This window comes from Sipha flava, unplaced genomic scaffold (assembly GCF_003268045.1).
Source record: "Sipha flava isolate LNK unplaced genomic scaffold, YSA_version1 74_pilon_pilon, whole genome shotgun sequence".
Taxonomy (NCBI): domain Eukaryota; kingdom Metazoa; phylum Arthropoda; class Insecta; order Hemiptera; family Aphididae; genus Sipha; species Sipha flava.
In genome coordinates this window covers 239,344-383,522 of record NW_020273614.1, presented here as the reverse complement: position 1 = coordinate 383,522, position 144,179 = coordinate 239,344, and the positions used below count along the sequence as shown (strand labels likewise).

Genomic DNA, 144,179 nt, shown 5'->3' with positions numbered 1-144,179 from the left:
TGAGAGGTAACAACCAAACAGTTCCGCCATCAGCTATAAAATAAACTTCATTGAATATAGCACTTTTGTACCAGTCAGGTAACAACCTAAAATAAAAATGGTAAATCTTATTTTTGGAATACAATTAATAATAACCACTAATTAATGTTATATAACATAAAATCTAAATATTTTATAAATTGTCATTAATGAAAAATGGTTAATGCATCTAGTATTTCCTATTAGAAAAAAAAATTGATGTTCAGAGCAATCACACTGGTCAAAATTGTGTGAACAATTAGATTTACACATAAAACAAACAAATAAAATACATAACTGTATTAATTAATAATATATTTGATTAGAATATTAAAATACTAATAATAATAAATTTATTACTGAAATAAATAGCTTATTAATACTAATAAAATAGTAGAATAAATTATACAAAATATTTAAAAATAATTATACTTACAAATCATTTAAAATAGGATTTTGCCAATTTTCAATTTCATATTCCCAATTTTTATAGTTTTTCATAGAATAGTGCATTAGTTTAGGACCAGCTTTTCCATTGTTTCCAAAAAATTTAGTATAATACCTTAAGATAAATACATTATATGACTAGTCTTCTTAAACATAATTAATAATTGCATAAATAGATACATACCTTAAATATTCAATATTTGATTTAGGAAATTTTATCTTAGGCATATCAATAAATAATCCAAATTCATAAGATTTTGATGAGTTTGGAGATAAACATTGTTTTATACAAATAGCAGAAGCAACTTCTTTGTTTCTCACTAAAAAATTTAGAAAAAAATAATTACATTTTAATTTTACATTAAAAAATATTACATTTCATTTACTATATAAATTATTATTGTCCAATTGTGTATCCCTCAATTCTCCAAATAATTTTAAACTTTTTGAAATAGTCATACCATTGCTGTTAGGATCAAAGTTTAGCTGACTAAAAGTTACACCTTCCTGTTGTCAAAATTATTGATAATTAAAATTAAAAGAACTAATATTTGAACATTTAATTAATTTACTTTAATTAATCCACCGACAACATAAGTGCAATTCATATTCTTATAACAGTTATGTATCAATGATCCAGCAACTTCAGTTCCTTCTTCATTTAAATTGAATGGCTGACAACTAGCTAAACCTAAATGATTAATACAATTACAAATAATAATTATTAATTCCAAAAATATGAAAGAAAAAATAAAATATTGGTTCTTAAACTGTGGTAAAATATAAAATAAATATATATAGATATGTGAATGTATATATAAATATATGTGATTATGTTGAAAAAAAAAATTAGAAAAAATAAAAATAATTAAATAAATTTAATTGATTTTTAATTAATAAATAAATATTTTTTTTTTTGTATTAATTTATACAATGTTAAAAAAAATTGTATTTACTTATTTTATTTGTTTAACTAAATAAATAAATACTTTTTATTTTTAAACATACTCATGAAGATATATAAATCACTAGGATATCAGAATTCTATTTTCTAAGATATTCACCAACCCAGAGAAAAAAAATATTTATAACCACATTTTGTATAAACAATAAAGCGAGTTGTAACACTACTCAAAATGGTTAATAATATATATAGTGAAACCTCCATTAACGAACATCTCTAAATAGCGGACACCTCCAAATAGCAGACGTTTTTTTTTTTGGGAATGGGGACATTTTCACTACTTTCATATAGGAAAACCCCTAAATACCAGACACTTTTATGACAATTTTTATCTTAAATATAGAATCTTTGAATGCCAATTTAATCTAATCTAACAATTATGTATTATAAATTATTATACAATTATGGTTTATCTTATCTATCCATTGATTCATCGCGTCAATGAAACATTTTTCTAGATTATGTTCTATGAAGTTGTATGTATGTATGGCTTTACAAATTGCCATTACTTTACCTGCAATTTCATGTTCAGTAGAAAGATCTTTCAGTTAATATTTTCTATATTATATTTCTCATTTTTTATTCGGTATTTTATTCTTATAAAATAAATTGTCATTATATTTTTAGTCGTTTAAAGACATAGTTGAGAAACAGAATAGGAAATGAAAGTTTAAGTAGTTTAGGTCTGATTAATATTCATCGACAAAGATAGGAAATTAAGGAATTTTTTAACAGCAATTAAAAGGAATTATTGAAAAGTTTAGATTGAGTTCTAGGCGATTGGCATTGCTTTTCAATGATTAATAATATATTAATGTAAACAATAATATACATTTTCATTAGAAGTAATAAATAAAATGAGTTATGTTTTAAATTTATTTTGTTATACCCATCATTGATGATAAATAATATATGTAATTTAATTAGTGTTAGGGGGTATGAGGGGCAAAGCCCCCCCATAGCTTATATTGACTCTAAAAAAATTTTGCACCAAGTGAGCTACATCTCTGTGGGCATGCCTGCCCCTCCCTCTCCTCTGAATAGCGGATACCTCTAAATAACGAACAAAATTATGACGACCAAGAGTGTCCGGTATTTAGAGGTTTCACTGTATATATATATATATATATATATCAGCATGCATCTTTAGGCAGATGTCTAAATAAATTTATACAATGTAATAAATAAAAAAGTATTTTAAGAACTGAGTTCTAAACTATTATAAAACTACTTAGCTGTTAAGTTGAAATAAAGATAATTAAAATATAATTATTTTGTTTAAGCCTGGTCATTATACGAGATTTATAATGATGGGCAACAATAAATATAAATATAATTATACAAAATATACAAAAAATATAATTCACCTGTACTATATGTTGGAACACCAATACCGCTTGCAAATGTGAATATTAAACTAACAAAATATTGTTGATCACTATTATTTTCAACTGTCCATATGAAAACACCACCTGGGATAGAGCTGTCCTAAATTAAAATTATACTAATATAATTATTAACGTGAATATTTAATTAATTCTAATAAGGTCTAATTAAATAGTATAGTAATACATACTTTATAATTATTTGGAATAACGGGTGAAATTTGTTTACAAATTAGTTTAATGTCATGTTCTGGAATAAAATATTCAGACCATGACCTTGGATAGAGACCCGTGTACTTGGCTTGGTTTGCTGGAAAATCCCATTTCCAATTATACAATGTTTTATTATTGCATCTGAAATTAATATAAATTCATAAGTGACAAAATTATATAAAAACTGTTAATGAAATTGCTTACTTCAAACATGACAGAACATTATTATACACAGTAGTATTGTTGATGTCTTGGATATTAACAATGAATTGATTTGCTTGAATGGTTTCATACTCATACATGCCAGGAATAACTTGATAACGGCAAAACTCTCCTTTAAAGCCACGGCCTATTGTTCCACCTCCAATACCACCCACAGGTACACCTGAAAATACAACAAAAATTAAAACATTTATTTTATTAAAGTTTAACTAAAATTAGTTAATTTGGTTTTATAAATTACATCAATAACTACAACAAAAATATAAACATTTTTTAAATAATTCTTACCATACATGTGTTTCGATTTGATTGGAAAAAAAAAATCCATTATTGGCTTCTGGCCTTTTATAAAACAATAGAGCATATAAAATATATACCTAAAAAAAAAAAATTAAAATATGTAATAAATCCTTAATAATATTTCCTTCATTTATAAATTAAGTTAAAAATATTTCGATTAATCACTATTAGTGGTAAAAAATTAATTAATTATTGTAATAATAATCTTTATAGCTTTGACTCTATTCAAATTATCATACATTTCTAATTAAAGAATAACAAAAGCATATTTGTTATACATTTGATTATTTTATTGTATATGCAACAACCATTTTTAGTTGGTTAATTATTGTGTAGCAAAATAATTTACTTATTGTAATATCATTTAATTTAAGTAGATAATATTTTCTTTGTATAATAAAATCTCAATAAAAAATAATCATATACAACAAAAAAAACATTTTAATTAAAACTGTTAACAATTTTATTTGACTACTTATGTAAACTAGATATGTTCCTTTAATTAATAATAATTAATAAGCATCAATATTTACTTAAATAAAAACAATAAATCAAGTAGGTTAAATTGGTTTAAAATAACTAATTTATTTATACACACACAAAATAAAATAAAAATATTAAATAGGTAAGTAAAATTTAATAGAGAATATAAGTATTACTATTTTTGTTTTCATATTAGATATACTAGCATTATTATATTATTATATTATTCATTATTCTAATCCTAAGTTGAAATTTGAAATTAATTTTGCATTATACCTACATATAAATATTAATATTTATCAATCAGTATGAATAACTTAATAACTAAAATATATTGCCATTAAGTTATTCATAATGTCATACAAGAAGTATATTTTTAATATTATATATTTCATGTTATACAAATATGTTATAATTTTTAAGCTGAATATTTTTCACAACTGTTTTTTAAAAATAAGATTTTATGTAACTATGTAAATTATATAAAAACCCTATATCGGGCTCTATATCATAGTATAGTCTTTAGAATAATATTAAAAACTAAAATTATTAAGAGTACAGATGTCAGAAATTTTAAAATACTAAGAATTTTTCACGTAAAACTTTATAATAAATAAATGATTTATATAAATTTACTACTATTAATTTTCAATAATTATCAAATAATATGTAGTACCTACTATAGTATTTTTATTATTGTAATAACCATATATAATTTTTGTATGTAATCTATATCCCCAGGGAAGGGGTACCTAAATATTAAATTACTCGAAAAATTTTTACACATATTTGGTTATCACTTATTTCAGTCATGAAGAATAGATTTAAGAAAAATAACTATGTCAATCATATTTTTAAGAATTTAAAAATTTCATAAAAACAAGATTTATATTACTGAAATACTTATAGAAAAAAAAATAAGTTCTGAGGGGAGAAGGATTTCCAGCCCTTCTTCAAAATACACCACAAGGTAAGTTAACTAATATCATAAGTTATGATTCATAACTATTATCATTGATTATAGAATACATTTTATAAATCTTATGGATATTTAATACAGTTAGGTTATCTAAAAAAAAATACACTAATTATTGATAAAAATCACAAAAGAAATTAATGTTATAATTTACTTTATAACCAGTGAGTATGTATGTTAGTATAAGAAATAATTTTTTTTACCAACTAATATGCTATATCAATAATGAATAAGAAAAAATTAAAAATTATAATTTTTAATCAATAAATCGATGACACAATAGATTTGTAAATTATCAACACCAATATTTATCAATAATTACCTTGATGACTTTAAAAAAACATACACTTTTTAGAGTATATAATGTATTTTTTATAATATAAATTATACATATAGATCTTACATTTATTTTATTTTTATACATTATACTTAATCATATACAATAAAAATATACACTATTATGTATAAAAACCATTCCATGCATATAGAACAGTTTTATATATCTGTACCCTGGAGATAAAGCAAACCATGCCATGAAATAATAATTTTACAGGAAGTCAAATTTTCAATTATTTTCATTTAAAAATTTGTTTTTCTTTTTTGTTATTATTTGAAATTGCTTTTTGCTCCTTATTTCCATTACTTTTGAAAACTGGACATAGTGCCTTATACCATTATATTGACAACAAAATGTACAAGGACATAAAGCTAACTAAATTTCTTAAAAAATGGACATGGTCTCCTTACCTCCGGGTACAGAAATAATCAGTTTATTATTTACTTGTAAAAATCAATTTAGTAGATATATAAATTTTCATCATATAAACATAAATAAGCTTTACAAATAATAAATAGAATAAGTTACATATTTTTTTACTTTTGTAGAAATCCAAAGTATTTAGTATATAATACATTTTTGGCTTAACAAGGGAAAAGAAGATGTTTTAACACTCAAAATATTTCTTTTAGTTACAAACCTAAATTTGAACATACAGTGATAACATTTGAGATGGAAGTGCATGACACCAAAGAAATTAGGGGCGTCATTTCAACTTTTGAAAGGGTGGAGCAACTGATTAAATTTCCAGAGTTCATAATATTTAAAAAATTATGGTTACCTATATATTTAAATATTTAATATTCATGGACCATAAACTATCAATAAAATATTTCTTCGGAACAAAACATGTAAGGATTAGTAATGAATAATGTCATGATGATAAAAATTTTACCCAATTAAATAATATTAAAGATAGTAAAACATTAATTAATTTACTTATCCTATATAATAGGCTATAAGTTATCATCATGTGACATTATTCATTACTAATCCTTACATGTTTTGTTCCAAAAAAATATTTTATTGATAGTCTATGGTCCATGAATATTAAATATTTAAATATATAGGTAACCATAATTTTTTACAATATATTTGAGATACAATTTTATGTTTTTATAAATAAATTCTGTATTAGATTAAATCTAATTAATTTAATTAGATTAAATAAATAATTATAGTTTTATAATTTGTATATTTAACTCTTTACAGAATTTATTTATAAAAACATGAAATTGTATCTCAAATATATTGTACCGTAGTTTGTGGTAAATAGGAACGATTTTAACCGTTTTTTATAGATTATGAGCTTAATTTTTATGGTATTAAAATTACGAAAACTGTTTTAAAAAGATCACATATATAGAAATATATAATATACCAAAATTAAAGTTTATAAGGTTTGCATAATAACGATTGTTATAAACTGGGGGGAAGCCATTATTTCCCAACTTTTAATAAACCATGAACGTGTATTTAAAAGACAATATTATCTAAGTTCTGAATACAATATAGTAAATAAAAATGTACTATTTACTGATTTTAGCATTTGATCATTGGACAAAGAATTGCTGACTTTAAAAATTTCTTAGAGTGAGGCATTTGCCATAGTCTGCCCCCCCTCCAATGACGCCACTGAAAGAAATATACAGTTTAAGGCAAGTTTACATTGCATCAACTATTTACCACAACATTATCCATAACTTGGCACTGGACACCGTAAATTATGTTCTATTACCTATTAGTTTTTCATATTCTACGAAATTAGTAGCAGAAATATTTTAATATTATATCTATTTAGGTATATTAAAGTTAATTTATTGTTTCCTTTAAAACTCAAATTCTAAAATCAAGAAAATATTTTCCTAAGGAAAATTATTTAAAAAAAAATTTAAATTTCAAATTGTTTAAATAGTTAATTCTGTTGACCAAAACTAACATACTCAATGTATTTAAAACCTTGTAACTATTCAGTATTCTCGTTCAGAGCACCTGAGCCAGATACCTAAAAGTTACTATCAATCAACATAATTAACTAACTATTAAGGTAATGTAATTTTACCTAAAAATCAGTGGTAATAATTGCAGGATTTGCTTGAACCTCGGCACATACGTGGGCGTTCTGAGATCGGGAAATTTATGGTCGAAGTCAACTTTCCAACCGTACCGGGGTACATCGTGCGACATGACGGGAGCGCGAATAAAAAGACGACCTAGCATATGACGGACAACAAAGCATGAAGATGCTCGAATCACGGGCGTCAAGTACTGACAACGACATCGATTATGTCGCACGTCGGACGGCGGTAGTTGGCGGTGGTCAATACGACGTAATCATTGACGTCCGTTTGTTCATAACAGCACAACGACGATCGATCGCGGATCGCATAATGTAATTACTATAATAACAACATCGACGTAAAATACGAATTTATGTGCGTGTCAACCCGATTTCATTAATCATAATAATAACACAGACTAAATATGAATATTTCAGTGATAATAGACATAACGTCAGATACGTGACACTCGTCTGAGCCGGCGGATAACGCATATCGGGGTGCAACGATAAGTGATAGCATTGTTGACGGTGATAAGGTTTCCATATACGAGTCAGCGTGAACCACGGTTTAAGGTATCTTAAATTGTGGCGCGAACGATAGAGATGAGAAATACCACATACAGAATATAATAAGAATGGACATTGATAACAGATAACATTACCAACATAGGTAGGTTAAAAATTACAAATTGTAATTTATTGTTACAAATTGTAAATCAGTAAATATTATAAATAATTATCATTGCAATTGACGCATATGACTATTATAGGTTTTTAATACAAAAAATCTTTAATTTGATGGGGTGAAAAAATTCCAGGTGCTATATAATTTTCATACAAAAAAAATAAGTTACAAATATATATATATATATAGATTATAGATCGCTGTAGTAAGTAAAAAAATTTACATTTTATAACTGGCCTCCTCAGCCATAGAGGTCTAGACACGCCTATGCGCCTATACAATTTAAACGCCTTCAATTTCCAATTAAATTGACATTTGCAATGACTATCAATAAGTTTCAAGTCCAAACGATGTCTGTCTGTGGCTTAGATTTGAGCATATCATGTTTTTCACACGGACAATTATACGTGGCGTGCTCTAGAACCATCCAGTTTATTTGTGTTGGCGAAAGATGGGATAGCAAAAAATGTGTACACTCTGTTGCATTAAGGGATTAATATGGTTTTTTACTAATATTGTCATAATTAGCGATATTTATAATTTTATCAAATGGCTGGATGTAAAAATAATGAGGAACAGAAAACTGAAATCAAAAACAGAAATAGAAAATTTTTATAACCAGTCTACTGATCTGGACAACCCTTCGATGATTGATATTCATTACCCTAACGCACCCACTGAAATGGAAAATACTAATCTATTCGATTTTGCTAGTAAATACGATATTGTAAAAAAAAAACCACGTTTGACAAAACTTCAATGTTATGAGTATCCCGGTTATCGGTTGATCAAAAACGACCATGGTCACATTTAATTAAACATCCTATTTATAACTGAAAATTAGAACCAGAAAAGTACTTCCGTTCTTTATTAATGTTATTTGAACCATGGAGTGAAAAAAGAAAATTAATCGGGGTAAGCGACACATATTTTGAGATATTTATGATATGTATAAATATAGTAAAATCAGTAATAGATTATCATAATCATCTGTAATATCTTATCACATCTAAAGATGATATTAATAGGATTATTGGAATATTGCAAAACAACCAAATATCACATACTACAAACGAAACAAACGATAAGTTTCAAATTAATTAATTAGAAGAAGCTATGGAAGTGCTACAAAGTAATGCAAATAATGCAAAAAAAATGAAGAAAATGTAGAAACTTTAATAGAAAACTTAAACTTTGATCAAAAATAAGTATTTGATTTTGTTAGGGGTGAAATAGCAAGTGAAAATAGATCACCAATATGTCACTTTGTTTCCGGTGTATGGGGTACAAGGAAATCATATTTGATTAAAACTATTAAGGCATATGTAACAAACCAATTAAATCGAAATGTAGCTATAACAGATCCAACGGGAATAGCTGCATATAATATACAAAGTATTCGCCGTTTTTGCAGTTACTGGTAGAATATAGACACACCCCACCATACAGACCCTTATCAAATGATTCTCTTAAATTAATTTGTGAAAAAATGAAAAATGTAATTTTAGTCATAATTGACGAGATAAGTATGGTATCTTATGAGAAATTGATTTATATACATTTAGGACTACGTGAAATTTATGATACTGGTAACAGTGATGATGGTTGGTTTGGGAGAATCAATACCTTAATTTTCGGAGATCTTCTTCAACTACCACCAGTGAGTGAATAATCGTCATTTCTACCATCAAATGCAAAAAATAGTGATAAGTATCTACATGCATTAGATGCTATAAATTTGTGGGAAAAGTTGTTTATTTACAATGAATGAACCAAAAACATGAGAAAAAAATAGAGTGATCCTGAATATGCTAATATACTGGATAGAATTAGAATTAACACAGTTACACGATCTGACATTCAAACTATGAATAAACAAAAAATTAGTTTTAAAATCAAAAAAAAAAATCCTGCAGATATAATAAGACAATTGTACGTAACTAAAATGAAGCTACCAGATTCTACACTATTTCTACTTTCTACCAGAAAACATTGCTCATTTTTAAATAATGTAATATTATCTTTATTATCTTCAGGTAACATTCGTTTGGAATCAATTGATTCTGTTGATTGTAAAGCATCAACTAAAACAAAGCTATGATAAATCTGTCGAAACTTGATGATGATAGTTCGCGGACAGTTGGTCTTTAAAAATATTTAAATGTAAAGTTAAACTGTAAAATTATGTTACAAAGAAATATTGATGTATCAAGTGGTTTGATTAACGAAATTATAGGAACAGTTAAAAATGTAATTATTGGAATTGATGGCAAGCTTCAACAAATTCAAGTGATCTTTAACGAAAAATGTATCATCTTAAACCTGTTACAACAAATTTGAACTTTTTCACGGATCATTCGTATTCAGAAAACAATTTCCCATAACTGTCGCTTATGGAATTACTATTCACAAAAGTCAAATTATGTCTTTGGAAAATTTTATTGTAGACGTTGCTAACTCTATATTTTCTTGTGATCAAACATATGTATACGCGTAAAAGATATAATATGAAAAAAAGTATCAAATGTTCAAGTCCATAACATTCAAATATTTCAACACCTATTACCAATTTAAATATTTTAGGGTTTTTAAATTTGGATGCGGTTTATTGTTATGCAAATGCATCTTTGCAAGTAATTTTCAATTGTACTCACATACTAAAACAAATGTATGACAATGTATTAAAAAAACTTGCATACTTATATACATCACAAGTATGTCAACTAAGTGTATCTAGTATAAGAAATCAGATTGGTCATCCTTACGTTAACATAGAACAGCAAGATGCTTCTGAGTTTATTAGTGTACTCGTAAAAAGAGTAGAGTATATATTTCAAATAATTTTATAATTCAACTTAATGTACCGAAAACATACAAAAATTGTCACAATGCATTCCATGTTGAATGACCTGTCTAAAGAAGTTACAATAGAAAATATAACTTGTAGTGCTTCTAATACTACTTCAAACCATACACAGACAACAAACATACTCAATACTCATGAATATTTGTACTTTCAAATTCAACTTTGGAGTGTGTGATTACAAAAATTACAAATCTTCATATAAATGCATTAGCCACCATAACATATATTACGGTTGATAGTAAATGTTATACTTTAAGTTCGATCATTTGCCATTATGGTCAACCTATGACTGAAGCCCATTATACATCAATAATAAAACATCAAAATAAATGGGCAAGATGCAACGATACATCTGAACAGTTTGAACGGTGACCTCGTCGTGTTAAAGACGTTTGCATAATAATAATGGAAAAAAAATAAAAAATATTATGTATAATAATGTACTAGTATATTATTAAATATGATAATTTATAAAAAATAATGATATCCCAACAAAAACACTCCGACATCTCCGTGTAAAAAAACGCTAAATAAAAAATAAAAAAAAAATAAAAATGCTATAAAATGTTTGATAAAAAGTGGAATCTAAGTAAATAGTTTAACGTGTAAAATGTATATGTCAGTCATTAATTCAAATTTAATAAAATTGATTTTTTTTATTAATTTATAATATGAATATTAATTATTTTAATTAAAATTGATCCAAATTTAGTTTACTTGGCTGGAAGATTCAATCTAAGAAATGTCTAGAAAAGTTTTTGTAATAGATAATGCAGGACCCATTAAAATAAATAAAATTGTTTCCGGTCAAATAAACTAAATTTGGATTAGTTTTAGTTAAAATGGTTCATATTATAAATTAATATAAATAACCAATTTTTATAAAATTTGAATTAATTAACTGATAGATACATTTTAAACGTTAGACCATTTACTTAGATTCCACCTTATATCACACGTTTAATAGCAATTTTTTTTTCATTTTTTTTTTTTTTATACGGAGTTGATGGAGTATTCTTAATGGAATATTATTTAAATAAAGCCCGAACGAGGCGAATGTAAAATCTTCCAACAGAAAGCAAAGTTTACAACTATGTTGCGGGGTTATCGCAGTGTGTCACGCGCAACTGGTCCTGAAACGTTTCCGTTGGTCGTACGAGATTTCCTGTGCCGCGGTCTATGGCCTCCGTCACAACATCTATTATTTCCCACAAAGTCCACGAGATTCCACCGGGACTGGTTGTCTGCTGGGTTGTACGCGCGACCGCCAACTCCACCGTGGGCGACGCATGTTCGGAATTATGAAACGACCTCCGAATGCAGGGCGCAATGCTCAGTAGCAGTTTGGACGAGCCCGTTGACTGCTGCCGGATATCGGACCATTTCGAGAAACTCAGTTTCATCAAAAATGGGAATCTGGACTCTATAAGTAGAAGATAATTTATGTACACACACGCGAGTCATATTGATCATGCGCTGAACTCAAAAGCTGTCCTGGGTTCCAGTAACCACAGGGATAGGGGAATATAATTATTATAATACTTAAAATTCGGTCCTATTAGTAAAAATATTACTATAACTTAAATGATAGCATAAATAAAACATACTTGACGATTCAAATGGCATGTGATTCAACAAGAGAATCGTTTTTACCGCCAATTCGTTGCTTTTCATTTCAATCAGGCCAGTTGAACATTTGGCATCTGGACGTTTCTTAGGCACTAAAATAAAAAATCAATATAATTAGGACCTCAATTATAAACGAATTCATTGGCAACGAATGACTCACAAATGGTTATGGATCTTATTGCGTCCATGGAACCAAGGGCGTCCGTCACCACTTTATGCATCTTTTTAGCGCAAATATCCAACGGTGCATTATAAAAATGTAAAATCTATTGGGAAGATAATTAATTGTCAGTCGTTCAACTATTGGATTACGTAAACTCGTTGTCCGTACGTCAATGTAAACACGTTTTAATACGCGAGCGTTTTCACTTACTTTTGACGGGGTCACGATACGTCGTTGATCTGCGTATTTCATCTCTTTTTCGACAAATCGGTTGAACTTGCTTTTCAGGTAAATTTTCTTAGCTGGCGTACCGTCTGATAAGGTTCTCGAAGTTCCATGATTATTAATATAGGAATGTTTCGAATACCTAAAACAGCGACGGCAGACATGATGCGATGTTCTATGATTTTATGATTTTCCTATATGCTATGATTTTTGTTTATAAGCATATTTACGCCACCTTTTGTTTGAGGTGATTCGGGATGATTATGGTTCTTGCAATATACTCGCGTAATACGCACTTTCTCAAATGTTTATCGTAATCCATAATCTTATTGGGGATCAAGAGAAACCTACCCTTACCCCGCCATTCAATCATAACCCGACGTAAAGAAATCCCAGTAGGAATTTACGACACTCACTTGACTTTTAGATTTGTAGTTTTATCCAACCGAATCAAGTTCAACTTGGACACACATCTCTTAGCAGCCTCGACGTCCTGCAGTTCGACGAGTACTTGGTTTCCGTTCAAAATCTTCACTGCTGTAACATTTCCGTAAATACAAAACAAATTAAAAACCTTATCGCAATTGACGTTCATTCTTTCCAATCCGTAAACGATTAGGACTCTGTTCGGCTCGCCACGCCACAAGGACTGCGGACAAGGCAATGGTCTGGTAGTATCACCACTACCGGGCTGGGATTGTCTGCCAATAGGTCGTTTTGACCGTGCTTTGTTGTTTCTAAACAAAAGTCGTCATTATTATGACAAACCTATTGTTTCACAGTCAATCGATCATGTATGTAATTATTTATCAAATATTTACCCTCCGCTCGAATGGTGGTTTTCTGACGACCCTAAATGCTGGTCGTCATTAAACTTTCGATTAGTGGATCGAACTGATGGGCCTGTGCGTCTTAAGTTGTTCTGGTAACATTCTGCCTTAACTCTGTCCATTATAGTATACTTCTTGTAAATCCCAAAGCTTTTACGAATATTTTTCAATATTTTCTGGCTTTTCTTCGTGAGGAAACAAACCGTACGTTGTCCTGATATATGTTGCCGTTAAGATAGGATTTAACGTTTAAACAATGAGAACAAAGAATACTACTTGTATTACAATAGAATATATTTCACGGAAGACACTGGTATAATGAATTTAAAATATCAATAACCAGCCTCTATAGGCAAATAAACACGTATTCATAGTTTCACTTTTTTTTATTTAGCCAATTATGATAGTTTTTTTAATAAACAATTTTATTCTTAATATTTTCTTATATTTTTCTTTTTAGACAACTTCTATGATTTATCCCGCACGCGATTAGTATAAATAACGGAAAAATCCATATTCAATACAATATTTTATTAAGTATACGGTGAAAAGGATACAATTTGCCAAGGAAACAAATTCATGATATCTTATGAATATGTATCGCACAGCTTAGTTGTGTATTGCATATTAGGTTCAGTGTGTTACATTAAGTTTATTCGCACTGCAGCGAAGCCCTCTCAATTTATTTTTATGTAGAATTTTTTTTTAAACTTTTATTCGTGATATAAATATTGAACCTGATAATTTTATGTCATCTGGTATTATAACGTACTTTTTATGCATTAGGACAATTTTTGTTTTCAGATTATGTGTTATCAAATTTAATAGTATTTTATGTCTACTTAGATATATTGTAGGTACTTTAATGAAGAAAATGTATGGACATTGAAAGATGAACAACAAAATAATTCATCACACAATATCACTATAATATTATCTAACAATAAATGAGATATACAATATATACTACATTTACTAATACTTAAAAAAAAAACTTTTTCACTGAGTTAGTCCATTATTAGTTATTAGTTTATCGCATATTATTGTAATATAAAATATATTTAAGTTTTCTATATATTTTTAGTTTTAACATTTTATAAAAATGAAATATTTTAAATATTTTTAAATTTTTAAATTTTTATGTTCTACAAATACGAGTACATAACCGAATATATTTGATAAAAAAAGAAAAAAAGAGATAAGATGGCGCGTCATATATGTAAACTTTGAACATACGTCGCAATTATGTTGGGGAAATAATTTTGCATATTCTCATAATTTAATACGTATAATTATGTAATATTGTATTTTAAACAGTTGCTTAAAATAATAAAGTCAAAACAATTTTATCAATTTTACTTTAATACCTACTTAAGGCGGTTGAAAGTTGGTCGTTATAGATATTCTAAAATCAATGCTACTTTTGTGTAGTAGGCATGCAACCCCACGCCGCACGCGATAACATAATACGCCGTATTTTATTATAAATAATTTATGTTTATTGACATTATCATAACAAATTTGGGAACTAATATCAGGTATATTAATAATATTCTGGATCGCTGATAGCATTGATTTTATAATATATTATATTATATTATAAAATCAATGCTAATAGCTATATTGCTATAAATACATTAACATTAATTCATGATACTGTTATTGAAAACAAAAAAAAAAAAAATAATTTCAAAAGTTCATTAATTCACAAGTGAGCAAATTTCCGACCACAAAATTTTGATGCTCCCAAAAAACTGGCGGCCAGGGCAGTTGTAGCCAGTACCCCCTTAAATGCGGCCCTACCTGGCCGTCCCTTAGCTACGTGCCTGCATAGTGGCTGTTCATCGTGGAGTTGTCAATATAACCGCAGACGAAGTACTGGACGAATTGGCAAAAAAAAAAAAAATAGAAATAGATTTAATAATATAATTAAAATGTAAACTATTAATTAATTTTATGTTTAAAAGTAGAAATTGTTATAAATAATGTTTGTTAAAAAAATCAGATATATCCTCCCCCCATGGCAAAACAATTTGACCACCTCTGCTATTGTACTCAGTGGCGCACACTCGTTCTTACCGACATGGGTTAAACATATTATATTAATACCGATCACCCACCCATTACCTAAAGCAACTCCAATAAAGGTAATTTTAGAGCTCGAGGTAGTGAAACTTAGCACTCAAGGCATGAACTTAGATCCAACCAGGTTTCACGTGTTCGAAATTGAAATAACATTTAGTAAATTGCAAATATTTTTAACCAATCAATTTTTTTTGGGGGGTCGAATGACCCTCATCATCCATGAGGTGTGCGCCACTGATTGTAACATGAACTATAGTCACTTACGCGAGCGTATCATGGTCATTCACCATGATAGTAAACGATAGTAAACGCCCAATAACATTCGAAAGGAAGGTCTTGAAAAACATATACGGTCTAAAATAAAACGCAGAGTTGTAAATATATGAGAGAAGAAAAAATCAAGAACTACAAGGGTTATCTAACAGGCTAAATATTACATGACAAATAAAAATAAACGTCTCGACCCCCAATAAAAAAAAAAAGTTACGGTTTAATGCCGTTATCAATAAATGAAAAATACTTGTTAAGAACTGAAAAAATTATTGATGAACTGGGAAAAAAAAGAGCTTTAACTTTTTTGTTATAAGTAACTCTTCATTATTTTTTATATTGTTTCAAAATAATTAAATTTTTTATTTTAATTTTAATAATATAGTTATTAATTCATACCATATACCTATGTATTTTTTATAATATTATAAAATAACTAAATTTTTAGAATAATGTTAAACTCCCTCCACAAAAAATTTAAAAATATGCCACTTTGACTATTATAGCCGTGCATAACTATAATAGTTATATGTAGCACCCGGATTTATATACATTTGCATGTTTGTACTAAGTGTATGCACGTCTATGGATATTTGAAATGTCCACGATTCATATCACACCGAATTTAAATACCAAATTTTATATGGAATATTTTGCATATTTTGAGGGTTAGAGCATATTTGTTTATAAATGCAAATAGTATGCACATTTGATGGGTTTTTAATAAATTAAAATTGTTTGTATTTTTTTTTTTAAGTTTAATTTTCGTTGTTTGAGAGTAGGTAACTTTAATTTATTTTTAGTTTTTTTTTATTTGTATTCTCATTTTTAAGTTTCCTAAAAGTTTTAAATTGATATAAATGATTTGAAATATAAAGCAGTGGATATTATCATTTTTTTTTTGTTTTTGATAAAATATTTAGAATTTTATTTGGTATAAAAGTGTGATTTTTTTTTTAAAAAAACACATTTTTTAAAGTGCAACATAATGCATATAATTGCATATTTAGGCAATTTTTCTTTGCATATTTGCATCATATTTGATACTTTTTAAATGCCTATAAATCCAGGCTCTAGTTATATGTATGAACTGTTTGTGTTACTATTTATAATTTTTTTTTTATATATATCATTCAATCATTATCCTTTTGTAAGGGCCTACTAAGCTCTCTCTAAAAATTTTATTTTTATGCATAGCATTTAAGAAACTGTACTAGCTTAAAATATTACTTACCAATCGCGAAAACTTAATAACGGTACAGAACTCCCTAACTTAAATGTAATAACTTATAATTTTTAATTTTTTAATAAGAATATTATTACAATCTTCTAGACTTGTGTATTTGTTTAGAATCTACAAGTTGTAATTAGGAACAATTATAATTATACATTTATTACGGCACTTATGACAAAATATTTGGTCACGACTCTCAATTGCTAATTGTCATAATATAGTTTACAAAAAAAAAATAATGTTAGTTTACACAATTTATCTACAATCAAATTAAAACATATTTACACCACTTTTTTTAAAAATAATAAAAGTACAAAAAAAAAAAAAAACACTTTTAACTAAGTTAAAGAATACATAAAACCAAATTATCTATGCGTCAGTTATTTTTCTTCTTTTTTTCATAATGGAACTGAACCAGAATCATGTCTTAAAATTATATACATATAAATATATACATACACATAAACTTAAATCTAAACTTCAGGTAACAAAGGTTAAGCTTTACTATTTGTGTACTATGGAAACTACATAAGTAGTTCTATTTATAAAAGACAGTCTTATAGGAATAAGTTTTATACAATAATAAAAAAAACTATAGACTATTAAATTGCACACCTGTGGAAAGAAAAGGAAAAAGGAACTAAACCTATATTTGAAAAAAAATACACTGGCTTTGGCATTGAGCAAGTTCAATCTGATTTTTACCCATTTGATGGGCAACTCACAGGAAGTTCAAAAAACAATGTTCAATAAATATTGCAGAGATGAGTGATATTATATAAACAAACATAAGCATATAATTTTATACTGTAATATTTAAGAAAAAAAAATAATAGTGTAAATAAATAAAATATAAACTACATTAATAACTATTGAATAATCATATCTTAACTTTAAGATGGCCTGTTATTTCGACCTTTTTCAGCAATTTATTGTAAAATATAACCTGATTATTAACAATTTATTATCACTTTAAAAATCAGATATAGTTGATTCTTTAATTAAAATTTAATTGTTTTTTTTTTAAATTTTTATTTGAATACTAAGGTTATGAGTAAAATTTTTAAAAAATTTGATTTTTCATAGAAATTAATAAAAAATAAATAAAAAAATTGGATATATAGTAACTAAATAAATGTCATTTCCAACTATAGCAAGTTATTATATTAGTTAAGAACAAAATAATTTTTTTAAAAAAAAAAAAAGGTTTATTAGAAAATTTAAACATAAAAAAAGCACACATATTAATATAATTGGTGTGACTAATGTGTGAGTGTATTATATCATATATATATATATATAGAATATATAAATATAAATTGTCTGATTTATATGTAAAATTAATTTCAATATACATAAAATGACCCATCTCTGCATATTTGACACAACAATTAGGAACTATATAAATACAAAAACAAAATATACCTTATAAAAGAGAAAAAAGTTTGATCTAAAAAATTAATTCTATAAGAAAAAAAAAATAATAATAATAATAAAATAACGGTCAGCATATAGTGGTATTTATACCATTACCATTATGTATGGACATATATCCATTAGGGGGTCGTTTGCACACAAAGTTTTCTATGTGTGATTGTTGCAACTCATTATCTGAATCTTCATCATCATCATCATCTTCTTCCAGATTTGCTTTTGGGGCTAACCGTTCAACAGGCAATGATGATCCTCCCCAAAAATGTGCTTGATTTTCTAATACTGCTGTAATCTGATCTCGTTCAATTTGTTTACGTTCTCTCTCGGAAGACTCGGTTTCTGTGATACCATTTTCAGACGCATCAAGTCGTTGTGTTTCAGACTGTAATTCATTATGATAGAATGACATCTTTGCAAAATCTGGGCGAGCACATGCCAAAAACATTTTCACTATTTCAGCAAACGTAGGTCGCTCAGAAGCTTTAAAACGCCAGCAAAGTTTCATACAATCATAAAGTATATCTGGACAATTATCTGGTTTTTCCATAATACCTCCACTACTGACATATGATATGACATTTTTGTCTACCTCACCCTAGAAAAATATACATGCATAACAATTTATAGAAAAAAAAATGTTATTCTGAAATATATTTACCCTATAAGGTTGGGCTGCTAGTGTTACCATTTCCCATAATACAACACCATAACTCCAAACATCGGAAAAACAAGTGAAAAGACCAGATTTAAGACTTTCTGGAGCCATCCATCGAATTGGCATCATACCTTCAGAATCTAAAATTAAGTAAACACTCGTTTTCATTATATTCAAATTAAAAACTAAAGTTAATATAAATATTTACCTTTTCTATAATAATCTGTTTGATAGATATCTCTAGTAAGACCAAAATCTCCAACTTTAACTATATTGTGTTCACTAACCATACAATTTCTAGCTGCTAAATCTCTATGAACATATTTTTTGAATGAAAGATATGACATTCCATCAGCAATCTCAATTGCCATACGTAAAGTATCCTATAAAAAAATAATAACCATAAAAACAATAAACATTGTATACATTAATGAAATTAATAAACCAAAAAAGTCGTACTTTTAATGTTGGAGGCTTAAGAGAAGGGTCGGTCGCCATTTCAGGACGATGTTTGAGTAAGTATGTTTTAAGGTCCCCCTGGGTCATTAACTCCATTAAAACATATGCTGGTTGACCTTGCGATACAACTCCATATAGACGAACAACATGAGTTGTACAAAATTCCCTATTAAAAGATAAAATTTGATTATAATTAAAAATTAAATTATTATATTATGTACAATTTATATAAATATTAATTTTTAGTTTTTACTTATTCAAACTTACTTCATAACATTAGCTTCAGAGAGAAAATCATGTCGAACTGTTATGTTGTTATTTTCAGTTACAGTTTTGATAGCACACGGTATTATTTCATTATCCTTTTTCTTCCAATTACCACGGTATACCATACCAAAAGAACCGCGACCTAATGGTTCTAAGACTTCAACATCATCTCGAGGAATTTCCCATTCATCAGCTTGATACTCTATTAAACACATATTAGTAAATCAAATATTACAAACATAATCATTAAATGTTAATTAGAACTTACCACAACTAATATAATCTGGATTACATGTAACAAATAATGTTGTAGCAGCCAATTTTTTTTTATAATAACGATGTAAAACAAAAAATATTAAAACAATTACAGCACATATAATTCCAATTACCATTAAGATAATAAGCATTAATTGTCCAGTGGTAATTGAAGGTACTTCCTAAAAAAATAAAGTATATTAAATATTATAATAATTATAGTTTACAAAAAAAACAAAGCCAAATTACTTCAATTTCAAAATAATTATATGGGGTGTATTCTCCATTTCCAGCTAATGATGTTGCACGCAAACGAAAACTATAATTTCCAGGTGCAACATTAGATAAAGTATGAGAAAAGTCAGATTGTTGATACTGTTGCGTGGTTATACAAACAACTGGTGGATTAAGATTAAGCTAAAATAATTTAAATATTTCAAAGTAAAGTTTATTAAAAAAAAAAAAAAAATTAATTATTAAATATTTTAAACATACATGATCTCCAACTTTTTTGTATTCCAAATGATAACTAACAATTGGCCCATTAGAACCTTCAGGTTCTTTCCAACTTATTTTAATTGAATTAGGATTGGTTGTATTAGTACGATCAGCTTTAATAGTTGAAGGATCAATTCTGTCAGCAGATTCTAAAAAAAAAGTTAAAACATAATTAAGAATTATTAAAATAAAAGCTCACTAAATTCTAAATTTCCTAATTTAAGAGATTTTGAGGGAAAAGATAAAAGAGTAAAATCACATCCTCATGGTTCAAAAAAAAATAAATAAATATGAAAACCAACTATTATAGATCTATAAGTTATAAATAATAATGTTCGGTAGCTTTTTAAAACAATTGTTTTTATTTGCTAATATATTAAAAACCCAATTAAAAAACTAAATATAATTATTTAGGTACAGATTTATTATCTGTTTATGTTACGTTGCTCTAACATGTCATGTATAATACCAAATACTGAAATTTTTTACTATTAAATAATATAACTTTATATTAAAAAAGTTTTATTAATTAATAATCTATTTTAATAATATAACTATTAAATAAGTTTAAACCAAATTAGTAGGACTGTAGAAAAATTGTTTCATTGCCTCGATTAAAACTAAAACTGAACAACTCTTATCAACATTTAAACAAATATTTAACTTTTATTTATTCTAGAATAAATAATTTAGTAAAAATAATATGATATATTATTATTATTATTTTTTAATATAATTTTAAAATGAAAAGAAGAAATTACATAACTCAGAAATTAATTAGTTTAGGCAATGAAGAATTAAGAATGATTTAAACATAAATGTAAATCCTCATCTCTATTTTATATTAATATTAATTTATTCATTTTATTTCATAAGTTAGAATTCCACTTGAATTACATTTTGTAATAAATAATTGATAAATATACCTATTAAAACAATAGTATTTTACTAAACAAGTATGTCATTTTTATTATTTAACTAAAACTCTAGACTGTTTAATGGTATCCCTAATATATAACTATAACTACTGATTACACAACTCACTATTTTCAGAACTAATCGATTATATTAAGTTAAACTGAAATAATTTAGAATATTACTAAGCATAATATTTATTTGGTTAGTTAATAAACTGTTCAATGAATACAATACCTTTTGGACTAGTTTTAACAGTAGTCATTGCTTTTTGTACACTACAATTACTAATTATTTTATTTGATTCAGTGTTTTCATTTTTGACTCTTTGTCGACATACATATAACTCAATATTATAAGTAGTGTAGTGTGTTAAATTTTCGTTTAACGTATAAGATAACTGGTTACTATCAACATAAACTATTTTCATATTTTCATCTAAAACAACATAATCGCATAAGAAAAGTGAATATTAATAATATTATTTAACTCATAAACATACTTTCCATATTTTTATCTACATCAAGTGAAATTTTAGTTTTTGGATCTGTACTATTTGGAAATTCAGCTGATGGATCATAATTTGTAACTTCTCGTTTTCTTTTTGTAACATTATCATTTTTAGCATTAATACTGTATAAAATTAAAAATTCAATAATGTAAAAACATATTTTAGTTAATTATTAAAATTTTATTGAACATACGTTTTTACATATAAAATATTTTGCAAGTTATTTTCAAATTCTATCATAGTTTGAATTTGTTGTTCATCTTTAATTTTTGATTGTTTTTTTTCTGGTTGAGCTGTACAATTACAATTTTCTTTCTTGTCATTATCATATTTAATATGTTCTTTAACACTTATATAACTTTCAGATAAATCTTTTGTATCTGGACCTAAAAAATTAATGATTACAATAAAACATATTTTATATATTCATATAAAATAAGAAAAATAACATACTGTTTTGACAATAATCTCTTTTCAGTAATGATTCCCCAGATATGTTAATAGATGTGTATTTAATAATATACTGAGAGATTTGACCATTAGGCTCAGCTGGAGGTAACCATTCAATAGTTATACTGTCAGCAGTATTTGAAGATACATGAAGATTCTGTGGAGGACTTGGCGCTATTAACAATATATTTTATTGTTTAAAACTTATGTAAATAAATTATAAATACTAATACTAAATGAATAATACTTACTTCCTGGCATTGTAAAAAAATAATTTATATCACTTTGTGCTCCATTTGATTCTGAAGCCATTGTATAAGTTTTCACATAATATGCATATTGTGTATAAGGCTTGAGTCCTGTTAAAATTGCAACTAAATCAACTGTAGTTGTCTCCGTTGATTCCACATCATCAGTTTTCCATCTAAACATTTCATTATATTAGTATATTTTTTTTAAAGTTTAAAATCTTTCCTGAACTTAATATATCTGTTTTATATTTACCCATCTCCACCACAAGCATCTCGACCATCATACAAAGAAACATTTTTAAATGGAGCTTCTAAATAATAAACTACATATCCTAATAATGTACGAGTGTCATAATGAGAAAAAGGCGACCAATTCAAAACAACAGAATTTGATGTAACAACTTCTGTTGAAACATTAAGTTTTGAAACTTTACCTGAAAATTATAAATATAATTAAAAAAAAATTAGTAAATCAATTTAATAAATTAGTTTTTACATGCTATCTTATCGCCATTTGAATTTGGTGCCACTTCTAAATCATCAACATTTTTAAATTTGTCCCCTAATTTTAATTGTAATTGTTTTATTCTATATATACAAAGCTTTGGATTGAAGTGAAAAAATATTTGTCCTCGTTCAATTTTTATTTCACCATCTGGATTTCGAGTGTTCCAATCCCATAATTCAACTAAATTCTGATTATCCAAAACCACTAATGCATACCTTTTATTTAAACAAATATACATATTATAATAAATCAATTTAAATTAATAAATTTTATCAAGTACTTACTTTGAACTTTCTAATGTTTCTCCTCTAATAATATGTAATTTTCTTAAAAAATTCAATGATACCAATGGAAACGATCGAACTACTTTCAAATAACCTGTAATTTCTTCTATCATACTTAAGCTCTCTTCTAATTCTTTTACAATGTTCACTAAAATAAACATAAAAATATTAGTATAATATTTAATAACTCGAGTGTAATAAAACATTGTTGACATTCAATTTTCAATCTATATATATAAATTTCAAACCAAAACTGTTCATTTTGGTACTCAACAGAAAATATGGAAGAGGTTTAATAATTACCTAATACTTTTAAAAAATAGTAATTTTTTTTGTTGTATCATTTAAAAATTATTTTTAAATTTAGAATAAAGTAGTCTATTATAATTAAATATAGATTTTTTTAATGTATATTTATTATTACAAGTATTCCCACAAGCACTATCAGATTAATACTATCTACTAAAATTATTATTGACATTTAAAACTATTTCTAACCATTCATCTAAATCTTTACTTAAATTTATATACATATTTTTAATAGTTATTAAATTGCATTTCAATACAAATGCAAGTTTCAAAAAATGTTGTTAGTATTTAGTGTTCTAAAACTTGAAAATGTAGTACTTTATTTTTATCATATCATACAACAATATTTGTTAATAATTTCTAATAAATTTTGACTATTTTAGTTTATAAACTGCATAATTTAATAAAACCAAACATATAATTAACATAAATATATTATAACTTATTTATTTTGTTTATGAACTACATAAATTTACATCACTAATAGTACTTTAAAACTTTTTTTATATTAGACAAGATTTACAATTGATTAGTTAGTTACATGTAACTTTTAAAAGTACTCATTTAACAAAATAAAATAATAAAAATTAATCTTATAGTATTCAAGGTACAAACAAAAATGTTTTCATAATAATAATAATAATTTATTCATATGAATAAAATGGGCAGTTGCCCAATAATAGAAGTATTTAGATTATAATGTGTTTAACACTAAACATTATAGGTAAAACATATAAAATTAAGCGAAAATAAAAATATAAACCAAAGAAATCTAATATATCAGTTATTACATAGCATTATTTAAGCAAATTGTATGGATCATGCTTAATGGACAAAAGAATAAATCAACATCTGTTTTAGCAAGTTTGTTACTCAGGGCCATGGCTCTTGGAATCTGCAAGTATTTTAAATAATTGTACTGTGTGATGATAAACATTGAGGTGAAGCAGTGATTATAAACAGGAATGTTGAACGGGACGCAATTTAATAAATATGGAGCATCTATTTCGTTATTGATTAGTTTATATATAAATGAAATATCTGCTAATTCGCGTCTGATATAATACATTCATTCATATCCTTACTTAAGAACTCCTCGTACCATGAATAATTATATTATGTGAACGTTTTTGGATTTCTATAATCTCTTTGATAATTTCTATTTATGTCTTTAGGTTCATTATTTATAACAGGTTTTTGAGTTTCTAGATCAAGAATCCTATTTTTTAAGCATTCAACTCTCTTGTTACATTCATTATTATGTTATGATAATTCAAAAATGTTTTTTTTTTTGTTTATTAAAAATGTAATGTAAATTATAATGTTTCAGCGCATCAAATGCTATTACAAGCATTTATGTATGTACAATTTTAATAGAGTTAATAATAATTTTTATAATATAAGTAATATTGATAATATTTTGAAAATTAAGATATAAATGGCTTGGAAAATTAATATTATTTGAACATTTTAAAAAAAGTTTAAAGTTGTAATAGGTAGATGGTGATAGTGAATTAAATTTTATATTTTATAAGTCAGTGTGATTATAACTATGGAAAGATAATGCTATTTCTGGTTAGTGCATTTGGAACTATAAAAAATATTGCGTTCATATTTTGGCATATTTTAGTATTTTACCATTTTTGAGTTTATTTTACAATTTAGAGATAATGTATCATCTAAATAGAGTTAATTTTATTGTTTTTAAATCTTACATATATTTCTTTAGGTATTTTCATAGTGAATATGATTCCTATATGATCTTTATCCCATATTTATGATGAATATCATACAGTTAATAGTAATATAATTTTTTTTTAAATATATATTTATATATATATATGTATGTATTTATCAGAAAAAGTGATTTGCACTTAAGTCTACATCCTGGTGATAACGAATGGTTTTTATATAAAATTGTCAAAATTATTAGTTATTAACTACTTGTCATTTTGATGAGGAAATTCCAGATTTTAGGTGCTAATTTAATTTTGAGCCATATAAAATATCAGACAATTATTATTAATTATGAATCTAAATATTAAATTATTCATTTAACAGTATTTCTTTAGTTAAATAAGCTTGACTTACTACCACCACGTATTTGTATTTCTAATGATCCATTTATAATAACACATCCTTTTAACTTTTGTGCAGACTGTATACTTTCAACATTTGCAGCAATACAAACTTTACGACATGGTCCTAAATAAGACCTTTAAATTAGTATATTGATTTTATTTTATAAAATTAAGTTTACCAGAACATTTTTGACATTTAAACACTTTTCCATAACTATTTTCAGTAGGGACTTCTTCAAATCCAGGAGGGCATTCCATTACACAAGATATATTATTAAATGGTTTCCATGATTGTAAGTGTAATCCATTTTGTAATTCAATTCTTGATCGAGGCATGTGGTAACACTCAAATTCCGATATACAACGCCTATTTTGATACTTTAAAATGAAAAAAAAATTATTAAAAATTAACTTTCTATTATACTGATTAATATTTTTTTTTACTTACTATTAATGTATTTGATGGACATGCTTTGACACAATCATTTTCATCTTCTAAATACTTACAAGCAAAACAATTGTTATGCTTAGTACCATCACATCCTCCAAGACACTGCTCATGACAACACTCTCCATCTACAGAACAGCCAAGAGTACCACATTCCGGTGGACAAACTAAATAAAACAATTTATTTCTATAAACTAAATTTATCTATGGAAAAATATGATAAAGTTTTACTTCTTTGACAATGTTCAGTATTCCAGCATAATGGTTCATTAGTATTATTAGATACAGCACAACTTGGATCGTTCGTCCATGGACATACGGGACAAGCATTTCCAGGACGGTTGTCCTAATATATTAAAATTATGATTAATTTAATGTTACATAAGTAAAGCTTATATTTAACTGCTAAATGTTTATGTTTACATAAATATCATGTGATTCTTTTCCAGATGGTGCTATTCGTATCCAATCAATAGTTTGTGTGTAACAAAGCATTGGATTCTTTGTGATGTAAACTGCTCCTCTAGTTACATCCATTAAGTTATACAAGCCCAATTCTTGTAAATGAACCATTTCATAAATTGCAATGGCATATGACATAAATAAATCTTGTCCTCGAATTACAGACAGGTTAGGAAAAAGTTTAGCAAGTGATTTTAAACCATTAACTCTATATAATAACAAATAACCAGTAATTTCACGTAATTCAGGGAATGATAGTGACTCATAACTTGTTTCATTTGCATTGTCAATTAAAACTATTTGTAGAAAACCTTCAATAACTCTACAACCATGGAGGGATTTCAAATGTTCTGCTCTATTTCTTATGTCTTTACTTTGACATACTTCAAAAATAAAATAAACAAAATTATCATAAGTTAATACCACAGAACTAGTTAAAAGTAATAATTACTTACTTCTCCCTTTTGATAGGTGCACTGTATTATTTGTTGTTAGTTGTGTAGGTATTAAGGGTGAACTTGCAATCTGAGTAGAGTAGTTTTCAGCTGATGCCTGACTAATACTAAGGATAGCAACACACCATAGTGCTATACATAGAAAATCAGACTTCCATACAGATTTTGATGTTAACAACCATGATTTTTGGTAAAATTTAGATGAAACTTTGGAAAAGTTTTTTATGGTTGAAGGTCGTGGAAAGTTGTTATGATCATGGTAAATATCAGATGAAACATTCCCACATAGTCGACATCCACCCAAACCAGGGCAGCTGTCACGTAAACAACGTATTTCGTCACACTCTCCGCACATTATAATAAAATTATTTTACATAGTAAATCTGAAAAATATTATAAATAGTTAATATGCAATAGAAATAAAAATATAAATATAAAGGTAAATACTTTATTTTTTTGACTAAATGAAACTACTATGATAATATAGGTATATATACTAATATAAAAAAAAAACATATTAATGGTTTTAAATGTTCTTAGTGGAATGTGATAAGATAAAAAAACAAGTTTCTTTTATGAATAAACAGGATATTTTATCATTTTTATTATTAATACTAATAGTAATAATGTTGTTACTTGCCTTTAATATTTCATGAGAATTTTTTTAGTTAACAACTCGATTATAATATTAAAAATTAAAAATTTTTATGAAATACAAAATATAATACATTTTAATAGTATTCGATTAAGATTTGTTTATAATGTTTATTGATATTTTGTAAGAATGATATATTTATAAAACTGAATGATTTTAACAGATATTATTATTGATATAATCTATAATTATAAGCAACATACATTTAATATAAGATGAGTTTCACAATTATTTTATTTAGATTTATACTATTTTCATTGTACTTATTATCAAATTATTTTAGTACTTTCTAAATAAAAGGTTATCTAATATAAATCTATGTTAACATTATTATTATTACACAATAGTTGTAAATTAGTTATTTTTATACAAAAACAACTTTTAATGATATACCCAAAGACTTACCAATACATATTTATACATAAAATAAAGATGTTTAGAATAAATAAATAAATAAAAAAAGACATATAAAGAAATTATGTTAATTGACGTAAATTGAAGTACAACTTTAAAGAATTTGAATATATACTTATATATTATTTTGAAAGTCATAACCATTTGACAAATTAGTTAGTTTTTTCAGTGTGTTTGTATATTTAGGGTACTTAATATTAAATACTAAAAGATTATTAAATATAAATTATTATTGTTTATAACTAACACATTCCTTGACGCATACTTTATATACCAATATAAAAAGTGAATAAATCTTAAAAAATTCTGAAAAAATAATTCAAATAAAAATAGGTAATACATTGTATTAATAAATAATTATGTTTCGGTTGTATTCTAAATTTTTTTTTTTTTTACTTAATTTGCAAGTATTTTCTTAACTAACTGGGTAGTTAAAGTTTTTACTCTGCAAATTTAGTGTTAAGAAGTGTGATAATATTTTCAACAAGTTTGTAATTTCAAATAAATAATTTTAGTAAAAACTGTTTTTATGTATATTAATTTAATAATGATTGTAAGTAATGGTTGAATAATAAATAATAATAGTTTGATAAACTAACAAATTATTCAATATTTATATTTAATATAAATGAAGAATAAGCTATATTCAAAACTGATTACAAATAAAATATTTATTTAAAAATTAAATAGGTATTCAGTTATGTTTTAGTATTAAATACATAAAATCCTTAAATTCTATTACAAAATTGTATTCAACATTTACTAAAACAAAATTAAAAAAAAATATTTTTCTTTTTATTCTAACTATATATTTATTAGAAGTATATCATGCATATGAATTTAATTAAATTAATAATTAAATGCATACAATTATTTAGTAAAAATAAAAAATATGTTAGGTAAATTATCATTAATAGTAGTAAAATTTGTTTTTACACATTTCTCTTGAATACTCCAATCTTTAAATTTTATTTTAAAAGCCATTAAGAAACTAAAAAGGTCAAAAAAATAACAAGAATATGTAATAAATCCATTTTAAAATTATTTTTTGAGACAAACAGAAATTCAGAACTCCTTTCCAAGAACAACAAACAACTAGGTAATTGTTTTTAAATAAATACAACATTCAAAAAATGCAATAAATTATGCTTAAGATATATTGTTTTATTTCTTATGATTACTAAATAACTCAATGATAAATTGCAAATAAATTCTTTACCAACTGAAAACAAAAAATACACTCATTTATTTTATCAAAATATTAAGTATGACAGAGGTTCAGATATGAGTTTATTGGGATTCTACTGAAAAAAATTATGTAAGAATCAAAATTAATTTAATATAATATAAAAAATAAACATTACAAGATGATTTAGAAAAATTATTTCCTCAAAACTATTGTAATATACCACTTTTAACTTCAATGTACAATATTGCAAATATTACAACTATTAAACTGTTTTCATTTAATGCAGTTTTCACTATGTAGTTTTATATATATATACTTTATCATGCAGTTTTAAGGTAATAATACATGTTTAAAATCTTATGAAATTAATGATATGAAACTAATAATCATTGAATTATTGCCAAACTCTTTCAGATACTTAAAAAACAAATATTTTTATTATTATTATTATTCTCAGCGAAATACAAAATCCCACGTTTATAAAATGTAAAATTTATCAAATTTAAAAGTACATTTAAATTGTTTAAAATTTTCAAAGAAAGTAAGGTAAACAATAAAAAACATTTGCTTTTGAATTGTTGATATGATTACTTACGCATAAGTCATAATACTTACACTAATAGTCGGACTATAAAAGAGAAGAACACAATATGTACTGCAGCTCACTAATGATAGAATGTCACTTATTGACAATATACTAAATATGAGCAGATCAAAATGGTATGTATGTTTGATTCATAATTCAAACATTCATAGTAAATGATTAACAATAACAATAATAATAGTAGTAGAAGTAGTAGTAGTAATATTAGGTAATGTATAGGCATTGCTTATCAGTACTGATAATTTTGCATGAACTACTTATCAAATATAAAAATTTGTTCATAAGAAAAAATTTTCTTTTATTCTTAAAAATCCAGAACTATTTAATTTGAACACTATTTTCATTTTATTTCTATCATTTATAATCTATTTATCCTCAACCTATAATTATATAAGATCCATCAACATGTAGGTATATGTTACAGAGTTAATATCTAACTATCTTTCTTTGTCTAATATTATGGTAAGCCTATAAAATATGTGCAATCATCAAATGATTTATTGTTATTTTATTAATTTCATAATTCACAGTGATAGGTAGATAGATGCAGTACACTCTCACACATGTTTTTAATAATATTAAATGGTACATACCTCTCTACACAGTTGCTGGTGACGTACTTATCCATTATAATTGGAACACCGCAGAAGGACACACACACACACACACTTGTTTTTTTATGAAAAAAACACTCGACACAAATAAAATAATAATAATAATAGTATACGATGTCCTATTGCACGGTCGCGTGCAACTCGTCTTTAAATATGTAAAATTAGTTAAATATGTATTATAAATATTTTTACTTTTTAGAACTCGTCTCCGCAATATCACGATACCGATATTATTATTGTTATTATTGGTTTTGTGGTGGTCGTTGATAGTAAATACTACGTGAAACAATACGACTTCCGATCGTACGGTCCGATGGATAACGACGACGATGATGATGATAATTATAATAATAATAACAATAATAGTAACAATAACGTTTAAAAAAAAAACGATGACGGATTGAATGGTTTGAAAAATGCTTCAGCGGAGGACGTTTCTAACAGAAAAATGTGCACTGAACGCGCGTTGTTCCGCCATTGTCAACATAACACGCACCACGGCGAAAAGGTCATTGACACCGAAGACCGATGCGATCAAAACAACGCGAAATAACATCATAACGGAAAAACCCGATTCGTCTATACCGTCACTTACGAACTCCACTGTTAAAATAATAATATTAGTATATTATTTACACCGTACGGGATGTATTAATAATATATAATTATTGTTGTTGCCACTGCTATTGTTGTTGTTGTTGCTGCTGCTGATATTAAGGAAACAACGAGTTCCACACGAGTACGACTGCGACAACGAGCACTATGATACTACACTACGACGACGACGACGACAACAACAACAACGATGACGATACAACACGACCGACCGATCGTCCACGAAATCGATGTATATTATATTATGCACTCGGGTTTTTTAATGAATGAATATATGTCGCGGTGTAGGTTGGTATATTTTTATTATTATTATTATTGCGACGAGTATACACCATGTGTATGTCACGTTTTTTAAAATTTTTATTTTTTTATTACTATAATTATTTCAAACATCAAACTTTTACATTATTGTGCTACCACTTGGATTATATATTGTATGGATTTGAAATCTTTATACATTAGAGTATCCAAGTATATATATATATATATATATATATATGTATTCAGTAAAGAATAAATAACTAATTTATATATAATATATACTACACACCCAAAATGACTTTATATTATATTATAATATAAAATATACACTCGAAGTTTGCACAAATTGGCGAAACGGAAAAATAAGTGCCTAGACCGCACTTGGACGCGAAAATGAAATGTATATGTATAAATATAGTATACGTATAATATTGTATTACTACAGACGGTAGATACGTCCGATACGGTGCAGACAAGTGCGGTTTGGTTCGCGCGCGTATGTACACACAACACGCAGCAATCGACTCGGCAAACGCGCAATATACACTCACACGAAAACGCACGTACGCACGCACGCACACACGCACGCGCACACACACACACACACACACACACACAAGCTCTTACTACGCGATACCGTCGACGACGGCGGCGACGTCAGACCAGACAAAACAACGGCCCCCTCCCGTCGACTACACCCGTCAGCCAATGCCGCCGTCGCCGTCACCCGTGCACAATCCCCACCACTGCCACCTTCGTGCGACAGTTGTTGTTATTTACATCGACGACGGAAATCGGACACACGGAATGGGGTTACGGGGAAAAAATATGTGAAACCGTGATCTAGATTAAGGGGGCGACATAAGGGGGGACGTGCAGTTGTAGCCCACGCCGACATCGTGTGTACAGCTCCCACACACACACACACACACTCGGGCGCACACACATTAGTACACGCACGCACAAGCACTGGCAATTTCACTGCAGGCATCTGCCCCGGTTAGGATTGTTATGCACCGACCCTATTTGGCTGATGCATTTTTTCTGCGTGCGATTCATGCACGTCCAGAGTCGAAAAAATAAACACTCCGTGTATCACTGCAACAATAATATAATTTTCAGTATAATATAATATATTTTTATTGTACAATATATCCGCGTAGGCATCGTGTATGTGGTACAACGAACTGAATATTTTGCGATTCGGACGAAACCGATTTTTTTATGTATATTTATTCGTATTTTTACAGAGCGTGATAGGAAAACAAATTATTTTTATCTCCTAACTGTCGATTGTGGTTTCAGAGTTAAGAATTTAATTTTTATTTCGACCTAACGATAATAATATTATGTGCAATGTACATGTACGACGATCGATCAATAATAACAAATATTATCATGAGTAGTAAAACATTTTCTAATCGAGTTGTCGGAATTTTAAAACCATATATGATCACTATATTACACTATATGTTCTCTTCTAGGACGTATAAAACGTGGAGTTTTCTACACTCTCCTTAGACTAAACGTTTTTATTTATTATAAACTTAATCTTTATACACTATATTCCGACACCATTATGTCAGACAAAGGACTAATGTTCGTATAATGTGTACTTATAATAATATAGTTTTAGTCATAAACGGAAATTTGGTGAAATTAGTGAGGGGGCTGAGCATTATTTGTTTATTACATTTATAGGTACCACTGTACGCAATTATTTACTTCAACAAGGCAATTTACAAAGTTTGACAATTTGACATACTCAACAATTTAACCAAAAAAAACAATTAGGTGCCTTATCTTAAACATTTTTGGAGTAGTTATTCTAAACAAAAATTATTAATTAATTAAATTAAACAATTAATGCAGGTATTATTAAATATTATTAATATTAAATTAATTACGATCGGTCTAAGTCATGACTTATGACAATAAGTTTGTAAAATCTTACGAATTTGATTTAATTTTTATCACAGAATATTTTTTTTAATTCAGTTATTAAAAATGCCTTTTACAATTGTAATAATTATTGTATTTTTAGTCACTTAACAATTTTTACAACTAGGGGGGCTAAGACCAGTACTTTACATTTTTTGGGGGCTTAGTTCCCTCAAGCCTCCCCTCCCCCGATTTCCGTCTATGATTTTAGTATACCTTTGATAAGCATCAATATATAAATATAATATTTTGTGGTTTTGTAAATAGATTTTCTTATTATTTTTTTTTTTTTTTTTAAGTCACCACTAATATGTAAGCACGGGGTGTACTGGAAGGGCGGCCATACAGAGCCTCGCTCTTATGCGACCGCAAGAACTTCATGCTTTTTTATTGATAGGAATTACATTATTATATTGGATTTATATTATATTGGATAATATATAAATATTTTTATATCATTTATACTGGTATGATTACGTATTACGTAAGGTTTTTTTTTTTTCGGATGATTCGCCGATGTTGACGGCTATATACATATATACATTTATATACATTTGTCAGATCCGAGTTACAAACAAATTCTAATGCCGCCACTACAGTAATTACTAACACAGATGGTGTATTCTTAAACCGTAAAGAATAGTATACAGATAAGAATCAAGATAGTATAGTTACTACGACTATTGAGTTTTTCAGTAATTGTGGGAGGTGCCTCGTTTTTATAAATTGCACAGAGTCTCTCAAATCGGACGCATGTAAATTCCGCCTAAAATGAACTACAGGTGAAATAAGGTACATGTAAATTCCGCAAAAAAAAAATTGATGATTAATTAACAGATCCTACATTTACTTTGAAAAATTTTAAATCGTCTAATATTAAAAATATATATTGACATTCTGGATTCGATAAATTGAGCCATTATAGTGTATAAGCGTATAAAACTCTAAGACGTGTACTGAACACAATTTATAATATTTCTATCTAAAATTTCCAAAATTAGATACACAATATGTGGCAAAGCTGATAAGGTATGACATGATTGACGATTGACAAATCCATTATTATACCTGTATATTTTTTTGGGCGGAATTTATAATAACTCCTCAAATCTGAGTGCCGGCACTGATAATAAGTATTATAATATTATAACAATCATTCTTAAATATGTTACTCTTAGGCCTTCCGCACACGGTAAAACTGTTTTGCAATGAGAATCTCAAATTATAGGTAATGATTATCGAAGGACATTTTTTAGTTTCAAATGTTATAAAACTGACATTCAATTATTATTTCTCAATAATTGTTTCAGTGCAATTTGTTTAGTGGTTTTAATTATAAACTAAAAAATCATCGTTGTAGTTTTTAAAAACAATGTGGCTAGTCAAACTAGAGAAATTAACGTCACTTAATGAACTTATTGACTCGAGCTTGTATACAACAACAAATATATATTACTGCTAATTTTCAATTTATTCTTCGGTCATATACTAACAATTAATATATCTATTAATGTATACCTTGTGTAGGCTATAGCCTATATTATTGATTGGTTGTAAATTGATTTTTATTTATGGTTTGACGTATACCATTTAATGACATTGACAATTTAACTATATTAAACTAATAAACTAGTTGTCAAAGGTTACTGCAAATAGTTTTAAAATGTATTGTACGTTCGTGTGGATTTATAATCCTAAGTTCATTGAGTCTGAGGATCACATTACTTGATATCATATAACACATATAACACTATTCATTTTGCCAATTATTATTGTATTTTACATTAAGAATTTGGAACCTTTAGAATTTAATAGTTTCTATCATAAATCTATCGTCATTCCAATACTGTTGAAAATAATGTTAATGACTACATATGCAAAATATTGTAAACGGCATATTAATGACTTAAATAGGTTTTTTTTGAAGAAGGAAACATGGTTATTGTCCACCCCCTGGAAATATTAAAAATGTAAAAACCTTCTTTTCAATAATTTTAACATCAAAATATGTTGTAATAAACAATAGTTATAGTTGTTCAACTATTATGTTTATATATCTTTCAAATATGATCAGCCTCTTTTTTCATCATTTCATCAATTATGAGTTTAATGATTCAAGTCTAAAATATTTGAAACAATTGTAATTAATTGTTTAAAAACTATAGCAAAAATAAATTATTAAATACATAATTAATAGCCGTGTAAAATATATTTTAGCTTTTTATAATAGTTATATAAAAAATGTAATTAATATTTACTTATCAATACTTCTTTTTACTTAGGTATTACTATAAAACGATATATTTAATGTTATTTTTGTGTGATTAATCGAAGTATTCGATAGGTAAGTGAATTATTTTACAGTTCAATCTAAGGACGTGATTGAGGATTGATGAAAATGATAGACATTTTCGCCTTCTTTCCAGCTTTTTCATAACTGGTATTTATTTTAATGAATGGTACATTTATTTAAAAATTATAGTATATAATATAGTTATCTAAGGGCACTCATGAGGTTTAAAGGTTATCTTATCTAGACAATTATTCTAAACACACAACCCCCTTCCCTCGAAAAGTCCTGTATTCTTAACTATAATTTTTATTATTTAAATTTGTTTCAAAGATTAATAGATAAAATATATACTTAAAAACTCGTTAATGTTACTCAAATAATCGAAAAAATTGGGCAAATTAAAAACTGATCAAATTGACTTGGTAATTTAAAATATCTTAAGGAACAATGAATTAAAAAATTATTTTAAATTAATTAATAAATAATTAATTGGGCATAGACATTTTCGACCAAAAACGTACCTTTCCCTTTTCGGCCAGTTCACTTTTCGACCAAATTTAAAATAGGTCAATTCACTTTTCGACCAAATTTAAAATAGGCCGATTCCCTTTTCGACCATAACAAAAATTTATGTAATAAATTTAAAATAATAAAATAATTATGTACAATTTTTATCAATAATTATTAAAATATTAATATAAAAGAGAACAATATTTTGTATCTAGTTTTGATATCTTATTGTTATAAATATTGTTTGCATTTTTTTTTCGAAAAATCGAAACTTTAATTTTAAAAATTTTAGTACTTCGCTCGTTACGCCTGCTGGATTCACTCACCAACTTGAGTGCCACTGCGTGGCACTTTTCGGGAGGATGGGAGGATTCGTCCCAAGGGGAATTATAGTCTAAGCCTAACCTAGTTTTTATACAAACCTTGATACTGATGAAAATAGGATTATGCTCTGTATGTGAACCTAAAACCTCATTACGTGAGTAAAACCCTGAATCGTCATTAATATATTATAGTAGTTTCCATCATAATCCAAACATTGTATATCATTATTTTATTATTTTAAATTTATTGTATACATTTTTGTTTTGGTCGCAAAGGGAATCGGTCTATTTTAAATTTGATCGAAAAGTGAATCGGCCGAAAAGGAAATGGTACGATTTTGGTCGAAAAAGTGAATCGGTCGTAAAGGGAAGGATACGGTTTTGGTCGCCAACGGATTCGTCCAATTAATTAATATAACTAACGGTGGTACTGCAACTTGTATACATCGATTCGTTGAAGCGCTAGAGCCCAAGAGATAATTGTATGATGTACAAGATAACACAGCGGGGTGGCGGCTAATACTTTTAAAAAGAAATCACCGATGTCGTCTAAGTCAGCCATCCCCAAAATGTGTTCCACGGAACCTATGAGTGTCGTTGGCCAATCTTAAGAGTTCCGCGAGTACGTGAATATTGATAGTGGTAATTTTAATAAACAATAATCATGAACTATCATTTTTTGAAGTATTTTCTATAAATAATTGAAGTCAAGGTTAAGTTGGAGTTGGAAACATTGGGGTTCCACGAAACATAAACTATTTTTTAAGAGTCCCGTGGTCATATAAATTTGGGAATACTGGTCTAGGTTATTTATTTATATTTTTTGTTGTATTCAACAAAGTAGCTAAACAATTATAGATTTATGGTATACTAATTCTGTTATAAATAACTTTGTAGTTACAACAATGTATCCACGAATAAAAATACTCTATTTAAATAATTATGTATTTTACGTTTACTAAATTGATATTAAGTTCAAACAGAAGAGATCTGTAATGCAGTTATAAATCCTCAAATAATTTAACAGTTATCACTAATGATGAAGAAGAAAATAGCAAGGCATGAATTAAAAAAATTATAGAAGTTCTAAGTATCCTCAGGTGAGCAGTCCTGCACTGTGAAGATGAAAAAGTCTTTAGGCAACATTATTCTTACAAAAAAATGGTCATCGAGTTTTTTTTTTTTTTTTTGGGTGTTTGTGGCCTCTAGGACCATCCCATCATACATCCAGCTTTCCATCACTCTCGGTCTGCTGCTCGTGTCTTCCAATCACTTCTTCCTCCTAGTTCTTCCACGTCCTTCTTCACTACATCCTTCCCTCTGATTTTCAGTCTCCCTATGGGTTTTTTTCCTGTAGGGTTCTTTTCCAACAATGATCATCTAGTTAGTCGACGCAAAACAACAGACAACTTAGCATATACATTTTTTTCTCTGTAGATAATTTTTTTCAAATTATACATTGTTTTTATAATAAATAAAACCAATTGCTAATTAGAAACAATCGGTTAATTGACACATTTCATCTTAGTCCAAATGTGTTCCTAATTAGTGGCTGCTATTACATCATAAAAATAAGAAAACCTACCTAATTTATGAAATGTGCATTGTGACATTTTCATTGTATGCCATAAAATTAATGAAAATAATGCTAATTCTTGAATTTTCGAACCCCTACAAAATTTTTATTACTAATATTATTATCCCCATTTATTTATTTTTTTATTTATAGTATAATGTTATGCAAATAAACGACAACATAATTTTCAATAAAATATAATATAAAAGCTTGTACACCTCCTGAAACAAAAATTTGTGTTGGAGGAGTAATTATTATTTAAAAACTAGTCAAATAGAGCTTTTCGAGTCCTTGGAATTAGTAGTATTATAAAATTATTATATACTGTAGTAATATTTATTTTTCAAGTAAAAGAACATTCTCAGTCCAACCTAAGACTGAATATACTTTAATATTTTATTATTATAATATATATAGTTTATCCTACCAGTGCTCGAATTGGGGGGGGGGGGGGCACAGAGGGACGGAGCTCCTTTACTATTTTTTTTTTTTTTGCGTACCAAACTAAATTTTTTCACTGGAATGGGAGGACGTTCACCCTAACCTATGTTAAACATAATTTTTTTTTAAAATGTGAACTTAAATTTAAGTACATTTCATAACGAATATTATGATTTATAACATCAAAACTATTTTTGATATTAATTTATTAACACATTGAGCTCCATTAGTATTATCACTTATCAGTGCCCAGCCTATGTTAGTCGAAATTACGGTCGGTCGACTAGTAACTACGCAGCACGATTATAGATAGAACCGTGCTATGCAGACACGCAGTATGCGTCGACCAGGCGACTCGCGCATAGCAACATACAAAATATATAATTGGTAGAAAATTAATTCGAATGTGTGGTAAATATAATTCTATTTACGTTTAGCACTTATATAAGTACATGAAAAAATATATTTTCATAATAAAAGATTATATGGTGTTTATGATAAGTAACGGCGTCGTCATTTCAGAAAAAATAATCTGGTATATACAAATATAATTTGGTTAGTTTATTCATGATATGGTTTGTTATTAATATCATCGATATTAATATTTGTGTAACTCAAAAGTGGTATTCTAAATATAAGTAAGGCTGATGGAGGGGAAGTGGAGGCATAGCACCTACAGATCTGTGTTAAATAATTGCGTACGTGGAATTCAGTTTTTAAATCATTGGACTGAGCTCCTCTAATTAATTTTTAACAATTCGAGCAATGTATCTTACTATATATAATATCCTACCCATAGATGAAGATTAAGGAATAATTTAGAGCTTATATTTTTTAAAATATTTTACAAATAAATAAATAAATAAACCCTGGTATTGGACAGGTTTACTATTTTAGGAAAATTTGTTCAGGTTACAATCCGATGACACGGATGTCACTGATTTTAATATTTTTGATTTTTTAGATAAAACATTAAAAATATTTTAGGGGATTAAGCCTCCTGTATTTCGAACTCGACTTATAGTAATTTGTGATATTTAAGAGTAGATATTTAAAGTTTTTAGGAGAACTAGTATTTCTTTTTTGTATAAATCAGTTGGATTCTACTTTTCTTTTAAGATACTTCAAATACTCATATTTTTGAATTGTTTTTAAATTATTAATGTACGAATATTTGAAACTTGGCATTGAGACAACGTAAGCTAGTCAATGTATTGGATTTATCATATTTTACACCATTTTCAATTTTTTACTTTTCCAATAATTACAACATACACAATAGCTACTCGTAATACTCATATTTTCTGCTTTCTCATAAATTGTATTTATTCTAACTCAATATAGATGATCATGACCCACATTGGCATATCCAGGATTCATTTAACGGGGAGGTTTTAAAATTTAATAGAATTATGGTAAGTATCCTCCCCCCCTTATTACATTAATAAATACCATGTTTTTATATAAATTATAATAATAATGAAAATGATTATATTAAGACAGTGTATGTAAAATGTACATGTTGTATACAACGTTTATTCAAATTATACTGTAAGTTTGCAATTTGGTAAAATACTATAATATACGATCGATGGGGGGTGTTCTAACACCCATATCATCTCCCTCTAAATACGCCCCTGATGACTCATAATGATATCAATTACATCCTAACATAAGTATATATTTTGCTCTCAACTATTTTCTTTTATAACTAGACGGGTTTTCTTATTATGTTATTTTATCATAATATAATAGAATTTTAATCATCAAAATAAGTTACCTCAGATATTAAAAAAAAAAATGGTTTGGTACTATAATTTATTGGAGCTAAATAATATTTAATTATAAGAACAATAGTATCCTTTAGAACTTAGGTATAAAATATTTTATTTGTTATTTGCAGCTATACAATAATAGTAAATTTCAAACGGTTATAAAATTTTATTCTTAAAGTCCGGTAAAAGTGTTTTTATAGTTTTTTGAAAAACAAACTTATGGATAACCTAGTGTTAAAATTTTGAACCGTAAGTATTGGCAGAATAAATTTTATGAATTATTTAATTTTGCATTAGTGTTGATTGTTCTATTGCCAACTTTAAATGTGTAGCAAATTGTAATTTTTTATGTCCAAATTCTTATAATTATTATTGTAAGTAATTATTTGTTAGAATACAGTGAGAATATTTTTATAATGTCTAAAATATCATTAATATCAACTTAAATCGAAAATTTAAATTATGGGTTAAGGTGTTATATACCTAGGTCTCTAATAGATATGACTGAATTAAGTTCAATATTAGGTTTGTTCCAACACGGAATTTGGGATTAATTACCGACTAATCCGTGAATGATTTACTGCGCATGTGTTCATGTGGATTGATCACGAACTCTGAGCTCTGTTGGAACGCTTTTCGGATTTTCAATGATAAGATATGAGATTCATAATAAATAAGTAAAATTAAATTGCGATTTAAATAAAAAAAATTCATAATATGTTAATACCTTCCATTTTAAATGTTTTAGATACACAGTTTAGACGTTAATAATATATTTATATTATAATTAGTATTAGTATTATTATAATAGTATATTTATTTTATACTATACATAGTTTATGTCTTGAAACAAAAAAAATTGTTGATAAACGTTACATGAAAATTTAAACGCGAAAAATTGATAACATGAATAATAAATGTGATAATAGTTTCTCTGACTATTAGTCCCCGTCGGAATCAGCGGACTGTTGTGATAGTCAACAACCAATCTTAAAACTGGTATAAATGACGTGTTGGAACAACCGTCTGATAGTTTGAATTTGCGTTTAGGGTGTGTTGGAACGCAAAAAATAAACTGCGCATGCTCCCACCAGTTCTATGATAGTTTGATCGCATGTTGGAACAAACCTATTATTTATACAATAAGTAAAACGAATATGTTCACGAGTCCTATAGAAGCACATCGAGTAGGTAACATTTATTAATGTTTAAACTCATTCCCCAAGTCTGACATAAGTTATATAAGATATTTAATTCCTCTTGAAAATTTAGACAGTCACTAATTGAAGATATACGGGAATATATTTTTAGATTATCAGCAAAAAAATAAGTAATAGCATTTACTTAAAACTGCTGATATACTGTATAAAAAACATAGAAATACTGAATAAAATAAATAGGATAGGCGATAAATGACCGTCTTGAGGGGTACCCGATAAAACCAGTATTATACAAGATGAGAATCCAATTACAGAGGTAAACTGAGACCTATTTATCAAGTATGGATTAATAGTATGGATTAAGCCAGGATATCGAATATAGAAAATATATTTTCTATATGTTGTTTTAAAGTTTATGTCAGAATTATTGAATATATAATTATAAAATTATAATATCAATAAATATTGTGTCGATATTTTGACGTTAATTATATAGCTTGTATTAAATTATTAAATTATTTGCTAATAAGTTGACTTTCTGAGTGTGAACTTTTAGACTTTCTCAACTATGCATTAAATCTACAATCGGTAATGTCCATACATAGATTGTCCTACTAAATGTTTTTTTAAAATTTGATATTTTATCGGAAATGGATCATTTTCATTAAAATGTTAATTGTTTCATAATTAGGTAACTTTCAGTATTATAATATACAGATTTTCTATTTTCGTCAATCGTGTTACCATTGAACAAAAAAAAAAAAATTGCAGTTAAAATGTTAATGAATGAGCATGAAGACTATAAACAAGTAGAATAAGTTAAAAAAAAATATTCACTGAAGATCGAAGACATCCTTAATTTCATGTGGAAAGATTTTCCGGTCGATCTGATTACATACAAATCAATAAAACTGTTTGATGATTTGATATTCAGACGAATTTTTTATCACTAAATCTAATATACTGGGAAGGAAATAAAAAATGTATAAAAGGAAAAAAGATAATTGAATCATTATAAGTCGACAACGATACCACCATACGCCATGTTCAGCTAATGGAAGAATTGAATTGTAAAACTACAAGAAATTAAGAACAAAATTATTTTAACAATTTATAAGTTAACCAATTGTTATCGTAATCTATTTTGTTTTTTTAACTTTCACCTTAAATCAACACCTTTTAACCTTAAACAAATTTTTATTTAAAATATAAATGTATGGTATGTTTATATAGTTCTTAATATGGTGTAAGAAGCTTTATTGTAAGGATTTATGTTAAAAGGAGGCTTCGCCCCACATTCATCACGCTCATTTTATTGATTCTGATGAAGCAGATAATGAATTCAAAGACGTGAAAGTAGCCAACATCAGTTTCAATTACCTAATATTCAAACAATTCTTCATGTTTATAATTTATTTATTTTTATTGATACTTCATGAACGGTCAAATAGTATTTTATAATAATAAAGTGCACATGTTCGTTAATTCAACAGCACATTTCATTGTTCCTAATGCACAATTAGTGTCATGCTGCACCTTACAATAAAGCCTGGGTGTAAAAATAGTGATCAAAATAATAATATTTGACATTAGCTAAAAAAAAATTAATTTTGTCAATAACATTTTTTTTGTTTTTTAATATTTTTCTTAGAAAATAATGATTATACGAAAATTGTTGTTATTATATTTTTTATAGATTTTATGGAGTTATTTAATTAAGGTTCTATACATTTTTATAATATTTGCAATAATTTTTTACATACATTTATACTTCTGCCATTTTTCAACCCTAAGTCAGCATCAGAAGGGTTTGAGTTATGTCTTCCAAATTTTACCCAAATAATTCTCATGTGACTTAACAAATCTAGTGTGTACGGACTCAATAAAATTATGTTTAAAATTTAAGGACCATATTGTATATAAAATATGTAATTATTAAAAAAAAAACTCTTGTAGAGTAGATTAAGCCAGGAGAAGAAGAAGAAGAATTATTTAAAATAAAATATTAATAAAAATAAAAAAAAATCTAAAATACAAAAATAAATACCCAGTGAAATAAATTGTTATTTAATTTTTAGAAAACCAAAAAGTGATCAATAATACTTCGCTTATTAATTTTCACTAACTGTTCACGAACCAGCGGATTATCGATCATAATTGGTGTAGTTAACTCAATAAAAATCTCCCAATTATCCGATTTTATAGCCTAGATAAATAGTAATCGGTGTCCTTAGCAGTCTACTGTAATAAGAAAACAAATTTTAAAAATAAACTGAAGAACTATTACCTTTTTAGTTTATTGTAGTATTTAAATTTTCAGTGTGCCATTGATATTATGTAATTTTATAATTTATAAACATAGGCACATCGTACAACGTACACGTAGTATAAAGTACAGTTAATATAAAAATAAATCATCAAACTTTTTAGCAGGATCTTATTCTTAAACACACATGATTTCAATTTAACCAATACAATTGGTGTTCTAAAATTTCGGTTTTTGCTATGTTTTATATGGAAATGTTATAAGAGTAATTATTAATAACATAATACATTCTATTTTATTGAGCCCAAAAGATAAAATAACGTATGTAACAATGTAATCTATATTGAAATACAACCTTAAATTCATAAATTAATTTATTATATATAAGCTTTAAAAATTCTTTGATAATCAAATAAGAATAAATGTTCCTATAAGAATATGAAAATAATATAGTTTTTATTATAAAATATTTTAACATATTTTTAAGCATTTTTAACTGTCATAAATTATATTATAAGTTGTAACTCATAATATATTATTTCTACACAAATTCATAATGTCCAGATTTCAGATAAGTTTAATATCATCAACTCACTTTTCTGTTATTCCAAATATGTAAATCGATTCCTTACTTAAAGATTTATATTAATATCTTACATTAGTTAAATACAATTTTGACTTTTCATGTGATTAAAAATAAACCGTGAAAGTTACCAATGAACAATATAAAACATCTGCTCAATACAGCATTGAACATAATCAACAAAATATTTTTAAATTTTTTTTTTTCATATGTTCTGTACTTTCAATTTTAATTTTTATCTTAATTGATTTTATGATCTAGTGCGTGATTCTAACTTAAATGACGACCCAAACTCTGAGTCCATTATTTTCTCACTATCAAGTCGTATCAGCTTACTTAAGTAAAGGTAATTAATTACCTAAATTAAAAGGGGTTGTTTATTTTATCATATTATGAAAACTATAACAAATTACTATATCACAAAGGAAAATATTAGGAAGTGAACAGTTTATTTTACTTTACAATACGTTAATTTAATATCATAACATAATAATATTTCATTCCTCAACATTAAATCGGTGACTACTGTCCACGGTATCTTCAGTATTCTTTATATATTAATTCTTCTTCAGTATATATATTTGTATAATACTATATATTAATAATCTAATAGCTAATAAAAAATAAAAATAAATTACATATTAAGTATTTATAATAAACAAAAGTGTTCTTTAAAAATATTTACATCATAACATTTAATAATTTAAGGGAGTTGGAACTAAACAGTTAAAAATAAAGATTCATTTTTATTCCAAAAAATTAGCAAACTGTAAATCAACATATTAATATTTAGATAAACGAAATCTAATAATTAAATATAATTGTATTATATGTATGTATCTATTGTATCTATCTCTGATTAACAAGTAATATTAGAGCTACCTATATTTTATGAATATTATACATTATATTTGATTGCTACATATAAATGATAAAAAACTTCTATCATCCTTATTAAATTTTTCGCTACCGGAAATAAATGTTTTTAAATATAATTTTTCTTATTTAAAATATAGATTGTTGTATACAAATAAATGTATGATATTCTTAATTTAAACACATAATAAAGATATAGATTGTAGAAATATAAATGATGTATATCTTTCCTACTTAAATTGGTCAGAATATCAATAAAATTGACTACAGTATGTTTTTTGCCTTTTTACATTTTAAATGATGTTTGGTTAAATTTATATATACAAAACTCAAAATAATTGATACTATAAAAAACTATGTAAACAAAATATTCCAACGGAATAAAATACAGTTTATTAATAAGTAAATAGGTGATATAATAAATAGATAGGTACCTACGAGTTTTATTAGAGCCACTACTTGGAATATTTGATCGTACCTCGGTGTTTATAATTTACAGAACTTTTGAAAAAATTTTGAGGGGTTAAAATCTCATCAAAATGCATAAATATGATAAAGTGAATAATTAAAAACAAGGGTTCTTAACCTTTTGTAGATCACAAACACCTATTGAAAAGTTTTTAGAAATTGTGGACCCCCTTACCAACTGTTTTTTCGAATAAATTTTTTTTACAAAACATCTCATGTTATTAAGACAAAAATTATAATAATTATTTTACTTAATAAATTAGATTAGTAGACACACTGACGGCCAAGGCAGCTAAGAAGCAATCGCTCTCTGAGCCCCCGTCTTTTTCCACCTGGATACCCGGCAATCGCCGGAGGCCCTGAGGATTATTCTTAAAATAAGGGCCCAACCGAAGTTGGATTCATAGTTAGAGAACTGTAGGTCAGGCTATTTCAAGAGACTACTTATTAGAGCCTGAAATTGGATTATAAATGTATTCTTTGTAACAAAAAAACAATATTTTTTTGATTCACATCTTAAATTAAAAAATTATATAATGAATATTAATTAATTCATTTATTTTATGTATATTATATACTTGTCTCTTTTTTTTCTTTAAACGTGTATTATTATAATGTCTATTCATAATATATATTATAAATATAAAAAATGTACTCATTACCCCTTTGGGATGTCAAAACTTTAAAAATTCTTTAAAAAAAACTTTAAAAAATATGATTATATAATATTTGTTTTTTAAGTTTATTCATAATTATCATTGTAAATATTTATCTTATTTTATGGAATCATTCATGGAATCTGATTTAGAGATGTTTTATTTTATCATACAATCAAACCAGTGGCATAATTTGTGAGGGTAGGTGGAAATTGGGACATTTTTCAATTTTGTTTTAACTTCAACTTATAGTCGGCATACTTAAAAAATATAAAAAGTCTTCAAGAGACCAATTTTATCAACAAATATTAATTGTCGGTCCTACATCTGCCCCTGGGCTCAAAGTAACTATGCTAACACAAAAAATGATAGTAATTATTTTCATGAATTAAATTAAAATTTTGTTATTTTTATCTTATTCTTGAAATATTTTTGACGTGATTTAATAGAATTAATTTAATATAACCACTATCGTATATAAATTTTTGTTCTTTTGATAAAAATCGAACAAATATAAATACTTTGAAAAATTAAAATAAGTGTTGTTAACGGTCCCATACACAAACACAATGATAATTCGATAATATTGGCTTTGGAAAATATAAAAACAAAAAAAAAAATTTTAATTTGTAGTAGAATTCGAGCGTAGCGTTAAACAACATTTTTAGTAAGTATTTAATGAATCTCCTTCACATAGGCGCAATTAGGGTGTGCTATAACACCCCCAGTTAAAAAATTTTATAATTGAAAAATTGTATGAAAAAATAGTGTTTTTCTTATTTCATATAGTTATTTTTATTTGATGATTTTATCAGAAAGATGAATTGTTCATGATTATTAGTTAATTAAATCGTCAGAATTACTTGAAAAATATTCCACTATCGCAAAATTATACCAGTATAAATATTATATGTTGTATATTGTATAATATTTTTTTAATTTGTTTATTTCTTAGTGCTGTATGACCTAAATAAAACAATATAATGAAATAAATAGGTATGTTACATTTTAGGCTTGTTAATATTTATAAATTAAATTATTAGTGTATGTGTTGTTATGATACATTTAATGATTTAATTGAGATAAGGTACTTGGGGAGAGGGAGTGTTGACGTAGTTCCTCACGGGTTAGTGCGAGCTATGTAATTTCAACACCCCCAATATTTGGGCTCTAATTGCGCCTATGCTCCTCCAATATTTTGTTTTTTATGGGCCCATTGTAAATTTTTTGCTGGAGGCCCAATTATGAGCCAGGCCGACACTGTATTTATTCCAAATGAATATATATTAAAGAATTGTAGTTGGTTAGATCCAAAAATATATGAATACATTAAATAACTTGAAGAATGTTCTATGGATATCTTGATAACTGTAACAAAGTTATCTGATGTTAATAAAGATTCTGTATTACTTGAATTGAAAAAATTACCTCTTATTATTCTAATATTATTCCAAAATACATGGCATAATGAACGGTAATGATGGTGAAGGTTTTATTATAGATGAAGTAATGACATCTGATTCAGAATATGAACTTGACCTGATAAATTGTAATTCCTGTTAGAAATGTATAGCATGTGCTTTTAAAATCGTTACCCAATTATCTTGTCATTTTGGTATATACAAAAGTTTGTATCAAGTTTTTAAATACATAATGCTATTGCCATCAACTCAAGTCACTTGTGAAAAAGTATTTCCTAAGCTTAAAGTAATGAAAACAAAATTAAGATCGTCATTCGATCAGCAACATTTAGAACCATTAATGTTTGTGGCTATAGAAAAATATATTACTTTTAATGCAGATAAAATAAAACTTATAGATGACATAGCAAGATCGTCAAAAGAAATGACAAGACTTTTAATATAATATATTCAATTTATTTATTTTATAATGCATAGTTTTTTTTTTTTATAAAAGTTGAATACTTACCTGTAAATTTAGATTAAGAGAATTTTTAACTTTATTTTTTTATTTAAAATGACAAATATAGAATCTATATATATTACATTTTACATATTTAAAATTTATTTAATTTAAATATAATAAATAAATTTTGTAGTATGGGGGTTGGGACCCTTTCAAATAAAATCCTCCCTGGGTCCTTTAGAACCAGACCGACACTGAGTAGACATAAAAAAACATACATCATATTTATAATTATTTTTATTACACATAATTTTTCAGTTAATTTAAATTTAATTACTTTAGTTTTCATTTTTTTTTTTAAATATTCTTAAAATGTAATTTTTATTGACTTAATGCGATGGTTGATGTTATACTTGAGACATAAGTTTTTGAACATCGTATAAAGATAAGATTATCTATTATATAATAAAAAAATATATGAAGAAAAAAAAATAATAATTCAAAAATATTGTAATAATGCACTCATGTCACGTATTGACGTAGGTTATGTGTTAGGGCTGCCGCGAACCCCTAGAAGACCGCCGACCACAGGTTAAAAACCGCTGCTCTAAGACTAGAAAGTTTTGAAAGAAAAAAAAATAATTATATTTATAGTTAATGATTTTTGCGAATGCATTTGTGACTCATAATAATAACATAGGCACTATTTAGATACGGACCAACGGTTTAGCGATTATTTAGTTTTATAATCTCTGGTTTTAATAGAAATACGTACATTGGTGACGTTATTGGAATTTGAAAATATGCTTGATATATAATACTTAGCTACACATATAAAACGTCAATATGATATGTAGTTATTCTATGATTTATAAGTACAAATATATATATATAATAAGTGTATTATTGATAGGTATGTATGTGTGAAGTGTTGGTATCCCTATGATAAGGCGTTAAAACGTTATCCGGGAAACGATTTCAATTATTGTAATATCACTAATATTTTGTTTTATTCATATCCTCAAAGATATGGTTTTAATTTGTAAAATTCACCGTTTGTCGTATTCACCAAATATTTTTAATAATTTTTTTGCGAAATGTGTTGTGCAGTGATTAAAATTCATCGTTATAAATTATTATCTTTCATGATTTTTTCTATACTTATAGATATTTTTATTAATACTAAAATATAATAATATGATACATTTTAATAATATGCTGTAGATACCTAATTATTTTTTCACTAAACAAAAATTAAACTTTTATTAAATGATTAATAATCAAAACCAATAGAAACTTATTATCCTGTTACTAATTAACGGTAAACTCAGTGTCAGAGTTTTGTAACTAATAATTATTGTACTTTAAACCATAAGAACAATTATATTATCTAGTGAAATAATATGGACGACATAGGTACCTGTGACCAGGATTATGTAAAAATCTACGTCTATGGAACTACAAAACATATTATGGGTAGGTACTGTAGTAGGTATTACAGTAATTGTATAAATTTCAATACATATATTGTTAAGGTTGTCCGTCACATTATATCCATATTTTTGTGAATCTACTACAACACAAATTATTGTGCTTATTTCTGGATTTAATATTTTGTTATTACCATACAACATGTATACACATGTCATCTATTATCTACAATAAGAGGTTTTAGGTACCTATTTAACATTAACCACTTTTCGAGAGTTTAAGTGTTAAGTGAGTTAAAAATACGATAGGCTATCATCCCAGTCTTAAAACCCAAATTCCAAAGGGAATATACGAAAGTATAAGACAATTTTAGAAAAGAGATAATAACTTTTATTCTAAGGTAAATATTGAACATTATTGGTTGTAATTTGTAAGCATTGGAATAAAGATTTTTGAAAAATTATATTTTACTACATTTTGATAGAAATGGCCACATTAATCACTTATAGTCAAATTTTTATTTTCATCTTTTAATCGAATGAAAAAATAAACTTTTGAAGTTTTCATTTTTATAAAATAATAAAATAGCAAATTCTTGGTAAAAATTTATGGACATTTCAAAGTTTCGCAATTGGTAATGGAATAATCAGTTTCATAATTATAGCAATTGTAAATGAGTAAGAGAGGATAAGCGTAAATCTGGTAGCTTTATTAGCTTAAATAAATAATAATATTGAAATTAATATAAATAAGTATAAATGAGATAATCTTTTATCTTATACAGAAGTTTTTATACGGTTGCACTAAATATACTATCACAGTAATGAATGATGGTTGTAACATTGTTGTTGAAAAGGTTAAGTATCTAGTTTATATTAATTTATTAATTAGCTATTAAACTACATGATATACATATCCAATGTATGCTTAAAATCTTACATTAGCAAATAGCTATTTTTATGAAACCAATTATTTGATATTCCATTGTAATATTATAAAATCTTCATTACAACTTGGTAAATAATTTAAAAAAATAACATTTTATTTTATTATGGTTGAATAATTTTTCATAGTTTTTTCTTATGAAAACTTTAAAGGTCCAATCTATTTTTTAATTCTTAATCAATTGTTTTTTATAATATTTTTTGATTAATATTACTTATATTGCAATCTAACCATAGGTAATAGCGTCTTGTAACTATTATAATAAGAGATAACATTTTATCAAAATACTATAAATATGTTTTATACTTTATCTTTCTGTTAACTAAAATAAAATCATGAAAATAAAATGTTTAAACGTTAGTTTTCCAAAAAATAAAACCATAAAATTGCCATCTTCAAATTGTTTGAAAGTAATGAAATAATATCTTTTAATTTTTTACCAAAGTATAATAATGTAATTAAAATACAGATATTTTTAGTTCTTATAACAAGTGAGTAATATTAATAAAGTCTGAGATGTAGGGACGGGTGACTGATACAGATCGTTCATTATGATAAATATGAAATCAATATACGATTGGTTTCAAAAAACAATTCTGAATGGAGGTCAGGCGAATAAGCTTCTCTATCTAAGGATATACAAATATGCACTAATACTTTTGTAATCCGATTGGTAAAACAGACTAAGACCAGTCCAGCATATAATCTAGATAATATTTTTTTTTTTTATGCTGTTGAACAGACGACGATCCCAGAACTATTTACTACAATATTTTAGGGGCTACCGCCATAATTTTTTGTGACAAAAATATGTATAAATACAAAAGATCTCCTTCACAGGACACACATTTAATGATCCAGTCAGCTTCTTTACATGCCGCAGTCTCATAGCCATATCCATGACACCAATAACCAGAGGTGTTATTTGGAATAAAATGATGGAGTAAGCATCTTGAATATTTTTAATTCAATTTTATTCTAATAAAGCGAGAGAGTATTCGGTGAATATATAAGTCCAAGTTAACTTAAGTTAAATCATTAATACATTTTTATATTTATACTAGCTGACCCGGCAAACGTTGTTCTGCTATATAAATTATCAAATAAATCCTGAAAGTGTGCTGTTATTGTGTTTCGCAGTTCTGTTCTAGACATTTTTGTGGTCCAATTTTGGATGCAGCTATATCGAGTCGGTTACCTCAAGTAAGATGACAGAGGACAGAACTTATTCGCCGTTCAGGATAGATACCATTTTACAACAATTGTAAAATGGTATCTAAAATAGTAAAATGGTAAAATGGTAGCTGCATTCAAAATCAGACCACAAAAATTCCAAAACTGCAATTATTGCTGTCTGGTTGATGAAAAATATGCGCTGGTCATTTTCAAAATGGATGGCTAAATGCATAAATACGTATCTTGTTCATAAATTGGGAAATCAAAGATACACCAGAGAGCTTCGTTGGAACTAATATCTCGGCCAATTTGGTAATAAATTATTTCGTCGTTGGCATTCAATCGAGAAACATTCACATCGGTATTCTAAATTTGAAACACAACCATATTGCTGCCTTTATTCACATACTTCCAAATTTATTCAATTAACTTCACCAAATTACAGAACTCAACATTAATATGAGCATTGAATGTTTTGTTCAGTATAGACGAATATGGTACTCAACGATTGTCTATGAGAATGTCTGCGTACGTCCTTGTAAAAAATACTATAAAAATACTATTAGGAAATCAAAAACCATCAAAGCCTCGGAAATTGATTGATAATTTGAATAACAGACTTGGAAATCGAACTGGAAATGCTGAAATTTTAAGAATTGGAACATGGAATATCAGAACCTTGTATAAACCAGGTTCTTTACAATACGTATTAAAGGAAATTAGCCGATACAATGTTGATATAATGGGATTGCAGGAAATTAAATGGCCAGGATCGGGCAATCTCAAATCTAGAAATATGACAGTGTTCTTTAGTGGAAAGAATAATGGAAAACACGAGAATGGGATTGATTTTATAATTAAGACATCCTTGTCAAAATTAGTAAAGAAATTTGAACCGATCAATGACCGAATACGCTACACAGTATTAACTGGGAGAATATTTGATACAGTGATCATCAATTGTTATGCCTCAACGGGAACTGCAGATTGTGAACTTAAGGATCAATTTTACGATGACCTTGATAGAATACTTGAAAATATCCCCAGAGAAAGCATATCCACTGGTCAAACCCTAGCCACAACCAAAATCAAGAACACAGTTACCAAAAATCCTGCCTCAACTCATGGATTCAGCACCATGGGGAAAAAGGGTTAAGTACTTAATAACACCAATATTCCAGTTTCACCTAGTTTTCTAATAATTAACGAAAACCCGCCGATATTAAATACATCTCACTCTATTTTTACTTTCAATGACGTAACCGATAACATTACTATGCCCGATTCAAATATTATACTTAATGATAATCAAAGAAATGAACACACACCGGTTGTTAGCTTATCTACAGATAAAACGCCGTCGTCTCCATTTACCAACACTGATATAGATATGCCCACAAACAACTATAATTATAATAATCTATTTCATTTTTTTACACCAGACTATAATGGCCCCATAATTATACTCGCCGAGTGCATCGATCAAAATAAAAACATGGATAATTGGCATCCTATAAGCGCTGCAAAATTCTTCACCAAAATTTTATTGGTATCTCCAATATTAAACCAGCCGGTTCCAAAAAAATAAAAATAACTTTTAATTCCATCATCAACGGCAATTATTGCTTAAATTCTGATATTCCGCGCTCTAATGGGTTTAACGTAAATATTCCCAGCAGCCTCATATACTCGTACGGAATTATTAAACTAGATAATATTTCCTAAGAAGAATTTTTCGAGGATCATCGTTCACCTGTTACAATAGAGGCATTCAAACGCATCTCCATTCAGAAAGATGGAAAATCTTTCCAGACTCGCACAGTAGAACTGAAATTCATTGCACCTAAAATACCATCCATCATTTCTATCTACAATATGATATTCGAAGTTATGCCCAGCATCCGTTCCCCTGTCCAATGCAACCGTTGTTTAAGATTCGGATACACCCAAAAATACTGCCGTAGGGAAACTAGATGCAGCCATTGCGGTGAAACCAAACACTCATTAGATTCGTGCCCCTCCGAACAAGTCACTGACCCGATCTGTCTGTACTGCAAACTTCCTCACCTAGCCACGGACCATTCCTGTCGGGAGTGGTTATTCTAAAAGGATATTAAAAAAATCATGGTGACAGAAAATATATCCTACAAAGACGCGTTAATATTTAAGAAAAATAAATGTTACACACCAGCCTTTAAATACTCTGATATTGTAAACAGCCAGTCTCATATCTCTGAAAATATCGAAATTGACACTTTTCTCTAAAATGATCACTTTCCTAGTTTAAACAATTCCCACCATTTCTTCAATAAAAAAAAAAATGTGTATAATTCTAATCCATCCCAGGTGTACAATAAAAAAAATATTTCTTATCTGTTGATTTTTCTTATACCACTCCAAATGGGAGTTACTTAATTAATCCCAATTGCCAAATTAAGTCACCTGGTGAAAACGATAATGACTTTTCCTGGATACACACCCTATCCCTCAAATTATCCGAATCTATAAACGCACCTTCACTCTCCTCTCCTTTTTCTCCGTTCATATCTTCAGAACCTAATTGAGTCTTCACTAACTTCCCTCCTCGCCGTTCCAAATTTTGTTACAACCGATTAGATAATTTCCATTCTATCATCGATCTTATAACTCATAATAACTAAATTACCTAACATGTCCCAACATTTCAATAATAAACATCTCACTAATAACTACAATATACTGAAATGGAACGTTAGAAGTCTTGCAACCAGACTTCCTTCTTTACAGAATTTACTCACCGCTCACAAATATTCCATAGCCATTATATCGGAAACCTAGCTGCTTCCTTCACGTACTTTCAAATTACCAGACTTTAAAACCTTCAGAACCGATCGACCTGATGGATATGGTGGTGTAGCCATAGCCATCCATAATTCTTTTAAAACTAATCTTATTCCCATTAACGACATTACCAGAGATAGACTCTCTTATCACAATATCGACCACATCGGAGTAGAGGTTTTATGACCAGATTCTTCTAATCCTTTGAAATTATGGTCTTGTTATATTCCTAACAATATAAATGTTCCTATCTACCTCTGGGACACTATTTTCAACCTAGTTACGCGCAACTCTCTACTATGTGGAGACTTCAACGCCTTTCATCCCGCATGGGGATCAAACTCATTTTCACGTCGTGGAAATCATATATACAATATAATCGACTCCCTCGGCCTTTGTATCTTAAATGACGGCAGTCCAACCCACGTTGGGCGCTTAAACTCAACCGACTCAGCCTTGGACCTCTCCATTTGCTCTCCCGATCTTATTTGGAATCTATTATTGCGCACATTAAGTGATCCTCATGGCAGTGATCACATCCCGAACATAATAAAATTAAACTCAAGTTCTTCCACTACCCATTCTGACCCTAGCTAATATAAATCAATATACTATGATTTCAATAAAGCCGATTGGGCAGCCTTCTTCCTCCTAATTCAAAATTCATTTTCCGTCCTATCAGATTATATATCCTCAACAATGTCCTATTCATCTTTCACTAAAATTATAACTAATTCCGCTAATGCAACAATACCCATCAAAATACCAAAGAAAAAATATTTTCACCCTCCCCTCTATGATGGAATCCCACCTGCACGGAATTGGTCAACAATAGGTCCCTACTTTTCAGAACCTTCACACGTACCGGTTCTATTACTGACTTCCTTTCATATCAAAACGCTTGTGCCCATATTACTCGTACCCTTAAAAACGCCAAGAGAAAGAATTGGAAACATTTTCGTTCAAACTTAGTATTGTCCAATTTCATACACCTTTGGTCTATTGCTAGAAGTTTTAAAAATGTATAACTCTCCCAACTCGTCCCGACAACGAAGATTGGTTCGGAGATTTTTGTTTCAAAACTGCTCCCTGTTACGTTCCATCCGAATCTGAATCCCTTACTCGTTACGATCACGATGTTTCTCCTACTCATATCCTTACTAACAATTTCAGTATTTCCTAATTAAATTACACTATTTCATCACGCAAATCCACCGCATCCAGTCTTGACAACATCTCGCCGGTTATGTTAAAACACCTCCGTGCTATTGCATTAGAATCTCTCCTTGCCTTAATGAATAACATTTTTTCAACCCAACAAATTCCGCCCTCATGGTGCTCCTACAAAGTCATACCAATTGCTAAACAAAATTCCAAAATTTATTTTTGTCCCACATCACTCTCTTCCGCATTATGCAAGATATTCGAACATATGCTCAAATCTAGGTTAGATTGGTGGTTAGAAAACAAATCAATCTAACCGGATAATCTTTTTGCCTTCAGGAAAGGAATGGGTACAACTGAATGCCTCTCATCTTTCACAGGAAACATATACCACTCCCTTAACAACAAAGAGTTTTTTTGTAGCTACCTTCATAGACATACGTGGTGCCTTTGACTCAGTCAACATTGGTACTCTAATTTCATATCTTAAATCATTACACGCATCTCAACAATTCAATAATACACTGATCGCATTGTTTAATAAAAGAAACCTCGTTTTCTCCTCTCTTTTTGGTTCAAACAATTCTCGTTCCACTTTCACTGGACTACCACAGGGTAGTTGTATAAGTCCAATTCTATTCAATATTTACATGAGCATAATCGCTAAACACCTGACTAGGCTGGGTCATAAGTGTCTTATATACGCCGACGATATGGTAATTTTTACTTCCAATAAGTCTATTTATCTCGCTATTACTCCTCAAAATCAAACTCTTAACGACCTAAAAGTTATTCTGGACAAGGTCTCATTCGAAGTCGCCCCAGAGAAAATTAAATCTGTCATTGTCTCTCGACGTAGATATCTAGGTGACCAAAATATATATTTCGATAATAATATTATCCCCTATGTTCCCAATATCACTTATCTAGGTATCACCTTAGACGCCAAACTACGTTGGAAACCACAAATCACCTCTCTCTCAGCTACTGTTTCCCGATGGTCCAACTTTCTCAGGTCGGTAACTAGTACCTGGTGGGATTCCCACCTTTTTAGTTTATTAATGATCTATCGTGCCCTCATACGATCCAAACTTGATTATGGTTGTTTCTTTTTCGGCTCAACATCATGCTCAAATTTGAACAAAATAAATAAACTCCAAATCTCATGTTTCAGAAATATCATGGGTTACCTAAGTTCAATCCCCTACCCAGTTATCGAAGTAGAATTAGACAATGTTCCCTTTAACATAAGATGCCGGTGGCGTGCCAGTAAATTTTTTTTAAAGCAACTTGCTCACTCCAATTATCTTATTTTTGACATGTATTACTCATTATTCCTCACTTGGCGATATGTTCCGAAGTCATTACCAATTCTCTCAACAGCTAACTCTCTTTTAAATTTTCATCAATAAATTTTAAACTCAACCAAACTCCCTCTTTATGAACAATCATATGAATCTCTACTTTTTTCTCCATTTGTTCAAACTGAAAATAATTTTTCCTCCCTATCTTCCAATGATCTACAAACCATGCCTGTACCTATGATAAACAAAATATTCGCAGAATTCCTCAATACTAACTTAAGTAATCATATAATAGTATGTACTGACTTGTATTATTTCCCGATTTACTGTATTTGTATCACCTAATAATTGTCGATATATATTTGTACTTACAAAAAGCTAATAAAAAAAAAAAAAAAAAAAAAAAAATGTTTAAAAAAATATTAGACTTCTACTTTAAATCTATGGTCCTCGATATAAGTAGTGGTTACATTGAAAAAAAAATACAGCACTAAATTGTTTTGTTTTTATCAATGATATTAAATAATATAGTATTAGTAGCTACATATTATAATTAAATATATTATTTATTTTTATCATACTACGAATTTATTCATAATAATATTATAATACCTTATACCTTGGGGCATTTGTTAAAATAAATATTATTGTTATTAAATTAAAATTTTCTCATTACATTGGTCATTTTTTATTTTTTTATTAAAAAAAAGCCCATTATGGACAAATTTTTGACGTTTACTGATCTCATGTTTGAAAAAATAATTAAAATAACACAGTACACACCAGTTTCACTATAATAATATAATATATAAAACAATTATTTGTGGTGACGTGACGTGCGGATTTTACTAGTCTATAGTTTTTATATTCTTGTAAATCACAAATGTGACATGTCAAAATTATGAGTCTAGGACAAAATATCCTGTACTAAAATATCCAAGTCAAAACATCTAAGGTTACAATATTCAACGGATAAAATATCCAGGGATAAAATAACCAATGTATAGGACAAAATATCCAAATAAAAAATTAATAAAAATCTGAAAATCTGTACATAATTTTTTTATTTTTTTTATTAATTTTTTATTTGGATACATTGTTCATTTTTAAATCAAAATTAACATTATTTAATATTTTATAATATCGTAATAAAATAATAATAGTAAAAATAAAACTATGTTACGTTGTAACAAAATACATAAAACTAAAGATATAATTATTATATAACACAACATATTATTTTTATTATTATTATTTTATAACTGTATTATAAAGTATTATTAATGTTAAATGTTATTAAAATGTGATCTAAAAATGAACAATAATGTATTTAAATAAAAAAAATTATACAGGTATTAATAATACAGATTTTTATCATTTTTTTTTATTTAGATATTTTGACTTGGATATTTTATTACACGATATTTTGTCCCAATACCCAAAAATTTTACCTACCTAATAGTGGTACGCTTCGTTTGAATATTAAATATAAATAATATTTGATTTTCATAGAAAAATATGAGCGATTGTTATCGTAATTTTCATGGTACTAAACACAGCCAATATTATTTTATTGTATAATATTTCATCCGATCGTATTCTAAAAAAAAAAATAAGAATTTTTATATTTTTTCGAATTACTCATGGAGTAGCATAGTTAACAATTTGCAACCCCAATAACAATGGTGGGATAGCATCCTCCATCCTCCTAACCTCTCGGTGCTACCTCTCGATAACTTGTATTGACACCTATGCCGATAACATCTCACCTCAAGCCTTTGCTTTATTTGGACCCAACATTTAAATTCAATATTTAAAATTCTAACACTAATAAAAAATTGTTGACTAAGGATTATAATTAAATTTAAGTAAGACCAATTGACACGGGCGAGTTTAATGTGGTGGCTAAGGGGGTATTAACCCCCCTAGGGACTAAGCTATCTATTTTACAAAGCAAAGTATTATTATATATTTATAATTATAATAAAATATTGTCAATGGTCATTGATGAATATGGTATCTACCTATTTTATATATTTTTTTTATAAATAAATAGCTCGCTTTTGTTGGTATCTTTTTTGTAAGATATAACTCAAAAACATATTCTGTAATTTAAAATTTTATATAGATTTAAAAAACCAACCTACTAAATTCTTAAACCTCCATTAGCCCCTTCCTTGGTTAGTGATTAAACCCGCCCCTGCCAATTGATGAGTGGTCTTGTATAATACTTTTAAGCATTTAACCAATAATTTAAAGTGTGATCAATCTATAACCAATTAAAAGTTTGAAAAAGTTGACAATTTTAAGTGCCTATAAATAGAAAGAGTAAAAAAGTCAAAATCTTTTGAAAATTATACCATTTTAGAGCATTTTAGAACTATATGCAGACTTCAACAATTATTTATTGAGTAACAACGAAAAAAAATGATTTAAAAAATATAGGTAAAATAGTTGATAATCAGAGCAATCCTAGCAGTAGTTAAAGTGGGAAAAATTTTGTGGGGGACTATATTCATCAAAAATTAAGGAGCATTGCCCTACTTGATTCTAAATCTTACCAACTTTTTTTAGGAAACCCACGAGGTCTAAGCCTGTTCTGTTACACATATATGCAGTGGTTAAAATGAAGGGGGATGGAGGGGGACGGAGTTCTCCTTCTTATTTAAGGTAAGTATATGCGTCCTCTTTAATTTAAGTCACCAAAAGTCCAGGTGGACGCTTAATGGCATTGGTCACTAAAATACAGTATTGAATATACAATATTTAATATAATATTACAATATTATGTGAAATATATTTTTTGATTTATTTGAACAAGTGGAAAAAATTTCAGAGAAATAATATTTAGGTATAACGATAAGCAAAAATGGTAGATAATGTACATCATGGGTTAATTTAATTAACGCTGTGTCTAATTATAGATGATCCCGAGCGGTTATTATCCATAGCTTTAAAATTAAAGTGATAGTGATATCGACTATTATTTAGAATAAATATAAACAGAATAGAATAACTATAAATAGTATACATATTAAATTATGATAGAGGATAGACACTATCTTACAATATACGGTGCACCGTAACTGTGCATGCATTTTGGTCATTTTGTAATATAACTCTGCATACAAGGTTTTTTTTTACTCCTTAACTCCACACATAATTATTTTTTTATAAAACCCTAACTCCGCACATCATTTTTGTAGACATTTTTGTACATCGTTAAAAAAATACAATTAGTATTCTATTAATCGGCCGTCATTATATAATTATATGTTTTTATTCGTAGTAACAACTAAAATCTAATAAACTAAAAAAATGTATAATAATAAAAACAATTTACAACAAATATCGTCGTCGTTCATATAAAATTAAATGTAAATTAAAACTAAATATTATTAAATGGTGCAAAACTTTTTACAAATTTATATCTATCAATTTGGCCGTCGTTATATATTTCTGTTTTTATTTATAAATTCCATATTGGTTTTTTGTTTAGTTCTAACTATCCTACTTTCATTATTATTAGCAGAATTAATTAGTATGTAAGAATCCGTCTGCATAGCTAATAAGATATTAATGAAAACTGCAATATTTGGATGTGCTGAAGTAAATAAATTACCAAATTTGGCATGATAAGACTCGCTATTTTATGCCGTGCGGACTTTCGGTGTTAAAAATATTTTTAGAATGCGGAGCTATGGTACGTTAATTTTCTTGACCGTTCGGAATTGCGGTGCATGCGGAGTTGCGGATTTACAAAATAATTGTATTCGTGCGGAGTTATGGTGCGTCCATAATATAGACAGTATTGTGCAATGTACGTATTTGTTACTGTCTACGTCGACCAACAACTAACAAGGTTAGTAATTGTTTCATTTCAGTTTTGTTAAGTTTAAGTTAAGTTTTTTAAACATTACCTACTATGTATTTCAATTTACTTTTTTTGAGCAGGCATATGTATAGAATTATTTTTCTTTGAGAGAAATTTGTTTTTACATTCTATGAAAATAAAATTTTTATGAACATACCTATGTTAAATATGTGCAACAAAAGAGGCTTAAACCTCATGGGTTTCTTAAAAAAGGTTGGTAAGATTTAAAATTAGGAAGGGGATCGCTCCTCAATTTTTGATGAATATAGTCCCCCCACAACATTATTCCCACTTTAACCACTGCATATATGTTCATAAAAACTTTATTTTCATAGGGTATAAAAACAAATTTCCACTAAAGAAAATTAATTCTATACATGTAAAATAAAAATAAATTGAAATGCATAGTAGGTAATGTTTAAAAAACAACTTAACAAAACTAAAAAGAAACAATTACTAATCTTGGTAGTTGTTGCTCAACATAGACAGTAACAAATACGTAGGTACATTGTACTATCTATAAGATAGTATCTATCCTTTATCACAATTTAATATTTATACTATTTATAGTTATTCTATTCTGTTTATATTTATTCTAAATAATAGTCGATATCATTATTACTTTAATTTTAGAGCTATGGTTATTAACCGCTCGGGATCATCTATGATTAGACACAGCGTCAATTAAATTAACCCATGGTGTACATTATCTACCATTTTTGCTTATTGTTATATCTTATATTTCTCCGAAATTTTTTCCACTTGTTCAAATTAATCAAGAAAATAAATTTCATCTAATATTGTAATATTATAATAAGTATTGTATATACAATATTGTATGTTAGTGACCAATGCCATTAAGTGTCCACCTGGACTTTTAACGAATTAAATCAAAGAGGACGCATAATCTTAACTTAAATAAGAAAGGGGACTCCGTCCTTAACCACTTTAACCACTGAATCCTAGTCGAAATCGTGTGGAAATTCAAGGGGACACATAATGATAGTGAAATCATAAGGTATATTCCTCACTTCCATCATTATCTATAATAGAATTTAATCATCTTCATTACATAGAGATACATAAAAATTGGTGTATCTTCGAGGAACACCTTGTATTATTACATATAATTAATGTCGATTAAATAATTTTACTAAGGCAAGAGATGCTAATATCTTAAAAAATATAATTTTTAATTCTAAGATTATTCCTTATTAATTTAATATAAATAAGTATTATGGTGGTTTAGTTTAAAGATTTTACTTGACATAAATAGTTATTATAAATAAGATTCATGTGAACCTATTCTAAAAATGTAATATATTTAAAATAATCGGGTAATATTTATAATATTCCCTCATCACTTACCATTTGAATAGTTTTGTTATAAAAGTGAGTTTGTTTAAGCAAACTATTTTATATCTTCTAAATAATAAATTATAAACTAATTAGCTTTGTTTGCTTTAAAATTAGGTCTTATATTAAATACTAAACTATCATTTTGTTTCAATTTTTATAAATGTATTTTGTTATTATTAAATACTATCATAATAATCAGCACTAATCTAATCCAGGGGCGTCATTTCAATATTTGATAGGGTAGGGCATAATAATGACTGGCCCTATAACTTTAACACTTTTAATTATATATAAAAAAAAGGCGCTCGCTCCGCTCGCTAGCTAGCCAAATTTTTATTTCAATCATTATTTTTATACTTTATAATTTATATAACACAAACTGTAGCCGCTTTTGTTAACATACTACTTATTAAAACATAAATACCTAATCTTAACTCACATCAACATATTATTAAAATCTTCAATGTAGGTAGTTTACTCTGAAAACCAAATAATTAATAATATTTGTATAATATTAATAATAGTTTCCCAATAAAATATGCATTAAAGTACCTCAACTGTGGCACTGTTTCACTAAGTATACCTTATTTGAATTATAACATAAAAAAAATTATAATACTTAAATTTAAAAAAGCAATAAGCAAATAAGCATAAGCAAATAATAAAAAAAAAGGAATTAAAGACTAAAATAATTCTTTGTTCTTTATTACTACTACAATTTAAAGAAATAACTATTTCTAAAAGCATTATAGTTGTGCATTACTTAGCTTATAAGTGGGTAGCGACGATTCTTCATTCTAGCAAAAATGTAAAGTGCTTCATCTAAATTAATAATAAATAATAATAATAACGTATTAATTAATATATTATTATGATATACCACAAATTTCTATTTTTATATTATGTAGTATATTCTAGAATAGTCAGTAGATTTAAGATTATATTGATTATTATAGAAAACCCGGCCTGCTTAGACCCGGCCACCGACCCATTTGGCTACTTTAAAATCTAAGGTCGAGCAAATGCATACTCCTGCCCCCCCTCCCCAAATGACGCCCCTGATCTAATCTTCCCTTGAATGCTACTTTTCTATTTTATTTAAATATTTATAATAAATGCAAAAGCATAATATTTTGGATATAAATATACAATAATGATAGCTAATTTAATTTCTTATTTTTATTATATCCAAGCGTATTACCATTGATTATACATTATTAATATTTATAATCAATGGTATTACTTATTAAAATATAAAACAACATATTTACAAAATATTAAAATGAACAACTAGATATTAATTTTAAAAATAGCATTAATTTAATAAATTTAGTATCAAATATTTTACTCTCATACGTAGAATAATTGACCTTTGTAAATTGATTTTAATTGACCGATTTCTTTTCTTTTATTATTGGACAATTGTAAACCTATAAAGTCAATTGTCATTCATTTGAGGTATAATAATTTGGAGTTTTATACACCTAACTATTAGTTTGTTTAACATAAATGCCAAGGTTTAATTATCCATCAATGGACATATAGTTACGAAATAAAAATGCAATACTTGTACAATAAATATGTAAAAAAGTTAATTATTTACCTACCTTTAATCAGTTATTAAATGCGGAGTAATTTAATTATTGTTATTTGTTTAATGTTACAATAATTGTAATTATTACAGGCATATAAAACACATATAGATTTTTTAAAAAGTATTGATTATAATTTGTTTAGTATAATAATAAACCAACATTAAATACAATTTACAATCAATAAAAATGTTTTTAGAATCACATTTTAAGTAATAATGATTTTTCAGAATTTTGTTTTTAGTACATTTAATACATTACTATCAATAATGCTACAAAAAAAAAAAAAATATTTATCATTAATTTTAAAGGTTCAACCAACAAAGCATACATAACTACTTAAATAATGATTTTAATTTTTTATCTACTTAGTCAGTCATGGCTTATAATGAAAATAGATAACACATAAAAAATTTAACACAAAACAAAATGATACACGTAAATTTTCATTAACTGTAAAGCTCTATAAAATATAAATACTGTAAATGAAATAAAATACAGAATATCGTATTATCAAATAACATTTTAATATTATTTCAATACGATCAAAACAATATTTTTATATTTAATATAAAGCATATGTACGTGAATCAATACAAAATTATTAAGAAAACAAAACTTAAACTATTTGAGATATAATTAAATTAACTTTTAAACTATAGTTAAAAATTAAGTTTTAAATTAAAAAAACTAGACACTAAACAGTCGAAGAATGTTCTATGAACAATTGTTTTGTGATTTAATCAAATAAAATATCCTTAACTTGAATGTTGTGACATAATTCTTTCAAATAACACATTAATGTGTTGAGTTACACGGTACATTAGAATAAATCCAAAGAGAGAAAAAGGCAATGTAATAAATAGTGCTATTCCTTCGAATATCAGTTTTGGAGCAAAAATTTTCCACATCATCAAATGGCGAGAATGGATAGTAGTTGCTGCCATAACCATAGCCACCTAAGAGTAAACATAAATAATTAAATTTAATATTTATTCAGAATTTAGAAGAATATATAAAATTTACCCGAAAACAATTAGCTAGAATATATTTAACAGTCAGATCAAATGCACCATGTATCATTTGTCTAGATTTTTCAGCTAATAATAGTTCACCTCTAGCCATAGTCTGTTCATTTTCATCTTTCGGAGGCAATGATTTTCCTGACCAAGCACCATGAATGGAAAATGGACAAATTAATAACAGCTAAAATTATAAACATACATACTAATTATTATACATTTAAAAATAATTATTTTAGCACATATATGGTATTTGAATTTCATTTTTTTGAAAATAAGTTTTACAATTTAGTATATTTTTAATATTTAATTTTATGAATTACTGGTAATAAAAATGCATGAACTGCTTGTGAAAAAAATGTGTTTGTCAAAATTAAAAATCCTGGAAGCCATGTATTATTTTCTACTTTTGATTGTATAACAAATGCAGCATTCCAATGTATAGCAGGAAAAGAAGGATTATGACCAGTGCCATAAAACCAGTATGACGATGACAAAGTCCATAACAAAATATATAACCAGTTCACAGTATATAATTCATCTGTAAAACATTTAAAAACTATTTTTATCATCCTTAATAACATTACCAAATGATGGATTATTTACTAAGCTTTATCTATACTTAATAAACAATAAACAATCTAAATAAATACAAATATTAATAAATACTTACTAATTTTTGTACACTGATTATGCCTTATAACCGATACTATCATGGCCAATATCCAGATAGAAATAATCATGATTGTTGCAGATACTGCGTACACATATCCAAATATTAGTCCTCCAATAATACATAACAGCATAGAAAATATTAAAAAAGTTGCACTGTAAACTGTGGCTAAACCATATACTATGGGATAACCTCGAATGGAAGGACCTAATTGCATTTTTACAATATTTTTAAATATTCTGCAAATCATTTCATACAAATTTTTTGATAGGTTAGTCTCTCCTTCTTGTAAGTCTACATAGTGAATCAGTAATGGGCTAATGAATAATATTATTATAAGTATTACTGTTAGCAATAGAATAACATTAGGTAAATAAGCCACATATGGTAAGGTCTTGCCACGTTGAAATGAAGAATCAAATATCCAATGAACAGCCAACATTACAGTAGCTACTCGTGGTAAAATTGAAGATAAATAGACATTTAAAGAATATCCAGTTAAATTTCCAGAACATTTTAATAACTTATGTACAATAATTACAAAAGTTATTATAACAGCTATTGAAATGACTGAATTCCCTGATTTGATTTGAGATCCATCTTCAAAACACCATCCTTGCTCTTCACGGCACTGCCAAAATAAGTGAGAGAAACGTAATATACCACAAAGGACAATTGAACACCAAATAACTTTGCAGTTTAATGATGTAATCCAGTGTTTAAGAGAAAAATGTTTAGGTTTTATTTTATTACGAAACCATGTTTTTTTGTTTTCTAATTTAAATTTGATAACTAGATACCACAATAATAAGACAAATGATGTATGCAATACATATGATTCTTCAATAATGTAACTATTAGAAAAGAATCCAAGGGTAGTTGATACAGTAAATATTCGTAAAAGTATTTGATCAGGTTTGTTTGTACTAAGAAAATCTTGGGTTAATGATGGCCAAACAACCACACAAAATATTGCAAGGAAAATAGTACCTATAAATCCAGTAACAAAAAATACTACAGTTATATGAATTACCTTATAAAAGTAAAATAAAAATGCACTTATATTCAAAGGTAAAATTATGGAAAATATAATGAGCACTTGTTTGCCAGTAATTTTATCATAATGATCTAAAGCTGACGAACCAACAAGTAAAAAACTGAAGTATAAAGATACAAACATTAGGAGTAAACCTTTATGAATAGAACTTTCATCGAAACGTATCCAAACTTCTTCACATGCTCTTCTGCTTAGTTGCATAAAATTTTCACAACTTTTTACAAATGTATTGGAACTTTGTTGAACATCTAACATATTGAATGTATCTTTAATAAAATTAATATGTTTATCATTAAGTTCATCGTTTTGTAAAGAGTATGTAGTAAGATAATCATTAATCTGTTTTGCATTCCTCCAAATACTATTGACTAAATGAAAGTTTTGTGGTAAGGCTGATTTAATAAGAGAGCCAATATTTGAGAATGGAATAGGAACACCCATTAATGTTGATAAAGTAGGAACTAAGTCAACTTGTTTTATATCACTTTCTGTTTTTGGTTGTAATTCTTCAGACGATGATAGTACAAAAAGGGCAGATGTTAATTCATTTTCAGATTCTCCACCATGATCACCTAAAAAATAATATTTATAAATATTTAATTTGACTTTATTTAAATATATTTATATTAATTAATACATACCAGTTGATGTCATTCCATGATCACCCAACACAAAAAGAATAATATTTTCACGTCCTAGAATTTCTTTCAGTATATCTCTGAAAAGTTCATAAACTTAATATAATGTATGTAAAAGGTGACTTAAATACCATGCAATTAATTTGAATGAAAAAATTCATACCTCAAAATTATATTTATTTCACTAAGCTTTCTTTCCATTTCTTTATGATTTGGCCCATATCTATGACCACAATGATCAACTCCTAAAAAATGAGCAATTAACACATCCCAGTCATCCTTGACAATTTCGGGGTATAAGTTTTTCTTGATTCCTTCGTCAACAGAATCCAAATCCCAAACATTAAAACTTGGGTATGTATAGTTCCTATAAAATCTCCTTGGAAACAAACTGGCCCACGTATCATCACCCATGAACACAACTTTTTTACCATTATTTACCAACTGATCGATTACATTATCTTCTGTTAATTCTTCAGAAGCAAAATTTGAACCAACATCTATGAAAGTAGGCAAACTTCCAGTAGTTAGAGCTGTCAATCTTTGCATGGTTGTGGTGGGGGGATCAGCAATGAATTTATACAATCTTGACCGACTCGGATAACTGGCTAATATGTCTCTGAACACAGTGATCTTATTCGTATACGGTGTGTCCAATTCGGAAGGAACGACAAAGTCATGACGTAGCGCATCAACGATGATTATGACTACTTTGGTGTTGGTATTCGTGCAGTTCTGTGTAAGTTGTCGAAGAGAATCAACATTGTTGTTGCAAGCCGACTTGTTGGGCAACACATCTCTGTGTAGCAATAATCCTTTGCCGAACAGCAGTATAATAGAGGCAAACGTATATATGAGCCATACCAGTAGAAATAAGTACTTGAGCACCAAACACATTGTGTCGAGGTTTGTTTTTAAAACTATTGTAATTATTGTTGTTTTGTTATATAACTATTACATATCAAAATAGGGTAGAAAATAAATATTCATTGCAATAACAATACCAATAATAATTATTATAATAATTGTGTTTCACTGTACAGCCACGACTAGAACGATCACACTCATCGTACGAACCCTACGATTAAATAATACTTAACGTCGTTGTTCCTCGGTCGAAAAACCATCGTCGTTTCACGAAATGTTCGTGCATCTTAGCCGCGGGCCGATTAGTGTGTAAAATAAACATATAATAATTCACGACGAAAACATTGCATCGGCGGACGGGTAGCAGACAAGTACGACTCCCTCACGTACGACTACCGGACACGGACGGTATCATGATAAAGTAAATATACTTTATCATGGACGGTATGCGCTGCACGCATCCGGTAAACGGTTCGTGATTACTGTCATCTACGTGCACTATGGTTTACGTCATAGTAATCTTACTCTATGGTTGTAATGCCGGTTCGTGTGAACCAATAGATAATAAATAAAAATAGATCATCACTATGCAACTGGGTGATAACGAGAATCGATCCCGTTCATTTACATCACGATTTTTAAAACCGTTCACATGAATACCACGGAACTTTGTAGCCAATAATAATAAATCATGTTTTAATAATGTTTTTGTTATCCGAACATTTAACAGCAGGGAGAATAGTAAACGGACGTATTTAAACTAGTAATGTGCGATTCTTGTATATAAATTGATCTTTTGAATCGATTTAAATCGAATGAAAAGAACAATTCAAAAAGAGATCGATTCACTTTATATGCTATTTTTTTTTTAATCAATTGATAACATTATTTGTAGTTTTGCGTGTGATCTAGGTGAAGAGTAGATGAAAATATTTATTAAATTTTAATTATTCCAACAAAACCTTTGTTAAATTGATAATAATCAATCCCTTTCTCCATATGGCACTAAATATAGTTTCTTATTCTCTATATGTCTCTGTAGAATGTTATTAGTTTATAGAAATTTTATAGAATAATTTGAAGTTAATACAATTTCAAGCAGTAATGAAGAGAAATCAAAAAAAAAAAAAAAACGCTTATTAAGAACTTGTAACTAATGTAGTTCCGTTTAAATGAATATTTCAATTTTTTCTTTGATTTATGAGAATCTTCATATCTTATTAATGCATTTTCAAATATTGCCTTATTAAAGAGTTTTTTTGACAACAGTAGAACGACTATTTGAAATATTAAACGTATTGTTTATTATTGCATATTTGTACATAATAAAAATTAATAATTAACTACACAAAGTGAGGCATATTTATTATTATGCAATACAATACAAAAATTATAAATAACTATTGCTAAGATTATGGTCAAAATAAAAATAAGTAGAAAAAAAAAGTATAAATACCGTTTATTTCATTATATTACAAAGGATTGATCTATATAGATATGCGTATAGAATATTTCCAATATTCGAAGTTTCAGTTTCATCAGACCCTGCGGAAACATGATGAAATGAAGCATCGAATTTAAAAAATATTTGTATGCATGTGAAGCTAAGGTGTGTTTGTATTTTTTATCTTTAGGTTTAATTGACCTAGCCAAGAAATATCAATAAAATTTATAGTTGAAATTAAAAAAGAGCAATAAAACATTTAGTACTTATTTTAAATTGGACACTAGAAATAAGTATGATTTTCTGATACGTTATTCAAATATAGAACTGAACACTAAGTGCACAATATATATTCATTGATGGCCCGTAGATCGAATAAGGGGTGAGACAGATACTTTCAAAATGTATTTAAAATTTCACTCGTAAGAATCATACCAAGATTCCTTAAATGAACGAGAAAATACTTTTGTATTTGAATATTTAATATTTAAATTATAAAAAATATACGGTCAGATCGACCGTCATTCAATATTTCACATTTGATATTTTAATTACGACGGGAAAATGGTATTTATAGTAATTCCATAATAATGTCATTATACAGAAACATAATTCAGTGCTCGAATTGAGAAAAATTTAGTATATAGAAGAACTCAGTCCAACGATTTAAAAACTGCATTCCACGTGTGCAATTATTTAACACAGACCCGTGGGGGGATTGGCCCCACATCCCCCTCAACCAACCTTACTTATATTTTAAATACCACTTTTCAGCTACTTATTTATTGAAATTCCAAATATTAATAACCACGAACTTAGATAATACTAAGATAATAATATTATCTTAGTCCTAGACACGAATATTTTCTGTCATAGTTTTTGAGAAACAACATTGGATATATAATATATATAATAATAACAAAAAATTTTTCTTTGGTGAAGTGGAGGAGGCGTAAAATGTTGTAGCCCTTGAGCTTTATTGACAGTTAGGACGACACTGTGTATGTGTTTAATTATTATTTTCCATATTATTATAATGGTCTACAATATTAGGTATATTATTATATTTCGGGTATAAGTATTAGATCAGGGATGGCAAATAGAATTTTTTCAACGTGCCAATTACATAGGTAATTAAAAAAAAAAAAATTCAGCCGTGTCGAAATTATTTTTACTAACACAGAAAAACATAAATGAAAAAATAATAATTATAAAGTAGAAAGTTATGTAAAAATAGAAATAATGTAAAAAAATATTAAATTATTATTATTGTTTGTTAGAATACAACTTCTAATTTAAGTGAACACACACTTTTAGTAATTTAGTGTCCCACTATACCAATACAGCATATAAATTATATTTTATAATAATAAATATAAAATAACAATACATGGTTGTATATAATATTAATATGTGCAATTGATAATTACATTTATTGTATGTTAATTAAAAATTTATAAATATATATGGACAAATAATAGATTTTCAAGTGCCATCAAAAATCTTATGCTTGCAAACTTTGGCACGCGTGCCACATATTTGCCACCCCTGTATTAGGTTATCTCTATTAGCCCTTCATTAAAAAGAATAACCCTCTGGAGAGATCAAATCGTAGACACAAGCTGGGGAATGGAGCCAGCCGAACAGCTACCACCAGGACATCAGTTAGAATGACAGACATGAAAACCCTCAACAGAATGAGAGTAGGTGTAGGCAGATCAAAAGACAACATGTGTAGGTGGGGTACCTTAACGACTCTGACCAGTGCTCGACTTATGGGGGGACGCAGGGGGACGGAGTACCCCTTCTAATTTTTAGAAATTTTAGCGTCCTCCTACTATTAATACGTTATAATTATAACCAGGGTTGGGATTTTATAGCTTTTGCATATTTCTTATGAGATAAAATAGCAGAGTAGGCTAAAAATGTGTTTCATGATACAGAATACTCAAATAAAAAATTTTATTTTGTTTTTTTTTTGCATATTATGCGTTTTTTAGTTCATAGTGCTTTTTTTGGATTTTTTGAGACTTTTTTGCCTTTTACCTGTATTTTAATCAAAATTGGGTATATTTTATGAAATTGTATTTTGGTAAACGTGTTTTTTGATTTTGTTAATCGAATTTTCAAGATTCAAAATTTTAATTTTAATTTTAAATTAAATTATAAATGTATAGATTAAGTAAATAGACCGATTACACTGATGCAACTCTGTACAATTACAGCGATAATATATAGGTAGGTATAATTTAATACAATTATTTCGTTTTAGTTATTTGGTTCTAATTTTTGTTATCTGCTGATTTTGTTGGTTTTTTTTTCGATTTCTATTAAATCTACTTATAGTAGATTATCAACGAAAGAGTGTAGAATTCGCTTTATACAGTCCACATTCGTCTCGTGTGCTCGTATAAAATTATTAATTAATAAGTTTCCTTTTTTTTTTTTTGTTTTTATTGCATATTTTTAGAGCTTATTTAGCGATTTTTAAGGTAATATTATAGCACATATTTATGCAATTTTAAGTGCTATAAAATCCCAACCCTGATTATAATGCTTAATAAGCTTTGGGGACGCAATTTTTTTTAAGCAAACAGAGTCCCCTTTCTTTAATTTTACCAAATCAAGCACTGACTCTGATACAAAATGCACATGTGGTCAAGAACAGACAATGACACACCTATTAGTATGCCCAAGGAACTCCAACAAGTGATCGGAAGATGACCTAATATAGGCAAATGAAACAGCGGTGGAAATCGTTCGTTTTTGGACTACAGAAGGAATTTAACAAATGTTTACTATTTATGTTTTATTTTATTTATATAATTAATGTTGACTAGTTATAACTTATTAATATTTTTTAACTTTTAATTTTTAACTCTATAATTTATATTTTATAAATGTTAAGTGGCCTGACACGAAAAAAAAAAGTATTGGGCAAGGAATTTATCATCTAGTCGTCGACTATACAGAAGAAAAAAAAGGTATATCATTATAAAATTGAATATTATTTGAAATTATGTTTTCTGTAAAAATAATTATATATTTATATATATGTTATTATATAATTTACTTCGTCTATAGAATATGTTTATCTAACATTTAAAACGTATATACGGTATTACTGTATTTTTTTATTCCTTGTTTCACTTGCCACAAAAAAAATTAACTTGTTCAAAATTATCTAGATAATTTATCTCAGATAACCATTTTATTTAAAAATATGGATAAGAAGATAAATGTTTTTATCTAGATAATGGACAACACTGTCTATAGCCATGAATAAGAATTTCATTCGAGTAAGCCAGCGTATGTAACGCATGTAACTAACGCAGTGGTTCCCAACCTAGAGTACACGTATCCCTAGAGGTACGCGAGATAAAATTATCTATTGGCGTAAAAATGTTGAATTTGTTTATTCGGGAACGTCATTTCAATATTTGTTAGGGTAGGGCATAATAATGACCAGCCCATCGAGTAAAACACTATCCTTCGACCCCCCCCCCCCCCCCCCCCCCCCCCCCCAGTACTCCAACCATCATATACTTTATATGATTTATGGCCCCATTTAAGCCAGAAGCCATTGCCACTTTAAAATCTAGGGTTAGGAAAATGCATACCCTTGCTCCCCCCTAAATTACATCCCTGTTTTTATTTAAAACGATTCGTATCGAAAATATTCAATATATGTTTTTAAAAATGAAAATTTGTGTCACAAATAAAAACATAATCATTAACTTTTCTTATTTATATGGAGTATAGAATGTAGATTATAAAATACTAACTTTATAGTACTATAATAATGTATAATGTATATTTAATAATATAATATAGTAGGTTGCGGTGATGGTCGTACGGTTTTAGCGTAAATTTGGACTACAATATGAATAAGAATATTGCTATCGTGCATTCGTCCATCCCGATAAAACTCGGTAAAATTATTATAAGGGGTACATTTCTTATTATTATAAATACCCCTTAAAAATTGTAGTATACGCAACTTAACATAAACGGTATAAACCGATCTCTTATCAGTGGTAAGGATTCAAGTTTATGAGATTTTTATTGTAGATATCTTATTGACTGTCAACATTTTTCTTTTAAAACCTATGAAGAGTTTAATGTGTTATTAAATAAACGTTAACTTCGTGTTTATTAATGAATCAATTATAATGAATTTAAAACAGTTTCGAAGTAGTTATTGAAGTTGCATAATCAAATTACAATGGATAATATATAGGTTTGTATTTTATGGATGAATTGCTTTTATACTTTATTAAAAATGTAAAAAATAATTTCTTTTAGTAATCTAACATTTTATTTAGTACCTAAATTATAGCGATATAACTGTTGGTAATTTTGTTAAAAATATAACATTAATCACATAAAATTTCATTATTATAATATATACTTGATGAATTCTTATTATTAGTAATTAATATTGTTTTTTTGTATATTTGAATATATTATTTTTACATTTTTTTATTAATCACACCAGTTCGTGTACTCTAATTTTATACAATTATTAGTTTTTTCCAACAATAAATTTAAAAATAGAAAGAAAAAATTCAAATTATAATTTTATTTAAATTTTTATATGTATCTATAATATAAATATATTAAAAATATACCAAAAATATTGTCACTCTCTGAGTAATATTTAATAAATAACTTAATATTTTATTTGAAAGTTTTATTTTTTTTAGCTTCTAGTTATAACTTATTTAAGATAATCTCAAAAATATAAAAATGTATTGCTTAATGTAATTTATCTAAAATTTAAGAAATTTGAATTAATATAAGATATAGGAAAATATGATTAATAATTTTTATCTATTATGAATATTAAATATTTTCTTAATTGTCTAATGTAATTAATAGGACTGATGATCATGTACTTTAAATGACTTTAGCATGGATTTAGCACTAAAAGTTACCAAATATGCAGAATAAAATTTATTTTATCATTAGTAATAATTAAAATAATAATCATTTTTACATTTTATATTTGTTTAATAATATATACCAATTTATAATATTAATGTTACACTGTGATACAATGGTTATTTTAATTTGATCAACCTTGGATCTAAAAGTATTTAAGATAAACTAAATTATATGAGTTTTTAATTTATCATTTATGTACTCCATAATTTAAATTATTTTTAAAGAAGTTCAAAAATGTACTAAAATATGTGCTAAATATATAATTTACTAAATATTTTTGAAATCCCAAAAATGTGTATTTAAAATGTAAAACAATTAAATTTTCAAAATAAAAATAATATTATTTGATTCAGCAGAACAGTGGTTCTCAGTCTGGAACGTGCGCCTCCTCCTAGGGTGGCATTCCAAATTTAAGGGGGGGGGGGGGGGGCGTGAAAATGTTGAAAAAAAACACGAAAAATGAAAATATTGTCTTTTTCTTCGCCGTGTCTTGTCGCACTGTGTTAGTCGCCGCTATGGTCGATTTTTTTTTTAATGTAAATAAGTTAATTTAATATTAAAAGAAACTTCATCGAAGTTGATTAATCCAATAACCAATATTAAAGCAGGGACTGGTACTTTTAAGTTTTTATTGTTCTGGTTCTTAATTATTTTATTAAAATTCTAGGTTCAGGTTCCGGTTATTGAGAAATGCAAAATAAGGGTTTAGGTTCGAGTTCCGGTATTATAGGGTTCTAAAATTTTTTTAAATTTATTTTCTAGTAATTTTGATACATACTTAAAAATTATATACAGTAGACGCCGCTTATAAGACTCACTTTGGGACCAGCCCAAAGTGAGTCTTATAACCGAATGAATCTTATAGGCGAAGCGGGAAAAAAAAAAATTACGTATTTATAAATTTTATTTTACTACATATTTTGCTTTAATTTTAATACTTTAACACATATTACATATTACATACTTATTATCGAATAAATTTATTAATCCTGACAAAAAAAAAAAAAAAAAACTAAAATTATAATAGGTAAATGTTAAGTATAAAAATACATATTATAAAAATTATACATTAATAAAATATACCGTTAACTGCAATGTAACTGCGTAAGTACCCACAATTACGATAACTGCACCCATCCAGATAATCAGATACCTCACTATATAATAACGATAATCGTTGCGATTAATGTGAACTTTAATCTGCGATAAAAATTATTATGCGTTATAAGGTACCAACAAAAACTAGAAATAATCAACAGGAATATTATTTAATTTTTCAATATCAATTTATTTCTAAATTATAATCAAAAAAGTTTATTTTCTACTATTTATTTTACGAAATTTGAGTTTTATAACCGGTTTTTTTTTTTTATTGTCTTTAGATACGTCTGGACTATTCCAGACGATTTTGAGTCCCTTAAGGGACTGAACCTTATATCCGTGAGTCTTATAAGCAGCGTCTACTGTATATGTTACTGGTATTATACTATGCAATATGGCATAATATACTTGTATGAAAATAAATCTCTCAAATTTGTAACTATAATAATAAATAATAATTATTTATTTTGCCAAAAACAGAGTTTGTATATGTCAAAGAACAGTAATATGTATAAATTAAATTAAATTTTAACTATACATAATACGATATGTTGCCCAATTCACCACTGAGATAACCTTCGTATTGGTGAAATTGGAGTATTAACCTGTTTAACCTTTAGTCGTCCGTCTATCAGCTCATAATATTAAAAATTAAGATTATAAATAAAATTTTTAAAAAACTTAAAAAATCTAAATCTAAATCTTAAAAATTGATTTACGCTTTGAAATCTTAAGAATAAAAACATAATTAATAATGTTTGTTATCCGATATTTTTCATTTTATAATGATGGTTCTGGTTCTCTATTTTAAGTGTTCTTGTGTTCGGTTCCAGCCCTTGTGTTAAAGTATAGTTTACTTATAAATATTATGCATATATATCAATCTTATAGTAGTGAGGAGGTGGGGCGTGAACTCATAAAATAGTTTTAAAAGGGACGCGGACCTCAAAAGGTTGAGAACCCATGCAGTAGAACATGAATCAAATTTGTAACCAGGTCCACATTAAATTGGATCAATAGAAAAATATGCAATTTAGAGATGGGCAAATGGGTAATTTGAATGATTCGGTTCATTTGGATCGAGTCATTCGTAATACCCATTCATATGATTCGTTTATTTTTTTTCATTGAAAGATGAACGAACTAAAACATAATTATTATTGCATAAATCTGAATAAAACAAAGACCCATAAGATTAATCATTTTCATTTATTCCGTAAAATATTGTGTACTCTAATGAACTGAATTAATTTTATTTTGATATTAGAGTTATTGAATAATTAAGACATAACCGTATTACAATTTATAGACATTTTTTGGAATGTTAACTAGTCTTTAACAACTGTCCACATGTAACCTTACTTAACCTAACCAAAATAAAACTGAACAAATGAAGGACTTTTTTATTCACAATCTGGATTTCTGGTCGATTCATTTACATGAAATCAAGAGAATGAACGAATTGAACGACTTTATATTTTTATCATCATGATAGATTCGTTCACAAGTGCAATAAGATTTGTTCGTTCATAAACATCTTTAATGTAATTTCATAAACATCCAGTTTTTATTAATAATAATAAAAAATGAATTAAAATACTCTCTAGAAATTTAAATATTAGTAAATATTATAATATTTAACAAATGCATTTAGTTGAGGTATCATTACTAAATAGTGTATATTAGTTGTACATAATCATTATTTAATACATACATATCTTGTATAAACCCAGATTTGGTTATCATTAAATGTGTTATATTATAATATGCTATAATATATTGCTATAATATAATATAGTAATTTATTCATTAACTGAAATTTTATAAGTTTTTTTTTATTTAATATTATCATGTTTATGTGCACCAAAATTGTACTTATATATTATTGAATCATATTAGTATTAACATATATACTGAAGTACTGAAATTTGTATCTAAATACTACCAGCAATTATCAATATAGTTCAAGTAGTAAGCAATATTATAATTAAGTAATTAAGATAACATACTGAATCTAACAGTAGATCACATGTTGTAATGCTATCAAAAAATATATTAATAATTTTCTGTTTGTTGATATAACAGTAATTTTTCTTTGCAGATATGTATTTTTTATGAAGTTACAGTCAAATACTTAATCAAAAATGGAATATTTGTTGTCAAAGTTTCTTAAAAAAGAACCAAAAAAAGAAGTTACTCTTGAAGATCTACAAGCTGTTCTTTTACGTACTCAATCTCCAATTAAAAAGTTCAATACCACAAAAGGTGATTATAATGAAGTTTACCCAAAGATATATGTTGGAGATTGGTAAGTTTAAATATTGATTCAGTGCATTTTAAAAACTTATTTTTAAATAGATTTTTTTCTTTTTGTAGGAACACTGCAAAAAATCTTAATTTATTGTTATCATTGGGTATCACACATGTAGTAAATGCTGCTCAAGGTGTTGGTTTTGGCATGGTTGATACAAATGAACACTTTTACCATCCAGTTAATATTCGATACATGGGCTTAGCTGTATGTGATGATTCCAATGTTGCGATAAATGAATATTTTGAAAGTGTATCAAATTTTATAGATGATGCATTGTTACAAAAAGGTCAGTTAAGTTTTTTCACTAAAATAATGTTAGTTAATGTGTGATAGAATTTTTAATAAATTATTATTGTGCTTTATATTTATAGGTACCGTTTTAATTCATTGTATAATGGGCATTTCAAGATCAGCAACAATTGCAATTGCATATTTAATGATTAAAAAAAAATTTAGGGCTAAAGAAGCTCTAGAAAAAGTTAAAAAAGCAAGAGATATACGACCCAATGATGGATTTCTTAAACAACTTGCTCAACTTGATAATGACAGATTACAAAATACATTTGATCATTAAAATTGGTGCTAAAACATAAAATTAAGGAAAAAATATTATGCGTATCTAATTATTTTGATATTAACTATTTGGACTAATATTTTCTAGAGATGTCCGTATCTTCACTTCATATATCTGTGTAAGATAAATCTTTTATTTATAAAATATTCTGTAATTACTGTTATAATTTAATATATATTATTTTATTTACCATTAAAATAGCAAATGATGTTCCAATAATTGAACCAGCTAATACATCAGTGTAATGATGCATATTATCAGTAATTCTAGTTAATGCTGTATACCATGCTGGTATAAATGTTGAAAATTGAATGATAACCCATGCTACACTTTTCTTATAATCGTGTAGGTGCAACTTTGAAACATAAGTAAATAATATATTTTTATTTTATTAATATTTGATTATTTTATTATTATAATTTATATGCCCAAAATGTATACTTACAATTGTGTATACCGTTGAATAAAATGCTAAACATGCATGACCTGATGGAAATGATGCTCTGAAATGATGAAATTTTAATATAAAATATTACTATATTATATTAAATACTATAAATTTAATTTTTAAATATTGTTTAGTTATTTATTTATTAAACTGTTACACTGTTATAGTAAATACCTTGAATCATTAGCTATGGATATTTCTGGATTCATGCACATGTAATCGGTAATATATTCATCTTGTGATATACAATCAATATTTGGTTTACACGCATGAATAAAATGAGGCCTTAAACGTCCAACATAACATTTTCCTAAATTGACTGTTATTTGGGCTAATCCAGAACCCAACCAAAAATAAATTATATTTACATATAAGTTTTTTATATTTTTGCTCCTAGTTGTGTAATATTTCAAGCATATCTAAAATTAAAATTTTAAAGTTACTAACTGTTTAATTTATAATTTAAAGTCTAAAGTTTTTATAAATATTTAGATGGTGAATTATTCCAAAAAATTAACTAAAACTGAAAATGAAACCCGTGTCAAAATATAATATATGGTATATAAATAAAATAAACTTTTATTATTTACTTATTTTATGTGGTAAAAAAAAAAAATATTTTGTATTCTTAGAATAGTTAAAATATGATTAGTCAAATTAATTTATAAAATTATTATCCTTGGATGAAAAATAAAAGTTTAAAAATTAAACATATATTTAAAAATTCAATAATTTCAATAAAAAAAAAAAATACTCTGTTCAAAATCAAATTAATCATTAAAAACTTTTAAATGTAATATTTTTTTTAAATTAAATAAAAATTATATTTTTAATACAATATTGCTATAATTAATAATAAAATATTTACCAAAACATTAGGTAGAAGAAGATAAAACAGACATAAGAAACTTTTGCCTACTGTTGATGGCTTGTATGGATATTTTATTGTATTGTCATCACAAAAAAAACCTTGAGGAATTGGTTCTATAAATGATGTTACCATGACCAATAGACCAACTATTATCAAAAATGAACAATCAAATTATTAGGTGGTTTGTTTATTTGAATTAAAAATTAAAACTTGTAATTTGATCTTACTAAACAAAACTGATACTGTTTCCAAAACTATATCTTTGTATAAATCCATTATGTAGTTGTGTATATAAATATATCTACAAACATTTATTTATTATTTCTCTAAAATGATACTTATTGTTAAATACCGACCGAAAAACAAACTGCTGAATAATTACAGAACCCTTTGTATTATATGTTATTAACATGGCCCCATTATTTTTTATTAAATTTAATTGAAATATTTATCCCTTCTTTTTCTGTTGGTATTTATGAAATGTGTCAATTGAAAGATTATGATTAATTTTAAAATGCAACATAGACAATTAATAGTTAATATAGTGCTATATATTAAATATTGCTATATTGCCTTTTATAGCTTAATCAAAAAGTTGTGAGTTTATAGATTATACTATACGAGTAAGTTTAAATATTATTATTATTTTGTATAGCTTGGATATAACATTCATGGTTTAACATAAGTAATATAATATAATATAGGTATAAGTAGTAAAATAAATAAATAAATAAAAGATAACTAAATGATAATAGATTATATAGGTAATATATTGACTAGTAATGAGTGTGTAATTTGCATAGGTCTTCTATTAAATTTGTATGTCTAGGAAATTCAGCCATTGTACTGCATCTGTTGTGGCTTTGTGTAGTTCTTTCATTCCTCCTTGAATATTACATTCATCAGTGATGTATAGCAGTTTGCTTTTCGTTTTTTTTGTAATTACATTCTAGTGAAGTCCTCAGTTCCCATTTGTGGAACATTTATCCTGCCCTTCCATGGCCCATTCGGCAGGGAGAAATTGTGTGCAGTACGACACACTTTGTGTAATACAAAATGTTAAGTGTGTGTTTTTAAATGAAAAAGTGTGTTGTGGTTCTATTCTTTATACTCGTATTATGGTATCTGTTTTTCATTTTACAAATATATATTTATACTTTCATTTTTAATACAATATTACATGACACAGCACGTACTAACCTAACTTATGATAATCTTGTACTTGTGAAGGAGCCGATATTTAGTATATTGCGTTAAAACTTAAAAATAAAATTTGATTTTTCTTACAAATTTGTCTCCAACATAACATATTAATTAAATGATATATGTACATAATATTACAGGTATATGCATGTATGATGCATATAAATACCTATTTATTTTGTCGTATCGGTATACATAAAGTATGTATATATATATATAAAATAACTAATTTAATATAAGTGTGTAAGGATGTGGTATATAAGTGGAAGAGGTATGCAGTGCTGTGAACGGTGGCGGAATATAAAAATAAAAAAACATCAAACATTTATTTTTTTAATAATTTATTAAAATTCATCCTTTAAAATTATATACTTGCTGTAATGTGCGAACAAAGGCAAATTAAAAAAAAAAAAAAAAATTTATATATATCCCTAATTATGACAATATTAGTAAAAAACAATATGCAACAATATGCAACCCTTAATGCAACGGAGTGTACAAATTTTTTGTTATCCCATCTTTCGCCAACACAAACAAATTGAATGATTCGAGAGCACGCCACCTATAATTGTCCGTGTGAAAAACATGATGTACTCAAATCTAAGCCACAGACAGACATCGTTTGAACTTGAGACTTATTGATAGCCATTGCAAATTTCAATCTAATTGGAAATTGAAGGCGTTTAAATTTTATTGGCACATCTGTGGGTATAATATATTTTTACCTCGGAATTTGCCATTTAAAATGATGGCTTCGATAACATTTTTTTCATTAATTTCTTAATGACTAATCGCGTGCCGTTGCACAACCGTGATGGGTTCAAATTACGAAGCAAAATAACCGGAGATCCAACCTTCAGTTATAAATTATGCGGTGGCTTGCCTGGTAAATCCAATGAGTTTAAAAACTCTATTGGATAATTTACAGCTTCAGTAGCATCGCAAACTGTATTTATAGATTTGTATGACACAAAGTCTCTTGGTAACAAATTTTGTATCTTGAGATTCAATTCGTTGACGTCCAAATTTTTTGCTGCTAAAATTGCTCTTCCTGCTAGTCACTCATGATTTGTATTTTTTCTGTGTACATTGGGAAATATCTGGTCAATGAGAACATCTTGCGAATCAATGATTGTGCAAAAATTGGTCGGTAATTGTATGCATCCCGTTTCATCTATAGTAACTTTCCCATCACTGAGATCTAACAATTGTTTTGAGATTCTTCTGCACGGAGCTTTTTTTGATTGAATCGCTATAGCGATTATAGTATCAAAATCGTTCGCTTTCTATCTTTACATACATGTCGACCATGAATTGTTGACAAAGCTCACGATATCGTAGAATAACTTTGTTCTGATCGCGTCTTATCAACCGTTATGTATAATAATCCTTCGAACTAATATTCTTGTTTGTTTTAGCATCTGTTACAGGATCTTGTTGTTTAATATTTATGCAATACCCGTCATTTAATACCAAAAATAAAATAATAGTTTTTAATAATTTCATTTAATAATTCATTTATAATTGCGCAGTTATCGATCGGGTCAAAAATTATTGAATTAAACTACGATTTATTAAACAATAGCACTTTTCCAAAAAAAATTTTCTTAAAAACTTTCTCCTGTCAATTACAAACAATTAAAAAAATTGAGCCAAATCGGCCCAACCGTTCTCAATTAATGAAATTTTATACATTTTTGGCTCAATTTTTATATATATATATAGATTTGTTGTAGTTTATATAATGTATCTCATCGGTTTTGTCGTAGGTTACATGATGTTAATTTTTTTTTTGCGCAGTTTACATATCAATTTTTAGAAAAGGTGTAATTTTGGTACAGTTTATATACAGCCAAAAAATTTATTTCCATTTGACCGTTAAAATTTACCGCCCTATGCTTTAGCCTTAACGGTAATACGTCCCTGCATGTTTATATCAAATTTTTCTGATATTAATTTTTGGATAAGCCTCCTGGTAGATTTCCTAGACTTAGATTTTAGTCATATGTTAGGCCCAGTGTTATACCATTATGTATTGGGAGCAGTATATTCGAAAAGCATTATGTCCACTCTTGTATTAGTGAGTTGTATCGATGTAGATGAAATGGACTTAAGTTACTAAGTACAGGCAGCCAAGCTATGGAGGTAAATTTAACCGCTCAAGTGATATTTTTCATAGCAGAGTTGAGTTGAGTTTCGATTTTATTTGTGTGGGCACTTTGTAGTCATACTGATGAGAAATAGTCAGCTACCGATTGTATAAGTGCTACTGTTAATATTTTAAGGGTATTGGTATCCGCTCCTCATTTTGAGTTTGCTAGTTTTTGGATGATATTCTTCCTAGTTTTCAATTTTGCAGCAATCTTTATCAGGTGTTCTTTGTAGGTAAGGGTTCTATCCAAGGTTACCCCAAGATATTTGGGGTATCGGATGTTTTAATCACCTGTCCATCAAAAAATACATTTATTTTGTAATAAGCTATTTTATTCCCAAGGTAAAATAGAGTTACCTCTGTTTTCATTGGATTTGGTTTTAATCTACAGTGTTTGAAATAGTGGTTTAGGGATTATAGGTCTTTATTGAGTTGTCTCATTTAAGTTAAATGGTTTTGCTTGTGTTACCAAAACTATATCATTAGCGTGACCGTATTTACCGGAGTCTATAGATGGTATAAGTGTATAAGTTAAATAACGATGGTGTTAGCATTGAGCCTTGTGGTAGTTTATTGTTAAATGTTTTTTGTTTGCTTTCAGTTTAAATGTAATTTATATTGTATGAGCTACTTAATGCCTACTTTAATTGTAGGTATCATAGAAACAAAATTATAATTGTAATATAATTTTTTACTTAGATGCATTTATATAACTAGTAAGGTTATTATTATTTTGTAGTCATTTGCTATTATAAATCATTAAAAAACAGTTACATTTGATGATAAATCAAACTGACAAGACCCCTGAACTGGTCTGGTAAATAAAACAATATAATTCTGTCTACTCAGGCAAAAACGATGTGTTTTCAAATTCATCTATTCTTGTTTTCTTGTCCATAATCATATAAAAACAAAAAAGAAACACGAACATAAATTAAAACGAAGCAAGTAATTATATAATACAATAGATATTAAGTTAATGTGGGCTGGTGGTAATTGACAACTTTTTGACATGTAATCAACACATTCCATAGATTGTCATCCATTCAAACTTTAAGATATGTTTGGCAACAAGTAGAATATCTGCTTCTGCCAATAAAAAACTAATGTATTATATTATAGATTTTTACTTTTATTATTGTCTGCAAGCTACCATTTGGTGACTGCTGTTATATAGGGTTCAATTCAAATTATTTTGCTTCCAAGGACCATTATATTATAATATTCTTTAGACATAATAAATTATGTAAATAATTAAAGGGTTGATTATAGATATAGATATGACATATTGTACAAAATGTACAATTTACTAGAATATAAATGTTGATAAAAAAAAAAAAAGCATTTTTCAAATATTTGATTAGACTGATGATTTAATTGATTTAATGGAAAATATAAAAATACAGAAACAATATTTAAACAATAAACTAATTGAGTTAAAAAAATGTATTAGATAATCATATATATCTATATAGTTAGAAAAATTAAATAGACACTACTTGGTAGATATAAAAAAATAACATTATTTAACAATATGCAATGTGTTAAAAAACAAAACATAAAAGTATAAATAAAATAGTTTAATACAATCAGCATAAAAATTAACTTACTTTAGTGAAATTATTAACATATACAAAGTAAAAAAATTGTACATATTTATGGAAGGAACATTATATAGTGTGCTGCTTGAGCTACATAAATCTTTATAGTATAATATATTCACTTAGACTAATAAATTGTACTGTTATTATTTAGATACTTAACAAAAATACTTTATCAGTAAAAAAACAAATACCCAAAACCATATAAGTTATGTGTATATAAGTGTATAAAATGTGTAATAAGTACTATAGTTTATCAAAAAATAGCACTTACCATAACTGAATAAATTTCACAAGTACATTTATGTTAAAAATTAATATTTCATAAAAAATACATTAATAGTTGTGACAATTAATTCAGAATGTAATATTTATCAAATATTTAATTAGTTAATATATTAATTATATAAATTATTGTTCTAATTAATGAATACTGTATAAAGATATATTAACACAAAATTGTTTAATTTTAAAAAGTATACATTTTCTATGTTACTTTTCAAATTTGTCCAAACATCAATTTCTTATATAGTATGGACGTATTAATGTAAGAAAAACAAATATAATTTAGCTGCAATCGGGAAACATCATTAATATATACCTATATATATATATATATATATTTATTCATTTGAGTTCAGTTGTTTGTAAATTATTTGTAGTTTCAATGTCTCCAGTTGAAGAATTACGTTTTCGAAGAGATTTATACTTTGCAGCAAATAAATCCGTTACATATAATGCCTAAAACATTAAGTTTAAGTCTGATATAGGTACATACCAAGTAAACATAAAAGTACATATGTAAAAATGTCTTGTGATATTTGAATTTCTATTTTGTGATTATATACTGATTAATAGCAGTAGAAAAGTAAAAAAAAATCAACAAAACACCCTAATTTAAATAAATACAATATATAATGACACAATAAAATGAAAATTGTATGTCACAAAATTGACATTATATTGTTATAATTGTTTAGTCTAATAACTAGGTATTAATTTAATAATTGAGTTATTGAGTAAAAACAAGATAAATTTATATCTGTCAACTAAATATTGACATTCATTTTTCTTAATTCATGTAAGTATTTTGTAACTTCATAAAAATTCTGTAACTTATTTAGTACAATTTATAGCGATATTATATTTTACTTTGGTGTAATTGTGTTAAATTTAAAAATGTTTAATACATTAATAAATGTAATATTTTATACTATAATGTAACACAAGACCTAATTTATGACAGATACTACTTTGTAAATAAGAAATTTTTAAATTTTTACATATTCTGAATAAAAAAATTTAATTTTTAAAAAAATGTTGAAATATATGTGTCTTTTAATATGCCTTTATTTTTTATTAAAAAGAAAAAAAAATTAAATTGGTACCTTCTTCATCTAAGATTTTATGTAGAAACGTTATAAATATTGTATAAGTAGGTATACAAAAATTAACATTTAGAACATAAAAAGTATAGGCTATGATTGCTAGAAATATATTAATATTTATATACATATTTATTTTATTATACATGGAAATTATTATCATCAAATCCAAGATAAGTTTTACTAATATTGTCATCAATTTTAGTAAATCTTAAATAATTTTATTTTAATATAATTACTAGTATTATTAAGTGTAAACATTGAATACAATTTCATATTTATAAAACTATAAACATCTTTAACACCAGTACTTCCAAATTAAATCAAATTAACATTTTTAAAATTTAAATACATATACATTATGCATAACTCTTGAAACATTACAATTTTTTTTTTATAAGATTTTAAGTTAAAAAATATTTAAGTTCTTTTAAATTTGTAAGTTATTATTTCAAAAGTTTTATTGATAATTTTATATTTATGTCTGTATCTCAACTGAAAAATTAAACCAGTAGAGAAATCTCTCAGTTACATTTAAATGCCAAAAAATATTTATTTACAATACATGTTTATATTTAGTATATACTAATATATCGTACATACAAACTTATGAAACAAAAAAAGAAAGAAATCATAATATTGTAAAATATTTATTGTAATTATCAGATACATCAGATACTTCAAAAATATATACACATTAAAAAAAATCTAATAAGTAGGTACATAAACTAAATAAATTGAGTCAAAAGAGAGCATCAAATTGTAGGACGGAAATTTAATTTTTTATTTTCGAATAAAATATAGTTTTACAAAAAACTTAACGTGGTTTAATAAGATTGATTTGAACTAAGTGTTATCATTTATCACATTTAATCTTTACATTTTACCCGTCTAAAATTTTTTTTTTTACTTATACAATTTATCATTTGGCTTACAGTTAGAGTAGCAACGGTAATTCCCAATAATGTTCCAGCCAATACATCACTCCAGTGGTGTTTATAATCACTGATTCGTGATAGTGCACAATACGCTGCCATTACGATAACTAAAAATTGAAAAAAACTTTTTGGTATCCCATACTTTGATGTTTTAATACGGGCTTGCAAGTACAACTGTAACAATACATAAGTAATATTTATAAAATACTTTTAATATTTTAGATTAAAAAAACATATTTACCGCTAAATAAACCATACAATAGAATGACAACGAAGAATGTCCAGAAGGAAACGACAATCTACTATCTTTAAACTTTTTCGACATTTCTCCGGTGCATTTGAAATTCTCAATGTACTTGGTTTTGTTTATGTCTGCATTGCAGTCCACATCGGGCTTACAAATATCTAAGAAATGGGGTCTTAATCTTCCTATAGTATATTTTCCAATATCGGTAGTCAATTGTGAACAAGCAGCTCCAAATAAAAACCATAGTAAATTATTGTACACGGAGTACAACCAATTTGGAATGTTGGTTCCCAAAATCGAATAACGTGATTGTTCATTATTACGCATAGAAAATTCAATGAATATAATCTACAAAAATGTTACAGTTAATATTAAAAACAGATGATTAATGTTAATGGTTTTTAAACATGTCCAGATTTTTATAAAAAAAAAAACAAGTTCTGCAAGATAAATGTACCTACAGGTCATTTCCCTAGAATATTTTTTATGCAATTACTTTATATTTCATGACAGTTACAAACACAATTTAGTTATAATAAAATAATAAAATATTAAATTAAAATTAAAAATTATTAAATGGTTAATACTCGTAAATTAATATAAAAATAAATAAACAAATAGTTTATACATAAAAATAAATAAATATAAGCTTAGCCTAGAGTAGGTATTGTTATATTCGTAAAGTACTACCGGTATCGAATTAAAAAATCATCGTCAGGTATATTCTAAGTTAATACAATCGTGATTTATTTTATTTTGAATACACTTGACGATGAATTTTTAATTCGATACCAGTTGTACTTTATAAAAATAATAATACTCCAAGCTAAGCTTTTATTTATTTATTTCTATGTATAAACTATTTGTTTATTTTTTTATATACAATTATGTTTTCGAAGTGATGTCCACGCCCATTTATTTAATATGCATTTAAGATGAATGCAATATAGGAATTTAATTTAATTTAATTATACAGTGAAACCTCGGTATCTCGAACTTCGGTATCTCGAAGTTTCTGTAGGTCGAATTTTTTTTTTCAGTCCTGATCATTCAGCATTGGACTTACGTACTCAGTTATTTCTTTATATCGAATTTCCATATGCCGAATATTTCTATAAGTCGAAGTCATTATCCGGTACCTACCACCTATTATGATTCACTAACTCGAATATATAACAGATTAGATAACGTATAAAATGCCCAGACTATTAAATATAAGATTAAATGACAAAGCTTATACACACAACGTTGTATGTAATAATTTTTGGATATTGATTCTACTTTGAGCACATCAGAAAGTTTAACCGATGCGGAAATTTTTAAAACATCTGATTTTCTCAGTGAGCCAGAGACAGATTCTGCCGATGAAGCAATCGACGAGGAAAAAATTGCTGTTGTTAAACCTTTCATACGTGGTGCCCAAGCTGAAAACTATATATATAACATGAACTTCGAAGATACGTTCAACAACAATCAGGAGTTTCTGACAATATTTTTTCTGCACTTAATATTTTAGGTAGTTTTATTAAAAATACTTATAATACTAAACAAAAACAAACAAAAATGTCAGAATTTCTATTTTCATAGAAAATAATGTATACTTATCCAAATGACGAATACTAATACATAATATGTATTCAATGTATAAATACATTCTATACTACAAATACACATTTTTCCCAATAATTAAACATTTTTATTTCAAATTTTATTTATGTTTTAAATTTCCTCTCTAACTCGAAGTTTCGATATGTCGAATTTTTTTTTTGGTCCCTTACGACTTCGAGATACCGAGGTTTCACTGTATAGGAATTGCGAATACATTCATTTTATAATATCGTAATTAAAATTTTATAAAGTAAATAATTATAATATTTGCAACATCTGGAGAAAATTTATAGTATATAAATTTGTCGAAATACATCAGCAGAAAAATACTGATAGACGCTATGGCGTAGCTAAGGGGATAGATGATCCTCCCTAAATATAGTTAATAAATATCTTAATTTCCAACGGAATTTTAAATTTATCAATATATGACCCAATGTTGAAACTGCTTATAATTTTCAAATTTTTATTTTTTTCAATATATTTTTTACAAATTGTATCCTAAGTATTAAAATCATTTCCTCCTTAAAGACACAGTTTTTAATTTTTTTATAATAATACCATTTTACATGGATATTTTTATTATGTCTTGATATTTTTATTTTTTTTTTTGATTTTTTATTTACTTCATAAATTATAGTTAAAAATCATAAAATAAGATAACAATTTTACACGTGTAAAAATTTAAAAATAGGTATACTAAACATGTTTTAATGATTATTTGCCCCCTCTCTCTGATGAAATTTCTAGCTACGCCTTTATATTTATTTTGAAATTATTAATTGATGGATGAAATGTCTTTAGGCTTATATTCATAATATATCACTTACTACTAATGTTGGTAATCCTAATCCAATTAAGTGTAAAATAAAAGATGAAACTGTTGATTCTTTAAATGGATATCGAATAGATTCATCACCACAGAAGAATCCTCTTTCATACGGTGAACCATATATGTAAAACATTAACACTGAGAATCCAACTATAAAATTAGAAAAAAAAATACTTTAGTTTATAAATTAATTTAACTGTGATCATAAGCATAATTAGAAGAAAAAGGAAGCTTTGGCTTGAACCCAATGATAGATGGTTTTCAAAAAATTGTAATATCTTTCATTACTTAAAAACATATATACTATAGTTCTTCCAATAGTTTTGATCATATTACGCTCACGACCACACTAAGCAGCAACACAATAACTATTAATACCTACTATTAATATAGATAACATATTATTGCAATTCTTCTACAAAGAATTATTATATATTAGATGTTTTATTTATATATTTAATAGACCTATTCTATGTTAAGCCGGTTAGTTAAAACATTTTTAGTTTAATAGTTAGTTAATTATTAAGTTATTATTAACTATTAATTTATTAACTTAATGACTAACTATTAAACTACAAATTTTTTAATTTGATTTAAAATTTAACATCTATAAAAAAATATTTAGGTATGGAGTAATAAAAATTCAATCTATAATCATATTTTAATATTTTTTCTCTAAATTTACTGATTCTATACATTTTAAAATATTTAAATTTTTAAAGAATTTGCTATTTTATCAGTAAGATACTTACATAAGAAATTGCAATTATGCATTTAATAAAGAATTCATTTTTGACAAATACATTTTTTTGCATAGGTAGTTAATTTGTATTCCATAAGTTTTATTAAGTATACCTTCCAGTGAAGAAATTTTTATTTGGTTTTCGTGGCTAACATGGGTCGCGAAAAATGTTTAGTAAGAAAAGTGGGTCGCAGGTCGAAAAAGATTGAAGACCACTGCTTTAGTTTATGAGCAATAGGGTTTTCGAAAATCAAAATCAGTGGAAACTAATTTAATAACTTACTATTCTTTTTTAATTGATATTGTTAAATCAAGTGGCCGTGTTAACGCAATTTACACTGATCTAAAAAAGGCTTTTAATTCGGTTGATCATAATATATTGGTGTTGAAACTAAATAAACTTGGTATAGGTTACCCTTTACTATCATGTCTCTCATCATATTTATCTAATAGATCATTTTGTGCTAATATAAATTGCCATTTATCCTCAAATACTACTGTAACATCTGATGTACCTCTAGGTAGTCACCTATCCCCTCTTTTATTCATTATATTTATAAACGATGTAGGTTCTTCCTTTAAATTTTGTAAATATCTACTATTCACCGATAACCTGAAAATAAATCTGCCAGTAAAGTCTAATATCGGTTCAAACCAGTTACAACAAGATCTAGATTCATTTTTGAAATTATACAATTTAAACGGACTTTCAGTTGACCCCTCTAAATTTAATTATATTTTATTTAATCGTCAGAAAAATAAATCCTTAGCCACATACAAAATAAATAACTTTGAAGTACAAAATACATCTATAGTACGTGACTTAGGTGTTCTGTTGTCTTCTGATCTGATATTAATACGGGCTATTGGTTTTATAAACCGAAATTGTCACGAATTTAAAAACTTTAATCTAAAAGTACTATAGGTACTGCTCACTCGTCAGATCAATATTATAATATGCATCAGTCATTTGGAATCCTAAACAAATTAATCTTATTGATAAACTTGATAAAATCCAACGCCGTTTTTTGAGGATAATGCCACACAAACTAAATCGAGTGGATGTTTCTCTAGATACCATAGCTTTAGAATTAGGCTTAGAACAATAGCTTCTAGAAGATTATTTAATGATGTAAACTTTGTCTATAAGTTAATAAATGGTAAACTTTCATCATCAGAATTCCTAAGTAAAATAAATTTTAAAATTCCATCCTTCAATTCAAGAAACAATCATCCTTTTTTTTGTACCTCATTGTTCGACAAATATTATTAAAAATAGTCCGGAGTACCGCCTTTTAGAATTATGTAATAATGTACCTAACTTCGGTTTCTTTTTTGATTCTCAACTTAATTTAAAAAATCTAATAACGAATATTAAATAATTTACTTGAATTTTAGATAATATCCACTTATATTTTTCTTTTAAACATGTATTAATATGATATCATTCAAAATTGTTTGTATACTTTTTGTTAATTTAAAAACTATACTCATTACCACTTTGGGATGTTAAATATTTAAATAAATAAATAAATAATTTAAAAAAAAAAACTAATAATAATAATAAATTAGCATTAAAAATGTTTCTTGAATAAAAAAAATCCCCTGGAAGAATGTTCAATAATTATTGAGTTATTTTCCTAGAAAAGTATTTATAGAAAATCATCGTATTTTGATAGCAGCTGTTCCTATTTGATATTTGTATTAAATTTTATTTTAGGCAAAGCTAGCGGTAGTTATAATTTATAAATATATATATATATATTATTTAATCGATAGGGAAAAACATTGTTTATAAGTTAAATGGAAATTTGAAAAAATACGATACAAAAATATCAAGAAAATTCTCTCAATATGAATGTATATTTTTTTATTTTTTGAATTTTTATACTGAATCTTAAAAAATTATAAAATATGCTCTAAAAAATTGTAAAATCAAGAAATATACTCTAATATCTAAAAATCACTAAATATGCATAAATATGCACTATGAATTTTTGATATGTCTTTCGAAGTATCTTGGATTGAAATTCTAGCTCACTTAGCAATAAATCCAATGGTGCAAAAAAAAAAAAAACATACAAATGCAATTACTTCCGAGCCTTAATTATTATTATTAAGCACATATTTTGATCACGGAAGTAGGTATGCATTTGAATGATGGATGAAAACATGTTTTCATTATTATCGGATATATTTTATCAGCCTAACTCTAACCCAATACTTATGTCTTGTTAGTCGTTTAGTATTAGTTTGAGTTGTTTGACGTTACAGTATGGATCGTTTTACAAAAGTTCTTAGTAAAAAAGGTAAGCCGTTATTAGTTCTTGATGAGTTAATTTCGAAAATGTACTATCTCAAAAAATGGAATAAAATGGAGATGACAATTAAATCGTGTACTTCGAATTTTTATGTGATGTAAGTGAAACAGTGCTTTTAAAATCTAACTTTGATCATAACCACGAAGCAAGTGTAAATATTAATAGACAAACTGTTGCTAATTCGTTAAAAAGAAAAGCAACAGACCAAGTTACAACACGACGACTAAAATTAATTCGAAATGAAGAGTAACCAAGTGCGTTAGATTTGACATTAAACGATGTGCATTTTATAGAACGAGCGTTACCGTACTCGTAGAAAAACGTTACCACCATTACCGAAAAATGTAACCGAAGTGCACAAAGCCTTAAATAATTTGGATACGAATAGATACAAGGATGGGAATTTATTGCTTATAAACGACAATATGTTGAATATAATATTTTTTCTATAAAATCAAATATTTTTATGTAGTTGTGACAAAATATGGAACATTTGAATTTTGTTCTATTTTTATCAACTTTTTACGATACAAGGTTTGAAAAATGGGCACTATATTCCACTTATATTTTCTTTACTACCAAGCAAGCTATTAGGTACATACGAATATTTATTTTTTGTTTTGATTAGTAAATGTGTAACATTCAATCTTGATTTCAATCCAAAAACAATCGTAGCCGATTTCTAACAAACATATTAACTAAAAATAGATTTTGATAATTGATAGATACGAGTATAAAGTAGGAACATTACAAGTTCTTACAAACTAATGTACACAACATTTAATATTATTCTTTATAATCTCCAGCTAAATTATTAAAAAATTAATAAAGTAGTATGTAGTAATATATATATATAATAAAACAATAAAATTACAAAAACCAAACTAAAAATTATACCATTTGATATTTGATAAGAATATCAGTAAAACAGAAATATGTATATTAATTGCATAACATTATATGCAACTATAAATAAAAAAATCTTTTACATCCATAGAATAAAATAAAAAAATTAAGTGATTTTAATAACTTATTATATATTTATAAATATACATCATAAATTATTTTATTGTAGAATCAACGATTTTTATATGCTTGTTAAAGTTTTTTGTTTATTAAATATTAAGTATACAGCCAAAGACTTGAATTTTAAGAACAATTAAAAAATGCCCTTTTTCGGAACATTGAAAAATATCTAGTTTGAACAATTTTTTTGATTTCAAAACTATTTTTTGAATAAGACCATACGATCAGAGGTGATAAAACAAGGGAGGGATGAAGCCCTGAACATGACTTTCTTTTCAACATTTATAGTAATATGACATATAATTTAAAAAAATAAAAATCTGTATTTTTCTTATGAGAAATATAATATACTAAAGTAAGTTTCCACGGAATATGTATATTATTAATAAGACTATACTTATTAATAGTTGTTTGATAAAATATACCAGAGTTAACTCGTTTAATAATCGAGAATATTATATAACAGCCTCTTCTTCACATTGATGCTATTAATTTATGTTATAATTAATTGGAATATTATATTGGAAATCGAATAAAGTTTATGAATTTATTAAGTTTTTCACAGATTAGAATTCCGATGTAACATTCAATTATTAATTTTAAAATTATTATAATGATTAAGGAATGCCAATATAAAAAAAAAAATTATAAAAGTAAAAATGATTTATACATTTAATATTCATATCAACTATCCTTCCAGATATTTTTGCTCAATAGATAAGAATATGCATTACTTATATAAAACATAAACAATGTATTATTTTATAGTTTATATCAACAATAAATATATATCATTGATTATTATTATGACAGTAATTATCTAACAAACAGTATTATACTGTTCAAAATTATAAAAATTAACATGATTTTTATAAAAAATAATAGGCTTAAAATTTACCTACGATTTTATACTTGTATATTATAATAATTTTACACAATATAAATAGATTAATTTACAATAGTATGAAATAAAATCGTATTTTTTAAATTACGATATTATTAATTTGCTTTTAGCATTAACAGTACCTATACACTATATAATGACAGTGACCACAATTGGTTATTTCAATACTCTTAATATACACTTGTATATATTTGAGAAATTTGTTTTTAATTAGCAATCGTTAATTAGTATTAATAAATAAATATATTTTTGTATTAGCCAATATAGCTGTGCAAGCTAGTTTAGCTACGAAGGTACTTACATTGCATTAAGCTAAAAATTCAAGGACAATTTGTTTTTAACACTATGTTATGAAAAGTCTGTGAATCCCTGATATTATAATCAATATTACAAACATTTGCCAAGGTGAAAAATTATAGTTTATTAATCACACCCACATATTCATATCATACACTCCAGTCATAAATATATAGTAAAATTGCAAATTGAATATTTTATGGCTAAAAGAAGAATATATGAGTTAAACAAATGACTGGTATAACCATATTATTAAGAATAATAAAATACTTCTCTTTCTTCTATAATATTATTTCATTAAAAATGATGAAAAACGACAATAGAATTTTAAACTCGAGGTTAAGCTTAATACTGAAATTTAAATCCTAGTTTTAGTTTAGATTTAATGCTGAGAGATTGCATAAACATTTCATAAATATTTTATAATTATTATAGACAAAACAATGAAATTATGAGATACTTGTGTAATAACTATTTTTTAAGTTAATATTACTTCGATATTTCGCGTTTATAAAATTCAAATTACAAATACTTGTATATAAATATTTATATATTATAAAATAAGCAACAATGTACACTATTTATCAAAATTTGACAATTTTTCAAATCCCCCCCCAAAGTTTTTTCCTGCGTTTGCCCCTATCAATCGATGTAATAACATGATAATCTGTACGATTATAATTCAGAAATATGATAAATAGATCAACAACAAATCAAAAAATAAATACTTCAGTTCTTATTTTAAATTGAAATTTTGAATTTTTTTTCTATTTTGACATTGTTGATAATTGATGACTTAAACCTCATTGACTTGTTACTTTGTTATAATTGTTTGAATAAAAAACCATATTTCTCCTAACTCCTAAAGTTTTAGAATATATATAATAATTATATATTATTATTATTATTATATAATAAAAATAACTGAACATGCATCAATATATGTGTTATTGGTAATCCCCCTTCCCCTGAAATGTTGTAAATGGGGGCTTACGATTTAAGTCTAAGAGTAAGGGGTCCTTATTTTAATCGTTTTGTAAGAAATAAATGATGTTTCGTAATAGAAAAGAAAAATATTTTTTCTGAATTTTTATGTAAAAACTTCTTATGATAATATAACAGGCATAATTGACTAAAAGAGTACAAATCATACGTAATTGAAGCTATCTGAGAAAAATATATGAGATTAATGGAAAACCTATGCATTGGGACTAAAATATCATAATATTAAATAAAAAATTAAAATTATGTTTATTTAATTATTTATACATTAAAATGTATTAGATATATACCTACACGTTTTGTTAAAGTAAGGCCCAAAACTATTGTGGGCACCTCCTGAAATACAGCTCTGCGAAAAACTATAATAACGATTAAATTCTACTTAACTTTTTTCTTTAATCTAATTACACATAATTTATTTTAAATATTTCTTTTTTTTAGAAGGCTTCAAAAACTAGTGTTACTATATAGCTTCTTGTGCTTATTGTATCAATTGGATGATACTCGTAGTAGAACAATTGGATTCTTCTCTCAGAGCTATAGACTGTACACTAGGGCCATGACATCCCTATATTTTACTTTAAACGTTACAATTTTAGTTTATTACCCAATTGTTATTAAAAATTGTCAAAAATAATGTAACAATAAATACTTTGAATGGTTTATCTTTTAATTTAAAATTAATATTTATTCAATAAATGGAGTACAGAATATACCTACTAAGATTATTTTAAAAGTATATTACTAATCGATTTTTCAGAGGATTTGCAGTAAAAAAAATAAATTTTGAATAAAAATATTGATAAAACTATTTTTTTCTATATTTCATTTCAATGACCCCAGTATTTATCATCATCTTAACTAATTTAAAAAAAAAATTGACCTATATTACCCAAATCATCTGTTATTTTTTAAAGATTTTAAAAATTTTGCATAGGTATTCTCCAATTAGTTTAATCCATAAATATCTATGTATGTAGGTAGGTACATAGTTTATAAAATTCTAGATGTATAGTTAAACAATTAGGTAATCTCAGTTTTTATAGGTTTTTCAATATTTGTATTACGGAAACACATTATAAAAATATTTCATACCTACTTTGTAACACATCGTAAAAAAATAAAGTAATAGGACAAGCAAAGATCATCAAAATCATTTTTATAAAAAACAATTAAATCAGAATTTTTAAATTCATAAATTTTAAACAATAAAACTTAATATGCTTCATTATATCAAATATCAATTCATATTTTATGTTATTTAATATACCATCCGGAATATATGGACTTAAAACGCGATACATCAGTGTTTATTTAAATTAAGATTTTTCCAAGTTCCCTTAACCGATTTTAAAGGTAGAAAAACTTATCAACCCATACTACTAAAAAATCTAATATATTTTTTAATACTATTTATTTTACTGTGCATGCTGTATAATTAACAAAGTTTGAAATGTTAGCCATCTTTTATTGAAGTAACATTGTAAGTTTATTTTATAAATATTAGTACAAAATGGAGGTCATTGATAAATTCTTATGCTTTTAGACGTTTATAAATCATAATTTTAACTATTATTTCATTGTGAAGGCTAAGATACTCACACGTTTTTCATAATTAATACATTTTACCTTGTTGATCAAATAAATAAAATATGCTTCTGAAATTTTGTTTTTTGAGCACTTGAAAACAATAAATATAGATAAATAGTCCTTTTAGACCCAATAATATAAAAAATAATAAATATTAAGAAAACAATTTAAGACCATCATGCACAAATATTCAACAACGGAAATAAATGTTTAAAAATACCTATATTTATAAAAGTTTTAAATTTTACGTTAGAAGAAAATATCGAACACTTGTAAAAACAAATAGTGAAAGAATATTTATTCTTGTGAATATGAGAGCAGAAACAAAATAACGATATGAATTGGTGATCTGCCTCTAAATACTATACCTACTTTATTACGCATACATTTTCTTACCTGAACCTAGACATATTAAGTCGACGACAACTTTGTGTAATAATTTTTTTGAATCTCTGTCCATTGTAGAATATTTTTTACTGGCGATTTTTTCTGATATAACAATGTCGTAGAATTAACGAAAATCGAATATATTAAATATTTTTATTAAAGTCCCGTTTAGAATAATCCAATTGTGCCTACTTACACAGATGGTGAACTACTATTGATTAACAATTGACATTCACAAAATAATGGTTCGCGAATAGAAAATAAAATAATTTTAGTCAAGTAATTCATTCAACGTCAAAAGGAGGGGTTTCATTAGGTCACGATTCACGATTAATAAAAGTGATGCACTATAATGAATGATAGTACTACTACCAAATTCAGACTATAAACAATATGAACCTAATGAGTAGTTTTTTATTTTAAGCGATTACGTTTTCATAATCAACGTCACCAATCGTTATCTTACGACAATGATATAACGATAAGAGAAACCAGTTTGACCAATAGCGAAAATGTGCTTACGTTTTCGTAGATTAGTAAAATTGTGGGTCGCCATTGCAAAAAGGTTTGGAAACTACGGTTTTCTCTCATCACGAATCAGGGGTCACTGATCACAGAAAACTAACTGGGTGTATCTGTTATTTTTTCATCCAGACACTTCATTCCGCTCGTTGTATGTACATATATTTAAACGTGCATGGTGTGAACGGCAGTAAACGTACAGATAGCGCGTGCAGCAGTACACGTATACAACAAACCTCCGGGTTCGGACCGCCGCGCACACTCTGCCGCGCACCAACGCAGCGATTTTAACATTATGGCCTATTATATTTTGGGCAAGAGCACGGCCTGGCGGCCATTACGGCGTAGTTCGTTGAATCTGTTGTCAGCGGAAGGTCTACAAGAAACTCTTCTTACGTTTATACATTCTTCGTGTGTTTGAGAGGCACCACCATCATCATCGAATCGAGATCGGGCAACGTCGGTGGATAGGAGAATATCAATAAATACAGTAGCAACGCGTTATTTTCATATATTGCAGTAATCGTGTTACGTTTGAAAAGCGGTGACCTTTGTCATAATCAGTTTCGTCGACATTTTATCATAGTATATTATTTTATTAACCGTTAACTCTATCCTTCGCACCAGTGCGTATATACATACATTAGTATATATATATATATATATATAAAAAATTCACTTATATATTTATATTTAATTTTATATATAACTTATTTTACGGTAAATAATTAAACCAAAAATCAAATAAAATAAAACTAATCGTCGTTTTAAATTAATTAACAAAACGCTACAAGAAGATCTACTGTCACGGGAACAAAAAAGTTAAACTGATTTATCCGCGCCGACTGATCGATGACGTTGAAGAAGCACTTTCTGGCCGCCATTTTTTCAATACTTGGATGGCAACATATAGGCGTGATATCGTAACAACCGAATGCTGTTGAAACAAAATTATTGATTTTAAATTTATATTATGTTGACTGTCATTATACAGAGGCTGGAACAATTACCATGTACAAGAAATTGATATTTTGATTACTGAATTGGAATTTTTTTTTTTTAATTGAGTTATTTACCGTGCTCATATTTGTTAAATTGTAATATTTAGTACATTCAGAGACAAATTACACTAAACACAATGGTAAGTTCGCGGGTACTAATTGACCTGCTTTATAAACTATTAAGGCATTGGGTTGATTTCACTTGGGTGATATATTCATACGAATACCACCAAAATTGTTGGTCACTCAATAGTTGATACTTGGCAGTTAACGTTAAACGAAAGCAAATTGCCGTTCTTATTGTACGTGTTCATTTATTTTTTAAAATTCCTCTTTTTCCTAAACGTTATTTGATGACGAATCCTTAATTGGTGGTCGTTACTTAGAAAGAAATACGTTTCTTATATAGCCTAAAATATTTGTTCACCATTTATCCTAAGTATGAATAACACGTGTCTACTAATATACAGTTTTACTTTCAAGCGATCCACGTATTTCGGTTCGTTCTTCGTATGTAAACAGTTCATATTTTACGATCGCCATACATGCATTTCATTAAATTTATTGCATTCTCAATAAATAACGTGATGACGTCACAATGGCGAAATTTATTTCGTTCGATTTTCACAGTCTACGTATCACGTTCTTTTATTAATGTTGCTGTTTTTCCATTAAGATTATTATTTTATTCTAATAAATTAGATTAATTATTATAACAAGTGACATGTGTCTAATACCATTGTATGTGGTTTACAACACATTATAATTTTGTCTCGTCTTTTATCAAAATCTAACTTATTATTATTAGTATTATTAAAAATACATAATGGCCCATAATTGGTTTTGATAATTGTTCTATATTCACAAAAAAAAATTGTCGAATTAATAAATAAAAAAAAATTGCTATAACTAAAAAAATGTCAATACCTAGGGAGTTTCAAATGGGGACTCCATTATTGATTACTAGAGTATATTTAATATTTTTAATTTAAATTTTCATATGATTAATTTCATGTGTCTATTGAACATTAAATTATTTAAACTCCACAAATGACTACCAAATTTAAAATTTTTTTTATTTATACTATCAAATATAAATTGGAATTATATTTTATTTATTAGATAATATTTGGGAATGTTTTCTATTTAATATAACAAACGTCATTTCATACATTTCTAAAACAAAATAAGATTAAAATTATATCCAAAACAAGATATGAATATAAAAAATAAATATTGCCATTTGTGAATTATTAATTATAATCAAATCATAAATTGTAATATATTTAATTTGGACAATTTTTATTTCCAGCCTCCAATTGATCCCATGCAGTTGTTAAACTGCTTAAAAGTATTGTTGAATGAAGATACTGGTGGTCTTAAAGGTCCTCCGGAAGCAATGCAAATATCCAGGTAATGAAAAAAATCTTATATATTATAACTTAACAAATTGCAAATAAGTTCTTAGTTATAATCAATTTAGCATTAGTGTATTGTATGAAATATGATATAACTATAATACCTTATTGTTTTTTATATTTATGACATTATTTTAGTACTTAGTATTTTGTTGGTTAAATAATTCATTTTTAAGTAGCTATTTTATGTATATTATGTAGATTTTAGTAAGTTAAAGAAAATGATCACTTAAAATAAGTTTATTAAATTAATAAGAAATAGGTAAAAAAGTATATATATTTATTTTTATTATGAATAATTACTAATTTTATCGCCATAATAAATCTAAAAAATGTAGTGATCTTTGTGTAGAATTAATTTAACCAACTTCATTTTTAATAAATTTCAAGTATTCATTTTGAAATAAAACTTATACATAAAAATGATTGTCATTAAAACTGAGCAGATTAAATGCATTTGTGGTTTGAGAATATACTGGTCTGGATTTTTTTGTATGTCTTTACTCCTGAGAAGGAATATCTCTTAAATTTACTTATTTATAATTAGAGCCCTGATTCATATTCATTTAAAAATTGTCAAATATGATGCAAATATGCAAAGAAAAAGTGGCTCTATATGCATTATGTTACACTTAATAAAATGTATTTTTTTTTTTTTTTAAAAAAAAACACTTTTATACCAAATAAAATTCTAAATATTTTATCAAAAACAAAAAAAATTATAATATCATCTGCTTTATATTTCAAATCATTTAAATCAATCTAGAACTTTCAGGAAACTTAAAAACGAGAATACATATAAATAAAAAAAAAAAAACTAAAAAAAAAATATTTTAGATAATTATAAGTTACCTACTCTCAAAAAACAAATAAAAAAAATACAAACATTTTTAATTTATTAAAAACCCATTATATATGCACGTTTTATGCATTTTTGAACAAATATGTAATAACCCTCGAAATATACAAAATATTCAATATAAAACTCGGCGTGATATGAATTATGGTCATTTTAAACCAACATAGTTATGCATACACTTAGTATAAACATGCAAATGCATATAAATCCAGGTTCTATTTATAATGTTTTGTTACTCATAAAGGTATATCGTTATTTTTATTAAAAAAACTTATCAACTCTGAAGAAAATATTAAATTATACCGTCTTCTAGACAATTATTTCTATGATATGTTAATACAATATACAACTCTGAATTTAAAGTTTCATAACTAGCCAATTAAGATATTTAAATTTATCTATCAATTAGTAAATTTATTTATAAATTTTTATTTTGATTTATTCAAATATTTATTATATATTAAGTACATTATATGACTTTCTTTAGTGATTATCTCTAAAGATGTTTAATATAATTACTTTTACTATATTATGATTAGTTGTTATTATAGAATGTTTCCATCTTTAAGGTGGAATCCCTTGCTTTGATTTCATATTTACACATCAACAAGCACAAATGCAGGGAGATTTTAGGGGTTCAATTTCCCCCCTCTCCCTTCTCAAAATATTAGAAAAAATATCGACCTGACCTACAAATTTAATAATTATTTCAAATTTTCCCATGAAACTTGCAAATAATACATATAATGAGTAATTAAGCATTTTAATGTAAATAATGTTTATCAAGATCCTACATTTTACATTTTTACAACCCTTCTTTTCACCTTAAACATTTTTTCCTACATTTGCCCCCAAACATTTAAATTATAAAATCTTACTATATTATTAATTATTTATACTCGTATTAAATCAATATCTGGAATCAACCATGTTTTCAAATGTCAATTGTACTTAAACCTTTTACTAATGATATTCCTTCAATAATTCTATTTTATATGTTCCAAGCTATTTATATTTTCATGGATCTTTATTCCTTGAAATACATTCCCATCTTGTTTATGAAACCTCAGATAAAGTTATATTCATACCCAACATCAGTCTGAATGCAAATTCACAGAACAGTATCACTATGTAATAGTTATTCCTGTTGGTCATATCTGCTATTTTGACCATATATTGATAATATTTTTTTCAATTATTGATAGATCTCTGTAATCGCAACTACTGTCAGCATTAGGTGACTACAGTGGCATTATACTGAACAACCAAAATGGAAATATACCATAACCTACTGAAATTTTAAATTATCTAACCAAATATTCAAAATTGTATTTTACATTGTTTCTAGTGACTCTGTTTTGCTTCGGTATGTATGTATATATATATATACATATATATAAACAAGTCCGTATTTAGAGGGGAGCATGAGTAAGCACATATCTAAGGGCGGCAAAATTAATTGTAAAAATGATGTACCTAATGAAAAAAAAAATAAAACAATATAAAAAAGAAAATAGTATGTTTTATTTTGTTATAATTTGTTTAATTTGTTAATTAAAAAAATTATTAAACAATTTTCATTTATAAGTTATATTTTAATATTAAAGAATCTCGATTATGGACGAAATAATAAGTGTTATATTATTCTTTATTTGGAGGGGAGGTATAAATTATATGCTTGGGGGCTCTACATTTTTAAATAAAGGCCTGTATATACACACATTTATGTATAAATATCATTGTTATATAAATTTGTGTCGTTGTGTATACTTTATTATGTTACCTGAAATAATATAAAACGGTAATTTTCAACAACTTGGTTAAACTGTTATTTAAAAAAAAAAAAAAAAATAGAATAGTTTCTATTCTAGATATTCTGTGCAGTGTACCCATTACACAAATTACAAATCTCAGTATATGGAGTATTATTAGTCATTACTTATTATTATCATCCCAATTTTTTTAAAAATATAGTTATTATTATATATCAGTAGTGTAAACATGATTTTTTTTTTTTTGTTATGCCATTAATAATTTGCTATAGAGATTAATTTGGTATTACTCTATGCATACATATGGTAAAAAGTTAATGAAGGAAGACATTTAAGGGGTTTATGACCTCTTAACCTCCCTTGTGGGTTCTACTGTTAATGTAGTCATTGAATAAATTTAGCACAGTATCAGACTTCAGTACTTTTTTGGGTTCTCTTTTGTCAGTATTCACTTGAGTTCTATACTGTCACTACTCTAATTAATTCACTTGTGAAATATTAATGCTAATTTTATAATACTAATTGTTCTAAAATTATTTTTGGACAATTTCGCTTTACATGTCACTTGTTGGTAGTATTTGTGGTGTACAGCGTTTCCCAAACTTTTTTGGTCATGGAGCATTTTTTAAGCAGTATTTTCTTGTGGAGCCCTAAGAAATATTTAATATTAAGTTTTATTAGCCTATATTCTATGATGCATATTACACATGATATGTATTCGTTTTATATAGGAAGAAACTTAAAACAAGATAATGTTTATTTAAATACAATATATCTGACTAGATAATAACTAGAATGGTAATGTGTATTATCTAAAATAAAAAAATGACATTTTTTTTATCAAGATTTTAATATTGTTTATATTTATGAATTATATTTGAGTTGAATCTTGTATCTTATCTTAATATTGTTTTAAATTATGATTAATAATTGTTCTATTATATTATGGTAAACTGAACGCAGTTTGAGAACCACTGATTTAGTAGAGTTACATTTTGATTTGAAGATAACTGAGGCTTTGTTCCTTAAACCCTAAATAGTCACCCATTTGGGAGTTAGCAATGTTATTAACAAAATTTGTTTACCAATGTTTTACACCAAAACCCAGATGATATGTACTGTTATTTAACAAACATTTAATTGCATTTTATAGTTACTGCCTATTTGGTTATATAATGGTTAGATATTTAGAAATAAACCTGTAAAGAAAAAAAATGAATTATTTTAGAAAACTCTAATAAAACATTTTAAACTTAACAATTATATTAAATTTATGTAAATGTAGTAAAACATACAAATAAACTAATTGATAAATTAAATTATCTAACAGTAAATTATTTACTAGGGTTCTTCGCACCAAAAAAACTTATGTACAGTCAAATTAAAACTACCAAGATCCACACAAATCACTTTCAATTATTATATTATTAAAACGCTTATAGAAAAATATACTTTAAAATTATAACCTTAAATTATGGACTTTTAATTAAAAACTATTACTTACCAAATAGGCTTATCTATATTAATATTTTAATATAAATGTATAATTTACATGTCTTCTTGGTCGGAAAGAATTGTAATTATTTATTCAAGGTCTTTATTATTATTTTTAATTTTATCATTTAATACTTGATTATCAAATAGATAGTATAAAGTCTTTGACTAAACTTTTTATATTTTCCTTAGAGTTCAAGTTTTTAGGTTCATTATAATGTATTTTTTAACTAGAGCCCTTATTAAAAAACCATTTAAAACATGACAAATAGATTTAAATATTTCAAACTTTTTCTTTTATGGTAAAAATTCTGTTTAAAAATTTTTTACAATTAAATTTTTATTTTTGGAATAAAAAAAATGTATATAAGATGCTTTTGGTTAATTTGCTATGTACCTTGTATTAATATAATTTTTCACTAATAAAAATCTAAACTTGGTAGGCGGTGGAGATTTGATTCTGTACAATTCGATTTGTGTTTAGAGTACAATGTAAAACTATATTTAATTAATGTATATACACATAATTAATTAATATTTCAACTGCACATAAATAAAAACTAGAAAAAAATGTTGTTCGATTTAATTTAAATTCGATGTTATAAAATATTAACTACTTATCTGGAAGTCTGTATATTGTTAAAATATTCAATAAATTATGTATATCTTGTTTGTTGATAACAAACAATTCACTTCTCGCCTATTTTTAGTCTTTCATTTTATGTTAATGAACAATCAGGCTTCGGCTGACAAAAAAAGTATGAATTTTAATAGTATTACATTAATTGTCAATACGAAATCAGTGTATAGTATTCGTCAAATTGGAGAAATATTTCCAGTGATAAAATAGACTGTGAATGATAAGTCCTAATCATTGTTTTATACGATCGAAACTTAAAGTTGTTGTTCTGAAATTAAATAATCTTGGTATTATATATTTTAAAATTAAGATTAATATTTTACACTCTCTTTAAGTATGTTCTTAAAATTAAATCCTACAATCTTTAAGAAAAATTATTGGTGGTAGATGATAAGATATTTATTTTACTTATAACAAAAGAAAAAAAGTTCGAAATATATATATATACTAGCTGAATTACTTGGCTTCGTTCATGAAAATAAATGCTTTATGTTAAGTTAGGTTACTTTAGGCAAACAGAGAAAATGTATAATAGTCTTACTGTTATGATTAAATTTTTTTAGCTTTTTATTTAACTCCCCACTTATTTTTTCTAATTGACAGTTTCAACATAAAACTCATGTGAATTTTTTTTTTTGCCACGCTACGATGTGGGGTGTTAGAAAAAAAAATAAACAATTATAAATAAATGATTACTCAATTGACTTATAGAATTTAAATTATGCTTAAAACTGCAATATACTCTTTTATTAAAAAAAAAAAAAAAAAAAAAGCAATAATTGAATGAGTGAGTACTTTTAAAGAATATGCATGACAAAGATTACATTTTCACATTTATATATGTAGATATGGTATCTCTTTCCCCTCAGTGAATGCGAGATTTATCTACTTATAAATTTATAAGTAGGTGAATCAAGCTTATTATGAGGATTATAAGCGTATCTTATAGAATATTTAATTAAAGCTGTAAATTTCATTTCTGTATTTGGGCAACAAATTATAACCACTTATGCACAATAGTTTAGAATAGGGATGGAATATTCAAAGTTACTAGAGAGCCAATTTATCGAACTTAAATATCTGGCAGGCTATAATAAAGAAAGCAACATTAAAAAGTCAATAAACTTCCCCTATCTTCATAATTTTGAACCATAATAATTTCTTAATATTATTTTTTCATATTTTTTGTTTTTATTATTATTTATCTATTACTTTTTGATATGGACTGGTCAATCGAAATGTGTTTTAAGTTTTTGAAATTGTATAAACAAATCAAATAATATAGAACCTATAACATCCTGAATACAAAAACTGGAATCTTGTAAATAATAAATACATGACGCACAGAGTTTCTCAGGCATAATGTAAAAAGGTGTCACTAAGCACGTGGCTATCGTTGATCCTATGGCAAATAATTACATTTATATAAACGATTTGTGAGAATGGTCTATTCAACTAAATTGACAATTATTTAAGTATTTATATATATTCGTCAAATACGTCCGTTGCCTGATTATGGTTGTATTCCTACCTGAATATAATTATTAATCAATTAAGTATATTTTGTACACTCGATGAATTAGATATTTAATAAAAATTGTCCAATAATTAAAATACTATTTTATTTAATAAAAATGATAACTATAAATTGTCAATAGCTATTAGATTCAAAACAGTTACACATAAGCTAAGAATGAGGATTCATACTAATTATAATAACTATTGAATAATAATTGCAAATAAATTACTTAGATGGATGAAACCACTTTTTTTTTTTAACATGTGTTTTTGGTATTAAAAAAAATTTTTGTTATATTTTTATACAATAAAGCTATAAAAATCAGAATTTAATTTTAATTTTTGATTTTAGTATGTATAATTTAATTTTAGTGCAGACCATGCAAAATCTATGAATGAACCGAGTAAAGGATAATGTAAAATATGTCGTGTAAATAGTATATCATGTTTTTTCTATATCGGCATGAAGTTATTAACCAAAAATTGATATACTGTAAAGTTTGTCTAAGATGAGCACTAAATAAACTAGACATTTTATGTAGTTCTATTCGATTTTATTTTTAGCAATTTCAGCTATCCTAATATTTGGAATTTAGACAGTGTAGAACTTAATGGTTTCAACCCCCCCCCCCCTCAAAATAGCTACTAATAAAAAGATCTTTTAAAAATGTATTAGTAAAAACTACTTAAAATTTGTATGTATTCAACATACATAAGAAATCATTATACATATATGATTATCATAATTAAAAAAATGAATAAATACAGTTTTTTTTATGGTACTTGGATGGGGTCATGGAAAAATAAGGGCCCCTAGGCAGCTGCCTGGTTTGCCTAAAAATAAGTATGGCACTAGCTCTAGTTACAGCTTTGGTCCCGTCAAAAAATACTGAAGGACATTTGATGAATTTACAGCTAAATAAATGATAATCCATCTCTAGTATATTTAAAGAAGAGCTCTGTTGCTAAAATTATGTCCTTATTTAAAAAATTTAAAAGAAATTGAATTATTCTTTCTATTAATAATTCCTAGTTCAATTCCTATATATATATATACTTAAAGACAATTCATTTAGTATTTTAAGTAAATTATTTCTTAAAAATGTAGATTTTGTATTACATTAATATTTCACTGTACCTTTTTACATTTCTGAATTTGAAAATATTTTAATGGGTAGAACTATTCCAAAATAAAACTATGGTGTTCCTATTTTTATTAGAAGCAAAGTATTTCAATGCTAAAAATTAAAATAAATAAATATAGTACACAAACAAGACTGGTCAAATCTCTGATGAATATTATAATATTGTTTGGTTTATTTTTATTTTAATATATTATAATTTTAAATCGTTATAATGTTTAATGAAATGTCTATTTGAACATTAACTAGCTTATTTTCATGAATAATGAATATAAATAGATATTATTTTATCTTTTTTTTTCAGGTTAATGGCAAAATTTTCCAAAAAAATTGTTAGTAAAAGCCTTTATGTTTTTATTTTAAAAGAATCTACACCTCATCTATTAAATATGTAAGTAAATCACTATTTTTGAAAACCGTGGATTTAATTTAAAATAAATACCCTAATAATCAAATCTGATTTTGTTTTTAATTTTATGTATTTTTCATATATTTTTTAATTAAAATTAATATTTTCTTTTCAAAAGCATATTTTGTTACTTTTAAGTGTATATTTTAAACATTATAAAGTTTTTTTTTTTGTCAATTTTTGTAAGATTAAAAATATCATGAATTGGTTACATTTTAATTGTATTATAAAGTATGTTAATCATAACAAATTAAATTTTTCAGATTTATGGATGCTGGTGGTTGGAATTTAGTTTATAATTGGTTGAAGGATGCTGTAGAAACTGATCATATTGTACTAATACAAGATTTATTAAAAATATTTCATATTGTTCCTGTAACAATGGAACGGTTAAAAGCTAATGGCGGACCAAAATTAGTCAAAAAGTTATCTAAAACTCATATTGATCAAGGTAATAAAATATCTTTAATATTAAATTTATATTATGTATTTTTCCCCAAAATTATACTATTGTTTACATGAATTATTCAATTAATGTGCTAACATATTCTAATGTTATATTTTAATAGTAGGAATTAAAATTATTCTTTAACTGGTTGTGCTTTTATTTTATTTTTAAATATTTTCTTAAATAAATACTTTATTTTTTTTCTTATCAAAATTTCAGAAGTGAAAACCCTTGCACAACAGTTAGTAGAAAAATGGTTAAAAGTTGTCAAAACTGAGCAATGGCATAGTATGATGAGTGAAAAAGAAAGCCTTATAAAACAAGACTCATCAGATAACATAAAATCTGATCCTGTAATTCATACAATTTTAAATGCACCTAAAATTGATTCTGGAGCTTCTTCAGAATCAACTAGTGATAATATTTCGATAGATACCAAAACAAAAATTGATAAAACAAAAGGTAAAATTGAAAATGAAAAAGTTCGTCTGAAGAAAGATAAAGTTAACACAAATTTAAAAGTTAAAGATGATATTGAAAAGATACGAGAAAAACCTAAGATTGAAAAAGAAAAAATAAAAGACAAGATTAAAGATGACTCCGATGATGCTAAAGAGAAAAAAAGACGTTTGAAAGATAAAAATGGTAATCCTTTTTTAAGAATAATTGGGGAAATGACTGATGAAAAATCTGACGAAGACAAAAAAATTGAAAATAGTAATTTAAATTTATCCAAACATGCAAGTCGAAGAAAACAAAATTTAAAAAATGTTTCTTCTGGAGAAAAACCTGTAAAAGTAAAATTATTAAATGACTCTAAAAAGTACAATAGTGATTCAAATTCTGGGTCAGATTCAAAAAAAGAAATAAGACCATTACCTCCTCCAGCTCCTAAACCTAAACTACCAGAATCTAAAACAATTTTAGAGAAAAAAAATTATTCCATTCATATTGAAAAGAAAGAATATGTTGGTGAAAAAAAACCAACTGTTAAAACTTTCAAGTCAAAATTTCGAAGCATTGGTCTTGAAGAGCAGCCTCCGCCGCCTCCTAAGTCTAAAGCTCAATCTAAAAAAGTAACCAAGAATTTAGCACCTTTATCTTTACCTAAAGTTGAAAAAAGAAGTTTGTCGCCTTCATCAGATTCCCCAAATGAAAAGAAACTCAAGAGTTCCTCTCCTTCAGATAGCAAAAAACTACCACGTAAGATCTTAAATTTACATATTTATTTATTATTTACTTATTTTGAAGTATTACCAGTGTCAGTGTTTTATATTATGGCTAAATCTCAGATCTTAATTAATTATAAACTTGCTACCAAAGTAACTAAAATCATCAATCCATGTGTAAATAAGTTGGATAAATTATTTAAAAATGTCTATAGTTCAATATTAAAAATGGTACTATTATGAAAAAATAATTCAAATTATAGTGTTATGTATTATGATACATTTTTTTTAATTTTTCCTCAATTCATTTTAGTAATCATTAAATATCCATACAGGATAGGTTTATTTAAATTGATTGATGTATTACATTTTTATTTGTTTAAATAGTATTTATACAACACTTTAAGAAATTATATTGGTATAGAATTTTCATATATCTTCTCGATTTGCAAATTGTACAGATTAATCATACCTTATTAATATGTATAAGTACTTAAATCTCAGTCTATATACCCAATAATATTTGATTATTAAGTTTAGAATTCTTCAAATGTAAAAATATATTTTGGTCATACCATTATATTATTTGAATATATTCTTAGTATAGCCTAAGATGCATATGCTACTTCATTTTACGTTTCTATTTATGTAGTAATGATAATGAACTTAAAATATATATTCATTAATATGATAATGCTTAATACTAACCTTAAAAATGATCCTTTAATGGACATTTTCTGATTGGCTCCTTGAATCATGTATTAATGAGGTATTCTACTATATTTAATCATCAAAATTTAATTTGGCTTGGATGTTGAATTACATTTTCATATTATTATTAATCATAATGTTAATTTAAGTATAGTATTGATATAAAATATATGGTTTGGTGGTATGAAAAAATGTAATTAATTATTTTATTGACTTGCATCATTCTTAAGTATAACTGAGAGTTTTGGTATCTATAAAATCTGAAAATATTTATTTATATTTTAATAATTATAATACTCTTTTTCAATTTCTAATTTATTAATCCACTGACACTGATGAATTTACCAATTATTTTTCTTAAAAATATTGGTTCACTTAAAATTTTATTATATTGTGTTTATATTATAAATAATGAATGAATAATTTTTGTGACAAGTTACATTTCAGGATTATCTTTAGGTGTCTGATGGAACACCTTCAGAAATAAACTCCCTTATATAACTGATATAAATGTATGTGTTTTTAAGTGTATGTATATAAAATGCATTATGCATACTTATATAATATGCGTAAATAAATATGGTCGATTCGTAGGTAACCCTTTTCAGTCAACATAAAAATGAAGTATTATCACAGACATTCATATTGATACTAAAATTTGAATGTCTGTTGGATTTTTAATTTAACATATATGGCATATTGACAAGGTAAGTGATACAATTTTTAAGTGGATATTTTTGTATTCAATACAAGGTACCTATTTTAAAATTAAATATATTTTATATTTATCGAGTTAATTTTATTTTACCCCAAATTTAAAATTTTAAAACATTAACTAAGCATGATATAACAATGTAAATTGTTAGTTACTGGTTGGTTATGATATTTATTTTGTTTATTAATATTTAATACATATCATACACTTTTGTAAATAATAAAACAACTACAATACTAAAATAATATGAAATTAAGCATCATATAAGTTTATGAAAAAGAGAATGTGAAATCCAAGTTTGCTATTTGCATCTAGCAACAAAATTATTATTTGTTAAGATAATAAGAATGAAATATTGGGATATGGAGAATGTAATAACAAGACAACTTGGGGCTTTGAAATTAAATTGTGATAATAAAGTAAGAGAATCAATTTTACCATTGAGTATATTCAGAATAAAGATAAATTGGCTGTATGCCTTAGGTCAGCTTAAGAAATTTCTCTTAGTTCATTTTTAATTAAATTTCAACTTTTCAATCATGCAAACTGATATTATTGGATCTTACTATATAATTTATAGCTTTTTATACATACTTTTATCAAAAAATTAAATTTATAAATATTCTGCTATAATCTATTTATTTTATAATAAAATATATTTTAAATACGAGCTAGTTATTCACAAAATCAGAATATTTTGAAGATTTTTTATCATCTCCCTTTAATTTATGTTGAATTATTTTATAAGAATTTTTAAGTTTTTATATAATCGTTTATTGGGAATAAATGCTTTGACAGCTAGGTCACTAGCCCATATTTACATTTTTTTTTTTTTTTAAATTAACATAAATTATTTTTATAGTTAATTGTTAATTGTTGGTGTTCATTTTGGTTAATTTGAAAAATTAATAGATTATTGTTGTGTTGGGCTACCCAAGTGCTTCCATCAAAGATGGTTGAGGATTTTTTTTGCAGTAGCAAATAGCAAACCGTAAAGGATATTGTTTAAGGAGCATATTTTATTAGGTGTATGTGAGTTTAGTATATCTGATTCTTGTTATTGTGGTTATGATGTTTTTATATAAGAAAGTATTGGGTTGAGTATACCAATTTTTAATATTCATTTTTATTCCTTTGAATTGTATTATTAATTGTATATTAATTGTAATGTTTGTTATTCATTCCCAATGTGCTTGCTGTATCTTGTTATCAGTGTGTGTATTTATATTATTTTTATGTCTTGGAACTTCAGAATTATAGTTATAACTGTGGAAAAGAGAGAAGTGATAACCTTGTTAATATGTTGCTAATATGACAAATTTTCTGTAATGGTTGTGTGAGAAAGGACCTCCTCCCCTCATAAGTTTACTAGTTTTATTATGAATCGAAGATATAATATTGTGGATTTATTGGACTATCTTATTTAAAGGATTTTGTGATTCAATAAATAGAAGGGCACTCGGAGAGTCACTGATAATTAGAATTTTGTTGTCTGTCACTTTCTTGGCAAAGATCAGTACTTTTTAATGGCCTAGGTCATTTCCACTGAAAATTCTGGCATTGGGAGGAAATTTGATTGATGATTAATTTGTATTTTATCGAAATCTCATTCCATTGTATCTAGTTGATTATATACATATGTGTATGTATATATATATATATATATATATATGTATGTATTATATTTTATAGTACTACAAATATATTGGGAAAATCTTAATTAATATTTTAATCTATATAAAATTATATTTAATTTAATTTTCATATTCATAAGGGTCCCAAAATAGTTTTGATTATTGCTTTATAAAATAATATTTTGTATTTGTCCAGGTAAAAGTGACTTGCTGAAGAAGCATCGCCTCACTAGCGGATATAATCAAACAAATTATTTAAACTACTAATATATAATAATTAATTTTAAAGGATTATAAACATAGAATGTATAACTGCGATAAAGATTAGTTTTAAGTTTTATTAGCATTTGGCGCAACATATTGTGTCTTATGCAAATAAACACTTTTCTAATTTAATTTACATTATTTCTTTATTTTTCTTATACCTATAAAGATGATATTTATGCTTAAAAATATGTCTTCAACATGGATCATCTATCTACTCAAGGAAACATGGTTGGTGGAAGAATTTGAAGTTTCAGATTCCAGCAATGGTTTGACTAACACTTCAGATTAGTAATCATAAAATGTTTTGACATAATATTTTAACTTTTTATAATGTTAATTTAGTTTGTGGTATGTATATATTTATATACACTTACATCCATATCAAAACATTTTCAAATATCATATTTTGATATACTCTTATATTTAATATCTAAAATCTAGGTGAAAACTGATAAAAAATATTAATCCATTGTTTAGGCTATTCAAGGTAATAATTAAGAATTATTTCATTTATCTCTTAAATTAAAAGAATAATATGCCATCAACAATTCACTATGTATTAAAAGTATCATTACTATTATATTACTTACGAAGGTGAAATTGAAAATGTTTTTAAATTACAATATATATAATTTGGTTTTAACATAAATGCTGAACAGAAAATGTATACTCTGTATAGGTAACTGTGTAAGTTTGATAGTTTTAATAATAAAAGTAAAATTTGTATCAAATTTAAGTATGATTAAATTTGTGATTTATAAATATCAACCATTGATTATGCAGATCTTCAATATTTAAATTTAATAAGAGTTTGTTTTCCAAATGAAAGAAAGATTTGTAAAAATTATTATTGTGTTTTATATTTTAAAAAATGGTTGTATCTATCTTCGTAATGGCTATTCAACTATTTATTTTTATTATAGATATACATCCCCTGATCCCCATTAATTTAAAATTAAAAGCTGTTAATTTCGTATTTTAAATGTGGTTACTGTTCATCTAATTAAATTCACTTTTCTCTTTATAATATCAACTTCCATAAAATCCAGTTGTAATTACTTATTTATAATTTAAAAAAAAAAAAAAATGTTCATTATTTTGATATTCATGTAAGTTTTTCTTATACCCTTGACTTTCTCTTAAATTAATTTCAATATAAAACTAGTATCATAATTCTTATCCACTCAGTTAGTTTTTAATTTTATTACCTATTAATAAATTATGGTTAACATAATTTTATTTTAAATTCTATTAATTTTTTGATAGTGGATAATAATATACTATTTAATTTATACTGCCCGTTTTATGAATATTTTAAGTTTAGATGTTATACTAATATATATTATCACCTGTGTAGCATTATATTATGAATAAAATAAAATTCCTTGAATATATTATAAAATTCGAATTAAATATAAATATTTTTTAAATTAAAAAAATGTTGGACATTTGTTGACATTCTAGTAAATCAAAATTTGTATTTAATTTAAAATCTATAGAACTTACATAATAATGAATTGAATTAAAAGCATTAAAACGACATTTAAATAGTAATTACACGTTTTTATGCAACAAATCAAATCCTGTATTTATATTTTTGTCTCCTAAATATTTATAAACATTTCGTATACATATTAACTTAGTCAAAAATATTTAAATAAAAATATTTTCAGTTATCATAAACTGGTACCGGTTCTTATTTTAGTTTTTAAATTATTAATAAATACCAAAATAACCAATATTATATTTAAATTGCAATTTTAACTAAAATTATAATTAAAAAATGAATTACTTATTCTTTGAAATTATTAATGCCTATTATTAAATGTTAAATTTCCGAGTATTTCGATTCGATAAAATATTGGTTTTTTAGTAAAAAAAAAATATATATATATACAATATTGAATAGAATCTATTTTAAATAAAATAAGTAAAGTGATCATTGCATTTGTTCATGTATATAATTTAGAAAGAAAATCCGGTATTTTTATTAAATCCTTTATTTTGAACCATGTGTTCACGTATTTGTGTTGAAATGATTTAAGGTTGGACAGTTGATGTTCTCTATCAAAACAATTAAAGATTATAAATTAGCAACAAACATTTACTTCAAGGAAATATTAAACATCTACCTATTATAGAAGAGGACTTCGTCTGAAAAGTTGTCTTCTTATCTAGAAGATTTATTATAAATAAATAGATCTTATTCGTTATCACCAAACAAAGTAAATACTTATCAATCTGGTTTATTGTAAATTCGTTTTCAATGCTTCCATTAGAATTATAAAATATGAGACTTAATTAAATTTTAGTTTTAATTATCAATGATATTCTTACACAAATTCGATTTTTTATCATTACTTTAAATTACACATTAAGATATTCTATTGTAATTTGTCTAGAATTTAGATAAGTCGCCTTCATGTATGTGATCCCATTTTAAATTAAGTATTGACCTATAATTTATTCCACTTATCAGTTGCTATATTAATTGCATTATTAACTGAACGCTTATTTAGAGTGACCCACCGTGATATCCCAATAGAAGTATTTCCGTAAATATATTTTTTATGTGTTGTTTTAGTACAATTTAATAGATGGAAGTAACATTTAAACACTTATATTCAAATTTGTATGTTCATCCCTTAACAACCTGGGGGAAATGACATAATTTTAATTTCTATTAATTTAAAAAATAGCCTGGTGCAAATTGGAATGAAAATGTCGAAGTATTTTATTATATTATTTTATAATTATATAAATTAAGTGGAAGGGTATGTGTGTTCCAGTTGCTTTATTGGCTAATTCAATAATTAGGTAAATTTTTTAACGTCAATAACAGTCGTTATTGCGATAGAACATTTATCGCAGTCATTTAATTCATAGTAATTTTTGTTCCGTTGTAGTTTAAGTTATTTAATGCAGCGATTCCTAAACTTTACGATCCCGGAGCCCTCAGGAAATAGTCGGTGTTTTATGGAACCACAATGTATGTAACCTCATTTTAAAAATGGTTTATTAAAAACCAATAAGTACTCTAAGGAATGTTTTAATGATAGTTCATGATAATTTTTTATTACAATTACTATACTCAATATTCACCTTACGGAACCCTTGAGATTGACTCATGGAACTCTTCGATTCCGTGGAATACTCTTTGGGAAACACTGGTCTAATGTATACTAACTTTATTATAGATCTTTTATCTATAACTATGAAAGCAGTTATTTGATTTTATAATTTTGTAAAAATAAAATTTTCCAAGATTTTTCCTAACCTGTAAAGGGATGAAAATACAAATTTAACCGAGTTTTAAGTGGCCTACATCTATTAAACCATACTAAATAAAAATACAATTATTACAATAGAGATATTTTCATCGGGTCCCACTATGAACCTTGTATATTATTATTTATTTAGTTGTTTAATACTACAGTTATGAAAAATGCTTAGATTATACTTCGAATTATTGAAAATCTATAATTGGAGTATAATATTTTCAGTAACATATTGCATTTTTAATAAAGATTTGCTACCAATGTATATATAAATTTATCTTTTTAATTAATAAAAAAAAATAAGTATTTTAATTTTTAAAATAATCTTAGAAATAATTACAGCAACAAAATCTATTCAATACATTTATTATATTGTATCAAATAATAAAAACTGTTGCAAGTGTGATAAAATTATTTGCTATTAATGTTATCATTATGACTAATATTAATCATAAAAATCAGGAATAAATGTTTGGGTGCATAATTAATTTTAGGCAAATTCTTTACTTAAGAAATAATAAATATCTGGCTCTCGCTATAAATCTGGGTTTTCATCCTCTGTCCATAGCCATTATTTTCATGTCGGCATCCGGATGCAATAATTTTGTATCATCTCTTCAATAAATATTTCCCCTTTATTACATTTTAATCGTTTTTCAAATATGTTTGCAGTAAACGAATTATACCTGCGCAGGTGACCTTATATTTTTCTGCTTTCTTTTGAGATGCTGAATAAAAAAAAATTTCTGTTTACTTGGCTTAATATTTTTAATTTCATTTTTATTTATAATCAATTAATGCTTAGCCCTAAATACAGATCTTCAAATTCACATTTCTATAGTCTAAATACTTGCGAACCTGTTTAATGATATAAGTTTCGCAGGCGTTCACCTAGTAAATCAACCTAACACATAGCGTTTAAAAAATAATTTCTTAATTTTTGTATTTTTATATTGGTGCTCATATTACTTGTCTAAAATATGCACTTGAAGTAATGGTTTTGGTACCATTTGCTTCAAAATGTACCCCATAAAAATAAGGTAATTTTATCTTTGATGTTAAATATTTATGTTTTATATAAACTATTAAAATTATTTAAAAAATGCAAAATATTTTCTTAGTTTTTAAAGTAACCTAGTCAAATACTTTAATTAATCAACTAACCATATTACCACGAAAAATATTTTTATTTCTGTAATAAATACATAATAATGAACAATTAAATTCTGTATTTTTTGACATTTCAATTTGCCTGATTAAGTATTTCCACTGTCATTTGATAAAAAAGGTCGACCATTTATACAATTAAATTCTGTATAGAAATGATAGGTACTCAAAGAATTGTACAGCCATCACCAAATTATAAAAACTCATATGACTATAGCTGACGACCCTATATATTTATATATAAATAAAATACAATTAATATATTAAAATGATAATTGGAAGCTATTCTATTTAGTTATTATGACAATAAAACAGCACATATTTTTTTAATAATTTTTTTTTTTTAATCAAAATTCAAGAATTATTTTTGTAATAGTTGTCATATAAAGTGTTTTAAAATAATATATTTTTTTATATTATAAATCTGTTTTCATTCAATGATTTACTAACATAGTTGGGATTTTAAACATTTATGTTTTATAAAATTATCAATGGTCCAAAAAAAAAAAACTGAAAATCTGGAATATCATCGACCCTTTTTTATAGTATTAACATATTATTTAAAATACTTCTATGATATAAACTTTTTACATCCCATTACTTTTTAGTACTAAAAATGTTATTCCTTTTTATAGGTTACTAATTGTACATTTTTCTGGTATTCCTACTTCTAGCTTTTTAATTTGTTAGTATAAAAAAAATATATATAAGTAGATAAATTGTATGGTACAACCTTACGCCTTACTACTAATAACCTGGGCAACATTTGACACCCCTTCTCTTAGCCCTATAGTTTTGTTAAATTGACTTCATATTTTTACTATATATTTTACCTCAGTCCTTGCATATGTTTAATAGATACTTACCTATTTTTTTATTATTTTTATAATCTCAATCATACAAATTTACTTTTTTTTTTGATCATATTTCAAATTTGATACAGATTTCATTACTTTGGCTAAATTATAGACAAATTACTTTATTCACTATAGTATGCATCAAAATTGTATAAAAAAAATTGTATTCATAAAGTAAAGATAATTATGAGTTACGAGTATATACATATAATATACTAACATAAGCATTCAAAGTAAATATTTGAATTTAATTTTATAACAGATATAATATTACAAATATTTACAGCATATTTAATAAATTTATACGTTCTGCGTTTGTATAATACGACGACCACGATAACTGATGTTAGTTTACCAAATTCAGTCGAACTCGATTTATTTTTAGAAGTGGGTAATATTGTAATAATGGTCATATTGATTAGCGGATAATCGTCATAATGTAAAATCAAGTCTTAGAACTATGGTAGTTAGAAAGACTTGATACCTACAGCTTCCCAAATACGAAACGATCGGTTTCTCAGTTTATAGAAATTAATCAACAAATTAAGAATCTACGATTTACCTTATACGGAATTACATAATTATTGAGTTATTAATCAATTTCTATAGTTCAGCCTTTTAGGACGAATGTCAAGTTTAGTATTTGAAAATATTTAGTTGACGTAGACACGTTCTGGTACAACATTTTTATTTTTTGTGACGTTAAAGTACCTATGCATTATGTAATAAATATGAGGTATGTCGGTAATATAAAAAAAAACATTTTAATCGCTATAGGACATTTCTATAAATTTCAAAACTTTTTGTCCGACCCTTATGCCATTTTGAAAATAATTAACAATAAATTAAAATATTGAACACTCACAAACTTAAAGTAATATAAATATTAATACTAGAATAATTGTGTCACATTGGTTAATATTTTCAAAGTATCAATTTTTCAGCAAATCGAAAAACCGATTGTTTTGTATATTTATAATAATTATTATTCAGTACCTATAGTTAGTGGCATGGCGAACTCAAACATTTTCAGAGGTAAGCCTCTCGATTACCCACATCACCACGCCACAGCCTATAGTCATAATTTGTACCTATTCATAAATAATCAATAATATACAATTTGACAGATATTTTAGTATAAAAGGAAAATTAAATAATACACCGAATTTTTCTTATTATCTTTAATTTTTATGATTTCCCCTAAATTCATAATACGTATGACAGCTTAGAGCAAGGCCGTATCTGGTGGGGTCCAGGATGTCTGACCCCCCCCCTGAAATTTCTTCAATATTTATGAATGTTTAAAACATTTATTTATTTTTAATACCAACATAAATATTTTCAGTCAAAATTAACTTGAGCTCCAATTATCATTGACGGTTTTTAATTTTATATCATAATATCATATGAAAATATAATATTAATTCTAAAAAAAGAAGATTAAATCTTTTTCTGTCTTATTTTTAACCAAATGTCAAAAGTTAAAATCTAAATTCAATAAAATTACAATATACATGTTTTGGACCCCTCCCTAAAAAAATTTCTAGATACGTCCTTGGCTTAGAGCACTAGTTTAATTTGCCCCTCCTCCCTTTGGATGGATTTTGTATGACCATTTTGAAAAATAAAATATTTTTATTCATATCAAGGAAATACATATGTATATATAAGTTATAATACAACTGATAAGTTATAATTTTCAAAAATAAAATTATTATTATATTTAAGAAAATTATGACAATAGTTGCAAACAATAAAGGGAATAAAATTACTATAGGAGGAAAAACTGACAAAAATGATTTTCTTAGATTTCATCTGTTTAATTTTATAAAAATATTAGTATAAAAAATTTTTAAAAATGATATTCTGATGTATCTAGTAATAATAATAAATATGAAGTTAAAAATTAAAATACTGTTCTTTTTTTTTTTTGGAGGTAGAATACAAAATAACATTTTATTTTATTCATAGTATGATACCTACTCCAAAAAATGTATTTTAACATTGGTTGAGCAATTTTCATTTATACACACTTAAATAATTTTGCCTTGGATTTATATAATATGATGATAACATAAGTTAATTTAGACCACCACAATGCAATCTTAAGATTTCTACTCAGAATTGTAACTCATATTTTAGTTGCTAATATTAAATTTTATTTATATTATACCACTTGGGCTACAATATCAATCTAAAATATATATAATGTTTATTATGTCTTATTTATAATTTAAAAATATTATATTATTTTTTTAAATTGCTTATCTGATATTAATCTGTATTTATTTATATTAAATATATGAAAGGTTTTATTTAAAAAATATGTGTATTTTTTTTTTATTATCTCACACTTCTATCCTTTTTCATATTGCTTTATTAAATGATATGCAAGTATGTGAACACAATAAATAACTTTAATTGTTTTAGTGAAAAGAGGTGTATACACAATTTGAAAAATAATTATTGTATTGAACATAGTATTCTATATTCTTTGATTATTATTGAAGAAAAAAACCATAAAAATATATACATTATCTATATATATTATTTAATACATATTTCTGTATATGTGTTATATATATACATATACATATTCTGTAATATTTTTTAATACATAATATAATATAATTTTTATATATTTACGTTTTAAATTCTTTAGAAAAAATATACAATTTAGAAAGTTAATAATATTTATTATTAGTTATAATTTTCCACTCCTACGAATCGACTAAACTAGTGTTTAGATAATTGTTTTTTAGTAAATCTTATACATAATGTTTATTAACATGTATATTATGATTTAAATTTGTGATTATTTATTTATTATTTTACAGCTAATATTCAAGAAAGTGGTTTGTTTATGGATGCTGTGTTAAATGTAATAAATTCAGCTCCAAAAATTACCAAAAAGCGGAAACCTAAAACTGAAGCTATTAAGAAAAATCAAGACTCTCAATTAACAACTCCATTATCGCCATCCCATTTATCTTCAAAACTTGAAATATCATCGCCACCAAAATCTCCGGTTCATTCCCCTTCGACATTAGACTTGGACTCTTTAACTACACCTCAGTCAAATAACGATGAATCACTGTCATTTTCTGAAACAGCCATGTCTTCAGATTATGTTCCATTATTGACAGAAAATAATACGAATGATGTGGTACCTGATCACATGATATCTGAACCTATAACAAAAGAAGAACCAATCATTGAGAAACCACCTCAACTTAAAGTATGTTGAATATTATTAGAATTATTATAATTTTATAATTCTTATTTTTAATTATTTGTTTAGTTTTATCGAGATACTTTATTGGATGCTTCTTCTGAATCATTCAATACTGATGAAAAAGATGAAACAATTGAAGATAAAATGTGTATGTAGAATTATTTATTATACTTATGAACATATTATTAAATATTTATTATTAATGTATTTTTTAAATGTTTAGCTGCTGATGAATCTACTAAAATTAATGATGTTGATAACAAAGATGGTCTAAGAAGTGTTCTCGTGTATGTTAGAAACAAATCATCAAAAAAATCAGTTTCATGGAGACAAGAAAATGATTTAGTCCAAGTTTCTTACTTTGAACACGACGAAACTGAAAGAGGTATGTTAATATATTTTTATTTGATAAGTTCTGAACTTTGAATTAATTTATTAAAATAAACCTAAATAAATAATCATATTACTTCTTGATTTAATTAGTTTAAATAATAACTGTATGATATTGTTACTTATAATTAATTACTGAATAAACTAATTACAATTTTCAAATTAAAAAAAAAAAGTAATAGTATTTATTTAATTTAATAATTTTGTACTCCAATATTTTGTACTATTTCTATAAAAGTCTTCCTCTTAACTGAAATTTTTATTCTAGTAAAATGTAATTAATCTACTGTATTTTATCTATATTAGTGAATGTTACAAAGAATTTTAAAGCTATGGAAATGCACGAACGTGATGTGGAAAGACAAAACTTCATAGCTGTCCGAAAATTAAGTAAGTTATAACACCATAAAATAAACTATGCTTTCAAAATGAATAAATTATGATGCCACTGCAATCCATTTTAATTTATCATTAAAACAACATCTTAACGGTTGACAAAAATAAAGTTACTTCTAATGATCCAATTTAAATTGGTAAAGAAGTCTACTTTGCATCAGTCGAAGCATATATTTAATAATTTTAATATATTTTTTGTATATTCAATATTAAAAATTGACAAATTTATAAAATGTAAAATGTTTATTCTCGTCAAGAATTTACTAAAATTGAATAAGTGCTCCGACCGATGCAAAGTAAACTTGTTTACAAATTCAAACATATTTACATTCTTTAAATTGAACCACTAGAAATACCTTAATTTTTGTCAGCTATTTCACGCCTATAAATTGGTTTCGAATATTTTGATCTATTGAAATAAATAACATGTGCGTGCGTAATATATTTAGTCAACCATAGCAATAATTGTTTTTGATTTCAATATTTCTACAAATAACATTGTCAGTATTATTGACAAAAATACCAAATAACTACTAGATTACAAATTACAAATTATTTTTTATTATTACGAGTGTAAACATTTTATCATTGATTATACTTATGATTGTAAATGATTAATGAATTTAATGATTTTCAATGAACAAGTTGTATTATTACGCGATCGTTGTTTTGAATATATGTTATTGTTGTAACTTTCATAACATATCGTTGTTTTTGGGAGTTGTTCCTACTTTATTTTTATTTTTTAATCCTGGATTTAGTGATGGGTTAAGGGTGGAGCAAAGAGGACAGTTACTTCCGGTAGTAATTTTTTAGAAGCGGAAGAGCATATATTTTTCGTCTAAGTGTCCTAAACGCCTGACAAAAGTTTAGGTTCTTCCCGTTATATGATTTTGAAAACTTAAAGATTTTTGTAATTCTTAACCATTTTATTTTGAATCTATTGAAAATTGTTTTTTAATTAATTACAATTGAATATAGGCAAATAAATGAAAACAATTTTTTTTTAGATGCTAATGATAAAATGGAACCAAAAATTCCTTGGCGATATTTAGATGATAGCTTATTAGTTGATATACCAGAAGAACCTGGCAAAGAAAAAATTGAACCGGGAAGTGGCAGTCAAGAAAAAAAGAAACAGACTCTCAGAGAGCAATCAATTCTACCAACTATTTACTTTTCTAGAAATATGTAAGTTTATAATATTAACTATATTTATATCATTATGATAGTATAAACATTTTCCTTATGTAGGATACCAGATTCACCAGCAGAACCTGATCAAATGGAAATAGTCCCATATTCTGAACCATTAAACATACCCTTAGAAGATATGTCAGGAGATACAGCACCTATATACAATTATGTCAATACTGTTTGGCCAGAACCAAAAGGAGATCAGCCTCATATTGTAGATTTTCCTCTTGGAATGAACAACATGATGACAGTTCCCAACATGATGTTGCCTCAACCTCAATTTCCTGGATATGGTAATAATCAAATGAATTGGGGAATGACACCTGAAAATATGATGGGAATGGGTCCACCGACGAATAATATTTTTATTCCTCCAAACCAAATTATGATGAACAATCAGATGTATATGGGAGATCAATTGCCTCAGCAGCCTCAATCTATACAATCACAACAACAACAATCTGCACAACCACAACATCATCAAGTCCCTGTTCAAGAAGACCAGTGGATGGGTCCACCAGGGCCCCCTATGCAACATGATCAGCATTGGGGTCAGCATCAACCACCTAATAACAATGGACCTCCCTCACATTTTGAAAGAGGTGGTGGTGGTAGTGGTGGTGGTAGCCGTGGTCATACAAGATGGGATAATCCTAGAGGTGGTAATTATGATTCGTACCGAGGGAAAATGAATCGTAATAATCAACGTGGTAATAGAGGTGGGCCATACAACCGAAGAGGTGGTCATCCAGGTAATGGAAGAGCTGGTCGCTTATGTAAATATTATTCGAAACAAGGTTTCTGTAAAACTTCAAATTGTGCATTCTTACATTCAAAAGGTTAATGGTATATATTAACAGTTTTTATTTATAATCATTATTATTTATTTTTTTTTTTTTGTCACCTAATAAGACTGAATTTAAGTTACAAATGTGTAACAATAATTTTCTATCCCTTACTATTCTTGATCTTCATTGACATGTGAAATGTATAAGGTTCTATAATAAGATAATTTTACGCATTTCATTCAAGCCAAAAACTATTAGGTAGTCAAATCTTGTACATATTTGTTAAATTAATGTAAATATTTGTTAAATAAATGAACATTAATATTTTATTTGTTAATTTATTAATAATTAAATTATTAATCATTTAAATGCTTATTTTTGAATTGTAAAATAAAAAGTATTTTTAAAATAGAAATCTTAAAATAATATTGTATCAGTTACTTTATTATTTGCTTATTAATTTAAAATTCATCTTATTAGTATTTATTGTGTATGAATTCATACATTTTTATTAAGTCAGTATGAGTTTAATGGTAGAAACAAATAAAAGAACAACAAATTAACACTAATACATAAGTTGAATAATTGTGAGTTATAATAATAATAAAATTAATTGAAAATGGTATAATATATTGATAATTTATCTTAAATACCTACCACATGAATTTGGTTCATTATTATATAATACATTATATATTATGTAGTTCCGAGGGGGGGGGGCACTTAATTTTTGAAAACATTTTAATTTACTTTACAAACAAAGCATTGAATAACTTTTAATTATTCAATAAGATTTTTGTTAAAACTGACAAAGAAAATATGACAGGTTTATTGAGACGCAAAAAGGCCTTACTGAAAAAACCTATGAGTGTCTTCAAATTAATCTTAACTTTAATCTTCAAACTTTTCAGTATTTATATCATGAATAGTGCTACCAGCAATAATAAAAGGGAGTGTGACAATAAAGAAGCTGATGTAGTTAAACCACCATCATACATAAATAGATTCTAGTTACTCTAAGTCAGTGATTCTCTTCCTTTTTTTTTTCATGTCACCTTTAGCCACTAGAATACAACACAGCGTCACCCTGACATAAAAATAATAAATAATTCCTACTGTATTTTAGAATAATTCTTGAAATAATAATAAAAAAAAAATACAGTACAGAGAAAAATAATTAGTACACCTACAATGTATTTGAGTTGCAGGGCTCAATAAACATTGACAGTTTAAAGTTTAAATTTGCAAATTAAAAGAGAGAAAAAAATAATGATTTGTATGAAAACTGATGAGAAATTAGGCTCTAGTGGTTTTTACAAAGTTAAGGAAGTCGAGGGCTGATGGTGGAAAGACCGAGTCTCATATTGTCTTCTATAGTTATAGAACAATAACACTACATATCTAGCGACTACAAAATAACGGGCGAATCGACCCAAAATATAGCCTGTTTGGGTAAATATATATATACCGTTTGAGCGAGGATTATTTAACTAAAAATACCCTTTGGATGGTATAAAAATGCTTATAATATACACTCAACAATTAATTAAACAAAATTATATAAAATATAAATAATTAACAAGAAGTTAAGTTATATTAAAAAAAAATGTTGATTTTAAAATTGATACTATTATTATATATATTATATAACTATATAAGTAGTTAGTAATCTATTGGCTTTGTATAAAAATGCTCATAATATACATTCAACAATTAATTGAACAAAATCGTATAAAATATAAATAATTAATAATAAATTCTGTTTAAAAAAAAAATAATGATATGGATATTTATAATATTATTTATAAGTAGGAAATAATTTACAGTCAAAAAATTAAAATAATAATATAAAATTACAGATAATATAATTATTATTTTTAAAGGCCTGATATTTTAAACCTAAACATTTTATGTATTATAATAATTATTGGTTAATATCTCCTATTTTATATTCCATATTTCTTGTATAAACTCTTTATTTTTTATTATCAATAATATCATTCGAATTTGTTATCAGGTTTTTACCTCACAAAGGTAAAAATAATTTCACCCTCCCAATAAAATATTTCAAACCATTTAAAAAATTCGTTCATAAAAATAGAAGTTGCATTTGTTATTGAAAGTGCAGCTGTTTTCGAATGTTTTTTACTCATATTCCAAAAGGACAAACCTTTAATTTATTTATATCTTATTTGAAGAAATAATGGAATTAACAACAATTGTATTGAGAAGAGTGTGCAAGACTGATGTACTGTTAGATTTAAACAACGTAAACCTTCACTTCATTTTAAGTAATTTACTTCCCTACGAATCGTATTAAAACGGTTACAATACCGAAAAAATTATATTAAAAATTAAAAATTTTGATCAACTTCAGTTTAAAACCAATGTTAGAGATTATTTTATTGCTGCAGCTACTCATTTACTATATAAAACTAATAATCGCATCAGATGCAACTACAAAACATTTTAAATGCTCAAAGCCAGGAGAGCTCAAGGAAGAAAAATGTATTCATAACATAACAAAAGTTGCTCGATTATTACCTTTCAAAATATCTGAAACAGCATTATCTGACGAATAGTTGCTACTTCAACTCGATTCAAATTTAATAACAACATTAAACAATCCGTCACGTATTCATTGTTATTCGGAAAACATATTTAACATAAAAAATGCTCTTAATGAATGTAAATATCCGCTTATAACTTAAGTTGTTAAAGTTGTTCTTTCTCTTTCTCATGGAAGTGCATCAGTAGAGCAAGGATTTTCTATATCTAGACAAATTACTTCTGATAAAGTTAGAATAAAAGTTAAAACACTAAATGCTAAACTTAATATAAAAAGTGCTCCAAGAGTTTCAGGTAGCAAGACTGAACTAATTCCAATCACCAGAGAACTTATTACTGAAACACATTTTACATACAGTAAGTATAAAAGTCATTAAGAATAAGAAAAATGTACAGCAGAAAGAAAATAAATTGAAAAAAGAGATAGACGAGGAAAAGAAAAGAAATCAATTATTAAAAGAACACCTTGATAAATCACAAAAAGATGTTAAGATATTAGAAGATAAATACAAAGAAGCGAAGAAAATTAAAATTTCTCAGAAAAATGTTACTGAAAAAATGATGGAAGAAGCTAGTTTAAGATTAAAGAATGCTACAATGAAAAAATAGTTCAATGAAATACAGATAGCATAACCAATGTTAGAAAGAGGCCAAACTCTTCAAAAAGGATATAAACTCAAGGAAGAAGCTTCAGCACTAATTAAAAAAAAAAAAAAATTGAAAAAAGGAAAAACAATCTTATTTCCTCATTTATCGAAAAAAAAAACAACGCAAAAATTAAAATTTACCAACCATCCTAAGCTGTTTTATAACAATAAATCATATTATGTTTTTAGTTTTCAGTTAATTTTTCATTTTCATTTGTTTATTATATTATCATAATAATCATGTTATTATATACATATTATGTACATATGTTTTAATTGATATTTACTATTTGCTGTTTATTTTACTGTCATTATAATATAAGTATTTTATTCATATCGATGGTATTTTTATTACAATTTAGTTTTGATGTCACCTAAAGATGTGTGCTAATATAATTTGTTATTCTATCCTTATTAATAAGATGAAACTTTAACTCATTATTTTGAAAAAAAAACTTACTATTTTCATTATTTTTAAATGCTATAGCTGCTAGAAACCCTGTTTGCGCCTGAAAAGAATCGTGCGACTAGATAATATTGTTATAAATTTACGCGTACATACGAGACACAGACACGGTGTGTGTATCGCGCCACCGAATTTGCTTGTCCCGACCACTTTAGTGACCGGACTAGTAGCGTAACCAGAACTTTGTCCGTGGAAAAATAATCTAACAGGCCTTTAGTTTTACAAATTTGGAAGAAGGAGGACTAACTTATGTAAGAAAGATGGTTGTAAACATGTGAAATTTAGCATTAATTCATGAAAACTTGAAAAACATATTTTTTTCTTCTTCTTCTTCTTCTTCTTGGGGTTTGTCGGCCATTAATACCATCTCGTCACACATCCAATTCTTCATTCTTCCCTATCAAATGCTCGTACTGTCCAATCAGGAACACTATTCAGTGCCTCCGCGTCTCTTTTTACCATATCTTCCCATCTCAATTGGGTCTCCCCAATGGTCTTCTACCAACTGGGTTCTCGTCTATGGTCATCCTTATTATGTTGTTCTAGCTTCGACTAGCGTGTCTGACCCATTTAAGTCTTCAATTTCTAATTGTGTTTACTGTTTTTTTTTTTTTTTTTTTTAATAGACTTTCTAGTTCATTATTTTTTCTAATTCTCCACTTTCTTGTTTCTTTGTCTCTCACTGGTACAAACATTTTCCTTTCAAAGACTAATAGTTTTCTTTCTTCATTTTTATTTGATTTATTAATAAATCCAACGTTCTATTAAAAATAGTTACACGAAATACACTTTCTGGAGAGTTTATGATATAATACAAATATTTTACTCAAATGATCACTGTCATAATATTGTTTAATTATGAGAATAATAAAATCCAATATTTCACATACAATTTGAAATTTTATTAATATTTACAATAGTTAAAAATCTTCCATAAAAGTTATATTACTATATTATGATATAATTGATACTGTCATAAGGAAATTTTATGTGAATATTAAACATTGTGAATAAGTATATTAAAATGAAAACAAATAATTACGAATGAAGCAATAGTACTTTTTAAATGGATAGTAAGCATACGCGCAATTTGGGGAGGCTTGGGGCTTGGGTGTGCTTAGCACCCCCAAAGTTGTTCATGTTAATTTACCTTTAAATACTCATTACTCATTATGTATAGAAAAACCGAGTTTTTATTGTATAAATATATAAATTTATTATTTGAATAATGGTGGTGGAAGTTCGTCCTTCGTCTCTTTGGTCCTCGAACTGGATGATAATAATAGGTAGGGATGCCAGGTTTTGAAATCCCTAAATCTAAGCTTATCGAACATACCGAATGACTTTTTTTATTTTGATATGATAATAAAATAAGTATATAATTTTGTAATTTAAATATTTATTGGCTAAAACAAAAATACATTATTATTGTGTATAACCGTATCGATTAGATTAGGTACCATAATATAATTGTATAATGCACTCTATTATTTTATGTTTTATTATTAAATAATATAATATTATGTTATTTTCTGTCAGCTTAATAATACATTTAATGAGACTACCGATGGTTGATATGTCTCGGATTAATGCCTATATTCAACACTTTATCGATAACATATTATATTATATTCCGATTTTAAAATAATAACGACGACCACAGGTCATTGATTCTGTTTTTAGTGTTTTTAGCTATTTATAATAAATCAAGGTGATCTAATAAATAATAATAACAATTTTAATAATTATAAGAATAATGCTAATAATAGAAATAATAATACGTAAAACATTTTTTTCAACTAAAAATCTATACTATAAGTTATAATTTTGTAGGCATATTTTATTTCAATATTTCTCCGGTTAGAATTACATTTTACAATTTGTCTTCGAAATATTAAAATATAATAATTTTTTGCCAATTTCTGGTTGTTACAATATACGGACAGTCTAGGGTCAACAGGTCTAAAAGCAACCTGTAATATAAAACTCATAAAATAAATAGTTAAACAAAAGTAACACAAAAAACTGCACACGGGTGAAGTCGGGTTATTCAGTGTTTTTTTTATAAAAACCCGTTCCAACAGCCACAGCATACTATTTACTGGAGTGTAAATACTATTGCATATCTATTACGCCATGTTTTTATTAAAAAAAAACAGTAAATATGAATAAAGAAATAACAATGCAGTGCAGTGTTTACCAATTTGCCGTCCTAGGATTTTTTTCAATTATTTTCTGCAACCTTTCTTTCTCAAGATAATTAAAATTCTAATTTATTTAAGTATAGAGTATTCATTTATGATTTTGATTTGTGGCTTTTACAATTTGATGATTATAAACTACAATATGAACTTATTTTACTTAATTCATTATTTTGAATATTTAAACTGTATTTGGTTTTAAGTTAAAAAAAACTTGTCACAAATATGCTTTTTAATACTTTAAAAGTAAAAACATATGCATTTGCAAATAAAAATCTTATTATTTATGGTTTTGCCTCATTAAATATAATTGACAATAATGGAAACTTACTTGTGAAATAAATAAAAGAAAAATTATACACTTAATTTAATCAAAGTTTATTTAAATCATGAAATATTTATAAAATTATAAATAAATACAATTGTTTAAAAGTAAAATATTGGTTTAAAATGTATATAAATTAAGGATTAATGTTAATATGATAAAATTGACTACCAAGTAAAATAAAATATTACAATTTAATACTTCAAAAGAATAAATATTTAAAAAAAAATAAACAAAATATAAAAATATGATAAAATATAAAATATATAATATGTATCGGTAAAAAAAAAATGTATTCTTTAATTTTCTTTTGACTGTTCAAGCAATTCTGTCACTAATGGTAATTCATTTTTTTCTTCAGAAATATATTTCCAATCATTCTAGAAAATAGATATTTAGAACATTATTTAAATATTATAAGTATAGAAATTTCAAATTTTATGTGCACTACAATAAGCATAAGCTTTTCAAAATATTTTTTTACTTTTTACTTGATAATTTTTTTTTGCTAAAAAATAACCAGTTAAAGAGGGACAGTGATGGTTTATCGGATTATTATCTTAAGAAAATCATTCCCCACTTAGAAAGTAATACCACCGAAAGTTGGATTTCAAATAATGACTGTATTTAAATAAAGCCACCTTACTTCACTCAGCTACGATGCTCTCCCTCAATTCCTATAAATTATATGATTAAAGCTTATAAAATGAATAACCTACAGTTGTCTAATAAAAACAAAGTTATACATTTATAAAACCATTCAAATGTTTTTAAATATTTTCTAATAAATAGTCAACTAGGGAAATCAAATATCACAGATATAATTATTAACTTATAATATTATGCTATTAACTTTATAATTAGAATATTCTCTGTTGTATCTCTATTAACTAGACCAAAGCAACCTAACCAACAAATTTCCTTATACAACAGAATTAAAAATTACCAGAACTTAAAACAAACAAAACATTAAATTTATTAATGTAAAAAAGAACATGGATAGACATTTTTAAAGAAGTAAGGAGAATAAAAACATATGCTGAAAATTAAATTAAAACATTTAATGGTGCCATTAAAAATACAGGAAATAAAATACAGATTGAATCTTAATCATAAAAAGTGTTGGTATATTAAACCTGCTTTATATAAGTAGTAGTCATCTAAAGGATGAAGTCTAAATAGGAACGGAATTTATTTAAGTCCTCTCAAACCATAACTGGAAGGTATTAGGTCACAAAGAATAATAGAAAAGTAATATGTTCAAAACTAATAAACTAAACTAAACATTTTCATACTTATTTATATTATATTATTTATATTACTTGTTTGATACAACCAACATCTTTAAAGATTTTCAAACAAAAATTAAACTATAATAGAAATTTAAAAAAACGATTGGTGATAGAATATAAAAATTAACAATAAAGAAAATGTATTCTAATACCACTAAAGTAAAATTGTCTAGAGACTATAAAAAGTACTTTACTGCAGAAAAACAGGGGTCTTTTAATAGTTTTCCTACAACAAAATTTGTACTCTCTAAATCATACAGATTTGAATACAGACATACAATACCAATACAATAAAAAATGTAAATGGTATAATGTGCTAACTTCAAAATATCCTAAGAAAATTAATGAAAACAATAAATTACTAAATCAATAACCTACTTTTTAAAATTCTTAGAAGCAAGAAACAATTAATATTATTTGAAACTAAAGAGTTTTAACTGCCTTTTTTTTTTTACTTACACAATTATTTCGCTTACTAATTAAAGCTTTATTTTTGATAGTCATATCATTATTCTTTTCATCGGTCAACTGACATTCAGGTAGAAATTTATTGTTGGAATGTAATACTTCAGTAAATTCAGATTCAGTTGAAGTTGAGTAAGTTAGTGATTTTTCATAATTGTCATTTTTTTCAATTGAAGGTATAATTATGCCTTCATTTCCATCAACAGGATTCTGCATTAAAATAATTTAATTATATTGAAAATGAATTATGTATTATAATTAAAATTTTTTTAGGTTTTATTTGGTATAAGTTTAATTTATAACAACTTAATTAGGACCATAGTGCAATAAAGGGGGGCTTCAGTGTACTTAGATCCCTAAATATTTTTATATCCCTCTCAGATTAAAAATAATGAATTTCAGAATTTTGTGTGTTGAGATTAAGATAAAAGCTAACCTCAATAATCTTAATATACAAAATGATTATTAAGTTTGACAATTCTTGTAATTCAGTTTAGAATGGCTTTTATTTTACTTAGGAATATCAAAAATAAAAACTTGGTTCACAAAGTGATGCTTTTTCATCTTCCTATCTTATTGTTAAAATTTGAACTGAAACTATAGTATTGAATAGTGACAAATTATATTAGTATTTAAATTATTAGATTAAGGTATGGGGACATAGGCCTAGTTAAGCTAAGCTCTAGTTACGCCTATATTTGGGACATATCAGTAATTAACAAATGAGGTTTATTTATTAAACATATTCAAATTTGTAATATGATTACATACATATATATATTTATTATTTTATGTTATAATAGGTTATTTAGCATGTTTCATATTATACTCTTTACTATATGATTTTCAAATCAAAACCCAAAATTATTTTTAGATAGGTTGATAACTACAATTCACAAATAAAAATATTTCCCGATAAATCAAATGGATTCAAGTATACATATTTTAGTTGTAAAATAACGTAACAAAAATAAAATACATAAAATATTTTTTTTAACGTATAAATATAATTTATGGAAATATTATTTTACAAAGGTAAAAATTTAAAATGCTATTTTATTATAATTATTCAACTATTAATTGAAAGTCTAATTTTTAAATTGTTGTTAAATAACTTTTACATAGTTTTATTTATTAAAGAATCTAACTTGAAATTTTAGTACTTTTTAACTAAATCTAAAACACATTGAAAGTAAAAACTATTTTTTTTTTTTTAACTAGATATTAAAATTTATAAATATTATATTACTTTAGTTTTAGGCTTATTAGGTTTTTATAAAACTTCTTTCTTCAGGTAATGATTAATCCTTTTACTTTTATTCAATTAATCAGTGTTCAATGATTTATTTTTGAAGTATAATTAAATATTTTAACGGGTGATTTCAACAGTAAATTAGAAGTACACACATAAATAGATTGAAGCAATATTTTTTTTTATTTTAACCAATTAAGTTGTTAATAATTGTTAGTAACTCCATGCAAATAGTTATTTTAATACTGAAAAGTAAAAATTTACAGTGTACAGCTCCTTGGATGGTGTTGATTGTTTTTCCTTTGGTATCTCACGAAATGTAGTTATACTACTAGTAGCTTTAATTAATTATTTATTTATTACTTTAAAAAAATTATTATTTTAACTAGAATAATAATTAAACATCTGTAACTCACATAACATTTTTTTTTGTAGCATATCAGACTCCAACTGTCTGAACACTTGTTCCATTTCTGGACGGTCTTTAGGTTTATAACTAACACAGTTTTTGCCAATAGACATGAGAAATTCAAACACTTTTTTTTCGTCAGGTCCTGCCTTCTTATCAGCAATATTTGAAATTTGTAAATTATAATTCTCAACATAGTCTTTCTAAAATATTAATAATAAATTTTAAACAACCATTACCAATTACAATAATAGTATAACAACTTTTTAAATAAAACTTACTAAATATTTAGGATTTCTCGTACTGTCTTGTGCTCTTAATCCAGTAGCAATTTCAAAGAGTACCTAAAATTAAATTTTATAGAATACACTTTCAACAATTTTAATTTTTAAATTAAATATTTTAATGAGCATATATATTTTTGTTTTTGAATCTAGTAATACTCAACTAGTATTTAATGAATTTGTTTTATAGTATACAGTGAAAATTAATGTAGTCTAAATAAGTGTGAAACTTAAATTATTTGGAAAATGTATTTATATAATAAATATAAAAACATAAGAACACCAAATTTCAGATTTGAAAAGATTGAGTTTCTAAGATCTAAGTCCTATTCATTAACTAAATGACAAATTATAAATAAAAAATAATCAAATATTCTAGGTACAACAAAAACTACAAAAATTTTACACTTCTACTTAGGAGAGGCCTGGAAATTAATTAACAAACATACCACTCCAAAACTATAAGTATCAACTTTAGTGGAAAATTTTTTGCCTCTCAAAAACTCATCTGGCAGGTATGGCTTTGTTCCATAAACATGGGTAACGTCCACATGAGTGTATTCTTGAAGAGGTCCTTCACGAGCCAATCCAAAGTCACCAATTCGTGGTTCAAAATATTGATCCAAAAGAATATTTCCACTATTACAATAATTTAAATAAAATTAGTAATAAATACAAAATTATAAATAAGAAAATACCTTTTAATATCACCATGAATTAATGGTTTATCCATTTTATGTAAGTACTGCAATCCTCTAGCTGTTCCTGTTGCAATTTTAAAACGAATGTACCATATTAAAGGTTCAGTTCCATTCTAAAAATTATTTATTATGAGCTTAATTTTAACTATCTTTAATGTAAGAGTTAAAATTATACTTAAGTAATAAAAAAATTAATAATATGTTTATAACACACCCGACATTGTAATCTATCCTCAAGGGATCCATTAATCATATATTGAAAAACTAAACATGGTTTTTCACCACCAATACTAAATCCATAAAGAGGTAAAATATTGTCATGTCGACAAGAGCTTAAATATTGAAGTTCTAATAAAGATTCTCTTTGAGCATCTAAATTATCAAATTTTTTATCTGCTCCTTTCTAAAAATTAATTAATTACATTATTACTAAAAACTAAATAAATCATTTAATTTATGTAATTAATTATTTAGTAACCCGAGGTTCGATACGTTTGACAGCAACTGCGGTGTTTTTCCATATTCCTTTAAAAACAACTCCAAAACCACCTTTCCCCAAAATACAACTATTACTCCAATAGTTGGTTGCTAATTCTAATTCTTTATATGTTATCAAAGGTGTACATGCTTCAGCAAATGAGAGCATAACAGATGACTCCGAGATGATGTTTTTATTTGCATTGCCTAATGTATTTAAATCTTCATGTTGTAAATTAATATCTCTCCTTTGATTACCGTCAGAATTAAATTGAATATGATTACCAACATTCTGTGTAAACTAAGTTTAAAAATTAGTACAATAAGTAGATAAATTCAAAATATTTATACAAATGTTTATTGTTCAATAAATTTATTTATTTTTAAGTTAAAAAGAATTCAAAGATTTATTTAATTTTATTATTTAACGTGAGACAGCAATTACATGAGATATTTAAAATTATTAGGACATTTATATTTTATATGTAACATACACATATTGTTTATAAATAATAATCAAATGGATAATAAGCTAAGGTTTAATAATAAACATATTTAATAGAGGCCAATAAACCTGAGATAATATTACAATTAATTTGTTAATATTTAAAATAAAAAATCGATGAGTTGTTGTGAATACGAAGCATACTATGGAGAAAGTGATTGTAGCTATAATTTGTGCAGTGAGAAAAGAGGTGGAATAAAGAGTGAGTTTTAGTTTCACAAATCGGGACACAGAACATGTTGGAGGATAGTAGATTGAAGCATAGATTGTACCATTTAGCAAAGAGGAGATCAAATTAATGTCTGCTTCAAGAGGTTAAGAAATAATTGAAAGGATATTTAGTAATAAGCTAATAGGAGAGTATTCATGAGGACTGTGGTCAACTTTAAGCATAAAAGCTGTGTCCGAAATAGAGCAAACCAAAGTAATGTAGAGGGAACGGAGACATGGGACAGATGTATGGATGGATGGGTGGAGAGTGAAAAATTGTTTCTACTAAAAGCCATAGCACGGCTTAAGAGTAAGACCAATACATTTGGTCTATAAATAGAAAGAGTCGAGATCACATTATAGTAGGAGGTAATCGGTACTTTAGAGTAGGATAAATGTGTATTTATCATATTTATAAATGAAAATGAATAAAAGTAGACTGAGAAAACTCCCTCTGAGAACTCTTGAAGGAATAATAGATAGGTTTGAAGAAACAGCATGAACTTTGACATTCCATGTTCATGAGTTGAAATAAAACTGAAACCAAGAAAGCCATAGGTTTTCAATTTTTAATTCTGAAATGAGAAGACTATGATTAACCAGGTCAAAAGCTTTTTTAATATCAGTGAACACTCCATCAACTAGGCAAATGGATTAAAAACTTTCCAAAATGTATGTCATAAAGACAAAGCTGATGGTGATAGTTGATTTCTCTGTTCTACACCCATTTTGGTCATTAGTAATTATGTGGTTTTGGGATCTTTTAATACATGAGTATTCAATTTATTCAAACAATTTAGAAATATGAAGAAAATTAGATATAGGCCTATATATGGAAATAAAGGAGGGTTACAGTTGATAACAGAATTGGCATGACTAAAAAAGTTTTCCATAAAGTTACAAAGATTCACTCATCAAATTATAGTCTAAAGAATAAGAAAAATGGTAAGATAATTATATTACGTCTATTTAAAAGTCATTCAAAAATAGCATTAAGACTATAAGAGCCACTTGAACATCATCAATACAAAATTAACAGTTGGAAGATAGGTCATAAGAGTGAACGCCATCTTTGGAGTTTGAGAAGATTGTGGGGGTTGATATACAGAGAAAAATTTTTGAAGAGGAGGTTTATGGAATATTTAGGTTAGAAGACTCATTGTTCAAATTCTCATTACAAGTAATTGAATTCTGGTTTAGTTCTTTGGTAAATTTCCAGAAGAAAGATGGGTTGAGAGATAACATTTCTTGAGTGGTTTTTATGTATAGCTGATAGACAGCCATTAAGAAACGCTTACACTTTGCTCTGAGCTTGAAGGAGTCTCTAGATGAGTTTGGACGTTTAAAAGCTACATATGCACATTTCTTCTGTATGATAAGGTTCCTTAGAGCAGGTGAAGTCCAGCAGGGAAATTGAAAGTATTATTAGGAACAAACATATTAATCGATTAAACCAGAAGCAGCACTAATAGTTGTGTGAAAGGAAAAAGTAGCTTCCTATTTATATTAGTTAATGAATTGTGATAAGGCAGAATAATTCACAGTTTTGAAATCTTTGACGGTATCAGTATTAGTTGTTTGGTCCTCAAACCATAGGAGGAACTTTAGATACAGAGGAAGATAGTATAGATAAAATGTAATGAGAAATTCGGTGACTAGGCTTAAATTATATTCAAAATTAATATTATACAATAAAAAGAATATTAAAGAAAAATAAATTTAATATTAAATTACCTGTAAATTACTTCCATTCTCACATTTAACAAAGTTATTGAAGCTTAAATTATTACTTTGATTAAGTACATAATGATATTTTTGATCAACTAACAAAATAAATAATAAAATTTAATTACAATTCAAAATATAATTTAAATAAACAATAAAGGTCATACCAAACTCTTTAAGTATAGCCATTGCTTGATAATGTTGCATTTTATATAAAATATAAAATAGTTCTATTATTGAATGATTTTGTTCACCCCACAAAGTCAAAAGTTCATCGGTAGGAGAATGATTACGCATGGGAGCTTTACTTATTTTGTAAATAGTAGCATTATCAAATTTCATATAATTTCCTCCTAGAAAATTATAGAAAAAATACAAAATTTGATTAATTAATTTATGTTTGCAATATCTACATAAGTGCTGTAACATATAATTTACTGGAAAAATAAATTAATAGAAAATTCTTATTTGATTGAAACCAATTATTTCAAACGGTAAAAAATATAATCATTATTGATAATAAAAATGAATTACTATTTGATATTATATATATTAAATACTACTTTACCTGATGTTATTTGTGCTATGGTCAAAAGGACTGTTACTTTTTATAGGTCCTTCAAAAAACATTTATCTTTTATATTTCAATCATTAACACTCAGCACACCCTAAATGTTATTCATGGTATATTATATGAGTATCAATCATTGAAGTATAAAATGTAAATATTTTATTAAAGATGTAAAAAAATTCAGCCATTTTGATTATAGTGCGACTAACGATGAGTTAATATGGGTATTAAGATAATTATTATTATCAACATAAAAACAACAAAATAATTGATTATTAGGTACTAATTTAATATTTAAATAATTTCTAAAACTAGATAACATATTAAATATTATTTACCTAGTTCTTCCCATTTTTCATTCATGTCCATTATATCACAGAATTTCTTACGTTCTCTATATGGCAATTCATAAACATAAGTAATAGGTTTCTTCATGTTACTGTTCTTCATTATTTCAATAAATGCTCTTAACAAATAACAGTAAAAACTATTAAAATTATAATGAACATATTTAAAAATGTTAATAACAAAAAATAATAAAATATATATAATTAATAATTAAAGTCAACAACAAAAACTATACTCACATATATCACATAAAATTTTTTTAAATTTATAAGTTTAACTTACAATTCAGTTAAAATTATAATCATACATTAATAATATATATAAAACTTTATAATTAAAAAATAAAGATGTATAAAAAAAATATTCTAAAATGTTACAAATACAGTAGATATGTGTCTGTAAATGGTAGTTGATTACATATTATGATTTATGATAGTACCTATCCTACTGGCCACGTAAAACAAATTTCATTCATGATTTACGATAAATATTACTCGCCGTATGGCGTAGTAATTTTATTTTCAAGGTATCTATAACATTTACATAGTGGATAATTATCAATGTATCTACCTCCTTCTCATCATCTTATCAAATAATAAAATATATTTGTTATCAAAAGAAATTATTTATCCAAAACACAGATGTCTATATTATACTATAGACATAATATATGAATCCGCTAAATGCAGAAAGGACACATGTCCAAGTTTTAAATTTTTTCAGAAAACACAAAAAACTTAATATATTTGAAAAAAATTGAATTACAAATTGTATCTTATAGAATAATATAGTTTAATACGTGGTATACATGTTTCTACAATCACTTAAAGAAATATAATTAAACTGTAGGTATCTGAAGGACTTAAAGGTTGTGAACATGTGCCGTTTATGCTTCAAATTACCATTTATATTTCGAAAATAATCGTTTTCTTATAAATAAGTATTTTTAATATGCATAAAAGTTAAATTGACATGATTAAATAATATACAGTAGATTATATACTAATATTGAGTCACAAATATTTGATATATTTTTAATAATTAGAAATTTAAATATATAAATATCTTATGTTCTATTTTGCCTTGCTTGAGGTTAGTAACAGTCTCAGTTTGTAATGAAAATATATAATTCCAAAATGATTGCAATGCTGGCTCTGGAATATATTTCGCTAGTTGCTTCAAATCTTTAATTTTGCTTTCAAGAATTGGTAAGCTTGAAGTATAAACTAGTGTTTTTGGGAGTTGTATAGGCATTGCATTTTTTTTTCTCAATTTGAAATGGTTTGATATTATTCCGTTAATAAAACCACTTGCCTCAATTATTCCACATTTTTCCAATACACATTCAAAATAATGGTACTTAGAAATTAAAAATTTTTCTATTGTACGACATTGTTTCAATGTTTTATTACGGCTTAAACATTCTAATGCATTAGTATTTTTATTATAAAATTGTGGAAACCACATTTGATAGTCATAAATCATACTTTTATCAACTAGAAACACTGAACATTTTTCTGGGTTTCTTGATGATTTTAAAATAAGTTCTATATAGTCTTCTAAAGTGTATAGACGATCCACTCTGTTTAGTTGTTTTTTTATCAATGCAAAGTCACGATCACACGGCATAAACGAGTGTCCTCTTTGTGAAAAAAACACCTGCATTTTTTGAATTTTTTTATTTCAACTAGAGCCATAATCATTCTGAGTAATGCGTGGTTTTTGTTTTGCCCAGCACAATTGTCACAAAACAAATGCAATTCCTCGACATCATCATCAACAAAACTCTTAATATAGTGAACTAAAAAAGAGCATACATCATTTGGCGTTTTTCTTGCTGTTGCCTCATGATAAACATAACAAAATAAATTATTCGTGTTTAAATTATGAATACCAAAATTAACCATATTATGGTGTTTTGGGTTAAGTAATTTTATTTTAAATTAATTATAAAAATGTTACTAAACCAGTAAAACCCTGTGTGTGGATAAATAACGTATCGATATTGAGTGCTAAAACAGTTAGATTAGCCCCTCATAGATAAAATACTATTTATGATTTTTGATTTTGAAATTTTCAGTAGCAGATAATATAACAATAAAAAAAATACACCAGTTTCAATTTTCAATAAAGTTAGAATTTTAAATTATCTATAAATCATTTGAGATAAAAACGACTTATTAAGAATAATGAATAACGAATAATTGAATAATAAATAACTAAATAATGAATAAAAAAAATCTAGAATAACTAGCTCAATAATGAATAACGTCTAATTGTAAAAATTAAAATGATGAATATAATAATGTGGAATAATCAAATGAAAAATAAATGAATAAAGAATATATTTTTATTCAAATAATCAATCAAATAATTTTTTATTCGACTAATACCCAACTCTGATGCTCTGTATGTGAACCTAAAGGCGGATTCCCACGGTGCGTGGCTCGACGAACTTCGCGCAGCGTGGTTGTTGTATCGTGACTACATATGTACTCGGCATATCACGAGCCTATAATATACTACACCAGTGTTTCCCAACTGGTGTTCCGCGGAACCTAAGGGTTCCGTGAGTTTGCGCGAAGGGTTCTGTGAGAAATTTGGGAAAATATAAATTAATTAGCAATATTTTAATTTGAACTATGATTTGAACATAGAACTGGAATTGAAACATTTCCCGATGTGAGGTTCGTAGTTTGTAGCTTTTCGGCGTATACAAAGACTAAGTTTCGAAATCAAGTAAATGCGGCTCCGGCTTACAAATCCAGCTTTCAGGAATAACTCCAGATTTAAAAACAGTTATGAAAAAACACTATGGAATGATTCCAATCTTCTCATTGAATCTATCTTCGAATTAATGAAAGTCAAATATTGCATTTCAAGCTTTGATATGTAGGTACATTTATAATATTGTAATAGTAGATAACAAACAAAATAAAATATTAAAGCCGTCTTGTTTTTTTTTATATTAATGACACTCTTGTGCCGGAAGTTTCCGATAACCCACTCATTTAAGTGTACAATACATATGTCTGTATTAATATTATAGAAAAAATATTGGGGTTCCACAAAACGTTTAAGCTACTGCAAAGGTTCGGCGGGTAAAAGAAGTTGGGAAACACTGTACTACACCATTCCCACGGCACGTAACTTAGCGAGCTACGCGCCGTGGGGACCCGCCAAATTGCAAAATAAAACACTATACGCATATACTATGGCTCGCCAAACCACACGTCTGTGGGAACGCTGTATAAATGCGCAGTTCGTTTACTTTGGCGCAGACACATCGAACCGACAATTTTCGGATAGAAATGAGATTGGTCGAGCTATACCGCGCCTAGATGAGCAAGAGCGCTCCCACGGCGCGTGTAGTGTACCAAGCCAGCGCATTTTACTCGTGGCTCGCCGAGCCACGCGCCGTGGGAACCCGCCTTAAAACATCGCTACGCGAGTAAAGTCCCGGATCGTCATTAAAATTGTATTTTTTCTTGCACATCGAATATCTAGTATTGTGAAACGGACCTATAGGTACTGATACTATAACCTCATTATAAAATAATTATTTTACAGATTACAAAAAAAGTGGAAAAGAAATGCTAAACATATTTATCCCTATAACGGTATTGAACTCGTATCCCTCTACAATATAGTGGTTCCACGTTACTAATTGCACAACGATAATACTGATAGCTATATTTTGAAAAAATAAACTACTTAATCAAAACTATCAAATTTCAATAGGCTGTTACTTCAAACTAATCGTCTACGCCAATTTTTGTTTGCAATATCGTTTTCAGCGTTGAAAAATACAATGTCATAAGAAAAAATCCGAAATTTTGGGTATCCCGTAAAGTAGAAATATACCATAATCGATAACTAACCTATATATATATATATATATATATATATATTAATTTGTGTATAGTGTATTTATTTTTATGCGCTGTATGCGGTAGGCAATGCACTATAAATATATATTATGACCCAGGCGCGTTATTAAACCTTATATTTAATAGAAAAAAAAATTGAAAAAAATAAATGAATACTTATATTATAGGTTAAGTTAGGTTAGGGTCAGCCCTCCTACGGATAGGAGAACGCCCTGCAGATATGCAGAGTAGCTGCGAT

General features: G+C 26.3%; 9 protein-coding genes and 1 pseudogene across 14 annotated transcripts in view; 3 read left to right on the top strand and 7 right to left on the bottom strand.

Moving 5' to 3' along the window:
• The window catches only part of LOC112692523 (non-lysosomal glucosylceramidase), a 12,035-nt gene extending 4,154 nt beyond the window's left edge, over positions 1-7,881 (bottom strand). Inside the window, exons 1-10 of the mRNA XM_025567208.1 lie at positions 7,408-7,881; positions 3,538-3,626; positions 3,232-3,412; positions 3,006-3,168; positions 2,797-2,917; positions 1,038-1,156; positions 852-972; positions 650-785; positions 455-580; positions 1-86 (exon numbers count right to left, since the gene is read on the bottom strand). The exon at positions 1-86 is cut by the window's left edge and continues 282 nt beyond it. Coding sequence (XP_025422993.1) covers positions 1-86; positions 455-580; positions 650-785; positions 852-972; positions 1,038-1,156; positions 2,797-2,917; positions 3,006-3,168; positions 3,232-3,412; positions 3,538-3,626; positions 7,408-7,565 — 1,300 coding nt within the window. The 5' untranslated portion in view covers positions 7,566-7,881. The remainder of the gene's footprint in view (positions 87-454; positions 581-649; positions 786-851; positions 973-1,037; positions 1,157-2,796; positions 2,918-3,005; positions 3,169-3,231; positions 3,413-3,537; positions 3,627-7,407) is intronic.
• Positions 7,882-11,910: 4,029 nt separating this feature from the next.
• On the bottom strand, positions 11,911-14,584 carry LOC112692561 (heterogeneous nuclear ribonucleoprotein L-like). Its single transcript, XM_025567274.1, has 7 exons — positions 14,363-14,584; positions 13,797-14,019; positions 13,392-13,712; positions 12,961-13,117; positions 12,748-12,853; positions 12,566-12,679; positions 11,911-12,381 (listed from the first exon to the last, which is right to left on the bottom strand). The coding sequence occupies exons 2-7, from the start codon at positions 13,925-13,927 to the stop codon at positions 12,050-12,052; spliced, it is 1,161 nt and encodes a 386-aa protein (XP_025423059.1). The 5' UTR covers positions 13,928-14,019; positions 14,363-14,584; the 3' UTR covers positions 11,911-12,049.
• Positions 14,585-18,702: 4,118 nt separating this feature from the next.
• On the bottom strand, positions 18,703-32,181 carry LOC112692508 (insulin-like receptor). 2 transcript variants are annotated; one of them, XM_025567178.1, is made up of 23 exons: positions 31,092-32,181; positions 27,637-28,019; positions 27,143-27,564; positions 26,951-27,065; positions 26,720-26,886; positions 26,451-26,649; positions 26,282-26,395; positions 23,882-24,029; positions 23,586-23,812; positions 23,343-23,523; positions 23,090-23,262; positions 22,842-23,012; positions 22,582-22,774; positions 22,380-22,510; positions 22,115-22,315; positions 20,960-21,111; positions 20,714-20,881; positions 20,478-20,646; positions 20,210-20,411; positions 19,943-20,108; positions 19,692-19,866; positions 19,487-19,623; positions 18,703-19,423 (listed from the first exon to the last, which is right to left on the bottom strand). In XM_025567178.1, exons 2-23 carry the CDS (start codon positions 27,989-27,991, stop codon positions 18,899-18,901), a joined length of 4,491 nt encoding a protein of 1,496 aa, XP_025422963.1. In that variant the 5' UTR covers positions 27,992-28,019; positions 31,092-32,181; the 3' UTR covers positions 18,703-18,898. The 2 variants fall into 2 exon arrangements, with proteins under 2 accessions (XP_025422963.1, XP_025422965.1); XM_025567180.1 differs by lacking the exon at positions 31,092-32,181 and adding an exon at positions 30,510-30,703.
• A 21,968-nt stretch (positions 32,182-54,149) lies between these two features.
• On the top strand, positions 54,150-54,890 carry LOC112692491 (annotated as a pseudogene).
• Positions 54,891-65,064: 10,174 nt separating this feature from the next.
• On the bottom strand, positions 65,065-69,251 carry LOC112692540 (GPI ethanolamine phosphate transferase 3). The gene is made up of 6 exons (XM_025567236.1): positions 67,941-69,251; positions 67,781-67,857; positions 66,083-67,711; positions 65,733-65,950; positions 65,414-65,593; positions 65,065-65,346 (listed from the first exon to the last, which is right to left on the bottom strand). Exons 1-6 carry the CDS (start codon positions 68,672-68,674, stop codon positions 65,146-65,148), a joined length of 3,039 nt encoding a protein of 1,012 aa, XP_025423021.1. The 5' UTR covers positions 68,675-69,251; the 3' UTR covers positions 65,065-65,145.
• Positions 69,252-74,176: 4,925 nt separating this feature from the next.
• LOC112692576 (dual specificity protein phosphatase 3) lies at positions 74,177-79,410 on the top strand. The gene is made up of 5 exons (XM_025567294.1): positions 74,177-74,328; positions 78,238-78,444; positions 78,513-78,736; positions 78,822-79,142; positions 79,226-79,410. The coding sequence occupies exons 2-4, from the start codon at positions 78,281-78,283 to the stop codon at positions 79,022-79,024; spliced, it is 591 nt and encodes a 196-aa protein (XP_025423079.1). The 5' UTR covers positions 74,177-74,328; positions 78,238-78,280; the 3' UTR covers positions 79,025-79,142; positions 79,226-79,410.
• Positions 79,048-80,754, bottom strand: LOC112692575 (phospholipid phosphatase 3-like). The gene is made up of 6 exons (XM_025567293.1): positions 80,571-80,754; positions 80,341-80,489; positions 79,647-79,891; positions 79,470-79,527; positions 79,215-79,379; positions 79,048-79,138 (listed from the first exon to the last, which is right to left on the bottom strand). Exons 1-6 carry the CDS (start codon positions 80,617-80,619, stop codon positions 79,085-79,087), a joined length of 720 nt encoding a protein of 239 aa, XP_025423078.1. The 5' UTR covers positions 80,620-80,754; the 3' UTR covers positions 79,048-79,084.
• A 5,035-nt stretch (positions 80,755-85,789) lies between these two features.
• Positions 85,790-99,013, bottom strand: LOC112692569 (putative phosphatidate phosphatase). The gene is made up of 6 exons (XM_025567285.1): positions 98,775-99,013; positions 98,588-98,680; positions 90,308-90,459; positions 87,864-88,217; positions 87,620-87,796; positions 85,790-86,040 (listed from the first exon to the last, which is right to left on the bottom strand). Exons 2-6 carry the CDS (start codon positions 98,649-98,651, stop codon positions 85,927-85,929), a joined length of 861 nt encoding a protein of 286 aa, XP_025423070.1. The 5' UTR covers positions 98,652-98,680; positions 98,775-99,013; the 3' UTR covers positions 85,790-85,926.
• A 795-nt stretch (positions 99,014-99,808) lies between these two features.
• Positions 99,809-125,934, top strand: LOC112692567 (serine/threonine-protein phosphatase 1 regulatory subunit 10). Its single transcript, XM_025567280.1, has 11 exons — positions 99,809-100,241; positions 101,414-101,514; positions 109,249-109,335; positions 109,617-109,804; positions 110,021-111,004; positions 122,437-122,837; positions 122,901-122,982; positions 123,058-123,219; positions 123,531-123,614; positions 124,631-124,811; positions 124,875-125,934. Exons 1-11 carry the CDS (start codon positions 100,239-100,241, stop codon positions 125,659-125,661), a joined length of 3,060 nt encoding a protein of 1,019 aa, XP_025423065.1. The 5' UTR covers positions 99,809-100,238; the 3' UTR covers positions 125,662-125,934.
• Positions 122,710-140,329, bottom strand: LOC112692568 (serine/threonine-protein kinase pelle-like). Of its 5 annotated transcripts, XM_025567281.1 has the most exons (13): positions 140,291-140,329; positions 140,042-140,169; positions 139,300-139,485; positions 139,142-139,230; positions 136,694-136,993; positions 136,430-136,618; positions 136,213-136,328; positions 135,964-136,153; positions 135,512-135,574; positions 135,238-135,433; positions 135,086-135,159; positions 133,564-133,779; positions 132,078-132,192 (listed from the first exon to the last, which is right to left on the bottom strand). In XM_025567281.1, the coding sequence occupies exons 2-13, from the start codon at positions 140,151-140,153 to the stop codon at positions 132,112-132,114; spliced, it is 1,812 nt and encodes a 603-aa protein (XP_025423066.1). In that variant the 5' UTR covers positions 140,154-140,169; positions 140,291-140,329; the 3' UTR covers positions 132,078-132,111. The 5 variants fall into 5 exon arrangements, 4 of the variants coding, with proteins under 4 accessions (XP_025423068.1, XP_025423066.1, XP_025423067.1 ...); XR_003149421.1 differs by lacking the exons at positions 132,078-132,192; positions 133,564-133,779; positions 135,086-135,159 and adding exons at positions 122,721-122,790; positions 128,150-128,380; XM_025567282.1 differs by lacking the exon at positions 133,564-133,779.
• Between the last annotated feature and the right edge of the window lie 3,850 nt (positions 140,330-144,179).

What these genes read in the sequence shown, in the direction of transcription:
- LOC112692561 (XM_025567274.1), bottom strand. Translation starts at nt 13,927, where the DNA reads ATGGACAGAGTTAAGGCAGAATGTTACCAGAACAACTTAAGACGCACA. An exon ending in ACTACAAATCTAAAAGTCAA is followed by an intron (nt 13,118 to 13,391) that starts GTGAGTGTCGTA and finishes TCGCTGTTTTAG; the next exon opens with GTATTCGAAACATTCCTATA. An exon ending in AATAAGATCCATAACCATTT is followed by an intron (nt 12,680 to 12,747) that starts GTGAGTCATTCG and finishes TTTTTATTTTAG; the next exon opens with TGCCTAAGAAACGTCCAGAT.
- LOC112692508 (XM_025567178.1), bottom strand. Translation starts at nt 27,991, where the DNA reads ATGTGCGGAGAGTGTGACGAAATACGTTGTTTACGTGACAGCTGCCCT. An exon ending in TAAATGTCAAAAATGTTCTG is followed by an intron (nt 26,396 to 26,450) that starts GTAAACTTAATT and finishes GGTCTTATTTAG; the next exon opens with GACCATGTCGTAAAGTTTGT. An exon ending in TTTTTTTACAATGCCAGGAA is followed by an intron (nt 23,013 to 23,089) that starts GTAAGTATTATT and finishes TATTGTTAATAG; the next exon opens with CGCCAAGTCCTCCACAGAAT.
- LOC112692540 (XM_025567236.1), bottom strand. Translation starts at nt 68,674, where the DNA reads ATGTGTTTGGTGCTCAAGTACTTATTTCTACTGGTATGGCTCATATAT. An exon ending in TAATCAGTGTACAAAAATTA is followed by an intron (nt 65,951 to 66,082) that starts GTAAGTATTTAT and finishes AATGTTTTACAG; the next exon opens with ATGAATTATATACTGTGAAC. An exon ending in TTCATGCATTTTTATTACCA is followed by an intron (nt 65,594 to 65,732) that starts GTAATTCATAAA and finishes TTATAATTTTAG; the next exon opens with CTGTTATTAATTTGTCCATT.
- LOC112692576 (XM_025567294.1), top strand. Translation starts at nt 78,281, where the DNA reads ATGGAATATTTGTTGTCAAAGTTTCTTAAAAAAGAACCAAAAAAAGAA. An exon ending in AAGATATATGTTGGAGATTG is followed by an intron (nt 78,445 to 78,512) that starts GTAAGTTTAAAT and finishes TTCTTTTTGTAG; the next exon opens with GAACACTGCAAAAAATCTTA. An exon ending in TGATGCATTGTTACAAAAAG is followed by an intron (nt 78,737 to 78,821) that starts GTCAGTTAAGTT and finishes TTATATTTATAG; the next exon opens with GTACCGTTTTAATTCATTGT.
- LOC112692575 (XM_025567293.1), bottom strand. Translation starts at nt 80,619, where the DNA reads ATGGATTTATACAAAGATATAGTTTTGGAAACAGTATCAGTTTTGTTT. An exon ending in TCCATAGCTAATGATTCAAG is followed by an intron (nt 79,528 to 79,646) that starts GTATTTACTATA and finishes TCATCATTTCAG; the next exon opens with AGCATCATTTCCATCAGGTC. An exon ending in ATTCAACGGTATACACAATT is followed by an intron (nt 79,380 to 79,469) that starts GTAAGTATACAT and finishes TATGTTTCAAAG; the next exon opens with TTGCACCTACACGATTATAA.
- LOC112692569 (XM_025567285.1), bottom strand. Translation starts at nt 98,651, where the DNA reads ATGGACAGAGATTCAAAAAAATTATTACACAAAGTTGTCGTCGACTTA. An exon ending in CTTAATATGTCTAGGTTCAG is followed by an intron (nt 90,460 to 98,587) that starts GTAAGAAAATGT and finishes CTAATTTTATAG; the next exon opens with TTGGATTCTCAGTGTTAATG. An exon ending in TAGGATTACCAACATTAGTA is followed by an intron (nt 88,218 to 90,307) that starts GTAAGTGATATA and finishes ACATTTTTGTAG; the next exon opens with ATTATATTCATTGAATTTTC.
- LOC112692567 (XM_025567280.1), top strand. An exon ending in AGATAGCAAAAAACTACCAC is followed by an intron (nt 111,005 to 122,436) that starts GTAAGATCTTAA and finishes ATTATTTTACAG; the next exon opens with CTAATATTCAAGAAAGTGGT. An exon ending in ACACGACGAAACTGAAAGAG is followed by an intron (nt 123,220 to 123,530) that starts GTATGTTAATAT and finishes TATCTATATTAG; the next exon opens with TGAATGTTACAAAGAATTTT.
- LOC112692568 (XM_025567281.1), bottom strand. Translation starts at nt 140,153, where the DNA reads ATGAAGAACAGTAACATGAAGAAACCTATTACTTATGTTTATGAATTG. An exon ending in ATACTTATAGTTTTGGAGTG is followed by an intron (nt 135,575 to 135,963) that starts GTATGTTTGTTA and finishes ATTTAATTTTAG; the next exon opens with GTACTCTTTGAAATTGCTAC. An exon ending in CGAGAAATCCTAAATATTTA is followed by an intron (nt 135,434 to 135,511) that starts GTAAGTTTTATT and finishes TTAATATTTTAG; the next exon opens with AAAGACTATGTTGAGAATTA.